This window comes from Eulemur rufifrons, chromosome 12 (genome assembly GCF_041146395.1).
Source record: "Eulemur rufifrons isolate Redbay chromosome 12, OSU_ERuf_1, whole genome shotgun sequence".
Classification (NCBI taxonomy): domain Eukaryota; kingdom Metazoa; phylum Chordata; class Mammalia; order Primates; family Lemuridae; genus Eulemur; species Eulemur rufifrons.
In genome coordinates, this window is record NC_090994.1 from 15,383,197 (window position 1) to 15,527,375 (window position 144,179).

Genomic DNA, 144,179 nt, shown 5'->3' on the forward strand with positions numbered 1-144,179 from the left:
AAGTAAATTCCAGTGGACTGTGGGGTGGAATCGAAATTAGGTAGGTTGAATAGTGGGTCAATATGTGAAAAAAAAGAGAGAATTCTTTCAAAAGGTTTAGCACTGAAGGGGAAAAAAAGAGATAGTAGAGCAGCCTTAGGGGTTCTGAGGTTGCTTGGCTGGGGTTTCAAAGTTGGAAAATTTTGAGTTAAACCCATTTCCATACCAAAGGGAAAAGTCTATTGCCAAGGAAAAGATTGAAGAAGAACAGAGAGTGGATAATACAAACGTCAAGATTCCTGAGAAGGTAGGAAAGGAGGGGAATTGTAAGAACATGGGGTGGTATTCAACTAAAAGAATGAAGGTGGGAAGGAGGAAAGGATGGACGAAGCAGCCTGGGATGATGGTGAGGTGAGGGAGGAACTCATCCTGGGCACAAAATTTAAGGAGGTACTCCCAAAATAAATAAATAAGATAAACACTTCAGTGCAATCTCTTAATAAATCAAAATTAATGTAAAAATTTCATGATGATAAAATATCAAAATTTTAAACCAAGATCAGATCAGTTGTGGGCAGGTAGATTCAGTGGTAAAAAGCTAGAACAGTTTTCTTCAGTGGGTTTCTATTTTCTCTGTGAAGCAGGAGGGGAGGTTGTCTGGTGAGAGTACATGGAGAAGGAGATTGGAGGTGAGAGCAGAGGTTTGCTGCAGAAATTATGGAAAGAGGGAAGGCAAGATGAGGAGAGAAACATGATAGGGTTACCTGGGAGGATTAGCACCCAGGTGAAGCTGGTGGTCACTAATTCATCACAGCACGCATCTGCCTGCTGTGTGATCTCTAAGGCACCTCTCAGAACTCAGAGCAAGCATGGGTGAACAAAGACAGATTTATTGTCATGGAGTTTTAACAGAGAAAGAAGTTTAGGATATTGGCAAGAGATATATGATAATGGGCCACAGAACCTAAGGTGGGGAGGGAGAAAGTCAAAACATGAGACCTAAGCTAAATTAAATATGAAAGTATAGCTCCAAAATAGAATGTAAATGCCATATGGTATGAGCTTAGTTGTGTCCCTGCCAAATTCATATGTTGAAGACCTAACCCCCAGTACCTCAGAATGTAACTATATTTGGAGACTAGGTCTTCAAAAGAGGTGATTAAGTTAAACTAAGGTCATTAGGTTGGGACCTGATCTGACATGACTGGTGTCCTTATAGGAAGAGGCAATTTGGACACAGTTACAGAAGGAAATGTAAGTGCACCCAAAGGCCACTCAGACTATAACCGGAGGCTAGCTAAAGAGAAGCCATTTTGCCCCCAGTATGTTTTCAGCTTGTTCTATCTTAAAAGTTTAGAATGAACCTGCTGCTTTCTTACATAGCTGCAGGACACAAGATTAGAAAATGATCTTGAGGAAAAATAGATCAAGAGTCCAGAACAGGCCAACTGCATACTGCTGATGACACGATTGACCAGAATGACCTATTGTTTGCTGATAACCATCAAGGGAGTCATGATGACTTGTACATAGCTTGCTTTCTGCCACCAACCCTCTCTACTCCTTCCCTTTATAAGTTGCTCAGTAAATAGATGAGTTGAGATGGTTTTTGAGACAATAGTCCACCACCTCCTCAGGCTGCCAGTGCTTGAACAAACCACCTTCACGTCACCAACACTCACCTCTCATGTTTGGTTCTCACCAACAGTCACCTCTTGTGTTTGGTTCTCAGGTGGTGGGCAGCCAAACCTGCGTTTGGCAACAGGAAGACCATGTGAACATACAGGGAAAAAATAGCCATCTGTAAGCCAAGGAAAGAATCTGCAGAAGAAACCAGCAATTCTAGCAATTCTCACTCATTTCTCTGCAGTTGTTGTCAGGACTCAAAGTCTTATTATTTGAAGAGAAAGTGAATAAATCTGTCCTTGGCAAAAAGAGGTTGTCAGTTCTGGATAACTTTGTGCCTTAGAAATTTTTATAAGTTACGTTCCTATAAACCTCAGTTTATAAACATAAGTCTGTAGTTATGAGGAAAAAAATACAGTCCACTTAGGAAGAAACAGGTGATATCAGAAGACATCTGTGGTAGATTTCCAGCTGCATCTCTCTCTATTAGGGAATTATATATCCTCACCCATTGCCATGAGACTTGAAATGACCCTGTATTAGTTAATTATTTCTGTAATAATGCTGAATAACAAACCGCCCAGTAGCTTACAAAAATAGCATTAATTTTTCCCCTCACAGATTTGCAGGTCAGCTAGGAAGGCTCTACTTCAGGATGTGGGTTTCCTGGGCTTGTCTGAAAAAGTTTTTGTTTCATCCTGCTGAGTACAGAATTCCAGGTTAACAGGTTTGCTTTTTTGTTTGTTTGAGAGAGTCCTTGATTTGGGCAGAGAAGAGTCCTTGATTTGAGTAGAGCCTTTGGCAGCAGGTGCTGGGTGAAGATCAGAAGCAACAGCACGATGGTGTCTGTTGAGACGGCTATGTCAAACTGGTGAAATCCTGATTTTTTAAAGTCCCTGAGTCCCGTGGTGAGGGCTGATTGTAAAGGGTTATGCTCTTGTCCGGTTGGATGTAGTCTCTACTGATCAGGCAAACATCTGGTCCCTGTTAGCATAATGCCTTTTACAATGTAAGATAAAGTCTTTTTCTAGGATGGAGTTACTTATGTCAAAGGTGCTCTAAACAATTAGACTTTGTTCTGGCAGGCAGTTACATTACTTACGGAGTAGTTTGATTCTTTCAGAGCTTTTTTTTTTTTTTTTTTGAGAGGGTCTCACTCTGTCAGGGCTAGAGTGCAGTGGGGTGATCACAGCGTACAGCAACCTCCAACTCTTGGGCTCAAGCGATCCTCCTGCCTAAGCCTCCCCAGTAGCTGGGACTATAGGCGCACACCATCACACAGGGCTTGTTTTTAAGCGTTTGAAGGGTCTACAGAAGCTTTTACTCTGGGTTCTACAGTCTACGGTTAGTTTATCCACTACTAAGGCATGACTTCTGGATCTCTACTGCATGTACTGCATATATTCAACAAATTCTCTCCACTCTGGTTGCTGAGAACTCAAATGGTTCCCAGTTCTGTGTGAGCTTTGATAATTGTTTGGCTTACTCCTCCCCGATAATTTTTCTCTCCTAGCCTTGTAGAGTTTCACATTTTTTTTCAGTTAAAGAGTCAAAGGCACTCCTAAGCAGATTTCTGAAGCTCTTTTTCCTTGTAATTCCCTCCTACCCAGAACTCTGCCCAACAAATTCCAACCAACTTGGCTTCCAAGTCCCTAAACTTCCTGTCCCAGTCTTGTCAGTCAGTGAGCCCCTGGGTCTCTGAGAGCTTCCCTTCCCTGCACCACAGCCTGGAAACTGCCTCTAGGCAGAAAGCCAGGGTGACAGAGGCGCGTTTTCTTTGTTTCTCTTCTCTCAGGAAAAACATTTCAGAGCTGCCTGTTGTCCAATATCTGGAAAGAGTTGTTTCGTGTATTTGGATCAGTTTTCTAATCGCTGATAGCTGGACACTAAGTCCGGACCCATTTTCTCTTCTTGCCCAGAAGCAGGAGTCATAAAACTCCTCATGGAAAATGTAAATTGTTTTATGCACGTTGTCTGTTACGGTTGAAAAGCATCTTTCCCTGTGACACCTTCTTCTTTTTCCTTCTCAAGAAACGTTCATAGGATCATTTATCCTGGAGGGACCCTCCAGTTACTTGACTAGCCAGGCGTCACCTCAACCCCCGCCGCTCCACGCAGGGCGAGCTCCGCCCACTTTTCTCCCGCGCGCGCCTCCCTCGCCGTCTTCCTCCCGCCCCTTGGAAGGCTGCGCTCGCGTTCCGCGCGCGCCGGCCCACTGCGCCTGCGCGGCGTGTGGACGCTGCTCGCTCCCGGAAGTGGGAGGTGTCCGCCGGAGTTTGTGTGGCCGCCGCCGCGGGAACGCGAGCCCGGTAATTTTTCAACGGAGAAAGGCGAGGCTTTCGGGCTTGGCAGAGTGAGAGTGAGCGAGAGTCCGGCTCCAGCAGCAGTCTTCTGGCGTGACAGTCGGCATGGAGGCTCCACAGAGCAAAGAGGGTGGCGGCGAGGCCGTGGCTCCCGCGCAGCAGGAGTCGCCGCAGCCGGAGTGTGCGGAGGAGCAGCAGCAGCTGCCCAATCTCGAGGTGAGGAGGCGGCCCGCGCGCGCCCCGCCGTCGGCGCCCGCAGCTCCAGACCCGCGCGCCCTTGGCACCCCTTCTTCTGAGGTGTACCTTAGAACCTGCCGCCTGCGCGCTCTTAGACCCCAGCCGGGTCGCCTTCCCCGTCTCCACCTCCGAGAACCTTTACTGGGGGAGGTTGTCATTGAGCCCCCTCAGGGCCCCCGGATCACCCCCTGGGCGAGAGTAAGCAGTCGCGACAAGAAGTTCTGAACTTCTTGTAGGTTCCGAGTGGGAATTCTCCCCTAAACATTGTGCTCGCTGTTGGCTTTTGTTATTCCATCGAGTCCTTATCGGTAATTTTTAAGGTGATATTTTTAAAATCTCACCAGATGCCTTAGGTATGTCATTTCTTATGATTTGTTCTATTTTTTTTTTTTTTTTTTAGTTTTACTCATTTTGCATGGATATGTAGGGTTGTTTTTTTTTTTTGTCTTTTATTCTTATTTCAGCATATTGTGGGGGTACAAAAGTTTAGGTACGATTTGTTCTTAAATTTACAAAAAAGCGCACACCAGCTTTTCCCCTTCCTCTCTCTGTACCTGTTAGTTGGAGCTTCGTCTTTGATTTTTGCCCGTTTGCTGCTATCAAATAGGTAAAGTATATGATTTTCTTAATTTTGGTATCTCAGTGGTGGATCCTAGTTACAGTGACAAAATTGTAAAACAGTCTTTAAAAACGTACTTATTCATCTTAACGAACATAATTGTTGATTTAGCGCTGCTGGTTGTAAGTAATCGAATAGTAAAGTTGGTCATTTTCTAGTAATAAATGTTGAACATCTCATAAAGTGAGGATTTGCAAGAGGCTTCCTTGCTTTTGCTCCTTCTGTCTACAGTCAATTTCTGCGTAGCAGCTGAATGATCTTGTAATGATATGAATTTGGTTTGCCCCATTCCTTAGTACCTTGGATTTGCTGCTCTATAGGATCTAACTGCATCTCACAGTTTTGTCTTTTGCTTTCTGTACCCCTGGCTTCCTTATGTCCCTTTACAGTGGAAGGAAGGTTTTTCTTCTTAAAGGTCTTTGTATGTTTCTTTTGCTCTGCATGGCCTTCCTCTGGACCTTAGCCTAGTTATCTCATTTTCCTCCTTACTTTTAAAGAGGCCTTCCACTTCCCATCTTTATAAAAAAAAAAAAATCACTCTTCCACCCACCCCCCTTTTTCAATATGAGGTCAGTAACATGTAATAATTTTCAAGTTTGTTTTTAGTCAGAGAAATCTGTTTGAATATACTTCATTATATTTGAAAGCTTGGAAACTTTTATAGCTACTTAAGGCCTGAGTCTCTGTTCCAAATTGGTTTTAGTGACTCTCATAGTTGTTAAAAACTTAACTGTTGGATGCTCTTAACGATCATACAGTTTATTTTCCAAGCACAGTTAAGCAAAGTTTTCTGTTGAATTCAGTTAGTAAATTTCCATTGTCTGTAATGTCAGTCTATGTAAATTAATAGAAGCTGTTGCATTTTTATATTTTTAACAAGTAGGTTCAAATTGCACCAGAACTCTTTTGGAAGAATTTCAGTGAAGATAAATTCTATTTCTACTGTTTTCTCAGTGTGCAGATGCAGAGGTTTTTCTTTTTTAAATGGATAATGCATAGTTTTTTGGCAAGAAAATAATGGAAACATTTCCAAAACATCTGTTTTCAAAATGTTCTCCGCACAGAAAGTTTCTTTTGATAAGCAGTTACTTTTTAGCTTATTGTTAAAACATGTTTTCAGATTGTGTTCATTTAAAAAAAAAAATTCCGCATTAGCCTGTATCCCTAGGTACTGGGGAAGCTGAGCCAGGAGGATTGCTTGAGCCAAGGAGTATGAAGTTGCAGTGAGCTATGACATTGCTACTGCAGTTTAGCCTGGGCAACATAGTGAGACCCCATCTCCCCCGCCAAAAAATTCTAAAGATCAAATTACAATCCCCTTCCCAATAAGAAAGGATAGCAATTTCGGAATACCAGTTATAAGGGCCAAGGAAAAACTTCCCCTTCACCCTCTGAAGGTTTGCTGAAAAATCAGCTCACAAAAGGCAGATTAAATAGAGAAAAGGCATACAAAATTTATTAATGTGTACACTGGGAGAACGGCAGAGTGATTATCCACTCCCCAGCGGAGTTCAGAAGCCTTGTATATACTATCTTTGGAAAACAGGTTATGGGACAGGGGAGAAGACAAGTTCTGTTGAGTGGCAGTAAAGGTTACTAGGGAGAATGAATGGATCTGGGAAAAGAGATTAACTGGTAAATAGTTCTCATTGGAGTTTGAATGAGTCTGAGCTGGTTGTGAAAGGGTCTGTTCAGGTGTGATTACATTCTCTTTTACTGAGAGGGGAAGAAAAAACAGTTGTTCTATTTGATGGGCCATGACTTTAGGCAGATAAAGGAACTTCTAAGAACTACATCCTGGCTATTGGAGAGTTACTGGTGGTGGCAGGGTGAGGAGGTGAGTCAGAGACCTTGAGGCGTCTTCAATTCAGCAAGTCAAACACCGTATTTTGGGGTATTGGTTTATGAGCCCCAACGCTGTCTTTTTGTAAGAGGAAATACGTAACTCATCTTTAAGTTCAACAACACTTTAAAGTACTTTGCCACAAGATAGCAAACTTCTGTTTGATATAATAGATGTTCATGGATGTTTCCCACAATGTAAAATATTCTTTTATTTGAGATAATATAAACGGTACATCAACTTAATTCATTCGACACATGAAAATTACAAAATGTTGGTTCTGTGAAGGTGAATATTCCTCTCCATATTGTGGAATCCATCACTACTTTTCTCATATGTCCAGTACTCTTTGTGACGCTTGACAGGTGGACATAGAGAAAGTTTCTTTTAAACATTTGTTAACAGCAAGCCTCAATGTGGCTATTGTTCACTTTATAGAATTGCTGAGCCCTTCCGAAAAGGAGATGGGATTCTGGAATCCTCTGGCACCATACCTAGCATTATATTAATATTTCCAGTAATTGTGTTGCATTAAATTGAGAGCTTAGTGTGAGAAATAGTCCCTGAAGTATCAGGATCAGTTCTAAGTAAGGACTGCAGCCTGTCCATGGTTATCCCTCCTTAATCGGTAATTGAAGTTCACCTAGGATCAATATGGTCAATTATGACCAAGTTAGCAAGCTTTAATAGGGATTAATAGTAAGCACCGAAGTGTTTTTGAAAATTCTATAGCTAATATTTGTAACATTGCATATGGAAAATAATTAACTTATAAGTGAGTCTTTGGAACTTAACGTATTAGTAATTTGGGACTACTTGTAGAGTGAACAGAAATGAGTAATGTTTTTTCTTAACAGATTTTGATTTAAGAAAAAAGATCTGTAGTATAGTAACACTATAGTTCTTCTGAATAAATGGTATAACTATAACTGTTGGAAATTGTGAATTTGGAAACTGAATACATTTACTTCTGGCTTGGGTGCTAGAAGTTTTGAACTAGACTTGCATTCCATTTTGTTTTTGTGTTGGACAGTTTTTGTTAACTTTGTGAAATGAAGTCAGGTTAAAAAATTCTCAGGAAGTCACTGACTTACACATGCATGATGTTGTGAAAGTTCATTTAAAAATTGGTTCACTTGTAAATATTAGAACATTTTTGTGAAAGGTCTGTTCTATAGCCTGTGATGGTAAATAAGCAAAGTTGCCATTTTTAATAGTTATTGTGGGTATGATATTAGGAGCCTGATATACATAATCTCATTTCATCCTTGTAATAATTCTGCCCAAGTATTATTTACCATTACCAAATACCATTTGAGACAACCATACTTTATAGATAAGAAAACTGAAGATCAGAGGCTAATAATTACCCAAGGTCATGCTGCTAGTAAATCAGCTGGGCTCTGTGCTAAGGTGGCTCTGACTCCCAACACCAGCTCTTTTTACTTAGCTTCTTTCCTGTGAGTAACCTCATGACTCAGCATAGAGCAGAGTAAATTGTATTGGAAACACATCTTCCTCCTTCCTATCCTGTCCTGCCTCTGGGAGCTATAGTGAGCACTTTTCATCAACATGTAGCATGAAGAGGCTACAGGAGTTTGAATCTTAAATCTGTTTGTACTAATTATAAACTTTATCCTTTCTTTTTTTGTAGAAAAAGCAACGATGTAGATTTGATGGCCAAGAAACAAAAGCATCTAAGTTCATTACCTCCAATGCAAGTGATTTCAGTGACCCAGTTTACAAAGAGATTGCTATTACGAATGGTTGTATTAATAGGATGAGTAAGGAAGAACTCAGAGCTAAACTTTCAGAATTCAAGCTTGAAACCAGGTAATTAAAAATAACTTTAAAATTATAAAAGAAGTACATGCTCATTTTACAAAATCTCGAAAACACTGAAAAATTAAAAATTATCTATAATCCTACCATAATGAGATAGCCATTAACAGTTCAAAGAACTATAATTTATATTCTTATATTTGAATCTTTGTATGCAACTGATTATTTCTGGTCAGTCTTTTAGATGACAGGACTGTTGAGTCAAAGTCTATAAATATTTTAATGATCTATAAACAACATATAGGAGTACCTATCTCCTCATAACAAGTGTGTTATTAATTTTTTTAGTTGCTTATTTAGTTGATGGATTAACAAGATTGAACATCTTTTCTTTTGGCCATTTGTATTATTTTTGTAAAGAGGATTTGTTTGAAACCAGGTACGGTAATTTCAAAACATCATTCACTTACTAGGAAATATTTTTTTTTTTTTTTTTAGTTTTGAAAAGTAACGCAGAATGATAATATGCATTATGTTTATATAGCGAATGCGAAAACAATGCAGCTTAGTCAACTGTATGTATATTTTTAATGAGATATACATATACCTAAGTAATTTTTTTACAAAACAAGTCACTTTACTTTGACTTGGGGCATGGGGCAGGAATACCTTTTGGAGTCCAGAAAAATATATAGATTTTTGATAAACAATAGGACTGCCAGACATAAAAAAAAAATTGCCTATATGTAATAGATGAAAACTCCTATTGTTTCAGGATATTCCTGAATCCTTGTTCTCTTATAAATAATATTCCTCCTCTTTGCTGTGAAATAGAGCTTCACTGCTTTTCAAAAGAGCACAAATATATTTTTTCCCTTCTACATTATGTACATCATAATTTGTGAAGAAAATTTTGACCCCATTTTCCCCTGACTTTCTATTATAAAGGCATAACCTGTAGCCTGCAGAAGATTTTCTGAGCAAAATTTTTGTCCTTCCCAGGTGTGAAGATCAATTGCTTACTCCTGGCTTGCATGGGAGCTAGAGATCTATATGTATGTTTATACATTTATTCAACAAGCCCGTATTGAATTCTAAGCACTACACTAGGCATTGAAGTTATAAAGGTAAATACAGATATGTTCCCCACTTTGGAAATCTCAGTCTTTTGGGAAAACACACAAACATAACCACAATACAGAGTGGCCAGTGGAGGTCAGGCCAAGTACAGCATGAGAATACAGAGGAGGGTGTGTATCAGGGATTCAGGAAGGTGACATTTGAATTGTGCCAAACAGAAGAGGGAGGGAGGGTATTTCAGGCAAAAAGAACTCAAAAACTTTTAAAATTCTGGTTTGTATGTTTTCTGCTGCATGATCCTGCCATTTCTTCAGCTATTGTACAACCAAATTATAGAATATAACAGTACATCACATAATCAAGCCATGACTTATAGTATGTTTTCTCTGTAGTATGCAGTGTACTCCAGGAGGATTTGACAATGATACTGAAATGATAGGTTGTAGCCAGGTGGTAAAGGAACTCTATGCCGAAGTCTAAGTTTTACCTTGTAAGCAGAAGGGAGCCACCAAAGATAAATGTAAGCAGGAAATTGGCATTAGTGCTCAGATCTCAAGTAACGTAAAGAATGAATTGAAGGGTTCTGATAGTGGAGACATTTGCTGTAGTCCAGGAAGCCAATGGGAGCCATAACAGAATTAAGGAGAACCAAATTTCTGAATAATTTTCCGAGTTGAAATTGGAAAAAATTGGTGAGTATTTGGAGGAGCAAGGGAGATGTTATAGAAGACAGATTTCTATCCAGAACACCTAGTTACGTTTGTGCTGCCATTAGGTTTGCGCTGCCATTAGGTTTGCAAGCACAGTTTCTCAAAAAAGAAAGAAGGAAACGAAATTAAGACAAAGTAATCCAAAGTTGTCACATGACACAGAGGTCACTCAGTGCCTTAATCTAAAAGGGCTTAAAGGATTTTTTACCCCCTAGGTTTTGGTAATTTGGAAAATTTCAAGCAAATAAGCACATTAAGACGTTTTCATCTTATAACAGCTAACTGGTTATCAATGTTTTCATGGGTAGGATTCCTTTTCAGTGCTTAACTGGTAGTTTAGAAAGTAAAAGAAAGGATTAAAAAAACTTTTTTAATACTCACTTATTAATGATATTACCAAAATGCCTTCCTTGGAACTACACCTTAATTACAGTTTGAATCCTCTTTTTCTAGCATTATATACTTGTGGCCAATATAAGATTCACCAAGTAACACAGAAGGAAGCCTGAACACTGATTGTAACTTTAATTTTTTGAAGAAATATTATACATACTGTTTGAAGAATGGGGTCAGCATTATCAACCATTGTTACCTATGTAGGAGGACCCTTCCCTTCTCCACCTACTCCGTTTGTGGAATGTGTATTTTAAAGCTGTTTGTAATATTGAAATTCCCTAAATCCTATTCTACTCATGTTAAACTAAGTTACTTCCAATTAAGAACCTACTGAGTATGATTATGTTCCTGTGGACACAGTTGACTCTAGAGTAGTTTCTAAATTAATTTTTTTAGTTAAGTAGCTAACAGACATTCAACTTTGTATGCTAGGCCATAATGCTTTCATATTTGTATGGATTTTTTGAGTTAACCTACAAAAGCCAAAAATAAAGGAAAGAGGTAACATGTTCAATTTATCTAAAATTTATATGTTAGTCAGTAGAATAATTCAATGTTAATTTCATTGAACTATTTCTCTGAAGTATTTGCATCATGTATGTCATGTGAATATGTAAGGCAATATGGCTGTGTTGGTGATATATGCTGACAAGGTTTATAGTTTGAAATACCAGAATATATGGGAGAAAATGCTGTTATATACTACTAAAATGGAAAGTTACTTGTGAAGGAAAATGTTGATGTTGTATTATTTTAATTAGTTTTTTGCTTAACTTTGCTTTGAGTCTTGCTTTCCTTACATTTATTTTAGCTAGCATTTGCTAAATTATGCTGTGACTGTCAGTGTTCAACCCAGTGCCAGCAGGTAAGAGTTCTGATTCCTGACTGTAAAATTTACCTGAAAGTAAATTGTATTCTTCTTTTACTTAGAGGAGTAAAGGATGTACTAAAGAAGAGACTGAAAAACTATTACAAGAAGCAGAAGCTGATGCTGAAAGAGAGCAGTTGGGCTGACAGTTATTATGACTACATTTGTATTATTGACTTTGAAGCCACTTGTGAAGAGGGTAACCCACCTGAGTTCATACATGAAATAATTGAATTTCCTGTTGTTTTATTGAATACGCATACCTTAGAAATAGTAAGTGGATTGTTACATTTTAATTTTATTTTTAGCAGCAGCTATTGTGTTCGATAGTAAGATGGAGAGTCTCATTTGCTGATTTAGCTAGATTTAGAATTCTGAAGTTGGCCCTTTTTTCTTGCAGTGAACTTTATATCAGCTTGATTAACAGAAAAGCTATAATAAAGCAATTTCAGAGACGGTTTCTCTCATTTCCCAGGAGCTGAAATTATGGTATTTTTTTCGGTTTGCTTAGAACATCTGGATGGACGTCAGACTCCCCTGGGGAGTAAAAAAGAAAAAAAGTACTGAGCCTGGCCCTAGTCCCAGAGATTCTGTTGTTCTGTGCTAGGGCCCCTGACATCAGCACTCTTTTTTTAAAGCTTCTCCATTGGTTTTAATACACAGTCAGGATTGAGAAATGCTACGGTAGCCTAATATGGACTCTGATCTCTAAGAGTGATAATTTACAGAAATCATTTTTCAACCTAGAACTGGCTCTCTTTCTGGTGGAAAGTTTATGGGGAAAATGACTCCTGTGAGTTTGGTTTCTAAGCCATGTAGTACGTATACTTCAGATACATGTTGTCAGTGCATTATTCAGGAAATTATAGCAGGAATTCCATGAAATAAAACCATTTGCCTTATAATAAAATCTGAGCGAGGATATATCATAACATACCATCTACCCAAAAGTCATTTCTGTGATATCCCTAGTTGGCACTAACCCACTAAGAGTAAGTATAAAAAGCCTTTTGCATTGAAATGCATAGATTTTTCTTAATGCTATTCAAAGAGGCTTTCAGTTATAATCTTAATCAACCTATTTCTATAATTTCCTCATCCAAAACAGATTAAAGGTCAATAAATTAAAAGGAAAAATGGCAACTATGAAGGCAAATAATCTTGTATAACTCACTAGATTTTACTTCCTCTCTTACTCAAGGACATTGCTCTAGCGATTCTCCTTCATTTATATTACTACATGATGATTTATTGCTTACTACCATTAATATGTTGTTTCCATCACATACAAACATGTTATTTTTTCACACCATAAAAAACCTTCACTTCATTCCACTGCACTGCCAGCTACCCAGTTTCTTTGTTCCTCTTTATGGCAAAATTCTTCAAATAAGTTACATATACATGTCTCTGTTTCCTTTCTTCTCATTCTCTCTTAAACCCACGTCAGTGTGGGTTTACATTCAATTAATTTAAGCTATATATTCAATCCCATCACTCCAGTAAAATCACTTGTCAACATCATCATCTTTGACTTTTACCTGAATCCTGGTAAAATTGACTACTGTCTTCTTGAAACATTTTTTCCCAAGTACATCTTATTCTTAATTTTTCTCTAGCTTTATTGGGTTCCCCCTTTGCAGTTTTCTTTGCTGGTTCTTCCTTTTCCTAACTTTCTAATGTCAGATTCCCCAGGGCTCAATCCCAACTCTTCTTCTCTATGTACATCCTATCCCCTTGATCTCATCTAATTCCATAGCTTTTAAACTATCCCTGTGTTGACAACTTTCAAGTATGTATCTCCAACCTGCACCTCTGTCCCAAATCTAGATTGCTTATTTGGCATCTCTACTTGAATATCTAAATAGACATTTTAACCTGTCCCAAGTTGAACTTAACCCTAGCCCACTCTGTGTTCAGCCTTCCGTAGCCCAGGTGACAGCAACTCTTTCTAATTCTAACCCCTTTGATTGCTCAGTTCAAAAACTTTGACATCATCCTTGACATCTCTGTTTCTATCACATCACATATCCAGACAGAAGGCTCTGCTTTCAAAATATGTCCAGAACTCAGCCACTAGTCTGAGCCCCAATCATTTGCCTGTTTTACTGCATTTGCCACCTAACTGGTCTCTGTTTCTATCCTTGTCCTTCTACATCTAGTTCTCGACATGGTGAGAGCAATACTTTTAAAAATAAAATATCATTTCACTCCTCTATTCAAAACTCTATACTCTCTACTCACTTAACTTGGAGTAAAAGCCGTTTTCCTTGTTTGATCTAGCCTCTTGTTACCTCTGATTGCCTCCTTGCATTACTGTTTTCCTCACTCATTCCATTCCAGCCATTCTGACCTGCTTGCTCTTCCTCAGAAATGCCAGGCCTGTTGTACCCCATCACTTCCCAGGGCTATAGCTGTAGTTCTCTTCCCGTAGAAGTCTTGCTGGCTGATTCCCTCCCAGCCTTTTTTCCTTCTGGTCCTTCCTTAAATCTCAACTTTAAATAAAGCCCACCTGATTATCCAGTTTAAGAGTGTAGTTTATAAACACCCCCTTGTAGCCAATGTTTCTAACCTTCCTTACCTGCTCTACTTTACCTCTACTTTTAATAACCCTCATCACTTTTTACTATGTAATTTATTTAAGTGACTACTAAATGTTTGTTTAATGAATGCATAGTTCTCTGGTGTTATTCTATTAAAAGTATTAAATAGTGAATAACATTTTAGTAATATTTGTTATAGTTAGTATTACTTGATTGTAATGGTAAAGGAAATTGCAAGTTATTTTTGAAAGATCTTCATTTAAAATTATAAAACAAAATATTGATACTTAAAAGGATATAGACTTCATTTATCTATGCTATTCAATTATGTGAAATTCTTCCTTTTGCAATATGTCTGGTAAGTAAAGAGCATCTAACTTTTGAAGTTTAAGTGTTCTTTACTTTTGCTCTTTTGTAATTTATAGCAACCATTTATACTATAGTTCAGCTGCTTAATAGATTAAATGTAGAAAGAATTTCTTCTTAGGAAGTGTAAACATTTACTTTAATTTTTCAATCTTCTACCACAATGAATTTTCTTTGTCTTTTTCTTCATATCTGCCTCAGATTAACAATTGCTGCCTTTAAATCTTTAGGCTTTGAAATTGTCCTTCATTTTTAAAAAGTGAACTCAGTATATTCTGGTGTAGGGAGGCGGTATTGGGCTGGAGGGAGAAGCACTTAGGGATCGGAGCCTGATGGTAACTTTACTGGCCTCTCTTAGTTCACAGAGTTGCAAGCATAAAATAAGGCCAGCATGAAAGTTTCTTGAAGAGGTTAAAAATTGCTACAAAAATGTAGTATTATCAACTCTTAAACTATGATATATCATAGAGTTAAATTTTGACTATACAGAATTTAGTTCAGTTGAATTTTTACATGAAAGTAAAGACTCTCCGGGAGTAAATGAGAAAGCAGTAATTTAGACCTAATTTATTATAACTGAAAACTGGCATTGCTTCAAAAGAATGTTATGTTTAAAACTCTTAATATCTTGAAATAGAAGTTGCCTTGATAGGCTTTGTAGTTTTAAATTATTGTAAATAATCAACATTTTATTTCTTGGGGAAGTGTTTATTTCAATTTTGGGTTGAAGGCTTGCTTTCAGATGCTTGCTTTATCTTAAAATGTTTAAAACTATAAAAGAAATGATTTTTAATTTAAAAATTAGAAAGCTTTGGGGGTGGGGAATTATCCTTAAAATCTTTAGAAGGGTCTGTGCCGTGAGCACCTATAAAATTACAAACTGGTATGACTGAAGTTGTCTTGTATGATGTATCTTGGGTCATATAAAGTACTTTGACTTGCTGTTCTTTCCTTGTAGGAAGATACGTTTCAGCAGTATGTAAGACCAGAGATTAACACACAACTTTCTGATTTCTGCATGAATCTTACTGGAATTACTCAGGTTATAATTTATGTTTTTTTTCTCCCCCTAGAGTTTGAAAGAGGTTTTGAAATTAGGGATTTATTTTATAGTTTAAAAAAATTATTACTGTTATGGGCAATTTAAATAAATGCAATACTTTCCTTGCTTGGTAAAGATCTTTTGTATTGTAATATTAAAAAATATAAAAGCATATATTACACCGGGTAACATTTTCCTCAGCCTTTTCTTTTAAGGAGTTGTAATAATGAATCTAAAGGTTTCATTTGTAAAATGAAGCATTAGCAAAGTAAGTGTTACCATACTGAACTTGGAGATAAGTTTTAGAATGTATCTGTTTACAGTCTTACTTTATATATAGCTTGTTTTTTTATGTCTGTGATTTTTGGTTGTATTCTAATGTGGTAGGCCCTTTGTTCATTTATTTAGTTCCTTTATTCATTCGTTCCACACCATTTGAGTGCCTACTGTAACATATATGCCAAGGTACTAGGATTCAAAGACTGTCCAGTCAGTCTCTGTCCTCAGCTCACTTACAGTCTGAAAGTCAGGAGGACAGATAGACTGTACCAGTGGTTACAGTATGGGTGGGAAAGCTAACAGGTGAGTATTTTATCAGGGTATTGTGAGCCTCCTTAAAGGCCTTCCCTATGGACAGAGAGAATGGAGGGTTGTCCTGGGAAAAGCTTCCTCAATTTGGTGAACTTGGTTTGAGTCATGATAGGTAAGTAGGCAGGAAGAAACAGGAGTGAAACAGCAGAACAACAAGTAGTTCAGGATGGTTCAGATGTGTATGGACTAGTAAGAAAATGGTCGAGAGAGGCAGAGGCAAGCCAGATCATGAAGGGTCTTCTGTGTCTTTATCCTGAAAGCCTTGGAGAGTGATTGTAGGACTTTAAGTGTGAGGATACTGTGATGGATAAGATTTACATTTCAGGAAGGTCAGTCTAGCAGCAGTGCGTAGTATGGTGTGTAGTATGGTTGGGGTATGAGACTTGAGATGGGAAAACCACTTAGGGGGCTGTGGCTTTCAGCTTAGAAGAAATTTTCGTTTTCTAACTCTTATGAATCAGTAAACCACAAAATAGAGGCCTGTAAAAAGAGAACCGCTGGGGATGATCTTAAATCTTAATTTTGGGAAGCTTATATACTTTAATTGAAAGCAGTCCCTAATACTTGGCTAGAAACAAATTTTAATTGTCTTGAAAAATGAAACTTTAGGCCGGGCATAGTGGCTCATGCCTATAATCCTAGCACTCTGGGAGGTCGAGGTGGGAGAATCGCTTGAGGTCAGGAGCTCAAGACCAGCCTGAGCAAGAGTGAGACCCCGTCTCTACTAAATAAAAATAGAAAAATTAGCTGAGCATTGTGGCTTGTAGTTCCAGCTACTCGGGAGGCAGAGGCGGGAGGATCACTTGAGCCCAGGAGTTTGAAGTTGCAATGAGCTATGATGAAGCCACCCAGGGTGACAGAGCAAGACTCTGTCTCAAAAAAAAAAAAAGAATGTTTATTCAATGAGTGAATAGATGGAAATAATTTTTTAAAAAGTGAAACTAGGTGGATCTAAGCCAAGGAAATCATGAAGTGTTTAAAACATCAGAAATAAGCCTTTCTCATACTGTCTCTTTTCCTCCAATTTGTGTCTGGGTATTTTGTAGGATTACATGAAGCTACATCTCTGATTTTTATATATTTTACTTTTATATCCTCAGGATCAGGTAGACAGAGCTGATACCTTCCCTCAGGTACTAAAAAAAGTAATTGACTGGATGAAATTGAAGGAATTAGGAACAAAGTATAAATATTGTGTATTAACAGATGGGTAAGTATTTAGGAAAATTATCTTACATGCCTTTTAAGATTAAAGGTGTCCATATTCATTTAGCTTTTAGAATAACCACAACATATTACTTGTTAAAGTCTTAGAATCACCCCACAGGGGACAGTATTTTTCCTTTCACTTTTTCTTTTTTTCTTTTCTTTTCTTTTTTTTTTTTTTTTTTTAAGGCTGGTCAAGTGAAGGAGTGGGAATGGAGAAGGAACAAAGGAATCTGTAACTGGTTGTGATCAATTAGTTGTAAACAGCACTGCACTGGGACCGATGCTTTCACACTTTCTATTCCTACTTAAATTTGAATCCTAGGGATGAAAGAGAGGAAGGAAAGCAATGCTGACAGTCTAATCCAGGACCAGAGAACTAGAGAAAGATAAATATGAACGTGTAAAACTAAAATGATGTCCCCAAAACCCTGTTTTTATCATGACACTTCTTTGCTCAAAAACATCCAAACACTTTAGCTTGGCATTGAGGGTTCTCTCATCTCATCCCCCTACCTGTTTAACCTACCATCTTGCCATTATTCCTCTTAACTCTAGTCAGGCTGGCCCATGAGTTCACATACTTTATCTCTTCTCTGTGTCCTTATTCATGCTTCCCTCTCTACTGAGAGATTCCCTCCCTTAACTACTTTCCTACCATTATCGTAAGTCCACCTTGTTTTTTACTCTGAGACTCCAACTTACATTGATCTTTTTCCTTGAAGTCTTACAGCCTATATATGTACCATTTAGGTTGACGTCTGACCATATTCTGATCTATATATACATAACACTTATTTTTGCAAGGAAATTAAGAATCCTTTCAGAGTAAGGACTTTTGCTACCTATTCTTCCATGGTACGTACTTGCAGTGCTGAGCTCAAAATGTATGCTCAAAAAGCATTTGTTAAATGAGAATCTGAATGGGAAGACCAGAAAGATTAAAATAAGGATTACAGACATTATGGCAGGGCAGCTGCTATACCATAATGCCATAAGGTTGAGGAGGAAAGTCCTAAATAACTTCAAACTGTGGACAGATTGTACCCTATAGCTGAGATGTTGCCATCATGGAGGGTTTAGAGAGATCCTCACATATGATAGAACAATATTGATGGCCCTCTTTACAAATCTATTTTTGATTTTAAGCATGAATGAACAATGTTCCTGCAAAAGTATACCAGTGTTCCTGTCATAATATGGTATATACAATTCTGTAAAAAACTCCACTTTCTGGGACAGATCATTCAAAACCTGTGCAATTTTATAACCAGAGCACTAAAAAAACCAATAATTGATACCTTCAGAAATAATTTGAACAGCTTAGGCAAGCAGCTCAGGGTAGGTCGAGGTTGCCTCAGAGTATATGAAAAATGCACACAAGCGATAGAATCCTGGCAAACACTCATTTTTAACACATTGACTGCCACACTAGAAAAAACATTTTTTCCCCGGGGCCACGATGTTTTATTAAAAAACAAAACAATCCTTTCCGATTTGTTGTTTTTTATTGTTTTCTGTGTGTGGGTTATATGCAACACAATCCACATTTTTAGAATTAAATTGTCAATATTCATTGTAACAATAAGAACATCAACAAGTAAGATTTTCACAATCCAACTGCAGGGTTTTGCTTCACGAGGCCCTGGGTTCAAAACTAGCCTGAGTTAAATACAACTCATGTAGCAGTCAATGTGTTAATTTTCTTGTAATAGTTGAAAGCATTATAAGAAAATACAGGAAAGTAGTATATTCTGTTGCCAGTAGAGCAGCTGAGTTGAGGGCTTTTTTATTTCCTGCTGAAGGTTATAATTTCTACTGCTATTATTCAAACTCCCCTTGCTGAAAAAAACATATATGAACCACCACAATTTCCACATTACACAGTCAATATTTTCGTTCTTAGCTACAATAAATAGATTAGCTGTAGCAGAGTAGATTGTATTTTAACCACTTGATACCAGGTACTTTTGTGTCTTTCAAGTGTTTTCTTAATCCACATACAGTCATTCCCCATCAAGGTTTTTTTTGGTTGCTTTTTTATTTCAAAGCATACCCTCAAAGAACTTACTAATATGATAAATCTGGCATTAAAAGTAAGCTAGCAGAGTTATTTTGGAATTATGAAAAATACTGAGAAAGATAGAAGTCTGCTCAGGTAATCAGAACCTTTATAAAAACAATCAAGATGAGCCTAATAAGAATTAGTTTATGAAGAACATTTAATATATCTGGACTTTTTCTTTTTTTTTTTGCTTTTTAAAGCTTATTTTTGAATTACTATTTTGTAGGGAGTGAGGTTCATTTTCTCAGCTTGATATTATATGTGAATATGAGAAAGAAAGTTGACGTGTAAATAACAAACAAATAGAATGACTTAAAATACTCATTTGTAAGAATAGTATAGCATTTTTTTTATCCATTTTTTTCCCTGTTTTTGATTTCTAGTTCATGGGATATGAGTAAGTTTTTGAACATTCAGTGCCAACTCAGCAGGCTCAAATATCCTTCATTTGCTAAAAAGTGGATCAATATTCGAAAGTCATATGGAAACTTTTACAAGGTAAAATTTCTATATTTAATGATTGTACTGCTCCTAATGATAAATTTGTTATATTTTGCATGTACATTAAGTTGTGATTTTCTAGGTGTTTTTCACAGAAAAAGGCCATACAATTATTTAATTTTTAAATTTTAAATTAGTTCAAATTAGGAAGATAAACCTTTTTTCCTCATTCAGCCTGTTACATTTATTTAAGTAGCTTAACTGTCTGTACATGGCAGAGGCTTGCAACTGGGGGTATTCAGTATGGGCATTTTGTGGAACAAATGCTCCCCACTAGTTTTAATTTTACTTTACTTCTATCAGAGTTAAGCGTGTGTAGTATAAATTTAAAAAAAAGGTACTGCAAGGCTTGTAACCAGTGGCAGTCTTTTGCCATAGCCCTCACCAGAACTGGTTCCTGTTCTCCTGAGGCAAACACTTTGAACTTTTTTAAAGCTTTTTTTTCAAATGTTTACCATATATTTCTAAATTGTATATTTATGCTGTTTCTTTTTTTTTTTTTCAATTTTTTTTTTTTTTTTTTATGTCATCCTTGCGCAGGGGCCATGCTAATCTTCTCTGTATCGTTCCAATTTTAGTATATGTGCTGCCGAAGCGAGCACTATGCTGTTTCTTGAATTTTTAGTTTGAGACACCTATTGAATTCATGCAGTGAAAGATGAAGATTTAGCTCTGTTAAGCCACCACTGCTGTGTGTCTTTCTCTTCCCTGCATCTTGCTAATGTGGTTATATTACCTTTACACTCAGATTAGTATTCAGTGTTTATAGTCCTATGACTATGGAAAACATTCACAACTTTTCCATAGATGTAACAATTTACTGCTTTAGTTGTTTACTTATCCTATTACTCTCCATGCAAAATGTAAGACTTCTCAAGACTCACAACACTTGGGTAATCTGCCAGATTTTCTTTTTTTTCCTTTGGAGACTACCTTCCTGGAGCCTTTAATCCTGTTCTAATCTGAACTGTTCTTCAGGCTTCTATAATCATCTTGGGGGATTTCCCTTCTCTATCATGTGTTGGACCTCATGTCATCTTCTTTCTCCTTTTACAATTTCATTTTGGAGAGGCATTTTCTAAAGCAGTTTCACGAGAAAAGGTGCTTTTCCTTAAAAGCTTTTTTTGTTTTTTTTTTTAGCACTTAAGACTGAGAAATATGCATGCAGAACAGTGGGTTTAATAGATTGTTTTAAAGTGAATACCTTTGTGACTTCCCCCCACTTAACTCCCTTCCTCCTAAAGCTAACTGTAATTGATCATTTTCTTTTTTCTTACAGCTTTAATGTTCATATGTATGTCCTTATACCATGTGGTTTGTGTTTTTGAGCATGATAGAATTAGCATTACACTGGCTGTATTATTTATTTTGCTTTTTTTTCCCCAAACATTATGCTTGAGATCCATCCATGTGTGTGTCACTGCAGTTCATTCACTTTGTTGCTATGTAGAACTCCAGTATATGAACATATCAGAATTTGTTTATCTGTTCTACTTTGGGTGGCCAATTTGGTTTGTTTTTCATTTTGAGCTTTTATCAACAGTGCTGCTCTAGACATTCTTGTACATGTTTCCTGGTGCCTTTTTGCACTAATTTCTCTAGGGTATAAACTAGGAGTGGAATTGCTGGATCATAGGGTATGTGTATTGTTGACATTACTAGATAATGCAAAAATAGTTTTCCGAAGGGGTTATACCAATTTGTACTCTAATCAGCAGTGTGTGAGTTTGTAGTTGCACAAAGTCTTTGCCAGCATCTGATGTTACAAGACATTTTAAATGTTTGTAAATCTGGTGGATGTACGATGTCATTTTACTGAAGTTCTAACTTGCATTTGCCTGATTACTCATAAGGTTGAATTCTTTTTTTGTGTGTTTATTAGCTATCTGGATTTCTGATTTTGTGAAGTCCCTGTTTAAACTTCTGCCCATTTTTTTAAATTGTGCAGTCTGTCCTTTTATTATTGGTTTGTAGATCTTCATTTTGGATACTAGTCCTTTGATTATATTTGATAATTTTTTTGTGGATTTTCTTTTCACTTACTTTGTGATTTTTTTTAATAAAAAACCTTTTGTTATGGAATATTTCAAATATATACAGGAATAGACAGTTACTATGAACCCTCATGACCTAGTTTCAACAGTTATGAGTTCATGGCCAACCTTATTTCCTATGTATCTCCACCCACTTTCTTTTTCCTTACTTTTTTGAGGCAGAAATCATTTTTATCTGATCTGTAAATACTTCATTATGTATCTCTGAAAGATAAGCGTTCTTTTTCTAAAAAAATACAACCCCAAACCATTATCACATCCAGAAAAATTAACAGTAATTCCTTTACTGTTGTCAAATAGTAATAAATATTTTGTTTTCTTTTACCTTTTATGTGTTTAACCAGCATCAGAATAAGGTTCACAGGTTTGCCTTTGGTTGATGTGCCTCAAGTTTTTAAATCTCTAAGTTCTCTTTGCATCCCTCGTTTTTCCTTCCTAACAATTTATTTTATTTCTTTAAGAAACTGAGCCATTTGTCCTGTAGTGTTTCTCCTAGTTTGGGTTTTGCTAATTGTATCCCACAGCGTGTTTCGAACATGCCTCTGTCTTCTGTATTTCCAGGAAATTTATACTCAAGTTGAGGGGCTCTATCCCCTTTAGGTTCTTTTTTGCTACAACTCCCAGATGGGTAATACATTCTTATATTAAGGCATTCTTTCTCAAACCTATAACCTAGGGGAATAGTTTATTTAAAGATTTATCATTAATTACTTTTCGGGTCTGCATAAAAATATCTCCAGCTCATAGTACATTAGTATAGTCAGAAAGTTGTAGACATAATAAGGCAGTCAAATTCCCAGTGCTCTTTAGAGTAGAAGATGACTTTTTTTGTGGATCTGTTTATTTTGGCCAATTTGTTAACCTACTCTTTTTTGTGTGTGGTTTTCCCCTCTTCATAGTAGATAACTGTAATGTCAATTACTAGTGTAAGTAGAAGAAACTTAACATTTTCCTTTTTAAAAAATTTCTTCCTTTTTTGTTTTGTTTTGTTTGCCTTATCCAAATAGACCTAAAAAGTCTTTATCACAAATTTCTACTATATATGATGCTAATAAGGTATAGTCTCATATTCACATATAACATCAACCTGAGAAAATGAACCTCACTCCCTACAAAATACTAATTATTAATTCAAAAATAAGCTTTAAAAAGGAAAAAAAAAGTCCAAATATATTAAATGTTTTTCATAAACTAATTCTTATTAGGCTCATCTTGATTGTTTTTATAAAGGTTCTGATTACCTGAGCAGACTTCTGTCTTGCTGAGTATTTTTCATAATTCTAAAATAACTCTACTAGCTTACTTTTAATGCCAGATTTATCCTATTAGTAAGTTCTTTAAGGGTAGGCTTTGAAATAAAAGCACAACCAAAAAAAAACTTGACTGAGAATGACTGTATGTGGATTAAGAAAACACTTGAAAGACACAAAAGTACCTGGTATCAAGTGTTAAAATACAATCTACTCTGCTACAGCTAATCTATTTATTGTAGCTAAGAACGAAAATATTGACTGCGTAATGTGGAAATTGTGTTGGTTCATATATGGTTTTTTTCAGCAAGGGGAGTATGAATAATAGCAGTAGAAATTATAACCTTCAACAGGAAATAAAAAAGCCCTCAACTCAGCTGCTCTACTGGCAACAGAATATACTACTTTCCTGTATTTTCTTATAACGCTTTCAACTATTACAAGAAAATTAACACATTTACTTGCACATACCACATACCACATACTGTAGAGTATACCTTATTTTATAGAAAAATATCATGCAGAATAATTAGTTTGGTTTAGAAAGGTAGGTCTTTGAGTTAGATGTCCAGAACAATATATTCCCTTTAATAAATGATTTGTTAAATTACAAAACTGAAAAAGTTTTAGATGTCTGAGGATTCTATCTGTGTTTTCAGCTAGAACTCTAAGGTCGTTTTTTTTAAGCTGTGAAAACTTGAATTACTTACTTGCCTCATTTGCCTAACTTTATTTAGTTAGCTATTACTGTTAATTTTCAGTTTATTTTTCAACTTAACAGTGGCTTATATTGCAGTTTAGAATACTAAAGAATTATTTACTAAGCTGTTTATTTTTCAGGTTCCTAGAAGCCAAACCAAACTGACAGTAATGCTTGAAAAATTAGGAATGGATTATGATGGGCGGCCTCACAGTGGTCTTGATGACTCTAAGAACATCGCCCGAATAGCAGTTCGAATGCTTCAGGATGGATGTGAACTCCGGGTCAATGAAAAAATGCATGGAGGACAGCTAATGAGTGTGTCCTCTTCCTTACCAGTAGAGGGCACTCCGCCTCCACAAATGCCATATTTTAGAAAGTAACAGCATTTTTTGTCTGGATCATTCTACTTGCAGTTGCTACAAAGAGGTAGCAGAATTGAATTAGTCCTGGAGTGCAAACTTTAAGCACCTTAAACATGTAAGATCTTATTACAGTAATTGATAGATATAGGTATATATGTATGTGAGCAGATTGTGTGGGAGGGCATATTGAATTCTTTGTCACCAGCACTTTTGATTATGAGCAGTATGTGTTACACAGTAACAGTTCCTGCTTAGAACTGAATTTTATAATTTAAGGTGTCCAAGGTGTGTTCTTTTTGGTTTTAAACTGCAAAATCTTATTGGTTTTTCCCTTGAATTTCGTATCTTATTGATGTTAAAATATAGAATATATTTCTACATTAACATTATTAGATCAAATCATTTTTTAAAAATGCAGAAAAGATAGGAAGGTAGGCCTTATCTAACCTTTGGGTTTTAGAAGTATCATTGACCTTTTGATTTTCAAAGTTCATTTGCAAAGTTCAGCTACATGTGGTGAATTTCATAAGGTACTTGGTATATGTATGTTTCTTTTCAACTCATAATTGGAAGACTTGTGATGGATTATAGGGTCTGGTTAAAAATTCAGTTACTGATGAGATTCATGAAAAATGAGAAGGAAATACTATTTAAAGGAATATCCCAAGGGCTGTAGCCCAAACTTTATAAAACGTAAATAAATCAGTGGGGATTTTTGGATTTGGTTGTTTGGGTCCCCTCCCTCATGTGACATGTATCTGCCTTAATTCTTAAAACTAAAAGACCATGCTTTGAAATAGACAAAATTAAGGGTCGCCACCGAATTCTACCTTTGTATTCAGTATTATAAATGAGGTTAATAAAGTCAAGTAATACTTTTTACCATGTTTTATGTTTTTGTTATTTAAAAACACTGTTGGCCACCAGTGAAGTTAGCCAATAAAATACTTGCTTGTCTGATTTTACATAATAAGTGACCACTAAATGTTGAATAGTTATTTCTTAACTAATTCTAAAAACAAAAAATGTGCTTTTGGAGTTGATACAGTGAAACTCTAGAGGCTAAAAATATGTATTTTCAGAATTGAATTTCTCTCTGTAGCTTTCGTGGAAGAATTTCATTAACTGCTTCTTTTCTTTTACCTTTTAATAATAATTGTGATGCTACTTTTTACTGATGTGTAGATTATAATCAAATTAATTTCCTAAAGGTTTTCCATACTTGATACATTGGAGAAGAGTAAGAAAGTAGGGATGTTTCTTGGCATGAGAATTTTCTACACAGGGCTGTAGGTTTCTTACTTGAGCCAATAAATTTCTGCCATTGAGCAGTAGTCATATAATCAGCATCAAAAAGAATAATGTATAGCTAACAGAAGGCACAAAGTATGTGATATCCTTAGACAAACTATGGGTTACACTAAGACAAAGAAATCTAGATGTTTTAGGCTTATTCGGTAAACTCTTGGGGTGAGAGGGATGTATGCTCAGATGCTTGTGAATCCCAAGTAGCACTATACAGTAAACTGTAAAGTATTACTGCAAGTTTTTAAGAATTTCCTACAAATCCTTACTGTTCAAGGGCAAAGGAGTAGAAAATAGCAAATCGCTATTGAGGTGTCGATGGCAGGAGGTCTACTAGGCACACTCCTTAGGTGATTTTTTCATATAGCCACCCTACTGTGGTATTCAAATTCATGCCATAGCAAAACTGTAATTGCCTCTTAACTTACTTCCAGAGTTGCTCATGAATAGCTGAAACTGCAATTGGAAATCTGAGAATGGCAAGGAAATATTACATTGCCCTTCTCTTTTGTTTGCTTTGTAAAAGTCAACCTTCTAATTTCTTTGCTTATTTTTCTTTTTGCCCAAGTACTGACAAGCTCATGTATTTCTTTTTAAGACCTTCAGCATTATAAACTCTCAGTATTCTCTTGGCTCAACCAAATATTTTACTGTCTTAACTCATTTTTAATCAGTCTGTTGAGTCTCTGTATTCCTCTCCCATTTGATTTGGGATTTTGCTGAAATAAATCAGGCCTGTTCTGATAAGATTACCTTAAATATCAAGAGTGCTGCTGCTTTCTACTCTTTAATTTTCATTGTGTTCTATTGTCTTTAAAAGGTAAATAGCACAGACAGTTCTTGCAAGGAAAATGCTTAACAGATGAGTGCCATTTTAGTATCCCAATCAAGACAATGTTAGTATTGTATTCCTGTTAATTTTTATTTTTAGTAATATTAATATTATAGTGATATTAGTACTTATTAATAGGTTATTATTTACAAACAACCCCCTTAAGCATCAGCTGTGTTAATTTCCATTTCATGCTTCACTTGCTCTGACGTATTGACAGAGTGGGTTTCTGTTGAATTATTTCAAATCCTCAGTCTTTCGAACCAACTGAAATATATACCGGAGCACTATTTTGTCCATCTTTTAGTTCTGCTTTGTGTTCTTTTGGGTAAAATACTTAACATTTGCTCTGAAAAAATATTTTTCTGATGTATCTTTTTTTGTCTGAAGATAGACCTGTTTATCCTGCCTCCTAGGGACAAGTTTCTGCCTGAATTGAAATGAAAAACCACAGGAGTCACTAACAAGGGAGATGGTATCTCTGAAGACTAGTTTACATGGTAATTTTTTGAAAGATGGAACCATTTGACTTTAGTACATCATCCTGAATATTACCACCAAAATGATCATTTAAAACAGAATGATTTGAAAGGGAAAGAAGGACTGTTAGTAAAGTTCCTGGGGAGGGAAAAAGTGTGAGTGCTTGAGATAATCACATTTGGCCTGGGCTGTAGGTGGAGGCACCTAAGAAACTACCAGTCTCACTGATGAGCACACACGTGTGCCTTTTAAAAGTCTGAGCAGGGTGTGTTATACTTTGAAGGACAGCTTTTTGTTTCTATCTGCTGTGGAGCAGTATAAGCTCCTTGAGCAGGGACTGTGACTTGTACATCTTTGATTCCAACAATGTGTAATAAGATGTTTTGCCCATAGTTGAGTGCAGTGTTGATAAATGAATGACAGCATTGAATCTCTTTTTTTCTATTGTACTTAGAAGCTTCCTCTTCTGTACCACCATCCTGTATTTCAAAGCTCCCTGCCCCCACAAAGCCTCCAAAGCCCATAAATTTGTTAATCTAGAGCAGGAGTCAGCAAACTGCCACCTATGGGCCAAATCTGGCCTGCTGCCTGTTTTTGTGTGGCATCCCAACTAAGTATGGTTTTTACATTTTTAAATGGTTGAAAAAAATCAAAAGAAGACTTTTATAATGTGAAACTTACATGAAATTAAATTTTAATTTTTGTAAATAAAGTTTTATCGTAACACAGCTACCATTCTCATTTGTTTACATTTTTCTCTCTGACTGCTTTTGTGCTACGATGGCAGAGTTGAATAGTTGCAACAGAGTAGTAGTACCATATGGCCAGCAAGGCTGAAAGAAGTATTATCTGACCCTTTACAGAAAAAGTTTGTATACCCCTACCTCCCTGATCTAATGCAATATAAGTTCCATCGATAAATAAGAAATCAACTGTGATAATGTGAGAACCTAGAGCTGAATGTTAAGGTACAATGATAATTGCACCAAACATTTGTTGAGCACTGTTAAAGCACTTTGCTCCATTATTTAATAAGATTCCTATGAGGAAGGGAGGCATTATCATCTCCATTTTACAGATTGAAAAATGGAGGTGTAGTGAGGTTTACTTGCAAAAGTTCAGGTAATGGGAGTTTGAAACTCTGGCAGTCTGACTTGAGCCACTGCACCTTACCCCTGTGCTATGCTGCCTGCCTTACAGACTTCAGTTCATGTGATAATCTAAGAACAGACAGGTTGTCCTACATAGCATAAACATCTTCCTGCTACAGTTTGAACTGGACATTTTCAATGTTTCATTGTACTAAATGTTACATGTTAGGAAATAATCTGATGTTCAAATGTAACAAGCTCTAAGGCTTTTTGGGGAAGGGGGTGAGTGGGGAAGGAAAGTGATTTTTGTTTTAAAAATTTCCCAGTGTTCTTGAGGTGAGGATTGTTAGCATCCTGAGTTTGTAATGACACAGAGGCCAAAGAATGTAAAGCTTGGCTGAGGGGTAGAAGTCATTGTTTTTCTAGATTCTGTGTCAAGACTTGGGTAAGGGGCTGCTGACTCTAAGGCTTTATTTCTTTACTTTATTGAGACATGGTCTTGCTCTGTTTCCCGGGCTGGAGTGCAGTGACATCATAGCTCACTGCAATCTCAAATTCCCGGGCTTGAGTGATGCTCTTGTTTCAGCCTCCTGAGTAGCTGGGACTACATACACATACCACCATGCCTGGCTAATTTTTCTTTTTCTTTTTTTTTTTTTTCTTTTGTAGAGATAGAGGTCTCACTATGTTGCCCAGGCTGGTCTTGAATCCTGCCCTCCAACCATCCTCCCACTTTAGTCTATTATAAAGTGCTGGGATTACAGGCTTGAGCCACCACACCCATCCCTCTGAGGCTTTAGATCTGCTTTTGTACTTCCAAATGAATGTTCTCAAGGTAAATTTCATTAGATTTTTTTTTAGGGTGAATACTGATCAGTCATTGTTGAGTCGTGTACAGACATACTTCACTTTATTGTGCTTTGCAGATTTTGTGATTTTCCAAATTGAAGGTTGGTGGCAATCTTGCATCGAGCGAGTCTGTCAGTGCCATTTTTCCAACAGCATACACTCATTTCATGTCTTCATGTCACATTTTGGTAATCTTCCCAATATTTCAAACTTTTCCATTGTTACATCTGTTATGGTAGTCTGTGATCAGTGATCTTTGATGTTATTTTGTAATCGTTTTGAAGCACCACAAAGTGTACCCATATGAGATGGTGAGTTTAATTGATAAATGTGTGTGTTCTGACTGCTCCACCGACTGGCTGTTCCCATCTCCTTGAGCCTCCCTCTCCTTGGGCCTCCCTGTTCCCTGAGACACAACATTGAAATTGGGCCAATTATTAATAATAACCCTACAATGACCTCTAACTATTCAAGTGAAAGGAAGAGTTGCACATGTCTGGCTTTAAATCAAAAGCTAAAAATAACTAAGTTTAGTGAGGAAGACCTGTCAAAAGCTGAGTAGGCTGAAAGGTAGGCCTCTTGTGCCAAACAGCCAACTTGTGGATGCAAAGGAAAAGTTCTTGAAGGAAATTATAAGTGCTACTCCAGTGAACACATGAATGTTAAAAAAGAGCAAAGTAGCCTAATTACTGATATGGAGAAAGTTCTAGTGGACTGGATAGAAAGAAGATCAAACCAACCACAACATTCCCTTAAGCCAAAGCCTAATGTAGAGCAAGACCCATACTCTTCAATTCTACTGAAGGCTGTGAGAGGTGAGGAAGCTGCAGAAGAAAAGTTGGAAGAGCTTGGTTCATGAGGCTTAAGGAAAGAAGCTGTCTCTGTTAACATAAAAGTGCAAGGTGAAACAGTGCTGATGTAGATGTTCCAGCAAGTTATGTGTAATACATAGCCAAGGTAATTGATGAAGGTGGCTGCACTACACAGATTTTCCATGTAGATGAAACAGTCTTCCAAAGGAAGAAGATGCCATCTAGGACTTTCATAGCTAGGGAGAAGTCAGTGCCTGGCTTCAAAGCTTCAAAGGACAGGCTATTGAGGGGGTAACGTAGCTGGTAATACTAAGTTGAAGCCGATGCTCATTTACCATTCCGAAAATGCGAGGGCCCTAAAGAATTATGCTAACTCTACTCTGCCTGTGCTTTATAAATGGAACAACAAAGCCTGGATGACAGCACATATGTTTACAGCATGGTCTACTGAATATTTCAAGTTCACTGTTGAGATCTGCTCAGAATAGAAAGATTTCTTTCAAAATATTACTGCTCATGGACAGTGCACCGAGTCACCCAAGAGCTCTGATTGGACGTGTACAAGCAGATGAATGTTGTTTTCATGCCTGTTAGCACAACATCCATTCTGCAGCCCACGGATCAAGGAGTAATAGTGACTTTCACATCTTATCATTGAAGAAATGCGTTTTGTAAGGCTATAGTTGCCATGTATAGTGAATCATTGGATAGATGGGGGCAAAGTCAACTGAAAACCTTCTGAAAAGGATTCACCATTCTGGATGCCATTGAGAGCACTCACGATTCATGGGACAAGGTCAAAATATCCATATTAACAGGAGTTTGGAAGAAGCTGATTCCAGTGAGGGGCTCAAGACTTCAGTGGAGGAAGTCACTGCAGATGTGGTGGAAATAGCAAGAGAACTAGAATTAGAAGTGGAGTCTAAAGAGGTGACTGAATTGTTACTATCTCATGATAAAACTTGAATGAATGAGGAGTTGTTTCTTAGGGATGAGCAAAGAGATTGGTTTCTTGAGATGGAATCTACTCCTGGTGAAGATGCTGTGGACATTGTTGAAATGACAACAAAGGATTTAGAATATTACATAAGCTTAATGGATAAAGCAGCAAGGTTTGAGACGATTGACTCCAATTTTGAAAGAAGTTCTCCTATGGTTAACATGCTATCAAACAGCCCTTCATGCTACAGAGAAATCACTCGTGAAAGCAAGTGTCAACTGATGCAGCAAACTTCATTGTCCTATTTTAAGAAATTGCCTCAGCCACCCCAACCTTCATCAACTACCACCCTGCTCAGTCAGCAGCCAACAACATAGAGACAAGACCCTCCGCCAGCAAAAAGATTACAACTCCAAAAACCTACGTGATTGTTAACATTTTTAAAAATAAAATATTTTTAAATCAAGATATGTATTTTTTTGGACATAATATTTGGACTTAATAGACTATAATGTGAACATAACTTTCATATGCACTGGGAAACCAAAAAATTTGTGTGAGTCAAGTTTATCGTGATGCTCACTTTATTGAAGTGGTCTGGAACCGAATCCATGATATCTCCAAGGTGTGCCTATATATAATTGATCAATAACAAATTTAGAATGCAAATCCCATTTTTCCTATCATTTAGTTGAGCAAGAGAACAAAATTGGAGAAAGCATATGATTTTCTGCTTCTAGTCTAGCGTGGTTCACCATAGTGGGTCACAGCAGATGAGTCAGAGATTGAGTCGTTCTATTCAAATGTCCATTCCTGCTTTCTGACCCTGCTCCTTTGAATATAGACCTGTTTTCCCTTTGGATTTATTTTTGTCAGTGGGCCCCGTGGTTATCACAGTCACATAGGCTTGAAACCTTGTCATTACTCATGGTCTTCCCCCTCCTTTTAGCACTGTGTCCTTTGATTATTTTCCAGTCACATTATCCTTACCGCAGTCTCTGTCTTCATCCTAGCTACCCAGACTATTGTTAAAATTCAACTGGCTCTTTTGCTGTCTCTTCCTATGTATCACTGTCATTAAAAAATACTTCCTAAAATGTGGCTTTGCACATTGATCTCAGAAACCTTCACATTTCTCATAGGATAAAACTCAGCTCTCCCTTGGCATTTTAAGATCCTCCACAGTCTGGTTCCTAGCTACCTGCCAATTTTCACAGTAGCCATCTGCTCTGGGCTAATTGTCATTCCTCTCGCAAGCCTACGTGCATCACACCTGCACCATCCTACTTCTGTCCCCAGGAAATCAGCCCACCAGTCTCGTTCTCTTGATTCTGATTTTTAAAAGACCCACTTTGATTCCAGCCTTTGCTTTCCCAGACTACCCTGACCTTTGGCAACAACTCCCTCTATTTGTTCATTCCTTGAGCCGTTAATTTGTGCTACAGAAAATCATATTTACTGTGTTTTTTCTTTTTCCCCAACAGGAATGTAAATTCTCCAAGCACAGGTTTTTACATGTTGTATCCCCAGAACCTAACACATAATGAATGGATGCTTGGTTAGAAATAGTGCTGGTAAAATGTACTCCATAAAGTCAGTGCCTTTTCCTGAGATTACAAAGGGTGGTGAGTGTAAGTCCCAAATACCACGATGAAGGAGTTGCTGCTTGGGCAGAGTTACAGATCTGAGCTGTCCCTTTTTTTGTTACTATGCACCATAAATAAATTTTTAGAGGCTCTGACTCAATAGCAGAAGTGTTTAATCCCTGTCTATGCTTGACTTTCCCTCTAGGTGCCAGGAGAAGCCAACAAATGTTAAGCTCCTTCCTGGTAGTTCATTGTATACGTTGCTGATAAAAAATCTGCTCCAGGTGTCTTTGGCCTTGAAAAAGGTTATTGCTTGCCTTTCCTCTGTGTAGAGTAGTGGTTTTCAAATTTTTTTTGCGCAAGTACTCCCTAATTCTTTGCACATCTAAAGCTCTTACGAAGTTTAAATATTGGCAAAAGGTATAATACTCAGCACAGTATAAATATTGACATCTTAAAACAAAACATACATCATTCTTTATATGGCTAATGGAGTCTAAATACCATAGAAATTTAATACCATCATCTATATAGAAAATACATAAAGATATTTAAAATTTTATGTTTTCTTTTTCTCCTTGAATTTGTATTTTCGTTGCAATTCCCCAACAAGGTTTCATTCTAATGTAATACAATAGTCCCACTTTAACCATGGTTTCACTTTCCATGGTTTTGTTTACTCAAGATACAGTACCATAAGATATTTTAAAAGAGAGACCATATTCACATAACTTTTATTATAGTATATTGTTATAATTTTTCTATCTTATTAGTTATTATTCTCTTTCTGTGCCTGATTTACAAGTTAAACGTTAGCATAGATATGTATGTATAGGAAAAAACATAGTCTTTATAGGTTTGGTTCTGTCTGTGGTTTCAGCATCCACTGGGGTTTCTGGAACGTGTCCTCTGTGGATAAGGGGGACCACTGTGCAGCAGAATTCACCATAATGCCTAGGTGAGGCCCCAAAAATTGAATTGTGAAAATGTGGGGTCATGTTATTGCAAGAATAATGAAAAAAAGCATGTTTTAGTTGGTACTCTCCCACAAAGAACAAAAATAAAGGAGGCGAGACTTACTGTACAGATTGACCATTCATTAAATTTAGAAAGTCCTCATTGGTCACAAGGCAGTCACTTTCCAGCCACCACCACCTCTCCCACCTGCCATCCCCAGAGAAGCTGACAATTTTCAGCTCCGATGTTTAAGAATAGTGTTCTGGCTGGAGGACGGGCCAATTCTATTATATCTGATTTGTGTATTCTTGGAGTTTATAATTGAAATTTACTCTATATTTTTATGCCTGAAAGTCATTGATCATGCTATCGAATTTCTTGTTCATTTTTTGTTGAAAACAAAGAATTGGAAAGTGTCTTTTAGAAGTGTTTGTTACTTAGAATTATTCATTCTCAAATTTGGGGATGTAAACCCAAAGGTCTTTACCAAGACTGTCAAATGATTATTAATTGTACCTGTTATTCTTTAACTTAGTAAAACTTTATTTAATTCAGTATATTAACAAAGGGTTAGGAAGATCCATCCTATTACTTTCAAAATACCTTTTTGGATATAATAATTTTTGGTACACTTAGTGCATTAAATGTACTTTCATTATAATATATATTTCATCAGAACCTTGGAGCTGCAGATTTAATCATTCAAATAATGGTAAATGCCTCTCAGTAATGAAATCAAGTTAAATATCTACCGTCTCATTAAATCAAATAACCAAATCAGACTTACTTTGTTAGAAAAGGTCTGACTTGAAAATTCAAATGTGTTAATGAATTTTGAAGACTATTAGAAAAATTATTTTAAAAATTACAGAACAACTCTTATAAGTCATTACTGAAAACACTCAAGATTTATCATCATGTAGATTTAACATAAAAAATGGTAAGTATACTGTTTTTCATTGTTTAACTTGTAACAAGTCATAGTCATCTGTGGCTAAAATAAGTTTCCTAAATGGAAGCAAGTAGGTTTATAGAAGGAAAGATTCTCTTTCAGTAAAAGTGTCTATATGTTTAACTAAGGTGTTTGGCTTTTGGAAGAATTAGGACTCAAAAAATAATATTAATTTTAGTAGAATCAGACTTTTCCTAAATAATGTTATATGCTGCTAAAAACTAACTGGTCTGCCAGTTAGAATCTAATTTATTTTCTAGTGATAGGTAGTAGTAAATACTAACTTCTCATTTCATAAGATTAAGTAAATGATATTTGACTATTTGGAGTAAATATTTCACGATATGATTGTGAAAAGTTTTGTCAATAGGTTTTATTCAGTGAATCATGGAAATTCTGGTAGTCCTGAAAAATACTTCAAGTACAATTAAAATAATCAGCCTCACTAAAACTATTCTTGTTTCGATTGTCCAAAGGTACTTTCCTTTCCAGTCAGTGACTGTTGTATGAATGAGTTTTTAAATAGTTGAAAAAATTACAAGAAAAGCTGTTTGTAGCATTCAGTATTGTTTACAGATGCTTGCTGCTTTGCTAGGATTTCGGTCAGGAGTGGTGTATTTCTTGGCAGGAATCTTAGAGATGGAAGTGGCCAATTTGCTAGATAAAAATTATTATTACTTCTACTTTACTCCACTTTACCACACATTCACATTTTGCATATCCTGACAAGTCCCTAAATATCCCCATTTCTAAGTCCCCCTTTACAGAAGTTTGGAAGCGGGAAAGTCAGGAGGCCCTCAGGCCTTCTGCTGCCTGGAGGAGACTTCGTACGTGACTCCCACTTTTCTACTCTGGGGACTTTAATGCCTCGAGGCTGTCCAGCCTAGAGTGAGTGGGCAAGGGGAGTGGTGTGCCTTTATTTTATAGAATGGAAGAAATATTTTGGATGCATTGGTTTTGTTTGGTTTGTTTTTCGGGTTGCTCAGTTTGAAGAAAGGGTGTGTATGAAAGGTCAGAAGGTGGAGGAAAATTCTTTTAAAATGACCCTTGCTCAGGGACCCCTTAGGAGGTTTTCAGGTACCCATAGAGTTAGACATACCCCATATGAAGACCTCTGGTCCTGACTGTTGAAAAATTTTGTATGTTCATAAAATGTTTTAATCAGTGATAATATTAAATGTGCTTTTCTTGTGTTCACATTTGATAAAAGTTCTTATTTAAGACTTCCTGAGTGAGCCTTGAGAAAACTGGGTTACTCTTTTGTAAGAGGAGTGTAAAACAAACCTGCCCCTGGCTCTCTAATGTCAGGAAGCCTGTCCATCAACCAGCTAACACCCAGCCTTTTGAGTTCCCTTTGTCTGATAATGTCAGGAACACCTGGGTTAGCATTATTCCCACCTTGCTCCAGTGCTGATTCAGTCCTGGGCCCTGGTGAAATCGCATATGCACGAGGTATAGTGTAAGGAAACAGTTCTCAGTGCAGACAGCTGAACCCCGGTCACTTGCTCTGCTGAGTGATTCAGCGATTACACTGCACTTCTGCCAGCTTGCCTAAAACGTACAGAAAGCAGAGTGGGGAACAATGACCCTGTGTGTGTAGTGAGAAAAATGTAGGAACGCCAAACAGTAACTTGCTAATGATGATTCAGGAAAGGCAGGTAAAATATAATGAATCTTAAGTCATAAAATTTATGTTAAAGCCCACATTGCTTCCTACAGACAGCGTCCTTGTGTTCTATCATTTAGTGATTTGAGAGGAGAGAAGGAGAGGGAGTTTTAAAAAAATTAGTGGTAGGAAAGTTCCAACTTAACAATTTAAAACATTCTTATAAGGGTGATTTTTTGCTCAAATATATAGATTGATGGTGTGCAATAAAAATCTTATGCTGTCTTAGATACCAGTTTTTTATTCGTGAGAAAGGTTATTAAAACATTCAAAGACCGTACTTTAGTACTACTTTTTTTTATGACCCTGCTAAGTAAAGTCATTTATTTCCCGACTATTTGAGCATCAGGTTTGGGGAGAAATTTTACTACTGTTCAAGGTAGAAGGGAATAGAATAAGATAAGCATTAGGAATTTCTCAAGGCTAAGAGAAATTTCTATACAAAGAAGAGAAAGAGCTTGGGAGTGTATAGCCAGAATGCCTCATCCAGGGTGTATTTCCCCAAGCTTATGTCCCTGCTCCTCACTTCGCTGTGTTTTCTCCTTGGGGTGCATAGGATTTTATTTATCCCCTCTCTGCAAAAGGTTCCTACAAGCTACTGCCCTAACCTCTCTTTTGAGTACCAGAAATTCTTTTCCACCAGCTTCCTGGGTGTATTTCACAGGTGCCACCAGCATCAGGAATTTAATATATTAAGAAATAAACACGTGCTTATTCCTTCACCCTCTGTCCCCTCACCTCCACCACACACACAGCCCATGCTTGTGACACCCAAGGCAGGGAGCACCCTCACGTCACCCAGTTCAGATCTGCCAGCTCCCTGGTCTTTGTGGGTGCTTATGAGGGTGTTTCATTTGTCACACTGCAGGCATTCTGAGGCTTTCTGCCCCTGGAGGAAGCCTAGAGGTGATTACCCTTTTCATCTAGAATGAAAGTTAGCATAACAAAAACATGATGCTTGCAGGAGGTAATACAAGTTGAACATCCCTAATCCGAGAATCCCAAATCCTAAATTCTCCAAAACAGAAACTTTTTGAGTGCTGACCTGATTTCGGATGTTTGGTTAGGGAAGCTCAGCTGGTGAATATAATACAGATATCCCAAAATCTGAAAAAAATCTGGTCCCAAGCATTTTGGATAAGGGACACTCAGCCTGTACCTGAGCCTTCACTGCTCCCAAATGCAGGGTCATAAATCTGCCTGGCGCATGCTCTGTGAGCTCTGCAAGGCTCTGGACGAGTTTGCTCCTGGAGAAAAAAGGCTTGGCTGCTGCTTCCTTGCAGCCTAAACTTCATCTGGTCTGTTGGAATAGGTTGTGTTTAATTCTACTCTTATGTCTAAGTTCATCTTTTTAGGTTTCTAGCTTTTGAACCATGCTTGAGTGTGGGGAGTGTGCATAATTCTGATTTATTTTTCAAGTTTTATTTCTACTTCCCCACTTATAATTGATGAAAACCATTTCTGATAGTCATTGGAACGCTTGTGTCTTCTTGAAACTTCCTCCTTTGAGACAAGTGATGAATGTTTCCTTGTGTGGCCCAGTCAGGTATGTAGGTGACATATCTGGGAAAAACCTGTGTGCGTAGTTCCCTCACCCACCTGCGCAGTTTCAAGCCCAGCTTGTGTGACTCTTCTGTGACTCAGTTATGAATCCTCATAGCTGTGGCTGCCCACCCCTGCCCAGTCGTCCTGTCTTGATACAGCACTTTGCACATTCTCAGACCCTGCCATGTAGGGGCCAGGCCTAAAACAAACAGCTCAGAGGAAGTAGGGCTTCCTTGGGGTTCAGGAAAATGAGGACAACTGTGGAGAAATCTTCATCAGTCATGGTAGGCAGATGAGATGCAAATAGGCCTAGGCTCACATTTTGTTAGACACTTTTAAATAGATACTTCTAGAAAATGAAAAGGTTTGCATTTGATATCACATAAGAGAAGGTTAGGCACTTTTGGAAGCTTTTTTTTTTTAAAAGTTCAGTCCAGAGATGCATTATTTACAATTGTATTGTTTATTGGAGATTTGAAAAAAATTTTTTTTATTAGAGATGGAGTCTCACTGTGTTGTTGCCCAGGCTGGACTTGAACTCCTGGGCTCAGGCGATTCTCCCGCCTCAGCCTCTCGAATAGCTGGGACTATGCGCCATAATTGTATTGTTTATATTCAATCAAGAAATATTTATTGCATATTTTATTCTAATTGAGAAAATAAAGCATACATAGGGAAAGAGAGCTAACAATGTAAAGTAAGTTTCCAAAGGGGCCTAAAGTGCAGCATAGTGTTTAAGGGTATAGAGATTGGAGTCAGATCTGTGTTTAGATCTTGGTTCTGAGACTTACTGGTGGTGTGACCTCAGCAAGTTACTTAACCTTTCTGAGCTCCCAATTTTCCTTATAAAACTCTTTATAGTGTTGTCGTAGGAGTTAAATGAAATAACATCTGAATCATGCCTAGTGAATTATAGCTGATTTAGCAAGAGCGTCTTAGAGTAAAACACAAAGCATCTTCAAAATCCATCATGGTGCTAAGGGTGTCCTAATTAGCATGGCCTGCTGGATGCAGGACTCCTTAAATTTTCTATAATGAGGGGATGAGTTATCCCAGGTCCTGGAATGGCATTGAGATTGTTGACAAAACAAAGTGACTTTGGCTGTGGGAATAAGGGGGAAGCGAGGGGCCAGGTTAGCAGACACGTCACTGCCTCAGTTCAGCAGGAGAGTTCACCCTGGTCCCCGTGCAAGTACATTTAGTTCCCAAATTGCCAACTACCCGTCGTCAGGTGGAGAAGATGAAGAAATAAAGTGATTACAATCTGTGATGCGGTCAAAGTTCGCCGAGGGCATTATAAGAGCAGAAACAAAGATTAATGGACAAGGACATCAGAGAGGGCTTCCCCTAAGTGGAAACACAAGCTGAGTCTTAAAGAACAAACCAGTAGGCATTAGAAAGAGAAGAGGTAATAGTTGACCAAGCAGCGTGTTGAGGAAACAAAAACACAGGAACGTAAAGCACAACTTGATTCTTGAAGGTGGTATTTACCCAGTAGGGTTCTGCTTTTTCTTCACGTGAAGATACAGATTCTAAACCTGTCCTTGACTCTCACCCTGGCCCACGACATCAGCATCACCTGCCTGGCTATCATTGAGCCAGAATTCACATGGTGAGAACTGTTCTTGAAATCTTGTGTAAGAGTCCTGACCATGAAGCCTTCAAAGACTGTAGTATTAGATTCAGCTCTGAGCTGGTTTCTCAGATTTCCACTAGACTGGTTCTACAGCAAGTGCACCGTAGGGTGGGGAGTTCCTCATCCCACTCAGTATGTTTGCACTGGAATGAATTGCGCACTCCAGCCCTGCAGTGGTAGCCTCTGCAATAGCTTAAAAGGCAATCTTTCTTTAGACCTTAGTAGAAAGACTCCTGGATACCAAAGAGTTGTGTTTCAATGGCTCTCAAATCTAATTTATCATCAGAATCTCTTCAGGAATTTTTAATGGAGTCCCAGTCCCTCCTCTTAGAGATTCTAGGGTGGGCCCTGGGTATGTGTTCAGAAAAAAACAAAACTCCCACAAGTGACTCTAATCATCATGCAGATCTGGAAACTTGGGTTGGGTGAACAGCTATTGCCATTGGCCATTGCTGATGGAATCCAACCAATCAGGTTCTTCTCCCCGAGAATGGCTCCTGAAAGACACCAGTCATCCTGAGCACACGTCTTGAGGGGAAGAGATGAGTGCTGCCCTCTGAGTGACAGTGACATTTCTCCTTGCAGCCCAGCGGTGGAAGCCGGCTGGCAAAGAAAGACAAAAGCAGCACACACGCAGAGCTGGAGATGAGACGTGGCGGTGATGCCCTGGCAGCTCTCCAGTTCCTGGTGCTTTCCTGCCGCTTGGCCACACTCCTTGCCTCGCTTCCATGAGATGTTCCTTTATCCTTATAATAAATTCCCCTCTGTGGCTAAGGCCAGCACAAGCTGGTTTCTGTTACTTGCAATTAAAGAGCCCGGCTGCTACGCGTCTTCCTAAAATAGCGTCCCTGAAGAACAATCAAGGCATACACGTTAAGCGCACTCTGTATGAAATATCAACTTTCTTCTCCAAACGAGTCTGGGAATGGGCTCTTGCTCAGGGGAGGAAAAAACAGAACAACGCTTGCTGTTGAGTACTACTTTCTGAAAAAAGATGCTGCATTGATGGGAAGCAATGAGAAAGCAAGGGGAGCTATACTCGCACAAGCAGAGCCCGAATCAGCCTCACCACGGGAAGATGAAATACAGCCAATTTTGCTGCACAGATGAGTTCTGAGGCAGAGCCAGCTTCACCCCCGCTGGTCGCAACCTGAACCCTCTTCTTGCTCTCTGACTCAGCCTGGGGCTGGCAGAGGTCTCTGAATGAGGCTGAGATTTTTGACTGGTTGGGTTTAGCTTTTGGCTGAAACAATCAGCACTGCCCAAGAAACAAATAAAGCCCAGCTGTTCCCAGATGGGGAAACAGGCGAGCTACTCTTTCCCAAAGGGAGCGAGCCTGGCCAAGCCAGGATGCCTTAGGGTCTTCCTGCCCAGGGCACTTAAATATTCGTCTACTCTTGAGCAGGAAATGTGTTCAAGCCGTTAGCCACCACCACACACCAAAAAACCAAACAGAGACAGTCATCCTGCCAAGGGACTGGGAATTTATAGCAGCGTCTTTTGGGTGGGTCGGTGAGCTCACTAGTGGCCGCTTACTCAGCTACTAAGCCTGAGGTCAGAGATGCCACTTGGGCCAAGCAGCTCTGCCCTGCTCCGTTCACCCCTGTGGCCACTGGGAGAGAGATGGGAAGTGGGCCACAGCAGCTCTGAGCAGAAAAAGCCACCTCAAACACAGTCAAATTGGGTTTGTAACGTCGTTATGTCCCAGACCATGGGCCTTCAAATTATTAACCAGGAACGGTAAGGGTTTTGCAGAGCTCTCTGGAAAAGGACAGTGGGGTCTGTGTCTCACCTCACCCCCTGGCTTCCGACAGAGCAGTTCTCCCTTTTCCTGTTTATTCACTGGGCTTCATATCACTATATTTGAAGAAAGGATTCTAACTACTAATGCTAATAGCTTATATTAGTAAAAAGTGCACACACGCACACAGGCCACACTGCGTGTTTCAGATGACACGGCTTGATTCCTCCAAAGCACTCAAAGAGTGAGAGTCTATTATTACCTCCATAGCACAGTTGAGGAAATGAAAGTCCAGTATCTTATGCAAAGTCACAAAGCTGGCAAGTGGGAAAGCCAGGAATTGCATCCAGGTCCCTCGGACTCTAGAGCCCTCCCTGACACTGTCCTCTGGGAAGGGCCACAAGTGTCTGAGCAAGAAAAAGCAAAGCCCAGCCTGTCTCTAAAGCAGCTGTTCTCAACCTTGCTCCCCACACACTGGCATCACCGAGGAAGCTGCAAGGACAACGGACACCAGGCTCTCACCTCTGGGGACACTGATTTATTTCATTGATCCGGGAGCAGCCTGGGCATAGGGGTTTGTTGTCATAAAGACTGGTAATCATTGCATTAGAGAAACAGTCATGGGAATTCAATAATTAGAATTATATGTCAGCACTGATTTGAAGAAATTGAGATAGGAATTTTCCTCCTGGCAAATGACTCAACTGATGGTCTGAAAAGTGTCCTTAAGAAAAAGACAGACAGCAAAAGTCCTCCTGCAGCTCTGGTGGCAGGTGGAGACTTTTCCTTTCCTCCATCTCCCCCAGGGCTGGGTGGAGCGAGGCGTTGCCAGGCCATGAGCTGTGAGCACCACCCGGTCACTGCTTTGGTGGGGCCGCTGCAGAGAACAGCTGACGTGCGGAGGGGGCAGGGAGGAACATGGGACAACATTCCAGAGGAAGTCAGGGCCCACGGTCTGGGATTCTGTCCTTTAGGTTCCCAGTCCAGGGCTGGCATGGAGGAGGGAAGTGAGATGCAAACTCGATCGTTGAGATAATATTGAGTGTCATCTTTACAAAAATAATAATACAAAAAAAAAAAAAAAAAGAAATCCATGGTGAACAAAACATCAAGCATTTAAATACAAACAGCATCCAACGGGGCGGGGATTGGGGTAAGGGGAGTGAGGTGAGTCAGCAAGTGTAAAGTTAGATCCCATCTTTATTTAAAATGGATTTTTTTGGCATTAATTTTGATTTAAAAAAACATTGCATTAAAATGTTATTTTTCTTAAATCTCGTGCCCCACCGTGAGTCCTGGTAAATATTCTCTTTCAGAGGCGGACCTGTTGATCTTTCTGAATTGAGGGGGGAAGAATATGGCAAAAGTATACCCTCTATAAAGCATCAGAACTCTGGGCCTCCCAGAGGCTTGATGGGATTTCCTGCGTCAAAGGGAAGATTTCAGCTGAGAGGTAACCTCACCATTCAGAGCCGGCAGGTGAGGAGAGAGGGAGAGTTGAAAGCTATACACAGAGAAGACATACGCAGAGAAGGTAAGTTGAGAACATCAAGGGCAGCCGATGACGTTCCTGTCTCTGTTGATTCATTTGGCTGGAAGCTCTGGCCTGAACAGGCAACTCCCCATCAGACGGGATTACTCACTGTTACCTTGGTGGGTTAACCAGTTTAACCTTCAGCTCCCTCATCGGTAAAATAGAGCTAATAATGTACCCCTCACGGTGGTGTTTTAAGGATAAATAAGGTAAGATATATATAAATATAAAGTACTTTGCCCAGTGCCTGGTACATTCTAAGCACTCTCCTAAGAAAGGCAGCTATTCTCACATCACTATTAGATTCTGAAGTCTGTTCTAGAAGCTTTACCTTCTTATTTATCTCAGTCCACTTTTGGAACATTTCACTGCTCGCTGATAACTCACCAGAGTGTAGGCCAAGTCAGTCGGTTGTTTTTGGCCCAATAATAAATCTGGGAAATTATCACTAAAATGAGTCACGGTTGCAGAAGGAATGGGGAAGCCTGGATTCTGGTCTCAGCTTCAGGACTTGTTTAGCTTATTCCTGCCTTATAAGACGGGGGTAACAATATCTTCCCTATTGCTCTCCTGTTGTGGGGACCAAAGAGATCATGGTGCAAAAGTGGCTTACGGTGGCACACGCAGATGGAAGCGGGCTTTGCTACGGATAATTCTTCAGGGGGTCTCTTTTCTGCCTGGGCTGATTCACCTGGTTCTGATACTGAATTTTATGTTTGGTTGTGGATTCTCTATTTGGGACTTTAAAATGACAGCAGAAAGGATTAGTTGGTAGTCACAAAACTTGGACTATGGAATGAACTATTTGCTAAATTGTCACTTTAAGTAGGTAATATAGATGTTAGTTCTGGTGTTAACCATATTACTTTCTCATAGGAATTTTTTTTTTTTTATAAAGAAAAAGAACTTATTTCATACAGGTATAGAGGTTGAGAAGTCCAAGGTCAAGAGACCATATCTGATAGGTGAGAGCCTTCTTGCTTGGTGGGGACCGTCTGCAGAGTCCTGGGGTGGCACAGTCATCACATGACAAGGGACTGAGCATGCTAACATGCCAGCTCAGGTCTCTTCCTCTTATAAAGCAACCAGTTTCCCTCCCATGATAACCCATTAATTAATCCATTAACCCATTAATCCCTGAATGAATTAATCAGAGCCCACACTGATCCAATCACCTCTTGAAGGTCCCACCTCTTAATATGACCACATGGAGGATTAAGTTTCAACATGAGTTTTGGAGGGGACATTCAAACCAAAGCATTCTGCTCCTGCCTCCCCCAAACTCATGTCCTTCTCATGTATAAATACATTCATTCTATTCCCATGTCCCCAGTCTTAACTCATTCTAGCTCCAACTCAGAAGTCCAAAGTCTCACCTGTGAGCCTGTGAAATCAAAATAAGTTGTCTACTTCCAAGATACAATGGTGGGACAGGCATAGGATACATGCTCCCATTCCAAAAGGGAGAAATTGGCAAGAAGAGAGAGGTAATAGGCCCCAAGCAAGTCCGAAACCCTAGGGAGCAGACAATGGGTCTTAAGATTCCAGAACAATCTCATTTGACTCCATGCCCAGCATCCTCTGAACACCAGTGTGGGTTTGGGCTCTGAGACTCAGCAGTCCTGTCTGTGTAGGTTGGCTGGACTCAGTCCCCCCAGCTTTCCCCGGCTGGCATTGCACGCTGGTAGCTCTACAATTCTGTGGTCTCAGTGGTGGTATGGCTCCCACGGCTCCTCTAGGCATTGCTGTAGTGGGACTCTGCACAGCTTCTGCCCCACATTCCCACTCAGCCTTGCTCTAGTGGGGGCTGTCTGTGGTGGTCCACCCCTGCAATAAGAAGTCTGTCTGGGCTCCTAGGCTTTCCATGACATCCTTTGAAAACTGGGTGGAGGCCGCCAAGGTTTACGACTTGTACCTTCTGGAGCTATGGCATGAACTGCACCGGGGGTTGCTTGAGCCATAGCTGGGGTGGCCATGGTGTGCAGTCCCAGGGATTGGGGAGCAGCCTACCGAGGTGGCCCTGGGCAGTGAGCCTGGGGAGGGCACTCCTGGCCTGTCACCTGAAACTGTTCTGCCTTCTGAAGCCTCTGGGCCTGTGATGGGAGGGCCAACCTGAAAGATCTCTGAAGTGTCTTCAAAGGCATTCCTCCATTGTCTTAAGGAACAACACTGAGCTCCCTTCTATCCAAGCTAATCTCTTTAGCAATGGGTTGCTGGGCACACCTTTTCTCTCTGTACATGGCCAGGCTGAGAGTTTTCCAAATATTTCTGCTCTGCCTCCCTTTTAAGTATAAATTCTGTCTTTAAGTTATACCTTTGCTCCTGAATCTTGGCAGTGAAAAGTAACCATGCAGCCCCTTCTACATTTTGCTTAGAAATTTTTCTGCCAGATAACCTAGTTCATCACTCTCAAGTCTGGCCTTCCACAAAGCCCTCAGGCATAGATGCATTTCAGCAATGTTTTTTGCTAATTAACAACAAGGACGGCCTTTTCTTCGGTTTGCAATACCTCGTTCCTCAGTTACATCTGGAACCTCATCAGAATGGCCTTGACTGTCCGTATTTCTATCAGCATTCCGGTCATGGCCACTTAACCAATCTCCAAAGAGTGGCAAACTTTCCCTAGTCTTCATGTTTTCTAAGCCCTCACCAGAATCTAGGGTTTTTCTAGCCTGTTTCTCCAAGTTCTTCCACTCTCTGCCCATTACCCAGTTCCAAAGCCACTTCCACATTTTCAGGTGTTCGTTTTTAGCAACAACCCTACTTCTGGGTACCAGTTTCCTGTATTAGTCACTTCCCTGTTGCTTATAACAGAACACCTGAGATTGGGTAATGTATAAAGAAAAGGAATTTATTTTTTACAGTTACAGAGGCTGAGAAGTCCAAGGCTGAGGGGCGGCATCTGGTGAGGTCTGTCGTGCTGGTAGGGACTCTTTGTGGAGTCCCAGGGTAGTGCCACATGCACAAGAGCTGAGGGTGCTAACGTGATCACATTGGGAGTATTTTTAAGAAGCTTGACTAGGGGAAATGTCTCCCTCCTGGTCCTGCCTAGAACTCCTTCTTTTGTTGTCCTGAGTTGGTATATTTGATCTTTGTAACTGTTCCATGTAGTTACATGTTTTCTGTGAGTATGTGCTTGAATGATCACTTATTTTTCTCAAAGCTGATGCACTTATTCATGAGAATTTTTGATCTTTTTGACTATAATTGCCTAAAATTCAAACTGTAAATGTCATTTTCTAGCCGTCCTTGGAGAGTATGGTGTCATGATTGAGAGACTGGGCTCTGATGTTCATGCTGTTCCACTAAGTAAGGGACCTTCCTCTGTTCAGATGGGGGCAAGATACTCCAGATCTCGTTGGGTTGCAGTGAGAAATAAAATAATTAATTTTTTTTTTTTTTTTTTTTGAGATACAGTCTCACTCTGTTGCCCTGAGTAGAGTGTCATGGCGTCAGCCTAGCTCAGCAACCTCAAACTCCTGGGCTCAAGTGATCCTTCCTACCTCAGCCTCCCGAGTGGCTGGGACTGACTACAGGTGCATGCCATGACGTCCGGCTAATTTTTCTTTTTTTAGTAGAGACAGGGTCTCGCTCTTGCTCAGGCTGGTCTCAAACTCCTGAGCTCAAGTGATCCTCCCACCTCGGCCTCCCAGAGTGCTAGGATTACAGGCGTGAGCCACCGTGCCCGGCCCAAGAATTAATGTTTTTAAAGTGCTTAAAATAGTGCCTAGTGAATAATAACCAATAATAACTCAATACATGTTAGCTGTTATTGTATCGAACCTATTTGTGTTAGCTTTTATTACACTGATCTGCACGGTGCTGAAACCTGAGGCTTGTTCTATGGGACATTCTCTGTGAGTTCCAACCACTGCTCCCTAGTGCACTTCCTGATGGTGTTTTTGTGTCTCTTTCTGTTCCATTTCTCTTCTTTCTTCCTCTCTTCACAGTGCTGGGGGAAGGATTATATAGATTTTTTTCCACCAATAAATCCCCTTTAAGCAAAATTGAGTCAGATGTCCCTTACTACCAAAAGAATTGGAAAAACATCACTAGTTTGGAAACAGTCGCCTCCTATTATTCTAAGTGATTCAACTCTCTGAGGGTCCCGGGTCCTCTGGGATCCTGGCAATGTGCTATTACTGATGCCAGCACCATTCTAGTGTAAGTGGCATATACCAGTATTCTCAATGAACTAATCAAGAAACACTCACAAGTGCATACCTGCTGAGGTGCATCCTTTGCACACAGAACGAGGTCACAGTTGTCAAGGAGATTAACTGTGTTCACTTCGGGTTATATTTTAGAAGACTAAAATAAAGCATTTTGCCCAGAAAACACATTTCAGAACTATGGTATAATAAAAAGTACGTTTATTTGTTGTCCAGGGTTCCTGGCACTGAGCTTCAAAGATCCTTGGAAATTTCTGAGTGACGGGGGCCTCTTTTTTTATTCATGAACCCTTTCTGACCATAGCTGAGTTGATGCTAATGAGGTGACTCAAGGTAGGTCCCTTGTTTTGAGGGAAGGGCTGGCCACACCAAAAAGACCAAGCATGTGATTAGAGGATTGGGACTTTCAGCTCTCTTAACTGCTAGGGAGAGAAGAGGTGTTTGAGATTGAATCTAATCACTAATGGCTAATGATTTAATCTCTGGTGCCTAAGTAATGAGGCCTCGATTAAAAACTCTTGAACAACAAGCTTCCAGAAGCTTCCAGGTTGGTGAACTCATGCTGTGCTGGGAGGGTGGCATGGAAGGGGAATGGAAGAGGGTACTGGGAGAGGGTATGGAAGTTCCATACTCCATACTCCAGCCCCCAGCCCCATAGCTTGCCCTACGCATCTCTTCCTGGCACTGTGTCCCTTATATAAAACTGTAATCATAAATACAGCACTTTGTTGAATTCTATGAGTCATTGTAGCCTATTATTGAACCTGAAGGGGATTCATGGAAACCCCAGAATTTGCAGTCAGCCAGGCAGAAGAGCAGGAGGCCTGAGCACCCCACTTGTGCTGGCAGTTTTGTGGGACTCAGCCCCTAACTTGTGGGATCTGATGCTAACTCCAGCTAGTATCAGAATTGAATTGTAGGACACCTAGTGAACATCAGAGAATTGCTGTTGAAGCCACCTAAGAACCTTGGAGAAACTGTAAGAACCCCCTTCTGAAAAGCAGCCAAACACCTAGTCCTCTATTGCCTCCAGAGAAGCATATTTAAACCCTTGATGACAGAGCACAACAGTCAACAGATTGTTTTGAAAGGAAAGAAAATATATCTGTGACAGGTGAGTAAAGAACCTTTTGTGGAGTCAAGGTGCTGAGGCCTGCTAGGCTACCTGGTGTACATATGAGCTCCCGTTTCCACACCCACACGTGGAGTTGATCAGGTGTGTGACTGATTCTGCTGAAACTCCCCAGAGCGGATCAAATTACCTTACCGTGTACAAGCAACATCATGGAATTGAGTCTATCCAAGGTAACATACACTGTAGTGGGAATGACATTGTAGAGTGCATTTAAAACAGCCTGGGACTAGACTCAGCTGTGTGATACACTCCATTAGAAAATGGTGTGAGGGCCAAACTATGAGGGCCTCCTAGAGTGCTAGGATTACAGGCATGAGCCACCACTCCTGGCCAAGAGAAACTTTTTATCTTCAGCCTTTTTAAACATCTTATACAAACTAACTACTTATATTAATAGTACAGCTAAGTACATACACAAAAAAATGTTACTGGAATGCTGGGAATAAGAATTTGTTGTTGTTTTTTACAAAGGTTTTTTTTTTTTTTCTCCTTTGAGATTGTAGTGAACTTGGTCACACCACCAGTGAAGTCAGAAGTAGGACAGAGAATGCTCAGAAGGCTGGTTTGGTCAACTGAGCTCACTAAAAACGACTGACCCCCAACAACATGTACAAAAATACAAAATGTAAATAAAAAGTACAAACACATTTCTGCCTGCAGGGGGCGCTGCCTTCGTGGCCTTTCCGAGGTGACCACATTCCGATTCTGAGAAGTGGAGGGTGAATAGATCATGGAGGCCTTTTTCTTTCTTTCTTTCTTTTTTTCAGGTTTAACTTTTCCTTTCTTGCTGTCTAGTCATCCTCATGGTTTTCTACTTCTTGGTATCAACATCGTCATCCTTATCGTCTTCAGACATCCCTTTGCCCGTTGTGGCCTCGGCTTCCTCATCATCTCACCCTCTTCCTCCTCTTCCCCTACTTCATTGTGCACCTCGTGTTCCCCATTTCCCATTAGCGTTCCCACTGGCAGGTGTGTCTCGTCCATTCCCCCGCCCTCCGCAGCTTCCTTCCTTCCTGCTAATCTCCCCCGAGAACGCCGGCTATGACTATATAAAAATGACTATCTCAGCTTCTCCCAGTTAGGAAGGTCAAACACATATGGAAGTATTTTGAGAAGTATAAACAAGTTATGCAATCGGAATGATTTGTTTTACCTAAGATGGGAGTGCAGAAGATAATGATGGTTTGACTCAAATAGCACATTTAAAGTACTCTAAAGATACCTGGTTACATCTGGTGAGACACTGGCAGGTTGGGAACTACCAGCACGGAACTGAAAGGAAGAAACTAATTGGCTCTGTCCCCAGTCCCTTGTTCATCCCCGGAGCATTCCTAGTGAATACACTCAGGACTCATTGCTCATAAGGACCAATTAACCCACTTAATCAGTGGATTCTACCCTCCCAAATGCACACACAGAGAGAACACTTGGCATCCAAAAGAATCTGGCTCCACATGTCTAATAGATGAAAGTAAAATTAAATTTTTTTTTATTATGGTTCCGTGAACTATGTTTATAACTTCGGGCTGAATTCATTTTCAGTCTCCCTTTTCTGCAGCATTTTGGCAGCCTCTGTGTAAAGGGCCTGGCAGGGAAGTGGGGTGGTAGTCAGGGTGGCAGAGCTAGGGGTGGGGGAGAGGGACTTTCAAGGACACTGCTGGCTGCTGTCACTCCGTAGCTCTCCTGAGACCAAAGGGTGATCCAGCTCAATCTTCTCTCTGCCTGGTTATTCTGGGTGTTTTGGTCTGTTGATTTTCCAGTTTCCCAAAGCAACGTATCTTTCTTGGCATGTTTGGAGAGGGAGCTATTGCTAAGATTATTGGGCTTACAAGGGATAGCCCTTGTGCTTACACAGTCTAATACAGGGCATTATTCTAAGCAGAAGATTGCGTGGTTATAGACATCTACTGGGTCAGTTTTTCCTAACCCTTGTAATAAAACTAATGATAACCAGTTAACTTGACAGTCACTTCCCAAAAGAGCTTCGGTGTTTGATAAATATTTTTCCTTTTCTGGAATTTATATTGTAGTTAATACACTTGGAAGTAAAATGCAGCCGCATCACAAAATGCCTACCCTCTAAGCTCCCTCTTTGGAATTCAATATAATTAAAAGCAGCTAGTATTTCAGTTTCTAGTAATGCTAGCACTATGTGAGAAATTTGGGGAACATCCAAGAAGTAGAAGTCTTGCAAGCAATATCCTAATTACAAAAAGGAATACAATCCCTTTTCCAGTTTTCTGTTCCCAGTTGGTTCATCTGAGAAATGCTTTCTCCAGACAGGACAAGACAACTGACGCCTTCACTTGGTACCTCATTCTGCAGGGAAACGGGAAAAGGTTCTCATGTGATTCACTCTGTGGCCGATGCCTTCCTTTAAAATGTTGGAAATGTAACACGCTGGTCAACTCATGGTTTGTGAGCTCCAACAGGACAAGGTATTCGGCTTTGGAAACAGTGATATCTATAGGACAGAGAGGCAGAATTCTCCTTAAGGGGAAGTGAAATACAGAATATCGTGATTTTGAGTTTTGCTGCGGTTCTTTCCTTAGCATTCGCTAATGCCTTTGCTCCTGGGGGTCAGTGATATGCAGCCTTTACCTCGTAACCCTGTGGGGCTGCTGTGTTAAGGTTCATTCTCACACCACATTGACCCTTCTCGCTAGAAGCGGAGAGCTTTTTTTTTAAACAGCTTTATTGATATATAATTCATGTACCATAAAATTCACCCATTTGAAGTGTACAATGTTTTTAGCACATTACAGATAAGTGCAACCATCACCACACCAATTTTAGAACATTTTCGTCACCTCAAGAAGAAACTCAGGCCGGGCGCGTGGCTCACGCCTGTAATCCTAGCACTCTGGGAGGCCGAGGGGGGCGGATCGTTTGAGCTCAGGAGTTCGAGACCAGCCTGAGCAAGAGCGAGACCCCATCTCTACTAAAAATAGAAAGAAATCATATGGACAGCTAAAAATATATATAGAAAAAATTAGCCAGGCATGGTGGCGCATGCCTGTAGTCCCAGCTACTAGGGAGGCTGAGACGGGAGGATCCCTTGAGCTCAGGAGTTTGAGGCTGCTGTGAGCTGGGCTGACGCCACGGCACTCACTCTAGCCTGGGCAACAGAGTGAGACTCTGTCTCAAAAAAAAGAAGAAACTCGAAGTATCCTTTAGCTATCACATATCTGTGCTCCTTCTTTTAGAAAAAAATCTTGGAAGTCCGCATAAATCAGCCCTTTGATAGAAATCTCCATCTCATGCTGCTGCTGTTTTTTGATCAGTTCTTTACCAGAGCTTCACTGTGACATGTGCTCTGCCCTTCCATGGGGACCAGTGCTCTGAGGGACAGAGTGACCCCTTGGCGAGGGGCAGAGTGCCACTGGCAACAGCAGCCCCCTAGAGAGCAGGTGAGGGTCGGGGGTGGCAAAGCGTGTGCTCAGGGACCTGCACACTGCGATGCGACCTTTGGTGACCCCCCTCGGCCTTGTGTCTGTTCACTGACGTCCACCCGCAGAAAATCCATCTTGCTGCCTCCTCTGAAGCACGAAAACATTTTGTTGTCTAGCTCCTCACTGGATCTTGGACTCTGTGGCTTTATCTAATTTACACCTCGCTTCTACTCGGCTGGCCTTCAGGATTTTTTATTTTTATTCACCACACTCATCAGGGAACACAAGCATAATCCTTCTGGCTTCTGCTGTCAGTCACTTGGAATCTTGGTTGCCTTCACAGCCGTACACTTTATCACCCGGCCTTATCGCTTCGGCTTTGTCCTTGGTTTTGGAAGCACAGTGAATCAACCTTATTTATCTTTGCAGGAGGCAGTATTTTAACCACCATATAGTAGCATTAATCTGTCAAATCACCCTAAAGATGCAAGGCACTATATATTATTGAAATTGAGACTTCTCTATTGAAGGGTATTGTCCACTCTTTTATTAAAATATCTCAATTTATGGTCCTGAATACTTCCAGGAAGGATAAGCATGAGAGAAGGTCTATGTGGGGGTGTTTCGAGGGAAGGGTCCCCCTTCTCACCGGTTGGCCAGGTGAGCAAATAGAGCATTGTAAAGGAGATCTGTGAAACAAGTGTTTTACAAAATAACAAGTGGAAGAATTCTGATGATTTCATTTTGGTTTTCCAGTTCGATTTTTATTTAAAAAATTACAAGGCTTTTAACCATTCCATATTCAAATTTTGTTTTGAAGATGCATGCTGTCAGGCTCTTAAAAATGCCACTGGAAAATTATATTCTTCTGGTATGAAATAATTATATTCTTCTGGCATTAGAAAGCCTCTTATTTCTTAAATAGGCTTAAACATATTTCAACTATTCTGCCTCTAATGCAATCAGGACTCTAAAGACCGAATGAAACTATATATAACCCAGTAAAACTTTTGTTGTAGGGTCTTTCGCTTACTCACAATTCACTTCATGAAAAAGTCAAATCCTGTAGTACCTCATAAAACACTATGATTCAGTAAATATTGCACTTTACTTTTATTGTACTTGCATTTATATGAGTACTCTCTGTAATATTTCCTTTTTAAAAATTTTAAATTCCCAAAGCCTTAATTAATGGAGTACCTAGTTCCTCTTAGATTATTTCAGTCCTTCTAAGGGAAAATCAGCATCTCCTGGTGTGTTTCTAATCTTCAGAGCCATAAGAGCAAACTTTTCTCCTCCATCACTGCAGGGAGGTGACACAGAGGAGTGGCGGGGAGCCACATGTTTACTTGCATTCCTCTGGCCCTGGCCGAGTTAGTAGGTTTCCCATGGAAGTCCATTTTTTCTTTCTTGAACCATGTCTGAGCCAAAGGCCCTATATGGCAAAGCTCCTCTGCTCAGTGATGAAATGCCAGAGGATGACATTCTTTCTAATGAGTCACAGTCAATAAAATCTGTTTTCCAAATGAATGTGAGTATGCCTCCACACCAAGCAACATGAAAAGAAAATCCTATCACATCAAAACGTCTTGTTTTATCAGTGGAGCTCAGACAGACCTTTCCCTTTTGCAAGCAAAATGAAATGTGTTTCCACACAAAGCGAAAACCCAATCTGTCCTTATTTTTCCTTGGATACATATGTTGTAGAGTATGAAGAAATGAGGGAGGGACATATTGGGCAATATTTTCAGGGTTTGGGAACTGAGGAAAAGCTACTGAGGAGTTTGTGTACAACAATAATAAAATGTCCAAAGATATTTTACTCTTGAGAGCTGCCATATAAATGTCAGGTGATGGTATTTGTTAATGTATTAATATAATAGCATGTTGAACATGGTCTTAACATGGAATAGCACTGACCCTATTATTAGAAATGAGAATTTATTAGCTATGCATTTTTTCTGTTGTGTTGCTGCTAAAGAGACTTATGGGGGGCTTAGTAAAGCCACCAATGGCTCCCAAGGTGTGTAAACATCAGCCACAGACAGATTAACTCTTAAGGCAAAGGGAAAATGGAAAGGAACCGAAGGAACAAAATGTAGTGATCACCCAGAGATTAACTGTCATTACAGGAAAAGGAAAAAGGAAAATCTTAAGGAGAGGATGTAAGCAAGCCATGTGACACACATTTTAGGGCATAGAAGAGAGGGTGTACATTACAGGACTACTGTCCAGAAAATTCCCTAAGAGGAATATACACAACACTTAAGGCTCAGCTGCAAATCAGAGCAAACCCAAGTCAGAATGAGATGAAGGATTTAAATCTGGCCAAGGTGCCAAGGTGTAAATGACACCACCCACAAGTGAGAGCCCACTTGGACCTGGACCTTGAACTTGACTTTCAGCACTCCCAATAAAGTTACCCAGTAAGGAAAAGAGGCGGGTCAGGCATTAAATTCGTATTCACTCATCAAGAGCTTGTTTGTTTTAATTATCCAAGTGCCTTTGGTACTGCCATGTGCTTCCCTTTCTGTGGGAGAAACTAAATTATATCCAGAGAAGGGTAACTATTAATAGAATGGCGGAAAAGCCTCTTAAATCAGAAATGGCTGAAAAATGGACAAAAAAAAAAACTGGGCATATATAATAAGAAGAGAAATAAGGATGAGGACAAGAGGGCTGCCCAGGACTGTTAGGGGGAAGAGGGATATGTGTTCTGGAATGCTCCAGAGGAAGGGTAGGACCAAGGGGAGCTGCTCAGCTTTTGAAAGAGCTAATATTCAGTAAAGTTGGAATTCCAACTCAGGCTTTCTGACCCTATGTCCAGACCCTAGTAACCATGGCCCCCATCCCCAGAAAATTTCAATGACCCCCATATAATCTTCTTCCTTAACTAACTACTTGAGTTTTCGAGTTGTTTCCCAGAAATGGTGGGTGTTCTACAAGACAAAGGACTTGAGATTCCGAAGGCCCCTGAGCAAGATTCCTGTAGTCAAGAATCACAATCCCCCAGGACCTGCCCCAGTGCACATGACCTGCCCCAAGGCATGTAGCCCCTTGTTAGTTACACCATGACCTGCCCCAGTGCAGTGTTAGTTACACTATGGCCTACCCCAATATACATGGCCCCTCCTTTGAAGGCCCATGATCTCTGTTGGTTGTAGAGAAGGATTTGGGGTAGCTTCCTCCATTCTCCTGGCAAGACGTCTGTCATATTAAAAATTCTTTTCTTCCTTGGCAATCCTCATTGTCTCAATAATTGGATTTTTGCATGACGAGCAACTAGACCTAGAGCGAAACCCCCTTTCAGTTTCAGCGATACTCTCTTAGGACTGTTGTGAGGATGGGTTTTTAAAAAATATCTAATAAATATGACAGCAATTTTCAAATTCTGAAGTGCTACCTAGATCAAAGGAGGGACTTATCCATTAGGCTGCAGCCTTCTAAAGGAATTCAGCAGGTCTGAGGTGGGCCTGAGAATGTGCACGTATGTGCACAGGTGAGAATGACTTAGTTCAGACCAGGTCATTCTCACGTGTGCACATACATGCACATTCTCAAGCCCACCTCAGACCTGCTGAATCAGTGACTCAGTGACTCCAGGGTGGGGTCCTGCAGTCTTTGTTCTCGCAAGCTCTCCAGGTGTCTACCACATGCTCAAGTCTGAGAATCAGGGCTGTAAGAAAGGATTATCCTTTTTTTTTTTTTTTTGGTGGGGCCCTTGGCCCCCAGAGGCTCCAGGGGCATTATGGGATCATTAGCAAATACACAAACCCCAGTTCCCAGAGGAGAGGCTAGCTTAGAGTGCTGAGTGAGCAAAGATTTTATCAGGATAAAAAAAAATTTAAAGACTAAACCGGCAAGATTATGAGCTGTAAGGGGTGTTGTCTTACCTGGAAGGCAGGTGTCAAGTGGAGCTTTAAGTGAAGAAGGCAAGAAGACAGGACGCTGAAAGGGAAATTCTCTATGGCTGTCAGAAAAACTCATGGGGAGGGGAAAAAAGATTTATTATGGAATTTTAATATGGGGAAGAAATGACATTTTTTTAAAAAGGATATTTACTGAATACTGCTGACAACAGGTCTTTGGTGAAAGGGTGGAACAATGGGGGAGGATTAGCAAGTGTAGAGAGCAGGCAAGGAGGGGCTGCCGAGCAAGATTAACCCCTTACATCTGGGGACGGGCTTTGTCTCTGTGATCATTTTATTCTGGAAAACACTAATGTGAGCTCAGCTAAAGGCTGTTTTCATTTTCCCCAAGCAAATACATTGTTCTAAAGAAGAAAACAAATACATGTAAAGGGTTCCCGTAAGCTATTTTGAATAATGCAAAATGTTGGTTGTCACTTTCATTTGAAATACATCCAGAATGGGCTAGCCAAAAAGAGGAAATTGCTAAAGTTCAGACAACTGTGTCAACCTAAAAGGAAGAGGCTGAGGCACAAAATATAATTTAAAGAGTTTACTTGGGCCAAAGGGAGGACAGCTGCTGGGAAGACTCAGACCCAAGTAACCCTGGATGTGAGCTCCTTTCGGCCTTTGTTACAAGCAGGTTTTTAAAGGCAAAAACAAGGGGACAGGGCGTGGGGCTGACATAAAGTTGTTTGTCAAGAATTTTCATTGGTTTACAGAGATAACATTGGCTACACATTGTTAAGCTACAGGGTGTGGGTTATAGTGTCTGGTGGGGCGTTATTGGATTAATATATAGCTGCTTGTGGCAATAGCAAGCAGTTTCAAGAGATGAACACATAGCTGAAAAGGTGTGACTGCTGTCTCATTTTAGTGTCTCCTGATAATTTAAAAACACTTGCATTCTTCAGATAGAAGTCCTTTTCTTTTCTCAACTGTATAACCCAAGTAGTCTGTTGCCTGAATGGATGTGCCCTGCCAGTCTCCAGGAACCTTCTGGAGCCCATGTTCAGGGAATGTCCTGAGAGAATGGCTAGGGTCACCACCCGCACATTTGGGAAGTCCAGCACTCCTGCCACAGCCTCTCTGTAGGTTTTCATGGGGTTCATGTTCTAGTCAACCTTGCCGTCTCCCTATTTCCCATTGGGGGGGTGAGGGGAAACTTCCCCTTCACCCCAGGTTTGCTGAAAGATCAATGCACCATAAGGCAGGTTAATAAGACAAAGAGATTTATTTACCTTTTATTTACCACGTGCACAGAGTGAATCACAGAGTGATTATCCGATTTTCCAACGGGGTCCAGAAGTTTACATACCCTCATTTTAGGGAAATGAGGAATGTAGTTTGAGAGGCAATAAATGGTTACTAGGGAAGATGAATAGATACTTGGGAAAATGAATGGATGGGGGGAAAACAGATTGACTAGTAAATGATTCTCTTTGGAGACTAAATTAACCTGAGAGACACGTGTTATCTTAAAATGGGTGGGCCAGGTTGGGTTGTATTCTTGATCTTCTTTCCTGCAATATATTGAGATAACCGAGAAAGGAAGGGAAGTCACTTGCTCTTTTTGATGAGTCTGTCTGGTTTTGCACAGAGGGAAAGCCCCTTCCAAAGCCTGTTGATCTCTGAGGATCAAAATACTTTAATTCAAAATACTCTTTATGTTACCAAAATTTGGTACAATGAATGGAGAATGAGGACAAGCAGTTTGAAGAAAAGGAAAGAGAAATGTATTAATATGCTGGCAAATGAGGAGGATGGTAGACTCTCATCTTAAAGAACCATTGTTCTATCTATAAGCAGAAATATCCAATTTTTTCTTTTTCTTTCTTTCTTTCTTTCCTTTTTTTTTTTTTTTTTTTTTTTTTAATAGAAATATAGAGCTTTTAAAAGGAGTTTTTAGCTTCAGGCTATTGCTGTTTAACTGTAGCATCTCCAGCAAAGACAATCTTGTGACCTCTGCCCAGACAATTCCATGAGCCACCTCCTATAGTAAAAAGAACAAAAAACACTCCCCTACCCCTCTGATTACTGGCCTTGAGCAGGGAAGCAGGTTTTAATTACCAAAAAGAGTGGAAGGGGTAGGTTTAAAGAGACACCTCGTAAAACATTTTACCCTGAAAAAGGTAACAATCCCTCTGTTAAATTTATACCAAGGAGTCATATTTTGGAGTGAAATTTCCTGAGTCTTTCACCACTTTCACTTGGTTTCTAGATGTTTCCTGGGGTTCCAGAAGCTCAGAATTCTGTGTGAAACCATCACCAATGTGGAACTTGGCCTCTTGTTCTTCATTTCTCCCCTTCCCCAAAGTACCACTAACCCAGCTCCTGTAGGTAACAGGCTTAAAAAAATTTTTTTTAAGGGACAGGATCTCACTATATTGCCCAGGCTGGTGTTGAACTTCTGGGTTCACATGATCCTCCCACCTCCCCTTCCGGAGTAGCGGGGACTACAGGTGAGAACCACCATGCCTGGCTCAGTAACAGGGTTTTAGTGAAGATATGGGCTGAATTGGAAGGAAAGAAAAAAAAACAGCACAGCCCAGAATCAGCTACTACTTAGAATTTAATGCTATTCTGAAATATTTACTGATGAAATATGATGTCTGGAGTTTCCCTCGAGGTCATCCATGGGGGAGGGAGGAGTGATGAAACAAGAGCTTTCAGTTAATAATTGTGGAAGCCAGGAAGGGTGCATTGGAGTTCATTATACTAGTCTGTCCACTTGCATATATGCTTGAAATTTTCTGTAATAAATCATTTTTTTAAAAAGTGGATGCTAGATATTGCTGTGCTAGAATCCCTCAGTTAACACCACACAGGTGATTTCTCTCTGGCCATCCTTTCCTCTGATATATTTGCTTGGATGCCCCTTTCCCCTCTGCCAGCCATTTCTTCACCTCTCTCCCTTTTTCTATGGCCCACTAAATTCCTGTCTTCCCTACCTAAGGGGAACACTCAAAACCAGAAAACAAACAATTCATTTCTTATGCAAAACAAGCAATTTAATTCTTCTTTGTCTAGACTTCTCTCGTCAGCCTACACTGGAAGAACCTACTTTTTTTTTTTATAACCAAATATGCTCACTACTATTGGTTTTCTGAACAAAGGTGGTTCTCTGTGCCTGAAGAATTCTGCCCTCCTCCTAGTCCACCTGGATTCTGCAGGCAGCTTTTAAAGTCACCGAGTCTCCGACCCCACCAGAACTCTTAACATTTAACTTCAGAGTAGAGTGGAAAGCGTGAATAGTAGACATTTCTCAGGACTCCACGAAAAGGAATTTGGTCTCTATCTAGAATCTTCCATCAAGAGACGTCCACTATGAGGGTTGACTCTTGATTTTCTCTGGTTAGAAGGAGAAGCAAAATAGAGACCCCCACAATCTTTCAAAACTCTTGTTTTCTACGTATTCTTCTTACTGCCTTTTACCAGAACTTCTGGCAAGTAACACGTTGACTCATGGTGTTTTATCACTTCCTTCCTCTGGCTCACTTCCAGTAGAGACGCTAGTGAGTTGTCAAGTCACCAATAGGCAGGACAAGACAGAAGGGCCTTCTCTGCTGCCAAAATTTGATCATCTCTAGGCATTAATAATCTGGAACAGACAGTGACAGAATGAGACAGAGTTAAGTTGAATGAGGAGATATCTCCTGCCTTTCAGAATGAAATCAGTCTTTCTTTGTTTCCTTTGAAGTCCAGGTTCTACAGTGTCTATGTGTATGTTAGAGGATATAACATCAGGAATGAACAGTACTTCTCAGGGGTCTCAGTCTCAACTATGTTGAAAGGATATTGAAAGGAATTTATTCAGGCACTAAAATCTGGGTTCTTCATCTTAGAGCGTAGGTACTTGCTTGGGAGCATTTAGGCAAATGGCTTCTTTTCTTCCCTACTTTTTTTCAAGGGCCAGAAGATCAGACCAAAAGTCTACCCTGAACTGTCTAAGATTGGGAGTAAGCCTTTCTAGGAACATAAGGAAAGCTACTGATGAGTTACCCAGAGAGTCATAAATACAGGAGTCCAGTCTATTCAGTTCAGGCTGAGGGAAGGTGTGGCATGAATTGGAAACACATAGGGAGGATGGAATCTCCTAAATTTTATAAGCCAGAGAAGTAGAGTTGCCAGATAAAATATGGGCTACCCGCTTGAATTTAAATTTCAGATAAACAACAAACAAATTTTTAGCATAAACCAGTCTCAAATACTGCATGAAACACATATATCCTAAAAAAATGTATTTGCTGCTTATCTGAAATTCAGTTTTAACTGGAGCCCTGTATTCTTTATTTGCTGGCAACCCTAGAAAAGCCCGGTCCCTATGGCAGCCCAGTCAACCTGACCTTTATTGCCCCATTGAATGTAAGAAATGGTCAGGGTACATTTGTCAGAAACAAACTCAATGATCGTGGCAATAATACCTTATCCTGACCTGCCTTCAGTGGAAAAAAATTACTTCTTTTTTTTTCCTTTACAAATGGTTGTGCAATGAAAAGAACTCCCATCCAAAAGTCTTTTATTACATTGGTATATGCTCCTTGGAAAAAGCATACCATCTAGGGTTCAAAAATCGCTGTTTAACTCCATTCTTTTTCTTTCTGGTTTTGATGCCTTTTAAAATTTTACTTTTTTATTAAGGAAAAATTTTAAACATATACCAAAGAAGAGAGAGCAGTACGATGAACCACCATGTATCCATCCCCCAGCCTCAACAGTCAACTCATAATCAATCCTGCCTCATCCATCCCACCTCATTTCTGTCCATCCCAACCTCATTATTTTAAACCAAATCCCAGAGAGCTGGAGCTTCGTTGCTTTATAACTCTCTAGTCCTCCTTGTACCTTTTCTTTCCCAGTAATGGGCTTGTATGGATAGTGGCGGCCCCACGTCTTCTGAACACTGCTGCATGTTTTCAGAGTTCTCTAGTTGCCTGCCTTCCCAACATCAAATCCATAAATCTGCGTTTTCTAGCCTCCCTTAGCCCCGCAGTTCATATACGGGACATCAGTTTTGAAGTTCAGATCCACCTGGCGCAAGACCTTGGGTAGGACTTGAGCTTGGCGCAGGCAGAGGGGTGGGTGTGCAGCCTTCAGGCCAGCTCTGCCCTGGCATCTGGGAGCTGCTCCTGGAAGATGATCCAGGAAAATATTCCTCCCGCTTTTCCAATGAGTCTGTGAGCACTCAACATACTTTAATCAATCCCTGCCTTTATACACCAGCTAGAGAGGACTCCAGTGACTTTTACTAGGTAGCCTGACTAATACAAAAACTGATCATTCTTACCTTCCAGAGGCATGAGAGGAGAGGCATACATAAGCATTTTAGCCTTTTAAAAGAAAAATGTTATGATTCATATAAGTTGGGTAATTTATAGAGCACTTCAGGCTTCTGGAACCATCCTAGAACAGAGATTCTCAAAGTGCGACCCTCCCAACCAGAAACATCAGCCTAGAAACTTGTAAATTCAAATTTTTGCACCCACTCCCAAGACCTAGTGAATCAGAAACCTTGGGGGCGGGGCCTGGCAATCTGGGTTTTTACACCCCTGGGTGATTGAAATCTAGCGTCAGCAATTAATCTGAAGGCTAAATCCTGCCCACAGCCTGTTTTTAGAGATAAACTTTTATTGAAACACAGCCACACTCATTCATTTACATATTATCTCTGTCTGCTGTACAGAGACTGTGGTGGCCCACAAAACCTGAAATATTTGCTATCTGGCCCTTTAAAGAGAAAGTTGCTGGCCTCTGATTTAGATTTACTCTCGATAAGACAATGAAAATTAGAGGATGAGTCAATAAGAGTTAAACGGAAACGCTTGATGCTAATTTATAACAAAGTGTAGCTGTTGGGATTAGTTTCCGTAAAATGACAATCTTCTACTGTTAGCTGAGGTCAGTGAGAGACAGAGCAGCTGGCTTTTTTAAGCTTCTATCAATAGAAATCTTCGTGCTAAGGACTTAAAAGACTCTTATTTGATCAAAATACTTTTTTTTTTTAAAGCGTGTGTGTGAATGTGTGCGTGTGCATCCAAAAGTAAGACAGTCTTGCAAGCAATCAGCGGCAATTGTCAGAAAGAGGAGGAACAAGGCCTAATTCTGTCCAAATATTAAGGAGGAAATAACTCCAATCCTCTTCCAAATCCAAATTTGTTTATCATGAATGCCAAAAAATAGGGATAGTGAATTTACAAACTGAATTCACAGGGTGCAGAGAATGTGGCTTGAGTGAATTATTTGAGACTGATAGAAGGGACATGAAACTCTTCAGAACCAAGTGTAGACAACTGTTGCTCAGCCATGCATTATCTTATTCTGCTGAGCCTTCCACCTGAGGAAGAAGAGACAGCCATGCAGTGAGGGCTTCACTCACTTTCTCATCCCTCCCTGAGAGAGCCCAGGGTGATGAAAGAACAGCCTGTTTAGGTACCTACCATTGAACCCTGGACAAGCGTTTTTTTCTTCCCTAGTGATCAGTTTTCTCATCTGTAAAATACTGGCATGAGACCAGATGGTCTCTAAGATTCCTTCTAGTTCTAAAAACGTAAGAATTGCTTTGTAAATGGTCTGATGCTTCTTCCTGCACTGATTCTAGTTTCTAAGATACCTCTGAGAAATCACGCAATCCTCAAATGGAGGCTCTTTAAGGAAGAAGGAAATAGCCATTCTTACACACTGCTAGTGTGATAACTTTCCTGGAAGATGTGTTTATAATGCATGGTGGAAGCCTTAAAAATCAATGCATTCTTTTTGATCCACAATTCCACTTTTAAGAATTCATTGTAAGAAAATAAGTAAGGATATGTTCAATGTCATAGCAACAAGTGTGTTAGTTTCAGCACTGTTTATAGTGGTGAAAAATCGAAAGCAGTCAAAACATCTTACCTAATCAATTTGATTGAATAAACTGTGGTGCATACATACTATAGAATATTATGTGGCCATTAAAATGATGCCATTAAAATGATGCCATAAAAGTATACTTATTGACATGGATAAATACGCTATTGAGAGAGCAATAGCTTCGAAGTGTCATTTTCTATATTACATTTTTCTGGAATGGGCTTACTATTATGTATACCTCTCTGTATGCCTACGTTATAATCTGCAAGGGTACACATGAAAATTCTCAAAATGGTTACTGCCGGGTGGTAGGTTGACAAGTAGTTTGGATTTCCTTCTTGTCTTATTCTTATTTGTAATTTTTCTACAGTGATCAGGTATTACAAAGTATAATGACACGTATTTTAATGCACACACAGAAGTAACAGTACATTTAAATGGATAAATGGAGATACCCTACCTTCTGCTTCAATTGAATTAAATGTCCTCCTAGCAGCTAGATGGGGCATTGGGCCCCACAAGGGTTGCAGGTTGCTTTATTTTTGCACAGAGGGCAGAGACTGGTGGTTGTAACATTTAAGGACTCCTGACTCTCCCCGTTTTCTGGGTAGGATGACCAATCACCCAGTTTGCCCTGGGCAGAGAGATTACCCAGGATACAAGACTTTCAGTGCAAACTGATCAGCCTATGCCTGAAAAGAAAGGCCAGTACTTCTGCAGGCACACAGAAGTACGTTTCTGACTCAGTCCGTGGTACGTGGTCTCTTAAGAGGTCACTTATGAAATCGTCGCTGCCCTTGGGCTGTCATGGCCAGAAGAGGCGAGAATCGAGCAGGGTGGGATCAGTACGCAGAAGAGGCTTTCTGATCCTTGAGGAAAGCCGAGCTCATTTGGGGAGACGACACCTTCTCTTCTCTGCACTTAGCCCAGTGCGTGTGTTTGTCCTGTGTCTGAGCCTCTCTGAAAGTAAAATAAAATGAAGGGTTATCTGAATAATTCAGGCCAGATTAGCCATTTGATGACTCAATTTCCCACTTCCGGTATTATTAAGCATTGCACTAATTAATGTTGCTGAAGTTGCGTTTATTGTAGCCCACTAGCCCGAGTGTGCCCATTCTTTTTATTGACATCCTTTGTTGTTATTAAAGCGAAAGAGGAAAAGGACCCAGAGTGGGGAGCAGCAAACCACAGCTGGTGTGGGAAGGAAATGGGACATGTGCTGCAAGCGGAAGTCTGTGCAAGCTGCAGGGAGATGAGTAGTGAGTCTGGGTCGCACGCGCACACGTCGGTAGGCGGTGGGAGAGATGGGGACCCCACGCAGAGTGGGACCAACGCTCATTCAACAGGTGCCAGTTGTGGACTCGCCTCCCTGCCTGTCATCCTGTGTTTGAATGCAGCACACCTTTCCCACCAGCTGAGTCAGGAGCCGATCTCCTGGGTGATTTCAGGGAATCGGTCTCATTGCTCACGTCCACATCGTTTCCCGGGGATGGTGGTGTCCTAGAGGGTTCCACCAGGGAGGTGAGGATGAGCCTGTCCACGGAGCAGACTGAGCACACTCCCTGGCCAGGTCACACGGGCGTGTGACTGGGCTTCCCAGCAGCTCCCTCTGTGTGTTGCATGACATTATTTCCTAGACCACAGGCAGTGGCCCTGGCTTGAGAGGTGGAACTGCAGCTCAACCATTTCCTCCCTGGGTGATATTTGGCAAGTTATTTAACATCATGAAACCTCAGTTTCCTCAAATGGGTTAGGAACATAACATAGTTCCCACTTCACTCTCATCTGCCCCCTTCTCCACTGAGTTTCTCTCCTCTGCGCTGCTTTGTTGCCTGTAGAACACATGGGCCAAGAGGAAAGCTGATCCCAGGCATTTTCCAGACTCTTCTTTCTGCAGGTGCACAGTGCCCCCAGCATGGAGCCTGCATCGTTTTCCACAGGGGAGCTTTAGCTTTGTCTTTCTTTTCTGAGAGGGGCTTTGCCTCAGGGGTTTGCGAAGTACTTTGCATGGAACATTGGTGGAGGGGCAGCCAGAGCAATGCCTTGGGGTTTTGCTGTTTGTTTTCCAGCATTAGGAAAAATCGGGGATTTGGGTCACTTAGTTTTTTGGTGAAGAAGTAAGAGGTGTGGTGAGAAGGGTTCAGGTGCGTCTTGCTGGCGAGAATGCAAACACGACTGGGAGGGGGGGGGGTGTGGATGTGAGCAATGAGACAGATTCCCCGAAATTTCCCAGGAGGACGTCTCCTGACTGCACTGACGGAAAAGAGGTGTGCTGCTTTCAAAGAAAGGCTGATTGGCAGCAAGATGAGATCACATTTGCATTTTTTTGGAACCGGCACCAGTCTCACTCTGCATCATGTTTCCCATCTGCGTATGTTCGGGTGTGCCACACGGGCAGGCACAAAGTCAGCAATGAAAATCCCACCTTCTCTTTGTAAGCAAATCTAATCCAAGGACCCAGGACACTTGCTTGATCCAGTGATCCAGAAACTGCACTGCTTCCTCCTCCTGATGTGTTTCCAGCGAGAAAAGCGGGCGTGATGAGAGGAGGGGGTAGGTGGGCCTAGGTGCATTTTGCTGGCGGGAGGGCACATTGGTGCCAACTCATAGAAAACAACTTGCCTGGAGATGTAAAAGCCTTTAAAAGTTCTCATTTTTTTTTTTTTTTTTTTTTTTACGAAATCATTCTAGTTCTGGAATCCAGCCAAAGAAAGTCACCAGCAATGCAGATGAGAATCTCTGTTAAGAGTGTTCGCTCTAGCCTTATTCATTATAGTAAAATATGGGGAAAAAATCCACATGACCAAGGATGGAAAACGTATGCAAGTATGATGGAATTATTTAGTTAATGAAGACATTTTAGGAGTATTCCTTTTTTTTTTTTTAGGCAGGGTCTCACTTTGTTGCCCGGGCTTGAATGCAGTGGTGTGATCGTAGCTCACAGCAACCTCATACTCCTGGGCTCAAGTGATCCTCCTGTCTCAGTGTCCTGAGTAGCTGGGACTATAGGCGCGTGCCAACATGCCCAGCTAATTTTTTCTATTTTTTTTTAATTAATGATGGGGTCTCACTCTTCTCAGACTGGTCTAGAACTCCTGAGCTCAAGCGATCCTCCCGCCTCGGCCTCCCAGAGTGCTGAGATTACAGGCGTGAGCCACCGCACCTGGATGACAAAATTTGAAATTACATTTATTGTCCTCATTTCCTAAACTTTTTCTAATGTGTAATATTAGTTTCTAACACTCAGCCTTTAGGGAGCTAAAAATTGCATTCAAGTACAGAATGCAGCAAAGAGCACAAATGATCTTCTTCAAATAACACTGCTTTTCAAAAATTAAGGATTTTTATATTTACACATATATATTCCCCTATTCTCTTCACGTGTAAGTTTAAAATGACACTGCAGGCTAATTGTAGGCCTTTGTTCTAGGATGCCTAGAAAGTGCATTTCGTCTTCCTACGGGCTCTTTGACTGCATCCCACGAAATCAACACACACAAGAAACTTAGGAGACAACAAACAAAAAAGAGTTCTTGCTGTTGGTTGGTGATCTTGTGCTCAAATAAAAACGTTCCTCCTATTTTGCATTTGAATGCCAAATGCTGAAGTTTGAACTTTGCCTGTCCATAAATGAATCCATCTCAGGGAAAACAAATTTGACACCAGTTCTCAGGTCAAGGTCCAGTGTTATGAGAGTTTTCCAAAGAATCCCAGGGGAAACCGTTTGTCCGGTTAGTCTATGACAGCACTCAGGAACAGATTATTCCAAGTTCCCAAAAATGTTAAATGTACATCTGGAACTGAAATACAAATTTCTCAATTTACAATAGTATTTTAGAGTCCATCCATGTTTTTTAAAGAGACAGACATTCCTAAATACCGCCTACGAGAACCCAGTAACAAAAGTGTTAATTTCTAGGTAGTGGAAAGAGATTCCTGCACTTACATTAAAGAGTGTGTATGTGTTTTGATGATGCGGTTCCCACGATGCTGTGAAAACCCTTACTGGAGAGGAGTTGGAAGAGTATTGGCTTCTCATTCTGTTCAGAATCTTCCTGTCTACACCACTGTACTCATGGCTGGCGGTCAGGTTCACCTGTTAATCTGGACCAGAATGAGCAAATATTCTGTTTGTATCTACAAAGTGGTTTCCTGGTCAAGTAGATGATGATGTAAGTAATGACTTGAACATAAGTTTGCTCTTGCCATAGATAAATAAATATGCGACTATACCGAATATTACCGGGAAGCAACTGAACAATTTTTCCTTCCATCTTTCCCATACCAGTTAGGATAAATGTGACTCAGCTGACACAGTGCTGAAAGCATAAGGACCCAGAACTGTGGACAGTGGGCTGCCACTTTTGACAAGATTCAAGTTTTTACTTCCTCATACTCTGGGTCCTTGAGACCTTGTGATTTATATCTTTATAGACCTATTTTGTCTTAGATTGCCAGGGCTGCCTTAATGGAATACTAGACTGGGTGGCTTGAGCCACAGAATTTTATTCTCTCACAGTTTTGGAGGCCAGAAGTCCGAGCTGAAGGTGTCAGCAGGGTTGGTTACTTCTGGGGCTCTGAGGGAGAATCTGTTCCAGGCCTTTCTCCCGGGGTTTGAAGGGGCTCTTTGCTGTCCTTCGGCTTGTGGACACGTCAGTCCAATCTTTGCCTTCATTTTCACACAGTGTTTTCCCTGCGGGAGTGTCTGTCTCCAAATTTCTCCTTGTAATAAGGACACTGATTGTACTGGGGCCCACCCTGATGACTTCCTTTTAACTGAATTACCTCCTTAAAAACTGTATCTCCAAGTATAGTCACATTCTGAGGTACTGGGTATTGGGACTTCAACACATGAATTTTTACGGGCACAATTCAACACATAACGTATATAGACACAGGTATATGCATACCTGTGGATAGTATTTTCAGAGGGGAGTAAGCATAGTGAGGCCAATTTGGTGTGCTCTGGGCACCGATTGCACTATGGAGTCTTGCTTGAATCCTACAGCATCACTGTGACAAACGTGTTTGAGCTGCGGATTACAGCAGTTACACGTTATGTACATTTGCGGCATTGCCTTTGAATTTGATGGTAGAATGATGCTTCATGTACCTGTATTATTTTTAGCCATAATAATACTAGCTACATATGCATGCAACTAGCTATATGGGACATTTGAAAAGTATATGAAATGTGGTTTATGATTTCTCAGAACGCCTTCTGTTTTTCAAGGTCAATAGCAGCATCGACTTCTTCATTTTGGTTTAGAAACTTATGTATTCCACACTGGGTTGAGTTTCAACTTGGGCAGTTGTGCAACGTGAGAGCAGACACCCACAGGCTGGGCCACATACATGCTAGGACTTGAACATTTCTCTCTTGGTACCTTGGGTTTGCCCCCTGTCAGCAGTGCGTGGACCACCGTATCTGGGTAACCGTGGAAGTTCTGTGATGCTGCCCTGCTCTCAAGATCACCTTCTCATCTGTTCTTTGAAGGCGTTCATGGAGAAACCCATGGGTGCTGCGTAGGTAATACAAGTTTGCTGGAACCCAATCCTTCAGAGAACAGATAGGGATTAACCTCTCACCGGGGTGGGAAAATCTGCCCCACAGAGCAAAACAGCACTTAAGGAAACAGAACCTAAGTCCTGGAGTGTTCTGGAGAACTTAATCTACCAGAAATCACTTGATGACTGTAGTGTATGGATACGAGGACAGCAATGGACTACACGATGAAAAGGCACAGTATCCCTAAAAATCATGTTTGTAAAATAGCTTAAGACTTTAAGAATAATTATCGTGTCAAAGGAAGAGAGAGGTGTGCGTTTTAAGGGAAGCTGCTAATGTGTTTAAAAAGTTATTTATCATTCAACACAGAAAAAATAAACCTGCTTTTTCCTTTTATTATGCCACCCCACATACCCATCAGCTAGCTTCAACAATTACAAATAATTGTAATAAATTCATTGCTTAATAATAACAAGGCTGGTAGTGCGTATTAGCAATTTGAAAGCTTTGCTGGAGAATATTACAAATAGCAGACAAGGCATTGAAGAAAATTAAAAAATTAGCTGTTTTTTTTTTATTTCAATATATTACAGGGGTACAAATGTTCTTGGTTACATGGATTGCTTTTGTAATACTTGAGTCAGGGTTAAAAGTGTGCCTATCACCCAGATGGGGTTCATTGTACTTGTTAGGTAGATTTTAGCCCATCCCCTCCTCCTCCGTCCCCTGCTTGATTTCCATTGAGTTTTACTTCCCTCTATGCACATGTGTGCTCATCAGTTAGTTCCAATTTAATAGTGAGTACCTGTGGTGTTTGTTTTTCCATTCTTTAGATACTTCACTTAGGATAATGGTCTCCAGTTCTATCTAAATTGTTGCAAAAGGCATTAAGTCACCCTTCTTCATGGCTGAGTAGTATTCCATAGCATACATACACCACATCTTTGCAATTGTGTATTGTGCTGCAATAAACATTCGAGTGCAGGTGTCTTTTTGATAAATATGACTTCTTTTCCTTTGGGAAAATAGCTAGTAGTGGGATTCTGGATCAAAGGGTAAGTTGACTTTTAGTTCTTTGAGGAATCTCCATACTGTTTTCCATAGAGCTTGCACGAATTTGCAGTCCCATCAACAGTGTATAAGTGTTGCTTTCTGTCTGCATCCACTCCAGCATCTATAGTTTTTGGACTTTTTAATAAAAGTCATTCTGACTGGGGTAAGGTGATATCTCATTGTGGTTTTAATCTGCATTTCCCTGATGATTAGTGATATTGAGCATTTTTCCATATGTTTATTGGCGATTTGTCTATCTTTTTTTGAGAAGATTCTGTTCATGTGTTTTGCCCACTTTGTAGTGGTGTGGTTTGATTTTTTTCTTACTGATTTGCTTGAGTTCTTTGTAGATTCTGTTTATTAGTACTTTATCAGTTGTATAGCTTGTAAATATTTTCTCCCATTCTGTAGGCTATTTGCTCTGTTGATTATTTCCTTGGCTGTGTAGAAGCTTTTTAATTTAATCAAGTACCATTTATTTATTTCTGTTGTTGCTATAATTGTTATTGGGGTCTTATTTGTAAGTTATTTGTCTAGGCCAAAAAACTCTAGGAGAGTTTTTCCAACATTTTCTTCTAGAATTCTTATGGTTTCATACCTTAGGTTTAAGTTTGTTATCCATTGTGAGTTGATTTTTGTGAGAGGTGAGAGGTACAGATCCTGTTTCAGTCTTCTACCTGTGGCTATCCAGTTTTCCCAGCACCGTATAGTTGTGAATGGTATTGAGTCTTTGATTTGACTCTCAGCTTGACTGTTATTGGTGTATAGGAATGCTACTGATTTGTGTACATTGATTTCATAACCTGAGACTTTGCTGAATTTATTTATCAATTTTAGGAATCTCTTGATTGAATTTTGGGGCTTTTCTAGAAACAAGATCATATTGTCTGCAAAAAGTGATAGTTTAACTTCCTCTTTCCTAATTTGGATACTCTTAATTTCTTTCTCTTGCTTGAATGCTCTGGCTAGGACTTCTAGCACTATGTTGAATAGAAGTAGTGACATTTAACTTGGGCATCCTTGCCTGTTCCAGTTCTTAGTGGGAATGCTTTTAACTTTTCCACATTCAGCATGATGCTGACTGTGGGTTTGTCATATATGATTTTTATAATCTTTAGATATGTTCCTTCTATGCCTGGTTTGTTGAGGGTTTTTATCATGAAAGGGTGCTGCTGAATTTTGTTGAATGCTTTTTCTGCATCTATTGAGATTATCATATGATCTTTGTTTTTGCTTCTGTTTATGTGGTGAATCACATTTATTGATTTTTGTATGTTGAACCATTCTTGCATCCCTGGAATGAAGCCCATTTGATGATGGTGAATTATTTTTTTGATGTGCTGTTGAATTTCATTTACTAGTTTTATTGAGGATTTTTGCATCTATATTCATAAGGGATTTTGGTCTGTAGTTTTCTTTTCTTTTCTTTTCTTTTTTTTTTTGTTGTGCCCTTTCCTGGCTTTGGTATCAAGGTTATACTGGCTTCATAGAAAGAGCTGGGGAAGATTCCCTACTTCTCAATGTTATGAAGCAATTTCTGCAGAATGGGTACCAACTCTTGTTTGTCAGTCTGATAAAATTCAGCTGTGAATCCATCTGGTCTAAAGCCTTTTTTTTGTTGGAAGATTTTTTTATTACTGCTTCAATCTTATTCTTCATTATTGGTCTGTTCAGGAGTTCTATTTCTTCCTAATTGAGCCTTGGGAGGTTGTGTGTTTCCAGAAATTTGTCCATTTCCTCTATGTTTTGGAGTTTATGTGCATAGAGATTTTCATAGAATCCACAGATGATATTTTGTATTTCTGTGGAATCAGTTGTAATATCTCTTTTTTCATTTCTGATTGAACTTATTTGGGTCCTTTCTCTTCTAGTCCTGTTAATCTACCAAGAGGTCTATTGATTTTGTTTATCTTTTCAAAGAAACAACTTTTTGTTTTATTGATCTTCTGTGTTATTTTCCATTTTTGATTTCTCTTAGTTCTGCTCTGAACTTAGTTATTTCTTTTCTTCTGCTGCCTTGGGCTTGGTTTGCTTTTCCTTTTCTAGTTCCTTGAGACATGCCATTAGATTATTAATTTGTGACCTTTCTGTCTTTTTGATGTAGGCATTTAAGGCTATGATTTTTCCCCTTAGAATTGTTTTTGCTGAATCCCATAGATTTTGATAGCTTGTGTCCCCTTTGTAATTCAGTTCGAGGAATCTTTTAATTTCCATCTTAACTTCATTATTGATCCAATATTTATTCGTCAGCAGGTTGTTTAATTTCCATAACTTTATGTAGAATTGAGTGTTTCTCTTGGAGTTGATTTCTACTTTTATTCCAATGTGGTCTGAGAAGATACGTGGTAAGATTTCTATATTTTTTTTAATTTGTTGAGCCATGTTTTGTGGCCTAAAATATGATCAGTTTTGGAAAATGTTCCATGTGCTGATGAGAAGAATGTCTGTTCAGTAGTTTTTGGGTAAAATGTTTTGTAAATGTCTGTTAGGCTCATTTGTTCTAGAGTTCCATTTAAGTCCAGTGTTTCTTTATTTATTTTCTGCTTGGATCATCTGTCCAGTTCTGTCAGTGGGGTATTGAAGTCCCTGGCAATTACAATTTATATCTTTGCTTAGATCTAGTAGGGTTTGCTTCATGAATTTGGGTACTGCTGTGTTAGGTGCATAAATATTTCGATTGTTATATCTTGTTGAATTGTTCCCTTTACCATTATATAATGATCATCTTTGTCTTTCTCTACTGTTATTCATTTAAAGTTAGTTTTATCTGATATGAACATGGCTATTCCTGCTTTCTTTTAGTTTCCATTTTCATATCTAGGGTATTTCTTGAGAAGCTCCAATTCCTAAAACAATAGCATATTAGAATATGGACCTGGGGATCATTGTGGACTCTCATAACTAATCCAGGCAACCAGTGGAGTCTCCTCGAGGGAGCCCACCCCCATTCTCAGTGCTGACTTGGGCAACATTCCAGAGGCCTGTCTACAAGAGCGAGGCGTTGATATTTGCCTAGCAATTGCTGTGTCTGAAATCGCTGCAAGCACGGAGTCTCTCAAACCTTTCAATCTGTGAACCTCTTTGATGAGGCAGAAACTCTCCCAACCATCTGGCCTACCTGTTTGCTCTGCCCACGAGGGAGAGAGCTGGGCTCCCCTCCCTCTGGCTTTCTATGTCCTGTGTTTTGATAGATGATGGGTTTCCAGCAACCCAACTGCTCAGAACAAAGACCACATCTCTTTTTCTCTTTTCTCTGTGTGCTGGTTGGGGAACATAAATGTGTTTCTCATTATTTGCTCTGTTTTACAATGTGAGTTCCTGCTGGGGTTCATTGCTTTGGGGATTACAAGGTATTTCATCTCATATAGGACTGGCCCTTCCTTAACATTTAACAATGGCAGTCTGTCTGAAGACGGGAAAGCCTGAAGTGTTTTGCTAAATTTAAAGGCTCAAGCAAATATTAAGGTTGGAGAGATTTTTCCTAGTTAAAAAAAAACTTACAATTGCTTTATATGGCTGGTGTGTGCATGTAATATGGAGGTTGGGAGATACCTGCAATGGGGTGGTAGGTGGTAGAAAAGCCCCAAAGATGATTAATTCCCAGGGTAAAAGCCATCATGGCATATGGAAAGAGAACATGCCTTGGAGTCGAAAGGTCTGGTGTGAATCCAGTTTCTCTTACTGGCTATAGGAATAGCAGTGGCTTGAGAAAGATTATTCACCTCACTCAGCTTTACTTCCATCATCTACAAGATGAGGATAATAAAATCTACTTTCTTAGGATTGTTGTGAAGATTAAATGAGATGCCCAATAAAAGCACCTGGCACATGTCAGGTGTTCAATAAGCGATACCTCTTATGAAAATCTAGCCGTAAGGACAATAGGTTCAGCATTGCAAATATAGGAGCTGTGGCCCCAGGATACCCAAATCCATGTTAACAGATGTGGATATTAGAGCTTTGCTCTGTGTTTAAGACTCATCTATCGAGGAAGGGGGAGAACATGTGAACCCAGCTGTGTGGGCAGGTCACTTAGCCTTATAGGCCTCACTGAAGAAACATCTAGTGAGACCTACTGACCAACTCCAGGGCACTGGGGCACCTGTAATATGGAAATCATAATAATTCCCACTTGTGTCATAAGGCTGACCCAAGGATCAAATGAGATAATGTCTGTGAACGTACTTGATAAACTTGAAGTACTGTCTAAATGTACTGCTGTGGACCTGAGGCCGACAGGACATTTACCCTGTGCCATTCATGAGGTTCAAATACAAACTCTGCATTCTGTGGCATTCTGCACAGAGCAAACACATTCTATTTGGCTTTAGCATTGAATGAAAAGCAAACAGTACCTTTTCAGTTACGCTGCTTCCTCTCTTCTCCCTTCAGAACAAAGCCAGGCCCTTGAAGTGCTTCCTGCTGAGTTTATAAAGAGGTGTTGGATTACAAATCCAGCCCAGGCTCCCAGGACCCTGGAGGCTAGGGAAGCATGAGGCATCAGAACAAGGGTGTCTGAGGACACCCACACTTGGTTCTTCATCAAGGGACCGGCTTTCTCTCAAGTCCCAAACCAGGGCTGTGTACCCTGGAGGCAATTGCTTTCTCTCCCACGGGGATAATCACAGGAGAAGCACCATGAAAGCACTTGGACAAGGTCACTGCTGGACCATGGGATGTGTCACTGAGGATGATGAGGAGGGAGGGGCGGTGGCCTGGGGCTGACCTAGGAAGCTTGGTCTAGAAACTTGACGTTGATGGTACATTTCAGACTTGCTTTCAAAAGGGTCCTCAGTGAATCCAAAGTCCTGGTCCTTGAAACCTTCTCTTCCCTGGTATTGCCATTTTCCATCTGACTTTCTTAACTAGCATTCTTTTCTCCAATCTCATGAGCCCATCCCACACATCCTAAATACTGCCTTTCTGTTGGGAGCTAAGGCTCTTCACTATCTAGATGAAGCCCAGATTTCCTACCAAAGTCCCAAACAAACCCACAGCCTCACATCCTCTCTCTATTTACTCTAACTCTCTGACTTCCTCTGGGAGCCTTCCCTATCTTTTCTCCCTCCTCTGGCCTCCAGTATAGTACATATTTTCCATACTACTCTTTGGCCCTTTATGACTTTCTATTTCTTATTCATTTATTAACAACTGAGTGCCTTTGTGCTAGGCATTGTATTTGGTACTAGAGATCCAGTGGTGAACCAAGCATAGTCCTTCCCCAGAAAGATTGCCATTAAGTCATAAGGTGAGATTTATTTTTTATTTTTTATTTATTTATTTTTATTTATTTATTTATTTTTTGAGACAGAGTCTAACTCTGTTGCCCAGGCTAGAGTGCTGTGGCGTCAGCCTAGCTCACAGCAACCTCAAACTCCTGGGCTCAAGCAATCCTTCTGCTTCAGCCTCCCAAGTAGCTGGGACTACATGCCTGGCTAATTTTTTCTATATATTTTCAATTGTCCAGCTAATTTGTTTCTATTTTTAGTAGAGACTGGGTCTTGCTCTTGCTCATGCTGGTCTTGAACTCCTGACCTCAAGCGATCCTCCTGCCTCGGCCTCCCAGAGTGCTAGGATTACAGGCATGAGCTACTGAGCCTGGCCGTGAGATATTTTTTTAAAAAGGAAGAGAGAAAGAAAGAAAAGAAAGAAAGAAGAATAAATAAGCATTATATAGTCATCGTAGAGAATGTGGATTTTATTCTAAAAGCAATGAAAGCCATTGCAGAGGCTTAAAAACTTTTTTAAAACAGCTTTATTGTGGTATGATTGACATACAATAAACTCCACATATTTAAAATATACAATTTGACAAGTTTTGACATCTGTGTGTACCCATAAAACCATCACCACAATATGGTAAGCATATTCATCGCCCCCTAAAGATTTCTAGTGTTCTCTCTTTCCTTCTCCCCAAGCAACAACTGAGCTGCAATAGTACTGATCAGTTTGCATTTTCTAGAATTTTATATAAATAATCATACAGCATATACTGTTTTTTGTGTGACTTCTTTCAGTCAGTGTATTCGTTTTGAGATTCATCCATGTTGCAGCCTGTGTCAGTAGTTCATGCTCTTTACTGATGAACAGTATCCCATTGTATGATGTTCCAGTTTGTATATCCATTCACCATTTATCCATGGACCTTTGTGTTGTTTCTACTTTTTGGCTATTATGAATAATGCTGCTTTGAACCTTTGCATACAAGTATTTGTGTGGGCATATGTTTTCATTTCTTCTGGGTAGACAACTGTGAGTAGAATTGCTGAGTCACATGGTAAATTTATGTTTTAATGTTCTATGAAATTGCCAGGTCTGCCGGATCTCAGGGCCATCACTCCGTTCATGGCAGCTCATTGTGGAACAATGTGGGTGCAGACAAAGATGGCAAAGAGGAGCAATAATAGCCAACACTTACGGCACATTTACTGTAAGTCAGGCATCGTGCTGTGAACTTAAAGTGCATTAATCATCAGTCTCTCCAATAATTCCTCTGAAGTAGGTACTTTGATTACCGTCATTTATAGATGAGGAAAATAAGGCTTTTCAAAATTATATAACTTGTCCAAGGTCTCTTATTAACTAGCAAAGAAGGCAGAACTCAAAATGAGGCCTTCCTGACCTTAAAGCTTGTGTTCCTAACCACAGTGTGAGTAAGTCATTGTACACTATAGTCAAGACTCTTGCATTCTGTTTTGCTTTCTTTCAGAATAGACAGCATCTCATTCTGTTAGCCATAGGTGCCAATGAGGGGATTTATGACTAGCAGAGATGCTGGTTTTATTTTGCTTTAACTGTTAGTCTAATAATCTAAAGGAAATATAATGTGCAAGATACATTTACAAATCATTATATAGATTTCTACAGAACTCTATAGGAATCATTTATAAAGTTGTCTAATGAAAAATATCTGACTATACTTAAAATGAATTTGTTCACTTGGTTTAGATTATAGTTCTTTAGAGGGCCTCATACCTTAAAACACAATAAATCGGAATTGACTGTATATGGAATCCTGAAGCTCTGTAATATTTGGAGGCAGAATGATACAGCAGAGAGAGCATGAGTTTGGGAGTGATAGAGATTTGAGTTGAATACTCAGCCGACAGTTCACAATGGAAAAGCTATTGAAATCTCATTTTTCCCATTGGTAGAATGGAGACAGTAATGTCTATTTTAGAGGGTTGTTGTAAGGCTTAAAGAAGATTACAAATCCATTTCCTGGGAAAGCATTAGGTTTTTGGTGAGGGTCAGTTCCCAGTTCCTTTTTCCAGTTCATTCTTTTTCTTTTTTTAAAGGGCTCACATTTTTTCATCCTGGCTCAAAATCTAAATCCCTTCCTGCTGAGGGGTTGATGATCTCTCTCAAACTGTATGCAAAATTTTGTGTATTTGTGCATGTGCATTTTAGTGGGAAAATGTTCCTGGCTTTCGTAATATTTCAAAGAAATCTATGATTCAAAGACAATTCAGAATCATGGTGAAACAGTTCTTCATTCACTCATTCAACAATATTTGTGGAATACCCATTACGAGTCAAGTGTGTGGCATAGAAAAACTCTATGCTTGACTTTAAGGAATGTACAGCCTAGAATAGTGAAGAACAATATGCCACGTATTGTGAATCTGTGTGTTGTCACACTGTTTACTTACATTCATGCAATTACACATCAGGGAGAAAGATTAGTACATGAAACAAAAGCACAGAAGTCCCAGGTAGCGGGTGGAGATGAAAATGATACCATGCAAGCAGAGAAAAGGCTCAGGAATCAAGGAAATAAACCTTCCTGACTTTGATACAATCGACTCAGCCAACTGCTCTATTGCGGAGTGGGATTCTGCCCTGTACAAAAGTGGTAGCTGGCCGGGCGCGGTGGCTCACGCCTGTAATCCTAGCACTCTGGGAGGCCGAGGTGGGCGGATCGTTTGAGCTCAGGAGTTCGAGACCGGCCTGAGCAAGAGCGAGACCCCACCTCTACTAAAAATAGAAAGAAATTATATGGACAGCTAAAAATATATATAGAAAAAATTAGCCGGGCATGGTGGCGCATGCCTGTAGTCCCAGCTACTCGGGAGGCTGAGACAGGAGGATCGCTTGAGCTCAGGAGTTTGAGGTTGCTGTGAGCTAGGCTGACGCCACGGCACTCACTCTAGCCTGGGCAACAGAGTGAGACTCTGTCTCAAAAAAAAAAAAAAAAAAAAAAAAAGTGGTAGCTGAGAGGTGGGGGTGGAGAGTGAGTTGAGTTGGTGGTGGGCCAAGCTAGGGGCCCTCAGGACTCTGCCTACGTGGAGGGGACAAGGCTTTCTAATTTTCTCCAACGTGCTATATAGGCTGCCAGCCCCCTGTGTTGCTGCTATGCAGAGGGTAAAATTTTCCTTCAGGACTTGAGCTGTTAAACTTTAAAGTAGATCAACTCTATCCCTGGGGGAAAAAAATGTGTTCTTTGCTCCATTGATCTATTAGATTCAGGATATGATCAAGATAACAGTCAGGTCACTATGTCAACAGTGTTTTGAGAACAAAGGAACTGTCTTGATTCAGCCTCATGTCTTTCCAGGCAGTTAGTAAAACCCTAAAGCTGGAGGGAAATTTGGGTGTATATGGCTCAATCCCCTCATTTTATAGATGAAGAAACTGGGACCCGGGGAGATTAGGTGACTTCTCCAAGCATTCACGGCCTTTTCTCAAACAGGGGCTGGTGTCCATCAGTACAGCAGCCGCGGAGCGGTTGACTCAGGCAGGTGGTTCTGGAAGAGTCACGGTAATAGCTATGAGCACCTAGCAATGGGACAGGGCCCCTCTGCAGTGGCGCCACGTCCACAGTGACTAGTTTCACCTGCCCCCACCTACCTTGGGGCCAGTGCCTATGCATGTTTATTCTTTCAAGTCTTGCACTTTGCTCTTTTATTTTTACTGGCCCTGCACTTGTGTTTGTTCTTGGCGCTCTTCATACATACTGCAGGAGGCCTCATGTTTAACTTGAGCTCGGGACTAAATATAACCACTGCTATCGCCAGAGGCACCCATACATGTCAGCCCTCTTTCAGTGTGCTTGTAAACTCCACCCCAGTGCTACTTTCATGGGAGTTCACTTTTAAATGGAAACTGTCGCTGACAAGAGGGGTGGCCGGGGCCAGGAAGACAGCAGTTCTGTTTTTTTTTTTTGAAACAACAAACATTTATTTCTCACAGTTCTGAAGGCTAGGAAATCCAAGATCAACGTGCTGGCAGATTTGGTGTCTGGTGAGGGCCTTCTTCCTGGTTTTGCAGACAGCCACCTCCTGTCGTATCTTCACGTGGCAGAGAAATCGGTTTTTATCACAGGCTGCACTCATGCTTTGTCCCTGGTGTGAAAAACCCTGATCTCCAAATCTTAGGTGGGAAAGCCAGGACGGGGCGTAGGTAGGCCTCGACACTCCCCCTCCCCCCCCCCCCCCCCCGACTTAGCAGTGTGGCAGGTGTGCCTCTCCTGGACTCCATCCCCATTCTGTGGGGCCTTTGAAGGGATCTGGAGAGTGTCTGTAGCCTTAACACATTATTCCGCATGCCAGGGCCATCTAAAGCGGTGGCCTCCAATCCCCAGGCTGCAGACTGGTACCAGTCTGTGGCCTGTTAGGAACTGGGCACACAGCAGGACGTGAGTGGCAGGCAAGCGAGCGAAGCTTCATCTGTATTTATAGCTGCTCCCCATCACTCACATCACCGCCTGAGCTCCCCCTCCTGTCAGATCAGCAGCGGCATTAGATTATCATAGGAGCACAAACCCTACTGTAAACCATGCATGTGAGGGATCTAGGTTGCACCTCCTTATGAGAATCTAATGCCTGATGATCTGAGGTGGAGTTGAGGTGGTGATGCTAGTGCTGGGGAGCAGCTGCAAATACAGATTATCATTAGCAGACAGGTTTGACTGCACAATAAATATAATGCTCTTGAATCATCCTGAAACCACCCCTCTGCCCCCCAGTCCGTGGAATAATTGTCTTCCATGAAGCTGGTCCCAGGTGCCAAAAAGGTTGGGGACTGCTGTTCTAAAGCATCTCTGGAAGAGTCTGGCTAGTGGCTTTACGTCACACCACAGACCTGAGAACCCTGGTTTTCTGGATGTTGCTACCACACTTCACTTGGCACCAGGACAAGCCTACAACCCCACCTCCTCCATGAAGCGCTCCCTGATTCTCCTATCAACAGTGCTCTTACCTGACTACAGTAATTGTTGTGCTGATTAAAGTTGCCTGTGTGATTCCTAAATCATTGTGTGGTTTTCATCTTGTCAAAATGAAAGCAAAAGCTCCTCAGCATGTGAGCCTGGGGCTTTTACTTATCTTTTCCCAATTTCTCTCCTTATTGCTGAGAAAATATCATGGCTTGCCAACGTCTCACTGTCTTGAGAACATGGAAGAAGATTCAAGCTCACATTTCCCCTTCTCTGAACATGGTAGAATTGGCTGTGACCCACACCACAGGCTGGAGGCCAGCAGAGGGTCCTGGAAAGACAGCAGGACCTCCCAGACTGACACATTTAGTGAGAGAGGAAGGAGGAGCCTGCTCCTCGAGCTGAATCAACCTAGGAAGGTGCGATGACACAACTCAAAATGTCACCGTTCTCGCACCCTCCAGCGGGTCTGAACTCGGATCCTTCATGATTTCTCCAAGGCCCACAAGGTCAGAGATTCACGCCTTTGAACGGATACTAGAGGCAGTGACATCTTTTCCAAACCAACCCCTCATTGTCTCCTTCCATTCCTTCTAGCAATTATGAGCACCTGCTACATACAAAGCTCTGGATTAACAAGGAAGACGAAAATATACTCCTTGTACTTCTAGACTGCACCATCTAGGAAAAAAGACTTATCCAAGGTTGTATTCAGAGGACTAAGAAAGGACCATTAGAGAAGATGATTGGGCTGCTGGTGGCTGTCAGGAGAGCAACACAGATGTTCAGGAGCAGACGTTGTTTGGGGCATGAATTCAGGGAGAGTGAGTGATGGCAGAGAAAGGTAAAGAGAAAGGGGAAGGTTTTGTGTGTGTGTGTGTGTTGGTGCGCTTGTTTCAACCTCAGGGAAAGAAGCAAGTGGAGAAGGTGAGGTTGCAGGTCCCAGACAATCAAGGGAGCAAACACATTTCTCCATCGAAAAAGAAAAGAATGTGGTGGGCAGGGGCGTGAGGCCACACCTCGGCCGTCTCCAAGGGCATAGGCTGTGATTGTTTTATCATCCCATGCGTGTGCAGCTCGTGGGTTTTCTTCATGGTTAGGTCACCTGCCTGACATCTTTATTTCACATTTCATCACCGGCCACTAAACCTGTTCTCCAAAAAAATCTTGTCCCGTTTTGTGTTAGCTGTATGTGAGGACTAGAAATAGCTCTTGTTCTTTGTCCTCAGCCCTGTGTGTACAGGGTCACCCTCATGCCATCAGGACTTTGAATGAGAACACAGTGTCCGTGTCATTCATGAAAAGACCCATTCTGGTCAGGTGCATCTGAAACTGGCCTCGGGGTTGTGCGGGGGAGGTGGCGTGGATGGCGGGGGAGGTGGCGGGGGAGGTGGCGTGGGTGCGGTTGGTCAGAATTTGAGTCTCTCTGCCTTTGACTTCTCTACTGCAGACAGTCAGCCTTAAGGGGCCCGAGGAGGGCGTCTTCATGCTGCAGCTGAGAACACAGGGGAGGAGGGCCCCTCTACGTGGAGGTGGGGCTCGCTGTGAGCTCAAGGTGGGGCCTTTTGATTTTCAGTGATTTGTTGTTAGAACCGGAATTTCAGGGTTCTTGTGGCTTGGGGTCCCTGTACATAGGAGTTGGAAAACTGGAATGACTAGATCATTAAGTGGTGTTGAGTGTGGCCACCGTCTAGAGTGTGAGAGCTTTACCCCAGAACACAGAGCAGGGTCTTATCTCGACTGCCTCAGTGGGACACGCGATATTGCATTGAACATTAGATCAAAGTTCACATCACATCTCCCTTGGAAATGGGCCACAACGTCTATCAGCAATGAATTGAGATTGAAATAAACATTCTCAGCTAGTGTTTTAAGCCAGATTGAAAGTCCAGTTCATTTTGCTCACTAACATATGGTTTTTGTTATTCCACAGCCCATGTAAAATGAGATAACGGGTCACGTGCCAGGACCTGGCGGATGCCCAAAAATGCTAGTTACTTTCTCTATTCCTGTCCCACCTGTTCCCCATAGAAGAAAAAGTCTGAACCCCGTACCTGCGAAGCCCTGAATGACCTGATTCTTTTTCCTGTGTTCAATCACACACAAGCACCAATGACATGCCAGACCCGGGAACACAATAGACAAAGTCCTTGCCCTCATGGAATTTAGATTCTAGTAGAAGAGAAAGTCAAGAAACAACTAAAACAAAGTGTATAATGTCAGGTAGTAAAAGAGTTCTATGAAAAAAATAAACGCAGCAGGTTCAGGGGATAGAGCATCTGCCTAACATCTTTATTTCACACGGGCTGACTTCCCTCTGCCTCCAACAAAACAGAGTCCCTTGAAGGTCAACGTTTGTGCATTTCAGCTATTTCTTTCCCCAGAAAATCCCTCCAATGCCCCTCACCCTTATTATGTTGTTATTGATTCAGACCCCAATGCTTCTTGTACCTTATTCTTTCCATTTGGGTTCAATTTCCTTCTTAAAGTCCACCCTTTTCTCTGAGGGTCTGTGGGTAGTCTATTCTCTTAGTCTTTGTCTGAATATGTTTTTATTTCATCTCTACTTTTGTTTAGTAGGTTAGCCCTGTATAGATGCTAGATTAAAATTATTTTCCCTTAGCATTTGGAAATATCATTCCATTATCTTCTGGTGTCAACTGCTGCGGTTGAGAAGTCTTTTATCAGGCTACTTTTTGTCCTTTGTATAATTTGTCCTTTTCTCTCTTATTGTTTTGTCCCCTCTGTTTTTTCTTTTTCTTTCTCTCTCTCTCTCACTTTTTCCTTTGGCTGCTTTTAAGGTTTTTGTTTGTTTGTTTCCTTAAATCATGTGTGTGTGTGCATATGTGTGTGTATGTGTGTTTGTGTGTTCCGTAACTTCACCACAGGGCATGTTGGTATAGATCTGGTCTTTCCTTGTTCTGCCTGGGAGTAATGTGTCCATATCTTCAAATATGAATTCTCATTCGTTCTTCCGAAATTCAAACTCCTGCTAAATGTTGGCTCTTCTTTTCTAGCTTTTGTTTCCCTTAACGCTCTTTAATATTTTCTATGTCTTTGTCACTCTGGCTGCATAACAGCTAATCTGTGCATATATTTTACAATCACAGATTACAATGATCTATTTATGTTTTACAACTCCCATATTCTCTCCTTGGTTTTACTGATCTGCGATTATACTGCACACTGCATTTTAATCTCAATGACAAGATTTATTCATTTTTAGAAAGTTTTTTCAAATCTTTTTTTTCTCTTTTCACAGTGCCTTGTTCTTTCCTTGGGGTTTTGTCATTTTTTGGATATGTGTTTAATCATCTCAAATGTATTTCTTTTATAGTCTCTTTCAGACTGTCATTCTATTTCATCAAGTCTAATTCTCCTGTTTATTTTGTCTGCTCATTCTTGCAAATGGTGGGTTGTCTCTAACGTAGGGATAAGGCAGAAAAGGAAGGTCGAGAGAGTGCAGCCCTTTTGACCAATACCAGATTCTACCCACCTTGAACAAGGAAGTCGCCAGCACGTTGCGGGCCCAGACCACCTGAGGATGGATGAATTACTAAGCCTCACAAACTGTTTGCACTTACCTTTCTGTAACAGCAGAAATTAACTTTTATGGCCTGACCACAAGAAATGCAGGTCATATACAGGATTTTTAAACATTTAAAAATGTTACCATTGTCCCACAAAGTGTCCCCCTCCTGCTCTGGAGAGGACCCCTACTGTGTCCATGGAGTAGAATCTATCTCTATCTCGATTAACTTTCTGTCACTAGTTGGCTCACATTTGAATTCTTTCCCATGTGAAGTCAAAAACACACTTGGTGAGTTTGGGGGGCTTTCCTCCCATCATTGGGGCACCCCCTGCATCATTTCCTTATGTATTATGCAATATTTTATTTGTGCTCTAATAGAGGGGGTGTGTGTGTGTGTGTGTGTGTGTGTGTGTAAAATTTCTTGTGGCCATGGACTGTAAGAACATCCTTTTAATGTTGTTGCCCCAATTTCTATGAGGGATTCTATGGGTATCACAGACCTAAGACCATTTGTTTTACATTAATTGCTGAATTTAAGGGTTCCTAGGCCAAAATAGGTAAATTTAAATCCCTCATCCATGCAAGATATAGGTGTAGAGTTCAGATTTTTCAGGGGAGACTTTATTTCCCCACCCAGAGTCCAGCCAGAAACAAGAAAACTTTCTTGCAATACCTTGGTACTGATGGGCAGGTTTTCCTAGCTTATCTTGTAACTGAGGAAGCAGTTCTAGGAGGGTCCCAGCTTAATGCAAGAATTTCAATTCCCAGCTCCATATCCTCATCAGGCTCAGAGCCTTGCTGAGGTTCATGTACACTCTAAATGTCAACTTTGAGATGCAACACTGCGTAGATCCTAAGTGTGGTTCCTGAAACAGCCACTGCAGCATCATGGTGGCTATGAGAAATACGGACTCTCCATCCCCCCCCCGCAGAATCAGAATTTTTATCTCAACAAACTCCCAGGTGATTCAAGTGCACGTTGCAGTTTGAGAAGCACTGGCCCAGATCACGTGTTATATAATGCTCATTCCTCCAATCTCTCCCCTAGAGAACTTACAATGTCAGCTCATGTTTTTTCTGAGTTTTTGGTTTTTATACTTTCCTCTGCATATTTGGGAACCTGAGAATAGAATTTTCTTTCTTGGGAGCTCATCTATGCATTTAAAAACATTTTTGTTAAAACCTTTGTAGGGGTGAGGAGAAACTTGCCCTTCCTTGGCCCCAAAGTTCGCCGAAAGATCAATTCACAGTTAAGGCAAATTAATAAGAGAAAGGTTTATTTACCCTGGGCATGAGGAGAAACACATAGTGATTGATTACCCAGTATCCCAAAGAAGTTCAGATGTTCTTATACATGCCTTTTAGGTGGGAGGAGGGGAAATGAGGAGTGTAGGTAATTCTGTTTAGGGGCCATTAATGGTTGCTAGGGAGAATGACTAGATGGGGGACACAGATTGACTTGTAAATTAACCTGAGAGACAGGTATTATGTTTCACATGATTTGGGCCAGGTCTGGTTGCATTCTTGATCTTCCTTCCTGCAATATGTTGAGATGACTGGGAGAGAAAGGGAAGTCTGTTGTCACCTTTGATCTTTTGATCTGGTCAGTCAGGTTTATGCAGGGAGAGGAAAAGCCTCTTCCAAGGGTCTGTTAATCTCTAAGAGCCTTTAACACAAAATATTCTTTATATTAAGGAGTCATATTTTGGGATGAAATTTCCAGAGCTCCTTCACCTTCGTAGTTGGCCATATCTCTGGGCCTGGAAGTCCAATTCTACTCATTCTCCAAAGTTAAGCTTTCAGTTTAACAGTTGCCTATGCCAGCCCTTGCTTTGTGCTTTGCAGATATAGATCCTCAACAACTCTTTGTAGCTTTTGCTTTCAAACGATGGATTAGAAATGTTCCTTTGAAAGTTGCATAGTTAGGTGGTGTAGTTTTGACTTAGTTCGTCCCCTTCCGTGGTGTTCTCTCTTTTTTTTTACATAGCATCCTCTGGTCCTACTCTGGGACTTTTTACAAAGCTGGGTCTAGCTCAAAGATAGCCCTCCTCTCTTGCACCGTGGAATTTGTGTCATGAGACAAGAGGAATGAGTTATGCTCTCAGAGCAGCAGACGCTGAACAACATAGGAGGGACCAGTTTATCAGTGGCCACTTCTTTTAGAGCTCTTGTTGAGCAGTTGGTTATCTCAACATGTGCCCAGTCAGCCCACACGTGGGGGCCTGGGTAGTCCAAGCTGCAGTGGAGGCAGCTCTCTCCAGAGTCATTCAATCGGCGTTGATTATACACCCATTCATTGCACTGCAGAGCCCTGAACCGTAAGGGCACCTGCAGGGGAAGAGGAAGTAGCCCTTGACTCTGGGCGACTTATAATTATATGGTAGTGAGGTGCCCATATCCAAAAGAACAAATAGAAAAACCTCAAGATGTTAGAGAGGTAGATGCTGAAGGAATGTCAAGTAAAGAGGACTCCTTAGAGTGGGGCAGAGTGACACCCTTCCTTGTTTCCTTAAATTGCCACTAAATATTTATCCCCTGCCTGCTTCTGCTTGGGGCCAAACCATTCTCCTTTGTTTCAGAGAGAAGGAAGGGGCCCCTCTGCTCTCCCCTGCCTGGGAAATCCATCACACCAACCGCGGAGAGCTTGGCTTTTTACATGATTTCGGGGGCTCTACTTGGCATAAAAAAACATAACTTCCCTGCATGAGGTGAGGAGGGATTTCTGGTTTTTTTTTTTCCCCACCTCCTGTAGGGTACATCTGGCTGACAGTCCCTGATCATTGTTTGCAAAGCTTTAATTCAAACGTGTACATTGTTTTTTGAACAGCAAAGACCTAGCCAACAATAACCTTAGGTCTTGATCTGCTCTGTTCATCTGAAGGGCAGGAACATTATGTGAAGCTCCCCTCCAGCCCGTCTGCTGTGCGCTTTGTTTCCTGGGAAGCTAAGACCGTTGCCTTCTTTTGCTTACAGCACACCCACTCCTGGAATCCCTTCCCCCATTCCTTTCCAAATCCTGCTCCTTCTTAAATGCCCTCTTTCCCTGGTGCCTTTGTATCTGCACTGATTATTTGAAACTTCAGTTGTGCCTTCCATTGTTAGGAATTGCTTTTATGTCTTTCTGAGTTATCTCCCCAAATATAGTTTAAGCTCTTTGAAGGCAGAGGATTTATAGCATTTGGCGCAATGGCAGGCAAGAGTCCAAATTCACATTATTATTGGTTATCATATATACAGCTATTCACTGCTCGGATGAAGCACTTCCATGTGATGCCAAGGTTGTTGTAGAAATCATGCCAGAGAGTGTCTGAGAACATAGGGCTGTCTCGTACATAAAGGTTACAGGAAATGAGCCAGGCTTTCCCCTGTAGGGTGAGGTGCAATGCCACACCAGTGTTTACCTCCCTCCACCTGCCACCAACACTTTACTTACTATCACCCTCTCTCCCATGTAGAATAATAAAATGTCCCATGCAACTTCCTCATTTTGTGCATAAGCATACCTTGGTTATGCTGAAAGTTTCAAAATTCCAGACCACTGCAATAAAACAAATATGGTGATAAAGCTAATCATGTGGATTTTGGGGTTTCCCAAGGCATACAAGAGCTATGTTTACACTATACTGTAGTTTATTAAGTGTGAAATTGCATCATGTCCAAAAACACCACATACATATCTTAATTTTAAAAATTCTTTATCATTAAAAAATGCTAATGATCATCTGACATCTGAGCCTTCAATGAGTCCTAATTTTTTTGCTGGCGGAGGGTCTTGCCTTAATGTCCGTGGCTGCTGACTGATCAGGGTGGTGGTTGATGAAGATTGGGGTGGCTGTGGCAATTTCTTAAAATAAGACAACAATGAAGTTTGTTGCATCAGTTGACACTTGCTTTCATGAATGATTTCTCTGCCGCATGCAAGGCTGTTTGATAGTATTTTAACCATAGCAGAACTTCTTCCAAAATTGGAGTCAATCCTTTCAAACCTTGCTGCTTTATCCATTAAGCTTATGTAATATTCTAAATCCTTTGTTGTCATTTCAACAATGTCCACAGCATCTTCACCAGGAGTAGATTCCATCTCAAGAAACCACTCTCTTTGCTCATGCATAAGAAGCAACTGCTCATTCATTCAAGTTTTATCATGAGATAATAGCAATTCAGTCACTTTTCTAGGCTCCACTTCTAATTCTAGTTCTCTTGCTATTTCCACCACATCTGCAGTGACTTCTTTCACTGAAGCCTTGAATCCCTCAAAGTCATCCATGAGGGCTGGAATCAACTTCTTCCAAACTCCTGTTAATATAGATGTTTTGACCTTGTCCCATGAATCGTGAGTGCTCTCAATGGCATCCAGAATGGTGAATCCTTTCCAGAAGGTTTTCAGTTGACTTTGCCCAGATCTATCCAATGATTCACTATACATGGCAACTATAGCCTTACAAAACGCATTTTTTCAATGATAAGATGTGAAAGTCACAATTACTCCTTGATCCATGGGCTGCAAAATGGATGTTGTGCTGGCAGGCATGAAAACAACATTGATCTGCTTGTACACGTCTAATCAGAGCTCTTGAGTGACTCGGTGCACTGTCCATGAGCAGTAATATTTTGAAAGAAATCTTTCTATTCTGAGCAGTAAATCTCAACAGTGGGCTTAAAATATTCAGCAAACCATGCTGTGAACAAGATGTGCTGTCATCCCATATTTGTTGTAGAGCACAGGCAGAGTAGATTTAGCATAATTCTTAAGGTCTCCTAGGATTTTCAGAAATGGTAAATGAGCATTGGCTTCAACTTAAAGCCACCAGCTACATTAGCCCCTCACAAAAGTCAGCCTGTCCTTTGAAACTTTGAAGCCATCCATTGACTTCTCTCTAGCTATGAAAATCCTAATGGCATCTTCTTCCAATAGAAGGCTGTTTTGTCTACATTGAAAACCTGTTGTTTAGTGTAGCCACCTTCACCAATTATCTTAGCTAGATATTCTGGGTAACTTGCTGCGTCACCTTGCGCTTTTATGTTATGGAAAGACAGCTTCTTTCCTTAAGCCTCAGGAACCAACCTCTTCCAACCTTTCTTCGGCAGCTTCCTCACCTCTGTCAGCCTTCACAGAATGGAAGAGACTGTGGGCCTTGCTCTGGATTAGGGTTTGGCTTAATAGAATGTTGTGGTTGGTGTGACTTCCGATCCAGACCAGTAAAAATTTCTCCATGTCAGCAATAAGGCTGTTTCACTTTCTTATCACTCGTGTGTTCACTGGAGTAGCACTTTTAATTTCCTTCAGGAACTTTTTCTTTGCATTTACAACTTGGCTGTTATGCAGCAAACAGCCTAGCTGTCAGCCTGTCTCAGCTTTTGACAGGCCTTCCTCACTAAGCTTAATCACTTCTGGCTTTTGATTTAAAGTGAAAGATGTGTGACTCTTCCTTTCACTTGAAAGGCCTAATTTCAATATTGCTGTGTCTCAGGGAAAGGGGGGCCTGAGGAGAGGGAGAGGGGTTGGGAGATGGCCAGTAAGTAGAGCAGTCAGAACACGGGCAGCATTTATTGATTAAGTCATAGTCAAATTACTGAAAACCAAAGCAAACAGAAAATCTTGAAAGCAGCTAAAGAAAACACAGGTTACAAAGAGGGCACTGAGGTCAGTTATCGCTGCCTCCTCCTTAGAAACAGCTGGGGGACAGAGGACAATGGAATAACATCCTTAAATTATGAAAACAAACCCCACAAAACCAAAAACACCTGCATTCTATATCCAGTAAAAATATCCTTCAAGAATGAAAGCAAAACGAAGACATTTTTCAGACAAACACAAACTAAGATAATTCATCATTGGCAGATCTAAACTATAAGAAATGCTACAGTACAAGTTCTTTAGAATGATGGGAAAGCTATCCCATAATGTATTGGTCTATTCAGGTTACTACAACAAAATACGATAAACTGGGTAACTTATAAACAGATGTTCATTTTTTACAGTTCTGGAAGCTGGAAGTCCAAGCTCAGAAAATCGACAGATTTGGTGTGTGGCGAGGCCCACTTTCTGGTTTATAGATGCTGCCTTCTCGCTGTCCTCACATGGCGAAAGAGGCAACTGAGCCCCCTCAGGCCTAATCCCATTTCTGAGGGTCCCACCCTTATGACCTATTCACCTCCCAAATCCCCACCTCCTCATACTATCACCTTAGAGATTAGGAGTTCAACATATGAATTTGGGGGGCCACACACATTCAGATCATAAACATAGCAACCTGCACTTTCAAGGAGGACAGGGGAGCATCAGACATGGTAAACATTTTGGTAAACATAAAACACTTTTCCCTTTAATTTTTTTAAAATACATATGACTCCTTAAGCAAAAATCAAGACAGTATTTATAATGTATATAGATGTATGGGGATATGGGTATAATGTATAATGTCTACAGATACATGACAGCCATATCATAAAGAATGGATGAACAAAGGGACCTGTACGGGTACAAGATTTTTGTATTCTATGTGAAATGGTACAAAAGTAGCTCTAAGTTGCCAGTACAAGTTAAGGGTGTATATTTTAATCCCTAGAATAACCACTAAAAACTAATGCAAATAGGCATAACTAAGAAGCCAATGGGCAAATTAAAATAAAATTCTAAAGTGTACAATTAACTCTGAAGAATGCCAGGACAGGAGGAACAGAGGAACAACAACCAGATGGGACCAACAGAAAACAAATAGAAAATGTAGGTCTAAATCCAACCATCACAATAATTACATTAAATATTAATAGACTAAGCATTCCAATTAAAGACAGAGATGTTCATAATGCATGAAAAAGCAAGACCTAAGTATACACTGCCTACAAGAGATATACTGTATATATAAAAACAGTGAGTTGAAAGTAAAAGAAAAAATATAGGAAAAGATACACTACACAAATAATAAACGTAAGAAGACTGAGTGGCAATAGTATCAGATAAAGTTGACTTCAAGACTAAAAGTATTACCACAGATAGAAAGGGACATTTCACAATGATAAAAGTGTCAACTCATCAGGAAGACAAAATAATTATATATCTGTACCAAATAATGACGCTTCTAAATATAGGTGGTACCTCGTTTCGTTGTGCTTTGCTGATGCTGCATTTTTTACAAACTGAAGGTATAGCAACCCTGTATTGCACAAGACTATCAGCACTGCTCTTCCAACAGTTTGTGCTTACTTTGTGTCTCTCTGTCACATTTTGGTACTTCTTGCAATATTTCAAACATTTTCATTGGTTTTAGTGCAATACCGTAAACCTTGACTAACACCATGGGACCCATACAGAGTGCCACTAGGGGTGCCAGAAGTGCTCCCAAGAAGCAGAGAAAAGTAAGGTCAAGAAAAAGTTGACTTGCTGAATATATACCAGAGATTGAAGCCTGTAGCTGCCTTTTCAGACAGACAATACATCTTAGACACAGATGGCATAAACTTATGGTATGAATAAATACAGTACAGTACTGTACATGTATTTTCTCTTGTGATTTTCTTAATAACATTTTCTTTTCTCTAGCTTGCTATATTGTAAGAATACAGTATATAATACATATAACATACAAAATATGTGTCAATCAACTGTGTGTTATCGGTACGGCTTCAGGTCATCAAAGGCTATTAGTAGTGAGTTTTGGGGGAGTCAGAAGTTATACGTGGATTTTCGACTGCATGAGAGGTTGGCTCCTCTAACCCCCGTGTTGTTCAAGATTCAGCTGTAGTAACGATTGCTCATATATTCTTTGCAAGGCACAGTTCTAAATGTACCATATACATTATTTCATTTCGTCTTCCCCAAAACCTTTAAATTAGGTGCAGTTATTATGATTTTGCAAATCAATGAGTGAGACCTAAAGAGATGAAGTGATTTGTCTCTTCAATCACACAGCTAAGTGTGTGTGGAAGTGGGATTAGATCTAGAACTGCATGACTTTAAGACCCCTTTTCTTATAAGAATGGGATAGATGCAGGTTTTACGTCTCCTTCTCTGTAGACAAAAGGAGGTAGCATAGTTTATGGTCGTGTAAATACATGCCTGAATGTTACCTTTCTGGTTCCCTTGTCTCCTTCCTAGTAGGGAGAATATGCAGGTCCAAGAGGCCCCAGAGGGAGGGAATCCCACGGATGTGAGAGATATGCCTTCGTCGGAGAGTCAAGGGATCTGACTCCACGTACCCGTTGTTCCTAACTCCCTGTGTGACCTTGGGCAAGTCACTCCACTTTTCTTCACCTCTGCTTGCTCATCAGTAAGTCAGGATGAACTCAGAGCTTTTCCCAAAGTTACTTAACCTAGCACTAAGGTTTATTTCGGTGTCCAGGAACTAGAAAGACATCTCTTGGCAAAATTTTGCTTGTGCACCATGAATTTAACAGTATCCATGGTGTCATCGATAGCTTTAAGTCTCAGATATTTTCCAGTAACTAAACTTAAGTAATAAAACCAGGATCTCTGGTTCTGAGTATGGTTTTCTTCTATCTCTGACTCCATCCAATCCCCCTGCTACCCGAGATCCATTATGTTCCAGTCAGTGGTACCGGCTTGTCGTTCCTTGACCTTGGCTGGATCACTTTTTTTGCTTGGAGAGCACTGATTCCTAAAAAGGGAAAAAACTCAAGGGTGTAATAGTCATTGATTCTTGGCAACCTGTGCTCTGGGGTTGGGTGGCTAATTTCTGCCACCTACAGAAAGAATCTCCCAAACCTGCAGTCTGGGGTGGGAGGAAGAAGTTGATTTCGCTTCTGACTCCCTTGCAGAACTCAGTTTCCAGGTCTCTGCTGCAGCCCTAGACTAACGGCACAGGAGATTGATAATGGGGCCTTTCCTCTGAGGGATTCATCAATCCACAACTTTTCATTAGGCAAATTAAAGAACTAAATAAAGAACGAAAGCTCTCATTAATGCCTTCCTGGCACCAGAATCTTGTCAGTTTCTGGAATCTCTCTAAGGTTTCCCACCTTGCTCTTTTTGTTTGCTTGTTTTGTTTTTTAAAATAATTGTGCTGGAAAAATCACCCTGCTTGGGGGGAAAAAAAAAAGTAGAGCAGAAGGAGGCGTGGTGCAGATTCAGTATGCTGCTGTAGTCATTTTGAGAATGACAGCTTGGGCCACAGCCAGTGGGAGAATTCACCTTCCTGATCTTCCCAGAAATGGCTTTTAGTGTGAGGTTACGGGCATAAAATATACTTTCCCTTTGACTCTCTGTGTAACTTTGGGAAATGAATTTAACCTTTCAGTGGTCCTACTGTGAATGTCCAAGGTGTTGTCTCCCATAATTTTGTGAAAATTAGGAGAGTCTTGGAACAATAAAGTGACCCTACAAAAGTGATATTCTGGCGACAGCTAAAAGTATCCTGGTATTTAAAATGGAGGAGCTTTCTGGTTTTTCATAAATTTATGTCCTCAGTTTACCCTGAGACTGAGCTCTCCAGTTGGTTCCAGGGGTGTGTAAATCAGATGTCGGCATCTTGTAGTCTGTGGGCTGGTGACGGTAACGGTCAGATTTGCACACGCAAGAGGGCCAGATGGCCCCGCCTTTGCTCATGACGCCCATCTGCTCTCTCTGTCTTGACACGACTCCTGCTGCTTGCAAGAACTGATCCACATTTGCTAACCTGGACCTCGTGGGAGTTAGAGCCAGTCACCAAAGAAGAAGAGAAGGCCCTTAGCTTGGCAAAACTTTTGAAAAGTTTCCACTTTCTTATCTAAAAAGGGGGGGAAAAAAAACCTTGGAATGGAGACTGAAGTTTCCCTAGGGCTGCTGAAGTGACCACCAATGAATAATCAAATGTCAAATTCTCACAGCAAGAATTTCCCAGAAGGGCAACAGGTAACCAGATGTCATTTAACTTTCCTGGACCTTAGTTGTCTCATCTGTAAAATGAGGCAGAAACTCCGGAGTCACTGGAGGGTTCAGAGTTCTTTCCTGTCTTGACTGTCTAAGAGTCTGTCTTCGGATTATTATTGTATTCAAGTATTCTTGCCAAAGGCTGGCATTACCTAAAATTAGTCATTTTCTACTTTTTTCCTAAATAAAATAATCTCCATTCCTCTCTTCCCCCTTCCCACACTATCATATACTAAGATTAGTAAAAACCCGTGACCTCTATCTTGCTTTAGCTCAGCAAAGACAGGTAGGTTCCATCCTCCTATGGATATATTTCAGGTCTCACCGTTGACTTTTCTTAGGTATATATAAGGTCTGGGGAGGATTGCTATTCCCAGGTAACACTATCTCCTCTATGCTAAAGACCCACTCAAATATTCTAGCCTTAACTTCTCAGCAAAATTCTATTCTTGTATTGCCAGTTACTTGCAGGGAATTTTCACTTGGAAACAACCGCTCATCATAAGTCAGTCAGCAGATATTTTTGAGCAGTTATTATATATCCACCATTATGGGTATTCTAGAAGCAGCATTAGACATCACCTCTGTTCTTAAGGACCTTAAATTACAAGTCTGGAGAAAAAAACTAAGATACATTTACCCAGCAAACACTTGTTACAGGTCTATTTGTGTGAGAGTGTATAAAGCCCGATGGGAAATGTGACCATATATCCCAATTTGCCGAGAATGGTCCTACTTATACCTGTTGTATTGGTGTACTTATTAATATCAATGCTTTTGACCTTCGCAAGTACCCTAGTTTGGATAATGAATTATAAGATTGCTTTAATGATGACAAGTGACAGGGCCTTAGTATCCTCATTGGTGCGAGTCAAGTCAACAGAGAAAATTACCATAGCAACTAAGAGCCATGATGACAGGTGCTTTGTTAGCGGGAAGAGATATAGTTCCCTGGGTATTTTTTTAGTTTGGATAAGGCAATTCCTTCCATTATCTGAGATATTTGTACAGGCTATACTGGTGGTGTTGGTTAGTCTAATGCAAAGGGCCATTTTCTCCAGGTTAAAATTCTGATCAGCGTCTATGTCTCTGGGACAGGCTTAGCCGATTGCTGAGACATGTCAGGTCTCTCGTCTGAAGAGTGGGCCAAGGAGAAGCCTTACAGAACGGGCACAGAGCAAGCCGTAGAAGGCTGTGTGGTCAATATAAAAGAGAAGGAACTGAGGTCTTATCAATTTAGTTCACAACCACGCCTGGGCGTCTGCTCCGTGCCAGACACTGCCTTTGGTCAACAGGGCTGAAGGAATTTTACGAGCAAAGCCTGGCGGTAGGAAATAGCGGGTACGTGAGGCCTGCAACTTGGCACTGGCAGAAGCACAGGGTGTGAGTCAGCGGGTGGTGGGCGTGCTGGGGAATAGGCAGAGGCCAGGTGATGGAGACCTACAGCAAGAAGCATCCTGTTTCTTAAGTTTGGAAACGAAGAGGTACCTCAGCTGTAGCTCCGTCCCGAGGGCTCTGAATGTCCCCGCAGCCGCAACATTTGCAGCAAGATCATGTTTTTCAGGGTTCCTGGTGATCTCCGAAAACCTCTCTGTCCCCGCCAGGGCTCTGTGCAGATGTGGGGTGTTCACGCTTTCAGACTTAGCAGTGCTGATGAGACAGGTTCTGGAATAACCAGGACAGACAATGCCAGCTGGAACAACCCACCCTGGGCAGACGTCCCTGTGTTTGGCAGCACCTGTAGGTGCTACAAAAGAACTGGTGCAGCAAGGACAATGGATTCACGTGGGTCCAGTAGGGGTGTTTGTGTCTTCCTGGGTGTGCAGCAGTCGCTGACAGCGCTGGCTGGCACCGAAGACAGGCTGATTCCTTTGATTGTCCCTCCCACTGGTGGAGTGGGGCAGTCCAAAGGCCACGTAACCCAGCCTGGAGTGCCACCCGTCTGCCACTGGATCTTGACCTTCCAGCCAGTCTGAACTGCACTGCGCAAAGCTGGTGATCTTATTTACTCTGGCAACACACGTTCTTGGCAACAGGAGCAGAGCAGTGTGGGTTGATGCATAAACACAGGAATTAAAAAAAAAAAGGCTCATATTAGTTTGGAATGAGCAAGTAGAATCTATCAAAAAGGTAAAATGTAAAACGAGCAGGAAGAACTGGCTCCAATCACATGAGAAGAACATGCCAACAAAGATTCTTTTCAAAGAGGAGAATTGGCGAACTAATACCTCTTGTATAACCTGGATGGAACTGGAGACCATTTTTCTAAGTGAAGTATCACGAGAATGGAAAAGCAAACACCACATGTACTCACCATTAAAGTGGAGCTAATCGATCAACACTTATGTGCACATATGGAAATAATATTCATCGGAAATCAAGCAGGTGGGAGGGGGGAGGAGGGGATGGGTAAATTCACACCTAATGGGTATAATACACACTATCTGGGGAATGGCAACACTTATAACTTTGCCTCAAATGGTGGAAAAGCTATTGTTGTAACCAAAATATTTGTACCCCTGTAATATTCTAAAATTAAAGAAAATATTAAAAAAAAAAAAAGAAAGAAAGAAAGAAATGACCAAGAACTTTTAAAATCAAGTACAAGCTGGGAACAGTGTCACACACCTGTAATCCCAGCTACTCAGGAGGCTGAGTCAGGAGGATCACTTGAGCCCAGGAGTTGGAAGCTGCAGTGAGCTATGATCGTGCCTGTGAATAGCCACCACACTGCACTCCAGCCTGGGCAACACAGCGAGACTTTGTCCCTAAAAAAAAAAAAAAAAAAAAGAAAAGGAAAAGAAAATCAAGTGCAGATGTTCGTTTCCCAGTTTGCTAGACACAAGCACTAAACATAACATCTGCAAGAAACATCTCTTTTAGGCCCGAGTGGTTTTTCTTAAAGTTGCATGAAACTTTTCCCGTTCACTAACTCATTTAAATGTTAATAAGTCTTAAATGATTACCTTTTCTCCTATATTGCAAGAGTCTGACCAGATGAAGAATCAGTGATGTACTAAGGGAGTGTGGTGGGCACCCTGTTCCTTTGAGGACTGCAGAGATGCTAGGAGATGGAAATTGTCTTGAAGAAAAAGGCCCATCAGGTCACTGGCTGACTTGTGGCCCAGGCTGGGTCACGTGGTTGCCGAGTCCATCTCATTCATCCAAAATGCCTCCATGAGTATGTTCCAAGCTGGGTACGTGGGAGGCACACAGTTATGACTGTTTTTAACTGTGACTCTCACAGGAGAGAACTCTCCACTTTATCATCCTCCTTTATAAGTTTCAGCTCATGTTTCATTGTCATTGACACCAGTGCTACTCAAAGTGTGCTCTCTGATGACTTGAGGAGCTTGGACCAGAACATAAATCGACATGCTGCTTCCTTCCTGGAGAGAGTCAGGCTCTACAATCCCAGCCCGCCCAACCACAGTGTGCTCGGTGAGGCAGTTGACACACATTAGGGTGCCAGCTTCTCCTCTTGATGTGGAAGAGTAACCGTTTGCACCAACGTCTGCCTCCAGACTGCACTTTGAGCAGTGCTGACATACACCTGACTTTCACTGACGTCCTCTTTATCTGTCTAAACTTTTTCTTTTCTTTTCTTTTTTTTTCAGACAGTTTCTCACTCTATCATCTGGGCTGGAGTGCAGTGGCAAGATCACAGCTCACTGCAGCTTTAAGCTCCTGGGCTCAAGCCATACTCCTGTCTCAGCCTCCCTAGTAGCTGGGACTACAGGCACATACTGCCACACCTGGTTAATTTTTCTATTTTTTGTAGAGATGGGGGGGTCTCACTCTTGCTCAGGCTGCTCACAAACTCTTGACCTCAAGCGATCCTCCCGCCTCAGCCTCCCAAAGTGCTGGGATTACAGGTGTGAGCCACTGTACCTGGCCTTGTCTGAATGTTTTTAAAAAAACAAATTTATTTTGAAACAATTTCAAATCTACAGAGAAGCTGCAAGAGTAAAACAAAGAACTCCCGTGTGACTTCCATCCACACTCCTTTCAATACCACCCATGATGTGCTTGCTACTGACGGGTCCAATTCATGATCACGTGATCTAGTCTCTCTCCATCTGGAACTTTCTCTGGGTTTCATGCCCTTGACCTTTCTGAAGATCACATTTTTAAGAATGACCCTTAATTTGGGCTGTCTTATGCTTCCTTGTGACCAGAACCAGGTCATGCCTTTTGGGCCAGAATGTCACAGAAGTGACGCTGTGGTCTCCACCCTGCATCCTATCGAGTGGCCCCTGAGGTCAGTGCGTCCCATGGGTGGTGGTAACTTTGATCACTGGATTAGGACAGTGTCTGCCCCATTTCTCCACTGTAAAGTTACTTTTTTCTTTTGTAACAAATAAGAATTATGTAAATATCCCATTACTCATTCCACTTTCACCTGCTTGTTTCGGCACTCATTGACATTTCTTGCTGGAATTATTTATTACTGTGGTGTTCGCCAAATGGCAATTTTCTAATTGTATTATTCTCTCTACGTTTGTTAGTTGGCATCTTATCGTAACGAGGAACTTTCACATCTCCCATTTATAACTAATTTGTTTATAAACAAATGAGGTATAACCCATTCTATTACTCTACTCTTCAATAGGTTATAAACCTTCACTATCATTAATTATTTTGATGCTCAGATTTTGATGGTTGGTTTCCCAAGGAGCTGGCTTCTGCATCATCTTGACACGTGCCTGTTGTTCTTGGAGCACTTCTGTCACAATGAGCTCCTCCAGGCTATCTGGTACTTTTCTTGGTGCAGGTCTGAATCAGTCAGCCAGATCTTTAAGGAGCCTTGATCCTTTTTCCTGGAGAGGGATATTTAGAAGCTAAGATCTGGCGCGCATTGTGCCCTTTGTCACTGGAGTGTTGCTTCTCCCAGGCTCTCTCAGTGGACAGAGCTCGGAAATATATGTATTTTTATCCATCCATACAACACATGAACACATACGTGGATATGTACATACATACACTTTTACAGCTATACTCCTGTCTCTATTTCTCTAGGTATGTTTATTTGCTCAATCCCTTGTAGGCAGCCATTCTCTCAACTACACGGGCTGCCTCTCGCCCTGCTCTGACCAATGCCAGCTATTACCAGCTGCCTCTGCCACCTTGCTCCAATATCATCGTTGCACAGGCCACGGTCACTGCTCTGCTTGTGCCTGACCAATCACTGTGGGGCTGAATTAGGAAGGAGAGGAAAGAAGCCAAATTTTATTTTCTTAATTAGAAAAAAAAGTAAGCAAAGGCTCAATTGGGATTACCTGCGATGGGGACTCCTGTGTTGCACCTTAGGATTTAAACCATGACAGACAGCTCATCTACCAGGATGGTATGAACGTTGAAATGAAAGGGGCTTAAGTATCTCCAGGTCTGCTTTCAGGACTGTAATCGCAGCCAGGAGGGTGGAAGGAGTGGTGCTTGTGCGTTCCGCAGTGCATTTCAGCCTTGGCTCTAGCAATAGGAAGAGGGCTAACAGCTCTGGCTTTCACGTTGCTAAATCAGCAGAGTCCTCTTCAACTGGTCTAGACATGCATCATGCCTCATGAAAGAAGAGACATGAAAAACAGACAATTGATTTCTCAGTGGTACTCAACTTTAAGGGGGCATTTGGAAACGTGAGGGTGTCCCATGTTGTCACAATGCCTGGTGCCCACTGACATTTAGTGAACGAGAGCCAGGGGTGTGAATGTTCTATGGTGCACAGGACAGCTTTACATGACAATGGCTTGTCCCATTCGAATGCCAATGGAGCACCCTCTAAGAGATACAAATGGGTGATCACCAACAGGGGTACAGTTTATAATGCTGCAATGTCATTACCGCCGTCATGTTTGAGAGGCAGCGTGTTCTTCAGTCTCCACCAGATCAGAGTAAAACAACCGTAACTACCAGGAATAGAAGTGGTTGTAGGGGCTGCTTTCACATCTTCTAGGTGCCCAACCATTGTGTACCGTCCCGAGTGAAAGAGCAGCGCCCTTGCGAAACCCATGGCCCTGCTCTCAGTGCTAGCGTGCAGCAAGGCACTGGGATAAAACACAAAAGATCAAGTGATCCTGTGTTTGGACCTCTGTTGAAATTAGCATCAGCAAAATAAATATGTTTCTATAGTGAGGGATGACTGTTTACTTAATTGTGAGCTCACATTTCCTATCACTGGGTCAACAAGTATTTGCTAGCACTTCCAGACTGTAAGCTCCTTGACCTTGATGGCAAGGGGTTGGTTGGGAGGCTTATGTAATTACTCCCAATATCTTGTGATTAGTAGGCAGTCAATAGCTGATGACTCAGAGTTTGATTTTTCCCAGCCAGACTGTTAACCATCACACTGGGTGAGGGCTCATGTCTGTGTTTCTACAGTGCTCCAGTCATCTCACTTATTCCCATTTTAGACAAGACTGAGATCTGTAACCTTTGGACTGGTTAAGCAAGGGAGAAGGAGTAAAGCCCTTTTCTGTTTTACCTTTTCTCCTTCCCTCCTGTCTCCCCTCCCTCCCTGCCTCTGATTTATGGGCCGGCAGAAGCTGATGCGAGAAAGACCCTGATCTTGGTGATCAAGATCAAATGACCCTCCTGCTGAATTGTGCTACTTTAAGCAAAGAGCTGAGGAGCAGGATATCTAGGCTCGGGAGGACAGTCAGGGCCCTAGATGTAGGCTGGTGTCTGCCGTGAACTCTCTGTTCAATGTTCGGCAAGTCTCTTAACCTCTCTCGGCCTCACCATCTGCATCTGTAAAATTGGTAGGTTGGACCGCATGATGTCTTAACATCTGTGGTTCTGCGGGGCCTTATGAAACACTCTGAATCATGGTCATATCCTGAATGATAGCACAAGGATGACAAAGTGACAGGGAAGACAGAGTGAAAGTGTGGCCTATGATAACACCAGAAAGACAGTTCTCTGGACACTAAAATTCAAATCACTTTTTCTCAGTGGTTTTCATCCTTTTTGTTGTTGTTGTTGTTTGTTTGTTTGTTTGTTTCTGTAGTTGCAGGAATAGCAGCAGATGGCACTTAGAGCTGCTGCCTTCCTAGCTGGGAGGATAAGCCAGACCAAGGCTCGGGGGGTGGAGGAGATGGTCTGTTTCCCTTAGCTTCGCTTCTAGACCACAGCAGTGATCTAGCCCACGTTCACCCAAGACCTCTTTCTTTTCCCCCAAGGAAGGAGGGCTGCAGTGGCTGGGCACTTCCTCCACTCCCAGCAGCCTCTTTTAATCTGTGAAATCCTGATCCCCTTTCAACAAAGTATGGCGAATAGTAATGTAGACTAAATGACTTGGTATCTGTGTGTCCTGATACTTTACTTTTCTTTCCACCATTGTTTCCCTTCCTGAAAAGTAAAAAAGTATTTTCTCCATGATTTCTCATTTTTCCCTTTCACCTTAAAAAAATGCCTCTGCATTTTTTGTAAACTGTCTTAAGTCCACTTTGGAAATGAGTTATAAAATGACAGTGCTATAGGTGTCTAATTGGCTTTGTGTTGGAGTCAAGAAAAAAAGCAGGAGTCATGAACTGTAGAATGACAGACTGTCAGAAGCAGAGGGGACAGGAGAGAATATTTAAATCAATGTTTTTCAAATTGCAGGTTGTAACCCATTAATGGGTCCCGAAATCAATCTAATGAGTTACAACCAGTATTTTTAAAAAAAAAAAAAAATAATATGGAATAAAATAGAAAATACCAGAGTAGATCACACATACTAAAGGTTTATTTAATGAAACTTGTGTTCAGGCAAGTTCTGACTTGCCTAAAATATGAAAGCCATTAGAAACCATGAAAATAAGAACTTTGCACAGTAGAGTAAAGCATTTTATTATATAAGTGATTCTATGTGATTGGTTATTGAGATGTCCTATTTAATTTAGAAAGTCTTTGGACAATCCACTGAGAAAACTAATTTATTCAATATTTATTGAGTGCCCAGATGTGTGAGGGAGTATGCAAAAATAATTATTAAAATATTAATTATTAGGTCCTATAACCACTAAAGATATTAATTTATAATTTAAAAGCTCCCAAAAAAGAAAATTTCTAGGCCCAGAGGGTTTCAATGGTGAATTCCACCAAACATCTAAAGAAGAATTAACAATAATTTTACACAGTTTCTTTCTGGAAAAAGAGAGGGAACATTTATCATTTCATTTTATGAGGCTAGTATTACCCTGATGCCAAAACCAGACCAATCAATAAGCCTTCTAAATGTAGATGCAAAAATCCTCAGCAAAATATTAGCAAATCAAATATAGCAATGTATGAAAAGAATTATACACCATGACCAAGTAGGATTTATTTCAGGTATGCAATGCTAAGTCAACATTAAAAAATCAGTTAAGATAATCCAAAGTAAAGAAGAAAAATCACATGATTATATCAATTGATAAAGAAAAAGCATTTGGCAAAATCCAACACCCACTCATGATAAAAATTCTCAGCAAACTAGGAATAAAGGCAATCTTCCTCAACTTGATAAAAAGCAGCTATAAAAAGCCTACAAAGAATATTATGCTTAATGGTGAAAGACTATTTTCCCCTAAGATCAGGAACAAGACAAGGATGTCTACTCTTACCACTCTTATTCAACATGGTACTAGACATTCTAGCTACTGCAAGAATGCAAGAAAAAGAATTACGCGCAAACAGATTGGAAAGGAATAAATTAAACTGCTCCTGTTTTCACATGGCATGATTGTCTACATAGACAATCCCATGTAATCTGCAAAAAACTCCGGAGCTAATAAGTGAGTTCAACGAGTTTGCAGGGTATAAGATCAATATACAAAAATCAGTTGCATTTCTATGTACTAACAATGAACATCTGAAAACCAAACTTAAGAACACAATGCAATTTAAAGTCATTCCAAATAAAATAAAATACTTATGTGCAGAATCTGTATGCTGAAAATAACAAAATGTTGATGAAAGAAATCAAAGAAGATCTAGATAGAGAGACATACTATGTTTATGGATTGAAAGACTCAATGCAGAAAAATGTCACTTCTTCTAAAATCAATTTAATGCAATTTTGATCAAAATACCAGCAAGAGTTTTGTGGACAGAGACAAGAGTATTCTAGAGTTTATATAAAAAGAGGTAATAGAATATCTATAAGCCCATAAAAATGTTCAACATAATTAACCATCAGAGTAATGCAAATTAAAATCACAATGAGATGTCACTACACACATTTCAGAATTGCTAAAATAAAAAATAGTGACAATAGTTGAGTGCAGTGCATGTGCCGGTAGTCCCAGCTACTCAGGAGGCTGAAGCAGGAGGATTGCTTGAGCCTAGGAGTCCAGCCTGGGCAACATAGTGAGATCCCATCTCTAAATAAATAAATAATGACAACACCAAAAGCTGATGGGGATGCAGAGAAACTGGATATGCTACTTGTGCATTGTAAAATGGTACAGCCACTCTGGAAAACGGTTTGGTAGTTTCTTCTAAAACTACATGTGGAACTGCAATATGACCCAGCAATTTCATTCTTTGGTGTTTATCCCAGAGAAGTGAAAGCTTAGATCTGCATAAAAACCTGTACATGAATGTTCATAATAGCTTTATTCATAATAGCCCCAAACTAGAAACAACTCAAGTGCTCTTCAGTATACTAATTGTTAATCAAACTGTGGAACATCTACACCGTGGAATAGTCCTCAGCAATGAAAAGGAACAAACCACTGATACATGGAACAACTTGGACGAATCTCCAGGAAAGTATGCTGCCGAGTGGATAAAGCCGGTCCCCAAAGGTTACATACTATGAGTCCATTTATATGACATTCTTGGAATGACAAAATTATAGAAATGGAGACCAGACTTGGTTGCCAGGGGTCAAGGACCATGGTGGGAGTGGGAGGAGAGAGGTGGTGTGGCTATAAAGGACACGAGAGATCCTATGGTGGGAATGTCCTATAACCTGATGTGACTCATGTCAATATCCTGGTTGTGACATTCTAGTTTTGCCAGATGTTGCCCTAGGGGAAAACTCAGTCTACAGTATGTGGAATCTCTCTGTATTATTTCTTACAACTGCATGTGAATCTATGATTATCTCAAAATAACAGGATTTTAAAAAAAGAAACACGAGGGCTTTCTGTTTGGGCTTAGTCTGATATAAGCCCAAACAGAGTAAATGCAGTAAAAAATGTATAATTTGGGAAAAGACTAAAATAACTACAGGAGGATTCTAAACAGCTTGGTGACAGTGATATGTCTTTTTCTTTCTATATTCCCAGACAGTACTTGGCCACAATCATAACCTTGCCCATAGAAACACTAAATAATTTTGTTTTGTGTTATTATTAGTGTGGGATAGAAGTCGCCCTGTCAAGCAGTTTAATTTATGAAGGTAAATGTAAGTCACATACATATGACAATAGACAACACAAATGTGGTTCCATGTGAACAAGCCAATATTTTGTGAAGGGAGATGATCTTTGATAACATAACAAAAACATAATCAGAGTCCTTTTTCATAATATTGGGTTAAATAGTTGTGTTTCCCTCCCATAAGGTTTTGTGTGGCTTGCTTTTGTCTTATCCTGCAACTACATTCATTAGCACAGGAAGCAGGGGTGGTGTAACTCCCGTGTTGTAAGGAAAACGTTCACACTCATATTTCTGGGGCCTTTGGGCCCTTAGGAAGTGCCTCGGGAGTCTGCAGAGGGGGAGTGGGCAGGGTTCCCTACTTCCTGCAACTTCCACCTTGGGCAGCTTTTTTTCTGTCTATTTTGCACGTTGGGTTCACGTAAGATTTGGTTTAAGAACAGATTCCATTGCTTTTCTCAAGGTTGACAAACCACCAACGGCTCCTGTGTGAGTCTGCTGCTGCAAGGCTGAGGTTGCAGGGGGAGACCCATGCCTCCGGATGCCCTGTCTGGGAGGACAGCGGAGAGGCAGAGATGAGGCGCGAGAGGTGTCTCGTGCCACTCTTTCTCTCCGACTCCTGCCACTACCAGTAGAGTGTTGCTCTTTTCCCGGTAAGGACAGAGTATGTCCTGCTTACAGAAGCTTTAGGGCAACATCAAGCCACTTCAATGCAGAAAAATGAACCAGTGTGAGAGGGATTTTTTTTAGAGAAAATACTTTTTCTTTGATTTTTCTTTTCAAAGCCTCAGAGTGTGTGTGTGTGTGTGTGTGTGCGCCCGCGCACACATAATATAGTGTATAAGTAATATAAGGTATGAGGGCCCAAGGTGGTGAGGTGATTGATCAATTGGTGAGAAATGCCCCTGAAGAATTCAGATGGACAAATGTGTATCACATGAGCAAATGTGCAAAGCAGTGTTTGAAAAGAATTTATGAAAATATTTGGGGGCTATTTCAGTATTTGGTTCAATAAATAATTGACTCATGGTGAATAATTAACAATAAAATAATTTCTAATAAAATGGCATGAGAATCATAAAATCAGTAAAATTTCACCCGGCTGATTCCACGTTCCAGTAGGACCAAGATGTTCACTGAAAGGCAATCCGCTAGGTGGCTCTGGAAGTGAGCCCGAGAGAAGTGACCAATTTCTCTTTCCCGTCAACTCCAGCAGTTCGGGTTGTGATGTGTGGTGTTTCCATGTTTTCTCTCAAAGAGGGGTGAGTGGTGGAAAACTCGCTGTTCTTTGGTGGTGAAGAGCTCCCCTTTTATATATCGAAGCTTCATAAAACCTTTCCAGTCCCCTCAGTGCTGACATCAGGCACTAGGACTTGCCTTCAGCTCTGTGGAATGGTAGATAGAGAACTTAGCAGGAAGAGCATGGGTGTCCGCGCCACATGGTGCCACCAGGAAGGGAGGGAGCTGTCCGGGACCCGGGCACAGAGACTGCGCTTTGGGGATAGATTTCCACCTCCTCCGCCTCCCGTGGTGCTTAAGGCCTCTAGAACTTGCTGGGCTGGAGAAAGATGAGCTGAGATCCTGTAGTTGGCAGAATTCCCAGGGGCACTTGGATGGTACTTTCTGGGGACTTGGGCTTGGCGTCTTGTTGGGTTTGGCCTCAGCGCCTCTGTCCACAATAAGCAGCTCCCTTGGGAGCTCTGCTGTGCCCTGTTTTGGGGTAAGGGGGTGAGGTGAGGGGACAAACTGTAGTGAGAAATAAGCCCTGGCCGTTGATATAACCCCTTTCTTCCTAAACAAGCTGCTGTTAAGAGTAGAATGAAATTTCCAAATGGCTTTTGGCCACACACACTACAATTAGGAAAGAAAACCCAACCAACAAAAACACATCTAAACCGCAGACTGAATCACCACACTGTTAGAACCCCAGCCCCCCCCAAAAAGGCACTGTCCAGCCAGAACTGATGGCCACATAAGACCAGTCCGGGCTTTCTGAGCTCTCCAAAGGTCTAAGAAAATCCCAAAGGATCAGGACGGGTGAGCACAGGCAGGATTCACACAGTCGGGTTTGCCCGAGGTGTTCCTCGTATACACCGAGTGCTCCAGGATAATTGATAGCATCCCTATGTGTTCTCAAAGGTGTCCCAGTTTGGACCATAAATTTTACGGTCATCTTAAAAAAAAAAAAAAGAAAGAAAGAAAGAAAGAAGGCAACTGAAAACAACCTGCTGACCCCAGACCCCAGCAAATTGGCTCTCCCGTCTCTTCCCTGGGACCCTTCACTGGGGTTGGCAAACTCAGCCTGCGGGACAGATTCAGCCCCTGTCCTGTTCCTTAGCCCACGAGCTAAGAGTGGTTTTTACATTTCTAAAGGATTTTAAAATGAAAACAAAGAAGAATACATGACAGAGACCATATGTGGCCAGCAAAACCTAAAATATTTACTCTCTGGGGCTATACAGAAAAAGGTTGCCACCTGATCTTGTAGCTTTGGGTGCAGGGCTGGGATCTTGGATCGTTATTGATGTCTTTGGCCCCAGAGAAAGTTGACAGTTGTGTATCCTCATCCTACCTTTGCCAAATCCAAGGCCCAACGCCCGGCCCAAGGCTGGGGTGGCACAGTGGTGTTTGTGGAATGAGCAACAACTCAAGTGTGTCACTTACTCAGAGAGCCCCATGGGGACAGCACAAGGCATATGTTGAGATTCCTCTCTCTTTCCCCAAGGGACAGTGACAGGAAGGAAGAGGATGAGGGTTAGTTAAAGCCTTTCTGTACTACAATAGGGTTTCTATTCTGGGGACAGGGAATGCTGAGGCCAAGGATCCTGCCTCTCTCCTGGGATGCTTCCCCCGCCAGGGGCCCCTTCGGTGGTTTCCTTCTACCATCCCATCCTGAGGTCCAACCAGGCCCTCAGAGACCTGCATCATTCAACATCATTCCATTCTAACTTTCACACTTCCACGTGCTCTGTGGTCCTTGTGCGTGCTGAGGACTCTGGCGGGTAACGTTCCTTTTGCTGTATAAAGACAACTGTGTTCCCCTCTCCCGGGGAATTGCATCCCTCCAGCATGATGTACCACTGTCCAGAGTCACCATTCTGGTCTCTCAGTTCTGTGAAATTGACTCTGGTTCAGGGGAATAGTTCTTGCAAAAAAAAAAAAACCAAACCAAAGAAACACCTGCTTTGTCCCCCTGAATGGGTCATGGATGGGCTCTGGGACTTGAGGAAACTCACTCCTGCCTTCCACGTCTTTACCTCTAGAAAGAGAGCTCCCTGGCTTCCCTTCCAGCCTGGACTCGGCTGATGTGATGAAGTCCAAGCGAGAGCCTGGCATGCTCTTCACTCCTGTGATTCTCAGAAAGGACACAAATAGCGGACATCGTGCTTCTTCGAAGAGTTTATATTTAGAATCTGTTTAAAAATGAACATGTTGCCTGACTCTTGGAAGTATTCAGGGCACTGTGAGAGCCCCTAGTTACCTTATTCCTGCGAAACAGACTCGGGGCCCCTTCGGTAGAGCCGTTGGCAGCGGACGGGGGCGGGAGGGGCTGCCTACAAGGGTCAGTGTCAGATTAGGACCAGAATAGAACCCAGACTTCCTGACTTCTAGTACCTTCCAGCACCTCTCCACGCCTACCAGAGAGGTGAATGTCCTTTATAGGGCCTGGGCTGAAACAGCACCTGGCACTGCCTTGCGGAAGATGAGCAGTCAATGTTCAACTGAATTATTATTATTCAAAGGTGGATATTTGCTATTGCAGGGATATTGCTCTAGGGAAGTGTTTTTCTTTTTTTATTTTGTTTTTTACTCCAGACCTCCCTGAGATGTCTGTCTCATAACTTACAATTAGGTAATGATTATGAAAACCGCATTGAATCTCAAAGAGACATTCATAAAAACCAGTGTTACTGCAAATTGTGGGCTGTGTTTAAAAATCTTGAGAAAGTTACGCCCGGAGCGCACTTTTTGCATCCACACACTAGCTGCTAAACTTTAATACACTCTGTCTTTCTACTGGAGAGCCACTACCGGTGGCAGAGGGCTTAGTGACACGGGACATCTGGTGGCAGTTTATCACTTGCCTCTCTCCCTGCATCCCTTTTTCTGAACTTTGAAATAAAACAGCTCTGGAAATCTTCCTTAGGGAGAATGGCTGTTGTCCCACCAGGAGTTGGTTCATTTTGCTGCCTACGGAGTTTGTTTGATCAAATAGTTAAAAGCTGTGATAGCCACTTATAGTTTTCTTTCTTTTCATCTGAATACATTTGTCTGCACTACACTTCAGGAGCAAGTGAGAGGGTAAGAAGAGCCAGACATGACCTTGGATCGTTCAAAACAGGCGCAGAACCACCCTGGCCCCTGTATCTCTTCCCTAGCACTTACCTTCGCAGCTACCACCAGCCCTCACCGCCACGACAACTTATAAAGCAATTACCCCCGTCCTCTGTGCCTGACACCTATAACCCGGCCATTCATCGTGATCTATCTCGTTGGCAACCTCAGATCTAGATGTGGAAACAAATCGATTTTAAATATGTCTCCCCTTCCTCTGGCTCTAAGAATAGGACAGTTTCAGTTTTGTTTTTAACTGCCTTTATTACATTTTTGCTTTTGAGATACAAACAAACCACTCTCTTCTACCACACACAAAAAAATATCCATTCTTGTGATTTTAAAGTGCATTTCCCCTTGAACTTTGTGTACAAAAATATTTATTTTTTTTTAAACATGCAGAAATTTCTTGACAAGGCACTTTTAGGCATAAAATGCAGACGAGTCCCCTGTTCTACATTCACATTGAAGTAAAAGTGAAACATCACAGCTGCATCCTTGAAGTCCTCACGGGCCCAGCGGCCTCTAGGAACCGATCGACGAGACTGTGAAGACGTTCGTAGCTTTACAAAGTGTGCTGCGATGCTTCCAAACATGACATAGAAAAGCTGCCCGGAACAACAGCTGTCCTTCCCGGTTCCAGATGTGCCGTCCCACTGCAGGAAATTAAGATAAGCTGCCAAACTGTCTTTGGGTGACCCTACAAGCTTCCATTATCTGTGTAACTTCTTACCTCCAGTGTCAGTGATCATGGTCAGGAGAGACACGATCAGGACCGCCCCCCCCCCCCCCCCCAAAACAAAGAGCCACCAGGCCTCCATCCAGTTGTGGAATTTTATAAGGGGAAACAAATGAAAGACAACCAAGGTTTTCATTCCCTGTCCATTGAGAGGGAAGACCCAGAAAATGGACATTCTAAAAAAAAAAAAAAATGAACACTTTTTTGGTTTATAAGCAGATATAGCCCACTTAACATCCAAGTGACTACAACTAATGCTTGTTTTTAAAAAGCAAATGATATTCAAACATCAAAACCACCAAACATTCTCCTAACAGTTCAAACTTCACAATTTTAAAAAATGTATCCCGTTTTATCACCATTAAAATTAAATCTTAGAGATAAAATAAATTCTACCATTGACCTTTAAATTGTTGTCATTTCTGGAGGACTGCATAGCTCTATTGCTTCTCAACAGCTCCCCTATAACAAGAATTTTTTAAAAACCCACTCAATTTTGCTTCATATCTTTCAAGAAATACTGAAAGCTTATTAATTATATATCTTTATATGCTCTAGCTTATTTATGATACCCAATTTGCAAATGCTCCCCAGGGCATTTGGAGGAATAAATATGAAAGGAAAATGAAGTTGCTTCCCCATTCATGGACAACTGCATCTGGGACAGGTGGCTGGTCCTTCTGGGCAACTTGGGAAGGACACTGGGGGCCACTTGTCACCATAACGTCGGGCTGTTTGAAGGCAAATTGCAGGTCAGGCTGCAGTGAGGTCTCCACCTAAGAAAGCTGTCACCCTCCCAAGCGTGTAGGCCTATCTGCAGATGGTGGCTATGGAAGAACGAGAGAATCCATCAGAGTGGCTCCGGAGGCCATCTGAGAATACCGTGGGAAGGAACTGGGCCAAAACAGAAAGATTGTGTTGGGGGTGGGAGAGGGGTAAGTGATAAACAGAAGGCAGATAGAAGACAGTATCCTCCCCCCCGACTGAATGACAGCCCCGATGGGGGAGTCAGGCAAGCAGGTTCTTGTATAGGAGAAGAAGGGTCTTTGCAAGCAGGTGAGGACTTGTCTCTGAACTGTGCGGTGGGGTGAGCGTCCCAGGTGTGCTGGCTGGGGGCTTGCAACCTGTGCCCCTGGCAATAAAGCTGGGGTGAGCTGCAAGAAAGAAGGGTGGGAGGTGGGAAGGTTTACGGCTGTTTTAGAAGAGATGCTTATCATTGAATTACCATATTTCAAATGTTGACGTGGGGAATGTGTTAAGATCATTATTACACAAAACTAAACGGACTTTATTCTAGAGTCACTTGAGGCCTTTTTCTTATGAACACAGAATGATCCTTAGTCTCTTAGTCTGGTAACATGTAAATGACAGTGCACTTTGTACCTTTCCTGCATAGGGGGTGAGGGGTACTTCCTAACACAAAATAAAATTCTTGGCCTACATGAAATCAGTTTTGCTTCCATTTGAGTTAGATTTATGCTAACAGTTCTGATCACCAAATTTATAATATATAAACTACTGTCTATATACTTGATATATGGTATGCTTAGATAAAACATAGTTCTGCCCAATTTCAGCATAAGATACAAATGTGATTTCTCCCAAAATTATATTATCATGTAATCTCAGAATGCCACCCACCTGGAAGAGGCACAAAAAACTAAGCACTAGATTGCAGACTAGTAATAGCCAGTTTTAGGAACAAGGATTACATCAAACATCGCCTAAGAGCATTTTTAAAAAGTCAAAACATTTTAAAGTTCAAAACTGAAAAAAAACCCCAAACCCAACCACAAAACTCTAGGAGCCAAGGCACTCAATGCTTGCCTGACAGTGGTGTACAAAGCCACAAACCAGGTCTTTTTCGATTAATCTAGAAAATTCAAGCCTAATAGCCGTGCCTCCAAATCTAGGCAACTGTACACTCCTCTTTCTGCTTGTCTTATCAAAACTCTCACTTTAGTAAGATCAGGCAAAAAACAAAATAAAAGTCATTTAACCAAACTCCAAAAACAAACAGAAAAAACCCCCCCAACTTTCTACAAATATGTACGTAAAAATATTTTTAAAACACCCCTAAGTAAAAACCAATCTTGCTCAAGGAAAATCACAGGTTTTTGGGGATCCCATCCAACAACGAATGTCCCAACAGTCTCTTTTACAATAACATTAACCAACAGACTCTAGTCCAATATGGTTCAGAACAATAAATCTCTGATATTTCAGAGTTGGCAAACATTTAAAATAAGAACGTGGTGAGGTTTTTCTGCCCTAACCCTTTACACACTCACATACCATAAATAAGAACACCCAAATCAATGTCCCTGGGTCCTTGGTAAAGTGTCCTGGATATTGTAAATCACAGTAAAAAAAAACCAAACATTTTCCGAAGGCTTTGCAGACACATTGGATCTGCAAATCGAATGTCCTAAACACAGCATAAACGATGACGATGACGCTCCAGGAAAGGAGACCTAAAATTCTTTTGTGAAGAATGAGACACTCGCAAACCAGCCAAGCAAGTTCAGTCTTGTAACTGAGCCTTCTGCTGACTCAGGGTAAAAATGAGTACTTAGAAAGCTCCCCCAAAAGCCAAGAGGAAAAGCTCAAAGTGTCCCACTCATGGCTGTCCTACCTTGTCATAACCCTGCAATCTGTGACACTGCACAGGAGCCAGTGGCTTTGGATAACTGGCATGTTGCACTCTGCTGGCATACAGACATGGGTCAGGGAGAGGGGAGAGAAAATGCCTGTCTCAGTCACAAGCTAATTTGTCCTTATTATCTTTTCCCGAACGTTGGATGAACCGTGGAAGAAAAGAAAATGCAAAAAAATGAACTTGCAAAAAAAAAAAAAGGAGCAGATCCCATCTCTCTTCTGTGCTGCATTAGAAATGTGTGACATCGGGTCAGTGTGTCACACAGCACAGAGCTGAAATGCGAAGTAGGCGCAGACGTGGAACAGCAGCACCGTGCGGGAAAGGCCTGGCGGGTGGAAGACACTCAAAGATGGATGGTGAGGGCCTGCTGGGAGGTGGCTGGGGGCTCAGCGACCTCTGGGTGACTGACGTTCCACATCTGAGGGGAGAGGAGAGCTCAGGCCCCTCCAGCCTCATGTGCGCTGGCGCAGGCCTGGTCCCCATCCAGACTCTTTCTGGCACTATCCTGCTCACACACGGTGCCAAAGCGGACCAGCACACACCACCTCTGCTCCGAGAGTGAAACCGGTTCTGCGATCTGAACCCGGCTGGATTTGCTGGTTTAAGAAAAAAGTGAACAGGATCCTTCCTTTTCCAAAACTGTGCCTAACGGCAGTTCCGCTTTACCCTTCTCTTGGCTCCCATCTCCGTCCCTCGGCGAGTGGGGCCAGGCTTGCCTGCAGCAGCTCTGCCACGCTGTCACCTGCAGTCTCTAGTAATAGGGCCCTAGCTTTTCGTATCCTAAGTAACTAGGCCACTCTGGAAACAGACCGTAGGAGCACCGAGGGCTTCCAAACTGGTCGAAGGATATCCCCAAATCTGGTCCGTTGTGTGGCTCGGCCGTGCCCTGAGTGGATTTTAACTCCGCCCGGATGATCCTGTAGTTCTTGCCTCGGTTGCTGTCCCAGTGCGTCTGGCCATTGCACTCATAGCACACGGCGAACTCCATCCTTTCGTAGGACTGAATCTTCTCGGGTAAGCTAATGTCAAAGGAGAACGTGTCCCTGTCCGAACCAGCGTAAGTGTCCTTCACGTACTGACAAGGAAAGTCTGTGAAGCTTTTCCAGGTGTCAAACGTCATCCTTATTTTCACGCTCTTCTCGAAGGCAAGGTTCTGAACCTTCACGGTGCCCGCGAGGGTCCTGTCCTTCAGCACGCAGTTCTCAAGGCACACGTGGTCGGCCTGAAGTCGATTTCTGAAGTCTAAGTAATCTGCGGCAGGCTGGGAAAAGTCCAGAACAAAGCTCTCGCTCTCTGCTGTCGTCAAGCTCACGATGTTGTCTAGGAGCTCGGTGATGTTAAATGGGATATCTAACGGGTCATCGAATTCGGAGAACACTTTGACCATTGTCAGGGCCAGTCCTTGGTTGTCTGCGAAGGACACCCGCTTCTTCACCTTTTTCTCCTGGACGGCTGGAGCCACCATTCCACTGGCTTCATTCTTGCTGCCCAGCTGAATACAAGGTCTCAGGGGTTTGCTTGGCTTTGGCGAGATCTTGAAGGCAAACCTCTCTCGGCGCAAGGAAGGGGCCATGCAGTTGTATCTGTATTCTATGTCCACAGCCATCATTGGGCTAGATGAATAGGCTAGAACCCTGGCAAAAGAGGAAAAGAAAAAGAAAAAATAGCAAAGAGATCAGCTAGATGTGTAAACCCAACATTCTAGCAGGGACTGGCGAACAATGTTTCCTTTCATCTCACCCACGTGGCTATGGTTCAGTATTAACTCCAGCGCCGTCCAGTACAACACTGGCTTCAGGGAAGATTAAGTCGTGGGGGTGATGTTCAAGGTTAAAAGAAACAAAAGAGCACGAAACCCGCTAGTTTTAACACCAAGTTCACAGGATTTTTGGTCAGGATTTCTTGGGGCTTTCGGTCTGCTAATGGGCCACAGAGGATAATGGAAAGTGCACATTGTTTGCAGAATTTCCCAAACTTACTTCCCTAAAGAACCCTTTTTTTCTGGAGTATCTCCCACAAACAGCCACCCTGAGGAATACACTTTGGCAAATACTGATATTTATTTATTAATTGGCAAGTAAAAACTATATGTATATTTATGGTGTACAGCACGATATTTTGACATATGTATACACTGTGGAAGGCTCAATTAAGCTATTTAATATGCATTACCTCACATTTTTTTGTGTGTGCAGAGAACACTTAAAATCCACTCTTTTAGCAACTTTGAAGAATACATTAACTATAGTCACAGTATTGTACAATAGATCTCTTGAACTTATTCCTTCCGTCTAACTGAAATGTTGTGTCCTTCAACCAACATCTCCCCAGTCCTCCCTCGCCCCCACTCCCCAGCCCCTCACAACCACCATTCTCCTCTCTGTTTCTATGAATGTGACTTTTTTAGATTGCACCTGTAAGTGAGATCATGCGGTAGTTCTTTCTGTGCCTGGCTTATTCTACATAACATAATGTACCTAGGTTCATCCATGTTGTCCCAAATGATAGGATTTTTTTCTTTTATAGGGCTGAACAGTATTCCTCTGTGTATGTATAGTACATTTTCTTTATCCATTCATCCGTTGATGGGCACTTAGGTTGATTCCGTATCTTGGCTATTGTGAATGATACTGCAGTCAACATGGGAGTGCAGATATCTCTTCAACATACTGGTTTCATTTTCTTTGGATATATACCTACTAGTGGGATGGCTGGGTCATATGATGGTTCTATTTTTAATTTTGGAGGGAACCTTCATACTGTGTTCCATAATGGCTGTACTAAGTTACATTCCCATTAACAGTATACAAGGGTTCCCTTTTCTCCACACCCTTGCCAACACTTGTTTTCTTTTGTCTTTTTGATTATAGCCATTCTAACAGGTGCGAGGTGACAGTTCATTGTGGCCTTCATGGTAGATACTGCTTTAATGTGATAAAAAGAAATGAATTCATCTCACAAATATTGATTCTGTGTTTATTTTATGCCAGGCATTGTGCTAAACACTGGGCTTCACTAGTGAAGACAGGCAGAAAGCACCTGCTTTCATCAAACTTATGGTTGGTTTTTATATTCCACGGTATCTGTCTTTCAAAAAGAACCAGCAATTTAGTATTTTTAGATCTTTCACAGAGGTGAATATTTGTCTTTTCTACAGGTGAAAATAGCCTCTGTAAGAATAAAAAACAAATAGAATCAAGCTAAAAGAGGTTAAATGCGTGTACATGAAACTATATTTTGCTATAAATGAAAAAAGTAAGTAAAACCAAAAAGATTCAAGACAAACTGGGAAAATATTTTACAAAAAACATAGCAGCAATGAGTTAATACCTTAATATATAAAGTGTTCTTACAAAGCAATACCAAAGTCAAATATTCCACATAGAAAAATGAGCAAAGAACATGAATAGAAAATTCACAAAAGAAATTTACAAGTGATCCATAAATGTCCAACCTTATAATTAATTTAAGAAATTTAGATTAGAAACAATGCCTGATTTTACTTATTGAATTAGGAAAAATATGCTCACTTCAGCAGCACATATACTACAACTGGAACAAATCAGAGAAGATTAGCAAGATTTTTTATAAATTAAAAAAAAAAGAATTAGGAAAAATATTTAAAAGATAATACAAATACTTTTATTGGTCTAAATTAGCACAACTTTTCTAAATGTTCTTATCACTTTTTGTTCTAATGTCACATACAGGCATTAATCCTAAGTAAATAATTAAAAATGCATGGAGTTTAATGTACTAAAGTTTTCAATGCACTTTAACATGCATTCAATCATTAAAATCATTATTTGGGAAAAGATTTAAAAGACATGAAAAAATTGTATAATATATTATTAATGTGAAAAAATACAGAAAATTGTACATAGAGACCAGATTTGTGGGGAAAAAATACAGTTGACCCTTGAACAACACAGGTTTGAACTTTGTGGGTCTACTTATACTTCGATTTTCTTCCGCCTCTGCCACCCCTGACACAGCAAGACCAAACCCTTCTCTTCCTCAGCCTACTCAACTTGATGACGATAAGGGTGAAGACCTTTATGATGTTCCACTTCCACTTAATGAGTAGTAAATATATTTTCCCTTCCTTATAATTTTCTTAATAACATTTTCTTCCTTCTAGCTTATTGCATTGTAAGAACACAGTATATAATACATAAAACCTATAGAATATGTGTTAATACACTGTTTATGTTATTGGTAAGGCTTCTGGTCAATTAGTAGTTAAGTTTTTGGAGAGTTGAAAGTTATATGTGGATTTTCAACTTTGTGGGGGTCAGTGCCCCCAACCCTCACATTGTTTAAGGATCCAATGTATTACGTAGATGCACAGAAAAAGGACTAGAGATATAATTAAAACTGTCAGAATATCTAGGTGACAGGATTCCTGTTTTCCTGGTTTGTATTTTCTTATGTCTTCTAAAATCATATTGCTTCTATAATCAGAAAAAAAATGAATTAAAAAAAGCCCCTCAAATATTTTAAGATTTTCTAAAAACCTACTCCAACACTGCTGCCTCACTAAAGCCAAGCACTTCTTATCATTCTAATTATCATAGCAAATTTATATTTTGATTCAACAGTTTCAGTGGGCTAAACTGAAGTCGGTGACAAAACTGGAATTAAAATCTCAAGTTTGAGAATCAAAGAACATAGGATCAGGATTAGCTCCTAAACATGTCTCCCCTCCTTGTGGCAAAGGTATAGGTGTGTCCTGGCGCTCACTCTTAAGCAGCCCCTGAGAAGTGACAAGCTCAAAAGCTGGGACCACTGGTTTGGTCCAATAAATAATCTCTCATTTTCAACTTCTGATTTTGATTAACCAAATATAAAAAGAAAAAAATGTGAAAGGACAGAGATATTTCAGGTTTGATTCTGTTTTTCCGAAAGTACAGCACCTCCCTAGCATGCAAGAAGCTCTTATAGATGACCAGTCGGAGAAACACACAAATTCAGAGTCAAAACAGAATAACTCGTGGCCATAATGCAAGCACTTAAACATTCATTTTAGAGGATATTTGTCTTACTGTTTCCTCTCTAAAAAAGTCAATCTAGCAAAAATTTTAAGGGCAAATTTGCTTTCTATTATCTGCTCTTATACCCATGCAATTGTTCTGGAAAGGAAAAGTTCTGACTGAATCAGGCACAATGGCTTTACATAGGATCAATGGTTGACTAATGGGTTCAATGTAAAAAAAAAAATCCTATATGTAGAAATTTCTTGAATTTTAGTTCTTCTTTCCAATTGCAAAACTTTATGTTGGAATGTATTAGATTTATACCTTCAGCTCTAACTTTAACACAGGTAGTTTTTGTTTTGTTTCGTCTTGTTTTAAATATGTATGGGAGGGTGAGTGAGTGAAAAAGAAAGAAAAAAAAAATATGCATGAAAGCCAAATGACAGCTCAAGTCTTGCACCCAGTGCCCCTCACTCTGTCCATCCTTAAAATCCTGGGTGTCAACTGTGGGAGAGGGTTGTTAGGGAGCGGTGAGTGTTTCCTCCTCCACCACTTCCCCCTGGCCTGAGTCAGCATAAGGTCAACTGCAAGTTCTCTGTGCACCTTCAACCTCATACGTGCTAAAAAAAGTAAACTCTCAAGATACTGTGGAAGCAGAATTCCACAGTAAAGGGATCAATGAAAGAGTCTGCACACTTGCAGCTGGCTAAAGCCGCTCTGCCCAGTTCTAATCCTACAGGTTAAGGAGACTTAGATGAAGACCCCAGTAAAGTTTCCCTGTTTGGACCCAGTGGTGTAAATTTGTCCTGAGGTCCCTTTTATCACCAAGCTGTAAGAACATGTGGAACCAGGGTTGGGGAGGTGGGGCTGTAGTCAGAGACAGAGCTAATCAAACAGTTCCACCGGTGCTTCCGTGAGCCAAACTGTTCTTGCAAGATTCTTCCATGAGAGGCAAAAAGTAAGGTTATCATGGCCCAAGAATTACCAGCAGGGCGACTGCCCCGGGGACATTGTGCAAGAGTCCCTTCACTTTTTTTATGTGTTACCATAACTGCAGGTGAGGACATTAGCCCCTGTCACCTCAATCTGGGGTATGACTTGTCTGTCAGCCGCCTTGCCTGTCCTCCCAGGTAGATTCCAGCTTTTATTAACATGATTTTTCTCTAAGAATCAGTGCCCCAAAGAGCTGGTTTGCTGCCGGCGTTCCTGACTTGCTCAGGAATCCCCCAACAGACTATGACAGGGATGACGACCACCTAGAGGTGCTCCTAGCAACTGACATGTACAAAGTAATACTTTCTTCAGTCCCTGGAAGGAAGGCACCTGGACAGGTGCTTCATTTGCAAACGACATGAAAATGATCAGTTCCAACACAGGATGTGCCAGGCTGCACCTCAGGCCTCCTCTCCTAACAGACTCTCTGGCAGCTACTCCAGGCCAGGAAGAATATGTGTCATCAAGGTTGGTCAGGGGGGAAAAAAAAGAACCAGAACACACAGACCCATGTTTGAACCAGCACAACAGGACACAGGATCTGGATACTAGTTGCAAGACGGAACATGAGCACAGGAGTGCTGGTCCCTGGGCCACCGTGAATTCTCAAAGACTTTGCTTCCATACAGATGCTGCAGAGATCAGAGATCAATTTTCCCTGATGAGGGACAGGGTCATGCCTGAGAGTAGATTTCAGCATTCACGGTCAAGGCTAAAACAGGGCAAACTCTAACACACCAGGAGAACTGGAGAGCATATGGAGAGTTTTGCATAAATGCTTTCTCTGTTCCACTATTGACAAGTAACCCAGCTTCTCAAGCTGGCCGAGATTAGGCACCCATGGTGATTGTTCTTGTGAAAACTACAGACTGGTACAGAAATAACCCCATGACCTTAGCAGTTTCAGGCAGCTGAGCTACTGACTTTCTGGCTGTGCCTTTTGCAGAAAGCAAATCTTTTTTGTATTGGGGCCAAGACATTTTCTCCTCCATTCTCTCCTCTCTCCTTTTTCCTTTTTTTTTTTATTCTGATAAGAAAAAACAGAAAAATCAGACGCAGACACAGCCCACAAGGAACACTGAAAACTGCCAAAGTGCATTAGGCAAGCATTCACAACCAGGTTCGAATTTTTTTTTAAAACTCAGCTATCTCTCTCCCTTCAACAATTCTTTATTCCCTCCCAAAAGGCCTGACTGATAAAGTATGCACAGAGTGGACATCTTTTCCCTTTGTACTCAGACCCTGGGGCCTTTATTCAACAGCCTTAAAAGTTACTTGTGCCCCTTGAGCCTGTTCCCTTCGTCCAAAGCATCGCTGAGATAAATATTTGTGAATGAGGGTGCATGTTCTAAGAAAGAGATAAGTTAAAATGGCATAGCCCCTGCCATCTAAAAACACACCACTGGCCTAAGAAGGGGTGCACCTAGCTGTGCCACTGGGGAGAGTCACTCTACTGCTCTGGGCCTGGGGTTTCTCCTCTGAGGTTCCTGATAGCTCTGACATTCTGCCTTGCTAACAATGCCTGGTGGCGCTTCTCTTCCCACTAACTTTTCCCTAAATACCCCAATTTTACTTCTGCGGTAAATCCTCCAGCTGTCTTCACTTTAGCCTTGGCTCCTGGACAACTCGCCGAATGCACCGTTTTCTCTTCTGTTCCTCCAGCCCAAAGCCCTAACTCTCTCCTCTGCGGGACCTTGGGTCTCCCCGGGAGCCCACAGGCTCCGACACCTTCCAAGGACACCTTCCAACAACTGTTGGAGTTCCCAAGTCCAATCTTTCCTTTATTGACGCCTCTTAAGAAAACAATAGCACGACGGGCCCCCAGTCTTCTAGTATGTTGTTCTAGGTCCTCACTTGTCTTCTATAGCTACTGTCCCTTCCACACCACTTTCTCTGGGCTCCAAAGGGAGGCAGGAACAGGGCGCCCGGGGCAGGCCAGTGCGTTCAGGCTGGAGGATCCCACAAGTCACTCCTCGACCCCGTCCCCTCAGTCCCCGCCATCCTGCCCCCAACCTCCCCGCGAGAGCCCGGTCGCCCTCGCGGTGCACCCACCTTCCGGGCCGCGGAGGAGCCCCCGCCCCAGCTCGCTCGCTGCATCAGAGCCACCGCCTACGTGAGCGTCGGGGTGTCCGGGAGGCAAGGTCTGGGCTCGGTTCCCGGAGATGTGACCGGCAGGGGGAGGGAGACGACGAGGAGGAGGAGCCCAAGATATCGCACCGGGGCGGGGCGCCCGGGCGGGCGGCGGGGCCACCCCGGACACAGCGCGCGGCACGAGCACCCCCGCGCGGCCGCCTCGCCCCCCGGCCCGGGACGGCTCTGTCCCGGGCCCAGGGTCCGGGGGTCGCTCTATGTCCCGTCGCCCTCGGCGACCGGAGAGACTATCAAGCGTGTTTCCTTGCGTTTTACAGAGAAACTGATGCCCGTGCTCCAGACCCTACTGCACAATTCCAGAGACATTCTCCAGAGGTGCCAGCTCCCGGGCTGGACACTTGTGTCACCTCTGAGCCCAGGACAAACGGGGGCAAGGATAGGGTATCAACAGTCCCAGCCCTAGCCGCGGGCCACCCCTCGCGGCCGGGCCCGGCAGCCCTTGGGCACACGTGGGTCGGGCCCGGCTCATCCCAGCCATGGTCCGGGGTCGTCTTCTCCCACGTGGAAGCAACAGCGTACTGGAGCCGGCCTAGAGGACTCCACCCCCGGCGTGTCACTGCGAGTCGTACGGTGAAAGTGTAGGTGTCCCTGGCGCTGCACCTCGCACTCGAGGCTCGAGGGGGTACGTACCGGGTGCGGCTCCTAAGTGCCGCGGCAGCATCCGCGCAGGGGGACAGGGCAGCGGCCGCGACGGCGGCAGTAGGGCTGGGCTCAGGTCGCGACCCCCGCGGGCGGCCGCCTCCGTGCGTCGGCGACAGCGGCCCGCTCTCCTCCTCCTTGCGGCCGGTCACCGGGACTCGGGCTGCCCGCGTCCGCGCTGCCCCCTTTAACTTTCGGGCCACCTCTCCTGCCGCGGGGTCCCATCCCAGACCCCCCTTCACGTGAACGCGCCCCGCAGCCAATGGGCACGCCCGGACGCGAGCCGCTGACCAATGGGCGCGCAGCCCGGCCCCGAGCGCACCGGTCCGCCACGTGATCGGCAGCGCGCCCGGAGTGACAGGCAGGAGGCCAGGGTCTGGGAAGGGGGCGGTGGGTCACCGTTTCATCAGGAGCCCGAGGCCAGGCGCCAGGGGGCAGAGGCAGTGCCCTGCAGAAGAGCGTCCCATTACAGAGAGAGGGCTTTTTATAAAGTCGGTATTGGGGCAGAGGACCAACACCCATGGCATTGAGTACCCCAGATAACTTGAGAGTTGCTCGGGTAGGTATATTTGAGAGATTAACTGAATTGAATCTGTTATAATAACTACTGAAATTTACAGGGCCCCTGTGACAACTCTGGTGCACCTTGAGGTCTATAGGGAATGATGACCTTAAGAAAACCCAAACAAAAAAAAAAAAGAAGAAGAAGAAAATGACCTTAGTAGAGTTTGGATCAGAGGCTCCTCCTCCCATAGGAGATCAATTTATATGTAAATTATCAGAGCTAGCCACCTTAGGGATAAGGCTCCCGACTTTGTAGTTTTAATGACCAGTAAACTTATAGAAAGAATATTGAAAACAGTTACAGGATTGCCAACTTTTTAAAGTGCCAAGTAAAGACCTTGAATTTAAACAAACCCTACCATCTTCTATTACCATCTTTTTATTTATTTATTTATTTACTTTTGAAAGTACTCTTTAGGGGCAATAACAACAAAATGCAGGAAGGGCATAATCTCAGAGAAAGGCTAGTCCTTCACACTGGATACATTTGCCTTTATGAGAATTCACCATGTTGAATGTGGCATTTGGGAATTTCTGCTCTAAGGGGTGTAAGATCAGCTTCGAGTTTTACTAGGAATGCAAGACTTAATACTAATTGGTTGCAGTAATCCCACGTAAGCCTTCAGCCCTATAGAGCTTCCCCAGCACAGTCTTCCCCTCTGAAGGATGACTGAAGGATGAAGGATGATCATTAGTCCTCTGCCTTCTTCTCCTAGATGGGCAGATCTGATAAAGGACCACCTGGGAAATCATATGGTGGTAGGCGGTTGGCAAATAGCATTTCCATGCAGTATTCCCTGTGCCAACTTTATACCACCTTTTGTTAGCTAAATGAGTAGGTTGGAAATTTTTAAGCCAGGTGCTGGCTAAGTTTTTCTCGAGTGTAGTGAGCATGCTCCAAGAGTGCACAAAGACCAAGAGCCAATAGGTATTGCAAAATGTATGCAGGCAAAGGGTGATCTGAACCAAACCGGGAAGGAGTTAGGACAGTAAATACAACTTTAGGGCATTAGGGTTTGGAAGCATTTTTCCTACATAGATCTAGGAAACCATGGGCAATAATTTCCCCTGTGGTTTAGGTGACTATTTCAGACCACGAGAGTGGGGCTAAACTTAGTTGTGGCACACCACAGCCTTGGTGGGTAGGAGTGTGGCACCTGGAGTTTGAAAAGAGCACAGTCTTCTTTGCAATCAGAATAGAGCTGGGGTGCTAGCTTGGGGTGGGGTGAGGAGGTGAGGAAGGGGACTGTCCCAGCAGTAGACACAGCAGTTCCGAGACCCTGAAGCTGAGAGTTGGACCCGTCCTCAGATAGCATCTTGCTTCACCTTCTCATTTTATGGCAAAAATGGGTGAAAGTGAAAATGAAAAATTTCAACCCCTTAGTCAATGCACACCATGTTCCTTATATAATATCTGGCATTGGATTTTAGCCTTAATTTTGTTTAATACCCTGCCCCATAAACCAAAAAACAGTAGTAGCTAAGCAAAGCTAATTATTATTCTTCCATAAACAGTCCTTTTTTCGTGGCTATTAGTGATAACACTGTCTTCTTCCTTGCACCTAGGCTCATCTGTGGCTCCTTCAGTTCTCTCTTATTCATTCATTCATTCATTCAGCACATTATTGAGTAACCACCATAAGCCTGAATGCTGGAAATGGAAAAATGAGTTAAGTATAATCTTACCCCAGGAAGCTCATAGGCTAACAAATAATGATTTGGGATAAATATATGGAAGGTGAGTCTCTGTGTTTGGGGAGTTAAGAGGAAGATTCTGTGTGTTTAGCAACAGGAGTGGCTGTGGAATGGGGGAGGTCAGAGGACACTCCCGGAGTGACCATTGAGCAGGGTACTGGAAGGAGAAGTCACAGTCGAGGGGGGATGGGAGGGAACATGGCAGAAATTGGCAAAGACTGCGGAGTTCTATAAATTCCCCAGAGAATTGCCTCTCTGCTGATTAAAACTTAGGTCCCCTTTCTGGCTTAAATATTAGACAATGTTCCTTTATATTTGTGTTAACATTAGCCTCTGCTCATCCAGAAAGTCCTTTCAAATACTGCAAATATTTTATCTCTTTCTCAACTCAGTGCAAAACAGCTCAAACCTAGGTGGTCCTGTTGTCATGCAAGATTTGGGAAGCGAAATTTGTTTGTTTTTTTTTTTTTTTTGAGTTTTAATGTTGCTTCTCTTAAAATGAAAATTATTGCAGAATTAATCTAAATAAAAATAACCAGCATCAGAAGTCAGACTAAAGAAGAGAACATTCTTCTGCTTGATCAGAATAGAAAGTGGGAAAGACTGTTTCCAAACTGCCTAAGTCAATTTATATTTAGACGAGTGGAGTTGTTTGCACCTGTCAGAGCCGCAGACATGTTCTGGCGCATTATGTTACCTGGGGCCCGGCTGCCCCTCTTTCAGATTCGACTGACATTGACTTGCAAGGTCATGTTTTATGGGGACAGGCAGATGGATATGCACAAAAGAACTCTATAAGCCTCTGTGTATGGAGAATGTGTCCTTAGCATATGAGAAGATCTTGAGTCATTTACCCGCCAAATCTTCTAGAGCCCATGAGCGTTTTATTTTCCTCTCTGTTGAGGCTTTTGAGTTCCGGGGTGAGGTTGGTAGAGAGCTTTACTCTTTTAAAAAGCTGAGCAACTACAGAGCTGCTTTTATTCCACACCATACTCCGTGCAGTGCTTTGTATGAGTTTTATATAATTTCTTTAATTTGTATTGTTTATTATTTTTTATGATTACAGTTGACCTTGAACAACTAGGGAGCGGTGGTGCCAGTCCTCTGCACAATCAAAAAAAAATCCCTGCATAACTTTTGACTCCCCCTAGACTTAGCTACTAATATCTTACTGTTGACTGAAAGCATTACTGAAAACACGAACAGTTGATTAACACATATTTTGTATGTCATATGCATTAGATACTGTATCCTCACAATATAGTAAGCTAGTGAAAAGAAAACGTGATTAAGAAAATCATAAGGAATGAAAATAGATTTACTATTCATTAAGAGGAAGCGGATCACCCTAAAGGTCTTCATGGTCATTGTCTTCACTTTGAGTAGGCTGAGAAGGAGGAAGGAGAGAAGGGGTCGTTATGTGTCAGGGTGGCAGAAGTGGAAGAAAATCCGAGTGTAAGTGGAGCCGTGCAGTCCAGGCCCATGTTGTTCAAGGGTCAGCTGTACAAAACTAACACAAGGTCATTGTAGACATTCTAGAAATTATAGGAAAATATAAAAATGAAAATAGAATCCCCAACACCCAGTAGTAACTACCAATATAATTCACTGGATTTTCTTTCAGTATTTATTTTGTGCATAAACCTTATATTATCAGAATCATAGTGTGTGTGTGTATACATATATATAGGTTAATATCTTAATTTTTATTCATGACTGTTGCTCATTTTAAGTGTATTAGTGCTATAGTTTTTCTGACATATGCTTTTTTTTTTTTTTTTTTTTAATGAGACAGAGTCTTGCTCTGTCACCTGGGCTATAGTGCAGTGGCGTCATCATAGCTCACAGCAACCTCAAACTCCTGGGCTCAAGTGATCCTCCTGCTTCAGCCTCCTGGGTAGCTGGGACTACAGTTGCAGGCCACCACACCTGTCTAATTTTCCTATATTTTGTAGCGATGGGGTCTTGTTCTTGCTCATGCTGGTCTTGAACTCCTGGCCTCTAATGATCCTCCTGCCTTGGCCTCCCAGAATGCTAGAATTACAGGCATAAGCCACTGCTCCTGGCCTGACATATGCTGTTTAATGGGTGCATAATTTTCTTTTATATAGAGAGACCATACTTTATTTAACTATTTTATTACTGTGGGACACTTAGATTTTTTTCCCAAATTTTCTCTAGTGTAAATATACTTTAATAAGCGTCTTCATATTTAAATCTTCGTCCACATACCTGATTATTTTCCATAGCCCTGTTTTCCACAGAGTATAGATGTTCTTCAAACCCGTTTCCTATTGTCAAATTGGTTTTTTTTTTGTTTGTTGGGATTTTTTTTTGAGACAAGGTCTTGCTCTGTTACCTGGGCTGGAGTGCAGTGGTGTCATCATAGCTCACTGCAACCTCAAACTCCTGGGCCGGAGTGATCCTCCTGCCTCAGCTTCCCAAGTAGCTTGGGACTATAGGCGTGCACCACCATGCCTAGCTAATTTTTTCTATTTTTAGTAGAGACGGAGTCTCACTCTTGCTCAGGCTGGTCTTGAACTCCTGAGCTCAAGAAATCCTCCCGCCTTGGCCTCCCAAAGTGCTAGGATTACAGTCCTAAGGCACTGCACCCAGCCCCAAATTGTTTTTAGAAAGGTTAGTATTGATTTTTCATTCCTGTTACTGGGGAAAATCAAGTTAAATAATCCTAATAAGGTCTTGGTGTGTGGACTTTGGGCAAATTATTCCTTGTCTTGCAAAGAAGCCATATGAGAGTTTTTACTAATGGATCATATACTCTGTTCCTAGGGTGAAAATAGCTGCACACCTTATCTTTTGCTTTAGCTTTGAATCTCAAAGTACACAGCCAATTTGAGTTATGAATGGGGACTTTATAGTACATATTATTGACTTAAATGGTATTAAGTGGTGGCTGACCGTCAGGAAGGTGGAGAAGCTGGACACTGGCGAATACCACCTTGCCACAGGCTTCAAAAGCATTAGACAGAACCCAGTATATATTTATATTCTTTGCTCATTCACCCTCTGTTCCTGACTAGTGTGGTCATAAATTATATTTAAACATGTAACTCTATAGACATATGATGCAACGTAGAGCAAAATTGCATCCAGAATTTCATGACAAGTGGCATGCATTTCGGGGAGGAGAAAAAAATGTCGAGCTGCCTTTAGGATTTTGACCGACCACTTGGCTATTGCATGCCTGGTACCTTAGGTCTAGGATGTTTCTGTTGCATGCTTCTGAAGTCAAATGACTTGGAGACTGCAAGCAACTCAGGGTTTGTATAAGCAATTGCATTTCAGCTGGTTCTATCCTGATATTTACAAAACTGCCTGGAGTGTACTTAGGAACACGCAATGATATCTATTTATATTAAGAAAACAATGACTCACTTGAGGGATGAAGGAAAGCAAACTAAGTTTTTAGGTACAGTGATTCCTAAATGAACACCACCATATTTTCCAGCAGTCTTTAATTTTCTGTCACTCCTCTTTTTCTTTGAAATCTTGAGTGAGAAGCTGACTGACTTCATGGTTTTCCTCGCCATCATTTGATACCCTCTGGAGAATTACGACTTAAAGACGGCATTCTTCCTTCTCGAAATCCATGTTAAAAATTTCTTCACGCAGAGCCACAGGCTGTTTTGGTGTTAGAAGTGAGCAGTTAAAAGTGGAAGTCGCATGTGTTGAGAATATTCCTCTGCTGCACCGTGCCCTGCTTGTGTGCCCGAGGGGACACACATCTCGGAGGGCAGCGGGGGGCAGCCATCGTCTAATGAGGTTATTATTTCTCTATGTGTAATAAAAACGCAGAGGACAATAGCGCATTTGTTATGAAGGCTACTCAAGTTTATTATAAAATTATGCTTCACCAGAAACAACAACCCGATAACTAACTGTGAGTATGAGTCTTACTTGGTACATAGCCAGGGCTATAAAATACACAAAGCCAAACTTGGCCATTGTTTCCATCTAAACCTTAGAGATTGCTGTAACGATTATTCAGCCTTAACAAAGATGGTTGGCTCCATTCCCGTTTTCCTCCTGTTAATTCCTTGGTCATCTTCAAATGCAAAGTCCCCCCAGTGCAGGGTCCTTTTTCTTCTCTTATTTTTCTTGCGTCCAGAAAGTATAGTGATTTATCCTTTCTTCCTCAATTTTGACGCTCGTGCTTTTTCCTTCCTTCCTCTTTTTTTTTTGGTATTGCTCCTTAGTTTATAAAGTCTAGAAATTTCCCTCATAAGATTAGCAAATGAGTAATTCTCTTTCTCACTTTCCTTTCTTAGAAATTGTCATTATTCATCAATGTTTAGGAACAATCCCAAACATGGTTTATAAGAAAAAGAAACTTATTACAAATATATGAGGAAGTTTCTGACTTAACTTCCTGCTGAAATTCCCTGGGAAGACAGAGACAAAGATGAAGGCTCATGTACCCCTCGTATCCTGGAAACAATGAATTGTAGTGGTTCAGAGCTTGGACATCTTGTGGTCCTGGATGAGGATGTTGACTCTGCCTCAGTAGGAAGCTGCAGGCCTTGGGAAAATTACCTACTAACTTTGTGCCTCTGTTTCCCGATCTGTAAAATGGGGATTCCAATGCCTGCCTGGGGGGGGGTTTAATCTGAGGATTTCCTACAACGGTATTTATGTATAACCAGGATGACTTGCGTCACAAAACCCATGTGCAAAAAGGGGCACATTTCTTGATTACTCTGAATGTTATATATAATATAACAAAGTCTGGATCTGAGCCCTCCACTTTCCGAGGCCTGCAAGAAGCTTAGTATCAGTTGGCTTATGCAGCTCACAAACACTGGGGCCAGGCCCTTTGTTCTTCGACTCTGTGGTCACTGCCCTCAGCACTGCCCCTGCTGCAGACCAGCCTCTGTGGAGATGGAGTGGTCACCACCCTCTGGAGCTGCTGCTCACGGTGGGCTTTGGTGACACCAGCTTAGCAGAGCTGATGTGAGATTCACGCACCCCCATAGTGAAGCCCCTTCTAGAATGTCACACTTGGGCAGGGTGTTGGTGTCTGTGACCTGCAGAAACTTCAGTCCCACAGCTCACAGATCCTGGGGATTCACCCCTTTTCTGGGCTGGATCTTTCTGCCAACGCATAGAAACACCAGGCTTCCTCCCCTCCTGCTCTTGGACAGTCATGGCCCTTTCCTGGGAGGACCCAGAATCCCCAAACCAAGGCTTGTATGGAGGCAATTTCTTTAGAGGTTGGTTCCTGGAACACGAAGGAGCTGTCAGCACTTCTTTGGGGCTAAAGAGCCAAGACCTGAGAAAACAAAGACCTGTCTTTCCCTCCAGTGGAAAGTGTTGGAGTGTTGAAAATGCAACACAATTCACATGCTGACATATTTGGAAACTATTAAGCACACGGCAAATATTCCAAAGTCATCACTAGTTTGCCAAATATCCCCTCAATGGAGAGTAGGTGAGCCGACCTCTGAAACAGGTTTACTACAGGAATCAAAGAAAGAAAATTTAGGTCGGTGCGGTGGCTCACTCCTGTAATCCTAATGTTGGGGTGGAAAGCCTAGTAGGTGCTCACGGCCAGCTGGAGAGAGATTTATCATCCAGAGATTAAGACATAAAAGTAAAAAAAATTACTTTATCTTCTTAGGAGAGACAGAGAGGGAAAGAGAGCAGGGAGAAGGCGTGGCATCCCAAAGAAAGAGAAGGGATGCCAGCAATGAGGCCAAGTGGCTTGCGGATTTTTGGGGGACAAAGGGAAAGGAAAAACAATAGCAATTGTTATCAGTTGAAACAGAAATGCCTGTGGAGTAATTAGCAGGCAGTTTCAAGACATCAAATTGTCCCCCTTTCTTGTTTTCTCTGTTCTCAGAGACTTGGTTATCTCTGAGATGGGGTCAGGCTTATCACAGGAGATGTGATTTTTGTCCCTGAGATACGGTTTTGGGCAGGAAAGAAAGGCCTGGAGTTTGTCCCCCTGCTGTTCCTTGGGAACGTCTCAGGAACACCTTGAGGCTATAAAACAAATTCTAAAAGCAGTTTCTGGAAAATGTAAAGAGAAAGATTTGCATTTTGGGCTCTTTTCAGAGGTGTGTGAAAAACAGAGTCCCTGCAGGGAGCCTGCTTGTTAGGGAGAGCAGAGAGTAGTGAGAGCTCAGGATTGATCTTTAGATGTTACTGGGGAAATTGTAGGATTTGGTGTTTTCCTGTTATTTTTGCAAGGCCGCCCTTTTCACTAGAGCTCTGGGAGGCGGAGGTGGGAAGATTGCTTGAGTCCAGGAGTTCAAGATCAGGCTGAGTAACAGCAAGACCTTGTCTCTACAAAAAACAGGAAAAACTAGCCAGGCATAGGGGCGCATAGTCCCAGCTACTTGGAGGCTGAGGCAGGAGGATCACTTGAACCCAGAAGTTTGAGGTTGCTGTGAGCTATGATGACACCACTGCCCTCTAGCCCAGGCAACAGAGTGAGAGTCTGTCTCAAAAAGAAAAAAAAAAAAAGAAAAGAAAATTTCAAAAAATATCTTTCACTACAAGAAGACATGGTCTAAAAATTATGGAAAGCCACACACAGAGAAAAAACTCAGATGAAAAGTTAGGAAAAGATATATTGTCTACGGCCATACCACCCTGAGCACACCTGATCTCGGAAGCTAAGCAGGGTTGGGCCTGGTTAGTACCTGGATAGGAGAAAAGATACAAAGACAGATGAGACAAGAATGGATGGCAAAAAAAAAAAAAAAAAAAAAAAGAATTAAAATCCCTTGTGGAAGTGGAAATAAGCAAAACTGACAGCATGGAAAATGGAATTACCGGTTTGGAGGTTAACCTTGAGAGGTCTTCCAGGATGGACAGGAAGAGAACATAGAGTTAGAAATGATGAGGGAAAACAAGTAGATACTGATAGATAAAGAAGATCCAAAGGAATCCAATGTAAGACTGATAGTATTGCTAACAAAGAAACCAGACCAATGGAAATAACCAATAATAATGTTATTGAAGAAAACTTTTCTAAGCTGGAAAGAGACCCAAGTATATTGACTGACTGGGCTCACAAATTCCAGGTAAAATCAGTTTTTAAAAACCCACACCTTACATGCATGTGGACAACATTTTTAAGTTACAAAGACCAAAAACAAAAATGCTGCAAGTATCCAGACAGAAAATAACCACCCCCACCCCAAACAAGTTATGCAGGAAGAAGAAACAGGAAACTGACTTCTCACCTCTTTGCAGTACTAATGATCAGAAAACAATGGAGAAGCATCTAAAAGAATTTTATATTCCCCCAAGTTGACTTTTGTGTGTATATGACCTTACTTCCTAACATTTCTCAGTTTTCTTACCGTATTTCTCCCCACATTACAAAAAATAGCAATGAGACTGATTAGTATTCACAAAGAGTAGTTGTTATATCTTATCCACCATGATAATTTTCATTTCTTGATGAGATTCTAAAATCACCCATAAACATCTATTTTATGCCTCACCATCTCTGTGCATTTTAACCTTGATTTTAATAATCCTCTGATCTGGCAGTGGTCCAGTGGTCATGTTATTTGCTGCTGAGAAAAGAGATCTCCCTCCCAGTGGCTTCTCTAACCCGCCTCTCCCACGCCAGGGGTGGCCCTATTGTTTGCCTTGCCACTGGGAATTTATATTTTGTGGGCGTAGTGTTTGCTCAGGTGGAAGAACTTGACACACCAAGTCTTTACTCCTTAAATTTTCTCCAAATGTCAAGACTTTAGTTTATAAATCATATCAACAAGCCACAGACTATTAGAGTTCAAAGAACATTGTGTCTTCTAGTCTAGCAACCTCCATTTCCAGATGAGGACACTGACACCCAGAAAGGAGTCATCATCACTCATGTAGAGTCACAGATTCAGATACTGTTTGACTTGGGCCTCACTAGACTTCCTGGTTTTCCTGCACGCACCGCCAGGCTGACACAGATGGGCAGGATTTCATGACAGGCTCAAGTGAGTCAGTCTTCACTGAGAGGATGAGGTCCATGAACGCTTGTGCCCAAAGCTTGTGGAATGGCCAAAGGCAAGCCAAGGCCACCTAATCAAAAGATCAGTGAATTTCCAACAATAAGCGGAGACACCCCTTTAACACAACACCTTGAAGCTACTGAAGAATTCATTATTCTTCTATAATGAATTACTCAAGGTATTCATTGTAGAAGAGTCCCAGGACGCAGGAGACATGCCCCCAGCCACTTCTTCAGAATTCTTCAAAGTTTTGACTTTTATGGGATCTAGTAACAGAAACTTTTCCTTTCTAAGTGAGAAGAATTGGCTCATGATACCTGACATCCCTTTGTCCGACACTGGTCCCAGTTCGGGCGACAAGGTCACCTCCTGCATCTGCAGATTCCGTAGCATTTGTATGTGTGGTACTTAGGTGAGTCAGGAACTCTTTAGGTTGCAGAAGGGAGGAGCCCCTCTCCAACCAGCGTAATCAAACAAACAAAAAGAAAAAATGAATTGGTTCGTAACCAAATACCAGGAAGGCAGGGGTGGAGTTGGTTTTAGGATTAACGCCTCCACTTGCGGGGAATGTGGCTGCTCACTTGGGGCTTTCCCCGTGGGAGGCCACAGCTCCTGCTTTGCTTGAGTGGCACCAGCCAGCTCTCTGATGACAAAGCCGATGTCTCACCTGGGCTGCTGACACTGCACAGAGATGCATCTTCTTCTTTTTTTTTTTTTTGAAACAGGGTCTCACTGGTCTCCCCGGACTAGAGTGGCCTGGGTCAGCCTAGCTCACAGCGACCTCAAACTCCTGGGCTCAAGTGATCCTCCTGCCTCAGCCTCCCGAGCAGCTAGGACTACAGGCATGCACCAGAACGCCCAAGATTTTTTTCCATTTTTAGTCACCTGGCTAACTTTTTTCTATTTTTAGTAGACATGGGGGTCTCGTTCTTGCTCAGGCTGGTCTCGAACTCCTGACCTCAAGTGATCCTCCCGCCTCACCCTCCCTGAGTGTTCGGATTACAGGTGTGAGCCCCTGCGCCCGGCCACAGAGATGCACATTCCTGCTGCCTGTCCAATAGAGCATGAGGACATCATCTTGGAGACTCGAACTTGAGTGTCTCCTCCTCACCTATAATGACCCCACAATGAATTTATTTCTCACCTGGTACCAGGTGAACCTGTTCTCTAAGCCCTGGACACACCATCCTGCCCTCATGCTGGTGACTGTCTTATCTGGGGGAGGGGAGAGAGACTAGCAAGTCTCTTTCCTGCATCAATGCTACTTAGAGAACAGAGCGGAAAGGGGACATCTTCCAACTGCTATTGGGAACACAAAATTCCCAGGAGGAACATTGAGGGCCAGAGGGCCACCCTGTTGAGGCACATCTCCTGTAACACAGTTAAAGAAAATAGGCAGGAAATGGCACAGGGCAGATATAAACAGTAGCCACCATGTTATCTGTAGCGGGTTTCAGTTAGTGTGTAGTTTGCTAGCTTTCCGTTGTTACTGCTGCCTTGGATTTCCAAGAAAGGAGGAAAGAAATTAATAATTCCCCTACTCTGTCTTCCCCTTGGTCATGACCAAGCCCACTTCTGGAAGGTTCAGGATGCTCTCTGGCTTGCCTCCTGTTCGGGAAAGACTGCCTGAGAGCACAGGTACTTAGGAACCTGCGTGCACGGTAACCAGGCATCTGTGGCGGAGGCTTTCTCGTCTCTCAGAGCCCCTTCCAGGGGACATGTGGTCCCTCTCCGCTCCCCCACCCCAGATAAGGCAGTCACCACCAGGCAAGATGGTGTGTCCAGGGCTTGCTTAGGGAACAGGTTCACTTGTCACTACAGGTGAGAAGGAGACACCCAAGCCCAGGTCTCCAAGATGATGTCCTCATGCTCTACTGGATGGGCACTGGAAATGTACATCAGCCTTAGAAGGTGCATCTCTGTGCGGTGTCAGCAGCCCAGGTGAGACCTTGGCTCTGTCATTGGTGAGCTGGCTGGTGCAACTCGAGCAAAGCGGGAAACAAGAGAACCCAAACTCAGAGAAGTTAAGTAACTCACCTAAGATCACACAGCAGTGAATGGTAGAGTCTTGATTCAAAGTCACATCTGTCTGACCCCAAAGTCCAGGCTGCTGCCCCTACACCAGCCTGCAGTTCACCATAGCCAGATGGAACGGGGTGACAGCCCCGCCTCGGGGCTTCCTTGTCTTGCTTCCCCAGTCTGCTACACTGAATTTTAGGGCCTTCATTGGGGCCCCAGCAGAATAAGTTTTGGGGATTTTGCAAACACAGCCCTTGATTCAGTTTGACTGCCAGGACAACCACCTCATTCACAGGAGGGCGGTAATGAAAGGGTGATTAAGTTACCCAGGGGCAGGAAGGAAGTCCAGGGAGGAGCAGGAGGAAACCACCGGGCTGGAGACCAGGAGGAAGAAGGGACGCTTGGGGGAGGCAGATTTTGGAGGTTTGTGCTGGGAAAGAAGGGCAAGGCTGCACAATAGATGAACACGTGCCAAATATCTGTTTCCAGGAGGAAGCCAGACATGGAAAAACGTCCTCTACCCCAAACACTTTTCCAATACACCCTCGTCCTGAGACAGCATAAAAAATAAATGAACAAACAGCCTGCTATAAATGCAGCGGCGGTGGGAAATTTTATAGTAAACCCCGGAAGGAATTCACTTTATTCAAAACCGCTTTGGGAAGCTTGTCTGGGGGTGGGCGAATACCTGGAGGCCAGGGCAGCGAGACATTGCTGGCGTCTCTGGCTTTGTCACACCTGGGGGCACAGAGGCTACGATGTGCAGAAAGTGTGTAACACGTGGCTCCGTGGTTTGTGGTGGGGAAGAGGAGGCTCCTGGGTGACTGGGTCCTACCCTCTCATCCCCAGCCAGGGCTGGTGCGTGTCACATGGCGTGTTAAGTAAGTGACTCTTGCAGAGCGTCAGGAGAGGGTGTGATCAGGAGCGAGGAAACACTTTGCCATCTCGGACGTGACTTCTGTGTCCCAGTGACCTTTATGCCTTGAGTACTTCTGGGATCTCACAACAGACTGTTTTCTCCAGGGGGTCATACCAGCCTCAAAGACATCTTGCCAAAACAAAAATTAACTTTAATTCTAATTTAAAACATGAATGTGTGCCATCTGGCATTTTGATGAGTAAGAGGATACGATACAGAAGCAAGTAATGAACATTTCAAGGCTCCAAAAATCACTGGAAAGTCATGAGTTTAGGGTTATGGGGATTCTGGAAAAACCATCACTGGGATAAGCGTCCCTAGTGCTTTTGTGGTCTTTGTAGGATCTATATGCATTCGTTCATTCAATACGATTTAGTGATTGCCTGGCTGCACCAGATGCTTTGTGAGGGCAGAGGCTGCAGAGTGGATAAATGCTGCAATGTTGGTGCTCATCATTGGACTGGGCAGTGATTGTAAACAAATCACTACAGGTGGACGTGTTAGATTCTTTAATACCACGATGACTAGAACCACTGGACTGAACCCAGAATGTAACCACCCAAACGTGCCATGTCCGTTTTAATCCCTACAGCAATTAAGCCATGTTGTCACAGTTGCTGAAGCAAACCAACAGATGGTTGTTTAATTGTTTATAAAACCAAACATTAACTACCGCAATTGGCAGCGTATCTCTTCTCCTGAAGCCTTTCAAAGCAGACAGCAGACAACACTCTGGAAGATGCTGAAAAACATCCAAAGGTAACAGGTTGAATTTTGGAATTCGGCTCTGTCACTGACCTGCTTGGTAACGTGCATCAAAGCGCAATATGGAGAGATGGCGCACAAGTTTCGCAGCAGTGTTGGGTGGAATGACTAACGGCTTTCACTTGCTCCTTATATAAATGGTAAAAGGGAAAGCTACTCACAAATGCCCTTTCTAGCAATGAAGGGCCTCTACCAAGTCACATGCATTGGCCAGAGATATGCTCAGGGAACCTGGCCCCCTTCAGAAAGGGAATGGACAGTCTTCTTGGTCTTGGCCACATTTTAACGTCACCCTGTGTTTTAGCTTAGGAAACTTCAGACTACACACACACTGTTTGTTTTGATATAGTGTTCATTGCAGTGATGGGCAGGGCACTTATGTCTGTAATAACCACATCAACGCCACTCAGCTTAATCCCTGGAAATGGACGACAAGCTATTACTAAAGCATAAAAATCGCAAATTGGGCACGCTGCCCTAGAGACACCTCCAAACAATGGGAAGCAGCCTGAGAGTCACAAAAGTCTCTTTACTGCCCAGCTGTCACCACCATTCCCCAACAGATTCAAAGGTTTTGAAGGCTACCATTTCCAGGCACCTTTGTCTTGGCACTGTGGCTATTCACACATTGAGGGAGCCAGACACTCACCCTGTTTCTGAAGGACCTAGGCTGAAGGTTCTGCCCTCAGTTTGGTAAGTATCTACTGACAAATTAGAGTGCCAGAGCCTTGGCAGTCTCCCCCCACCCCACCCTGGGGAACAGAGAGCTCCCACTGCAATCTTCCTTCCCCAACAGCTTTTTCCTTATCTTCCCGGGTTCAATGTCAATGCCAAATGCCTAGACTTTCGGACTCCAGGACTTACCCCAGCACCCACACCCCCTCCTGGTTCTCAGGCCTTGGGCTGGGAGTTACAGGATTGGCTCCCCTGGTAAAAGGAAAGATATATATCTCTGTATCTGTGGGTTCCGCATGTGCGGTTTCAACCAACTGTGATTTAAAAAAAATTAGGAAAAAAAACAAAAAATAAAACAATAAAAATAATACAAATAAAAATACAGTATAACTATTTATATAGCATTTACATCATATTAGGTATTATTGGTAATCTAGAGGTGATTTAAGGTATACAGAAGGATGTGCATAGGTTACATGCAGACACTACACCATTTTTTGTAAGAGGCACAAACATCTCCGGATTTTGGTATTTTCGGGGATCTTGGAACCAGTCCGCTGAGGGTGCCAAGGGAGACTGTATGTGATCTATCTTTGTGAAGGAGTTAGCCGGATAGTGGGAGCCCTCACTTCAAACGAGGAGTTTGAGGTTGATCTGCTGGTCAGTGGAAAGTCTCTAGAAAAGAACAGCATGATTTGAATTTTGTTTGTTTCTTTTACACACACACACACACACACACACACACACTTTAAGATAGACAAATCTGGGTGGAAGGAAGTGTCTAGAAGAACACAGAATTAGAAAGGTTGCCTGATAACAGGTCATAAATACTGTCAGATGTGCAGCCAAAGAAGTTGGAACTTTATTTTCTAGATCAAGGGTCCAGATCGTAAATGCCTTCAGAAGCAAACGTGTGAAGTCCCTGGGTGTGATTGTCCTGTTCAAATCCAGAATGTCAGAATGCTGTGGTTGTCCAATCAGTCATGTCGGTGGTCCACATGGCTGCTCTATGAGCTTGTGATTCCTCCTTTAGAAGATCCCCTCCAATGGAGATTTTGGGGCGATGATTCTGGGGAGGGGAGTTGTAGAGGATGCTGTTGGCGCTCTCTGCCCAGATCCCATCGGTCCACCCTGAAAAGCACCTGCAGATAATTCCCCTCAAGCTGATGCCTTCCTGCATCTCTGTGCCTGAGAGCATCCTCTGGCCAGTGGAGTGTGCCTGGCCACCTGCAGGCAGGCTGGAAGTGCCAGGAGCATCCCTCACTACTGAAGGACAGGTGTTGCTGGATTCGCACCCCGGCTCCCTTGCTGTTTCATGGTCCATGCTGAGGTCTATGCAGCTTCTCAAAGGGTCCCCAGCAGAACTGAGCCTCAACTGCTCACAGTGGCACCTTACTCACGAGTGCAACTTCTTTAGCTCTCTTAGGCGGGGTTACCCAAGAAGTAGAACCTACCATAGAAAGTTGCCTGCAGGTAGTTTTTTTGGGAATTCCTTTGAGATCAACACGAGGACGAACTCTGTCTATGAGGGAGAAGGGAAGAAGGATTAGAGAGCAGGGGTTGTTGAGCTGTGGTGCAATTCAAGCCTCAGAGGATCCCACAGGAAACTCTGGAGCTAGGATTGCCATTCAGAGTTGACCCACTAGAGACCAAGGTAGGGGACAGACCTTTGCATCCCCTTATTGACTAGTCAATGGATGTGGCTGCCCCTAGTAGGGACCTGGGTTAGGGCTGCTGTCTTCTGCTGAGAGCAGTTCCTGGCTGGGAGTATCATCAGCCTCTGATACTCCCAGAAGCTGGGGCAGTGAGGACCTCAGTCTTGAGGGGGAGCCTGGGCAATGCACCATAGCATTTATTCCATCAGCTTCCCTCCCTCCCCTGTCTGTCTTATTCACCGCCCCCCCCCCCCCCCGCATCCTAGGGTCATATCCCAAATGAACTACCTGCCCCCACATTCTTGTCTCAGGGTTTGCTTTTGGGGAAACTCAAACAAAGACAGGAATCATGCGGTCTGCACCTTTGTTTAAGAAAAACAATCTGGTAGCAGTGTGTACAGTAGATCAGAGGGTGTACAGACTGTCCAAATAGACCAGAGAAGAGATGATGCCAGTGTCCAGGTGAGCGGGATTCAATGAAGAGGTTGCCTAAGGGAAAACAAGACGTGGGACGAAGGTGAAGTTGCTATTAATGGAAGTAACGTATGCAAAAAAGAGGAATGGTATGCAGGTGAGAAAGGTTAATTTGGTCTTAGAAATTTTGCGCTCAAGGGGGTGTGCTTTCCAAAGGGGCTATCCATCGGGCAGGTGGCTATTCAGTCAAGAGATATGAGTTAGGCATATGGCGGTGGTAGGTTGATACGATAGAAGAGATTAGAAAAGATCGTTAAGCGAGAGAAGACAGAAATGGAGAAATCACCTAACAAGCTCCGAGCATCTACAAGGTACCAGACACTATGCTGAGCTGAGGACAGGTGTTGAGAAAAGACCAACATTTACAGGATTGAGAACAGCAATCAGCAACGGTGAATACCAGATCCAGCAGCTACTACTCCACCCTGATCTGCCCACTGCACACATCGCTAATCAATCATGACAATTTTCTCAACAGAGCGTGGACTGGCCTCAAAATCCTTCCCAACACCGTGCTCCCGGAAGTGATTCTAAGTCCTCAGATTTAGTCCTTGAGAGAAAAACCCTTTGCTATCCCTGTCTCATGGAAATCAAGAGAAGAAAGACTTGCACAGAGGAAGGAGTGGGTGGGAGTCATTTTCAATACAAGAGAGAGTCAAAACAGAGCAAAGACTGTAAAAGCCTGCTGGGGTAAGAAAACAGGAGGTCTTGCGACCAGGGGAAGTTTGAGGGCATCGACTCGGTGGCAGTTGGAGTGTGGGGTGCGAGCAGATGCTGACATCCGGCTTTCTGCTGAAAGGAGCGTTGCCCTGGGAGCCGGGAAATTGAGGCTGTAATTGCTGCGTTCTTAGTAGCACTCTGCGATGCTATAATCCATATCCTGAGAAATAAAAACAATTAGATTTGGAGAAGCAGTTTGCAATTACATTCTTTCTGTGGATAAAATTTTACTTAATTTCCCAACCCGGCTTCAAGGACACAATAAGCACTGAATTTCTAAGATCCATTAGATTGGCCCAGATGCAGTATGAATTTTGTTTGCGTATTCCACAGCTGTTTTTGGTAGGCATTGGGAAAGCTTTGCAAAAAAAAAAAAAAAAAAAAATATTCCCTAAATGCAAGTGGCTGGTGATGTTGGAAAAGCATTTGTCAACACAGAACAAGATCTGCCTTCCTTCCATATTCATGACATTTGACATAGACACATCAGATAAAACCAGAGGTGGCCTGCAGGTGGCTGGGCAGAAGGAAATGTGCCCTGCGATGGGTCAGCCCCAGAAATCATCCCAGCTCTGGCTCTGGCTTGGGTTTGACCTTGGCAAGTGGCTTAACTTCTGCAGTTCCTTCATCTGGAAAATGCGAGTCCTGACCCTGCGCGCTCGAGTGGAGAGAAAGTCTGTGATTCATCTGCAGCCAACCCACCTTTACCCCCAGAGTCATCAGGCTGAGTTCTCATCAATAATTTATATCCACCTGCAGGTCAGCTCTGCATAGGATCAAGTTTCCTCTTCTTGTTCTGCGTCCAGTTAAATTAAAATTCCCTGGTCCCTGCCTTCGAATGACACCACCCAAAGTCCGTAAGTTTTAGAGGTTGGAGTTGATGACATCTAAGGTGCTTTCAAAGTCTAAAATTTCTAGGAAGAGGACCATAAATATTAATTAAGTGCTGGCAGCTCTCAGGATTTCTTAGTATTCTAAAAAAGATGCCAGCTCCCTCTTACTGTGTACCAGTGAGGAATTTGGATATACCTGAAGATCTGGTTACTGTATCAGTTGGGCCACATCCAAAGGCCACAACACTCTGCTTCCTGCATTTTAAGTGTGTCTTTACTGAAAATTCTGATGAATACCTGAAGAGTTCAGTAAACTCCTGGTCAAAACCAGTAAAGTCAATGGGTAAACTTGAAAACCGTGACAGTTATGATCTTCCCTGAGTGATCAAGTAGACATCAGCATTGGGTGCTGGGCCATGCATTTTTCCAAATGCAATGAGCAGCCGTGGAAGGACAGAGCAGGCCAAGGGGGAAACGTCTAGACCCCTTCCAGACTCGAGCTTCATTTGGAGCTGCTTCCTTTGCCCAGGAATGGGTAGGTGCTTGGCTCTTGGGCTCCTGGATTTTTCTTCCATTCCTGTGTGCTTTCCTCTCTTGTCCCCAGGCTCTGCTTTCTCTGTCTGTTGCTCAGAGGGTGGTGTTCCCCCAGATTCACCCTCTTCCTTCGTCATTGTGTTTACTTTTCCAAGGCTCATCTGTTTCCTGGACTTACAAATGCCTTGGTTACTGATGAGGGCTCTACATCTCCCCAGAAGCTCACACCCAGGTGAAGAAGGCATGAGTCTACCTGGCCCCAACCCAGGACAGGCTGCTTGCAGTCTAAGGCTTGCTGAATGGTACCATCGTCCACCCTGTGGCATGAGCTACAAACCTGGATCCATCTTGGGTTTCTTCTCTCTCATCCTCCGCAGGTGACTGAGTCCTTTCCAAGACACTTGCCTTCTCCTCTCTGCCACCTTCTCTCCATCTCAACTGCTGCTGTTGTAGTTTGGACTTTCATCATCTCTCACCTGGACCATCTTCACGGCATTATGGGTCTTCTTGCCAGCCCACCGCACCCTTCCCACAGCAGTCACGGTCTCCTTTGTCTGCCTTTACAGATGAGTCCTTCATTTCCAACCCCAGGGCCTCCTGACATCTTCTCGTGGCTGTTGCACACCTTATATGTGGCCTCATATGCTGCTTCCTCTGCCTGGAGAGCCTCTTCCTTTGTCTGTCTGGTGGGCTCTTATTCATCCTTCAATACCCAATTCAAGTTGTACCTTCTCTGCGAGGATGACTTTCACCCCAGTCCGCCCCCTTCTCCACAAGCCACGCTGGGTCTTGTTCTCACTTCTAGCTCACCTCTAACACTTACTGGGGTTTCTCATGCCATTGCAGTCAGACAGCAGCTGGGGCCACAGGGATCTGAAGATTCACTCACTCTGATGTTTGGCACCTGGGCTGGGAAGACCTACTAGCTGGGCGGGAACAGGGATCTCTTTCTCTGTCTCTCTGCATGCCTTGCATGCTGACATGGGCCTCGCACGTGGCAGCTTAGAGCTCCAAAGGCACAGAGAGAGAGAGAGAGAGAGAGAAAGGGAGAGAGAGAGGATATGAGACAGAACCATCCTGCCTTTTCTGACCCGCTCTCAGAAGTCATGGGACTTCGCTTCTGTAATATTCTGTTGGTCCAGGCGACCAACAAAGGCTGTCCAGGTAAAGGGCAGACGACATTGACTCCGCCTCTTGATGGAGGAATGGCAAGATTCTGCAGCAGCATGAGAGTCTGGAAATATCATGAGCGTTTTGGAAGATACAATCTTCCACATCTTTGTTAACAAGGCTTTGTCCTACTGTGAGTTCTTGCTCTCAAGGAGAGCAGCAGCCGTTTGTCACCAAGCCGGCCTTGCACCTGCAGCGTACGCCACTAAGTGCGGCCAAGGAGTCCAACATCCTAGCTCTACCTATGGATTATTCATTTCTAACAGTATATATTGCATGCTTTTTAGAAGGCCAAATCCTGGGGACAGAAAGCGCTAATAAAATGCTCCCCCTTGCCAACTTTCTGGTGTCCCTTATATATTATAAAGTCATACATGGATATTGAAGAACATTTAAGAAGAAGAGAAAAACCATCTTCTAGTACAACTGCTGTTGGTCTTTGTATATATTTTCTTCTTGGTTACATAAAACATGTCATCGTAACGATGCCGAATATAACCACTTTTATCCTGCTTTTTCTAAATAAGACCCTCTTCTCAATGCTAGCAGCTAGACTGCTAAAAGGCAGAGCTAGGATTTTTGCAGAGTATTCCAAAGCCAGGACCATGTTAACAAATCCATGCAAATGAAGGCTTTGTGTTTTGAGAAATCTTCAGGGCTTTGTTTGTTTGTTTGCTATTCTAAGATGTCACCAGCCCCCTCCCTCTTTTCCCACCACACAAACCTACAGAAATATTGTCCACCCTGGAAAGGGCTAATGATATGCTAATAATCGAGAGTCCTCCACCACCCACGTAGGCCCAATTTCTAAGGAGTCGCTGCCCAGCTGAGCTGCCCACTCCTCCTAAGGACACAGGTGGTCTCGGTGGGTCGCAGGCAGAGAGCTGTTGCTGGCCCTGCCTTCCTTTCCTTGTTTTTCTTGTTTAGTTTTCTTCAGTGCTGCTTAGGGAGAAGTTGTTTATTTGAGCCTCGGGCCCTGCTTCATTTTATCTTCTAGGATGTTTTGAAGGAGTATTGCACCTGCCGCCAAAGGAGCCTTTTTTTTTTTTTTTTTTGCTTTGTTCGGATGTCAATCATCAATAAATAAAATCATAAAAATCTAAGAATAACTTCTTGCTTGTGTTGGGGTTTGTACGAGAGCAACTCCAACCCTTAAAACAGCCCTGAATCTTTCCGGCAGAGACCAGAACATTTGGGGAGACAGACCCTGATGCCTCTGCCCAGGCTGTCCTTTATAGTTCTCCTTTGATCTGCCCGGTCACCAGGGGTGGATCCGGGTTGGTGGGGCCTGGGGTTTCTGCATTTGGGAGCCCTTTGTGCCGGAAAGCAAATGCCGTTAAGGATGTAGAATTTCATGCAGGGTGGCGGAAGAGTCACAGACAAGTGAGAGGCCTCTTCACTGAACTTCATTAGGTTCACAGTGAACCCAACCCTGCCTGTCCCTGCCACACTCCTGCCCTGGGCGAGGTGGCCTCCTCATCTACAATTTGCCCCAAGTTAGAGGGTATCACGGTGGGCTAGGGGGACATCCCTGATTGTGGCCCTTAGTACTAAACATTCTTTTCCAGATACGCTGATGTTTTCAAAATGAACATAAGCAAAAGCAACAGGAAAGGAGTCAGAGAAAACAAAGATTTAAAAATTGGCATTAACCTTGGGGCTGGGTGCGGTGGCTCACACCTGTAATCCTAGCACTCTGGGAGGCCGAGGCGGGAGGATTGTTTGAGCTCAGGAGTTCGAGACCAGCCTGAGCAAGAGCGAGACCCCATCTCTACTAAAAATAGAAAGAAATTATATGGACAACTAAAAATATATAGAAAGAATTAGAGGGGCATGGTGGCGCATGCCTGTAGTCCCAGCTATTCGGGAGGCGGAGGCAGGAGGATCGCTTGAGCCCAGGAGTTTGAGGTTGCTGTGAGCTAGGCTGACACTATGGCACTCTAGCCTGGGCAACAGAGCAAGACGCTGTCTCCAAAAAAAAAAATAATAATAATAATTGTTTACATTTTCTTACAACAAAGATGTAAAAATTGTTTGGAGTCTAAGGTAAAATGTCTGAGTCTACCAATCCAGGTAGAAGCACAGAAGGAATTTAAATACCAGCCCTGGGGGAAACTCTTAAACTACAAAAGCTACCTTATGGCCCTGAAGGCTTTAGCTAACTTTTCATAAGTCTTGTCTTTTGGGACTTTCTAACCCCACATAATAGGGATCCCCTAATTTTCATGATCTGAAGGACAAGTAGGCTGATGTTCTATCCCCTCCTGGCATCGCTACAAAAATCCTTTCCCTATTAAAATCTCACAGTTTCTGCCTATTTTGTTGAGGTTCCAGTGGAGGTCTTCACATATTAGATGGGTTGGTACAAGTGTTGATACGGTGTCCAGCACCTAGTAAGTGCTGTGTGAGTGTTTGTCATTGTTATTTCTGTTCATCCAAGGGTGGCTGGCCTTGGTGGTGGGTAAAAGGTTTTCAAGTCCGACTTCGTCCATCAGCCCCGAGTTCCTTTTCTTACAGAAAGAGAACTGTGCTTTTAAATGTCCACCCGTGAAAAGCGAAGAGCCCCAGGAGTCTGAAACCGTAGATCCGCACACATAACAAGCCGTCCAAACACACGGTTGGCAGTGGAGACATGATCTTTCAGAGAGGCTCTGTGCTCACTAACACAACTTAGGGTCTGTTCTAATAAGGCCATTCCTGTAGGACTTCCCCAGCCATATAACATTTTAGATTTCCTGAGACTGCCAGCCTTCCTCTGAGTCTAATGCAGCCCATTGATTGTATCATTTATTCAGCCCCTAATGTGTGCGAGGCAAGAGGCCAGGGGATGTGTGAGGTATATAAGATCATTGTAATAAGACTGAAATTATTATGCACCTATTAAGTACCAGGCCCTATACTATGTGCTTTGATTCCATGAGGTTCATTTTATGCTCAGAGTAGTTTTTAAGGTAGGAATTATTAACCTTATTGTATAAAAGGAGAAACAGATTTAAAAAAGGCTGAATACATTTTCCAAGGTTATGTACTAATGGCTACTGGAAGTACAAGTCAAACCTTCATCCCCTACTTTAAACTGCTTTTTTTTTTTTTTTGAAACCACTATAGATTCCTCCCCTGTCTTTAAGGAGACCACAGCCTTGGAGAAATAATTGTTTTCTTATTGCGTCAACATCCTGATATGTCCTTAAATGGGAAGATTTTGGTTGAAAATAAGTAACTAGATGGTATTTCTTCCTTGATTGAATAGAAGATAGGATTATACATTTTTTAAATTATTTGTAACTTATTTTTATTATAGTAGTAATTCATGCTCATTGAAGAAAATTTCTCACATGCAGAAATTTATCAATATGAAATAATTAATTAGCCATAATTGCATTATCCAGAGACAATGTTTGTGAATGTTTTGGTGTACACTTTCTCATCTTACTTACAACTGATTATGAGTTATAAGGTTGGGATCATATGGTATTTTTGTCTTTATCACCTGCTTTTCTAAGTTAACATTATATCATAAATATTTCCCTGATATATTTAAGGAATAGTTTAAATACTTAAATATTCTTTCAAACACAATTTTGATTATTTGCTAGTGTTTTATCCCATGGATATACCATCTATTTTTTTTTTTTTTTTTGAAACTGAGTCTCACTCTGTTGCCTGAGCTAGAGTGCCGTGGCATCAGCCCAGCTCACAGCAACCTCAAACTCCTGGGCTCAGGAGATCCTCCTGCCTCAGCTTCCTGAGTAGCTGGGACTACTGGAGCACGCCACCACGCCCAGCTAATTTTTTGTTTCTATGTTTAGTTGCTGGCTAATTTTTTTGATATTTAGTAGGGACAGGGGTCTCGCTCTTGCTCAAACTGGTTCGAACTCCTGAGCTCAAGCAATCCTCCCACCTCGGCCTCCCAGAGTGCTAGGATTACAGGCATGAGTCACCGTACCCAGCCTACCATCATTTTTTTTTTTAATCTATTTCTTAATTTCTCTGCTTCTACAGATAGGGCTGCCAGGGAGGAGTGTGCATTTTGTGCACTGCACAAAGGCTGACACTGGCTGGTGCTCTGTCCTGCAAGGCACGCACGCGCACAGGCTGCAGCAGGGCATTAGCCTGTGTTCTAATTGGAGAAAGGCTCCGACAGAGGCCAGTCACAGCCTCGACGATAGATAATAGTAGTTTGCTGAATTGAATACAGAAAGTTTTCGAGTATCATCTCCTATTGGTAATTTCTACTAACAGAACCCACTATCCCCTGCATTAACTTCTGTTCTTTTTTCAAATTAAAAAAATTGAATTCTTACATTGCTGTAATTAATTTTTTTTTTTTTTTAAGAGATGAGGTCCTGCTATGTTGTCCAGGCTGGAGTGCAGTGGCTGTTTACAGGTGCGATGCGATCATGGCCCACAGCAACCTCGAACTCCTGAGCTCCACTGATCCTCCCACCTCAGCCTCTTGAGTAGCTGGGACTACAGGCACAAGCTGCCGTGCCCAGCTTTTTTATTTTTGTAATTAATTTTCTTTATGATTAATTCCATTGCACCATTTCTTAATAGCACTGCAGTTATTTGGCATCATGGTTCTGCAAGTGATGAGAGATTTTTCCATTTCTTTTTTATTTCCACAGCGCAATGCCATGGGTACTTTAAACATGGCTAAAAATATATACAGCCACTGAAGATCATTTCTAACAATGGCAATTATTATTGATCGGTTTTACACCGAGAGAGTCTACACAGTAATGCCAGATCCTCAGGTTTATATAATTGCAGGGAATTCATGTGACTTTTGTACATTTGAGAGACGTGATTGCAATGCTGAACAGATGCTGAACTCTCCCCAAAACTAGTGTCAGTGGGGACAGAAGGTCTTCACAGTTGTCTAGTGTCCTGCTCCATTGTAGATGATAATGCAGAATTGTAAGGGGGAAAACTAAAGGTGGCTATGATGATTGTGTTTAGCTTAAGAATTAAAATGACATTCATTTTGGGAATGTTTCTCTACTGCCTTCGCCATGGGGAACTTCTTGGACTACAAACTGCCTAATACATATTGCATGTCCTTGAGTTTTGGCTAATGTACCAATCTCTTTATTAGAACAACCATTTACATGATATAAATCTGCTCTGAGCACTGCTTGGAGGCCAGGCGCCCTGGTCTGGGATTACTGCTGCTGTTCTGGCCAGCATCCGGGAGCAGGCCTGGAAGGGTTTGCATCTGACAGTTTTAATCCTCCGCTTTAGAGCAGAGAGAGCTTGCAAATGTGCACATCCGTGCTTGTCGCTTGCCTAGGGTCAGACTTTCATTTCCAACAGGAAATTCTGGGGAAGTTGAGATGAACCATAAATTAAAAGAAAGGTTAAAGTATGAACACTTGTGAGTAGACTGCAGTAATGATCGCAGCTTACTGTTACTCTTCTACTGAAGAGGATGCATTTTAGATGTTCCTAAAAGAAACCCACGGCAGTAACAATAGTCTGTGAATCAGGGTGGAATCGTGTAGTTCCTTGAAGAAGCTCACTTCAATTTCAACTCAATTTATACTGCAATAATAAGGATTGACCTTCATTTAGAAAACTGACGTAAGACAAGCATTCTAAGTCTTGCTAAATTGTTTTAACAGTGAAGTGAATGAGAGAGAGAGAGAGAAGCCTCACTATAGCTTTTCAAAAATAGGTATAAGGAACTTTCTGTTTGTTTTCTTTTTGGCTTTT

The 144,179-nt window shown here is 41.8% G+C and overlaps 3 protein-coding genes and 1 non-coding gene across 6 annotated transcripts; 2 read left to right on the forward strand and 2 right to left on the reverse strand.

Moving 5' to 3' along the window:
* Positions 1 to 3,849: 3,849 nt before the first annotated feature.
* Positions 3,850 to 62,761, forward strand: ERI1 (exoribonuclease 1). Of its 2 annotated transcripts, none has more exons than XM_069485224.1 (7): positions 3,850 to 4,124; positions 8,262 to 8,440; positions 11,506 to 11,716; positions 15,311 to 15,394; positions 17,086 to 17,195; positions 19,640 to 19,754; positions 62,654 to 62,761. In XM_069485224.1, exons 1-7 carry the CDS (start codon positions 4,014 to 4,016, stop codon positions 62,759 to 62,761), a joined length of 918 nt encoding a protein of 305 aa, XP_069341325.1. In that variant the 5' UTR covers positions 3,850 to 4,013. The 2 variants fall into 2 exon arrangements, with proteins under 2 accessions (XP_069341325.1, XP_069341324.1); XM_069485223.1 differs by lacking the exon at positions 62,654 to 62,761 and adding an exon at positions 23,902 to 24,433 and having other exon boundaries at positions 3,897 to 4,124.
* On the reverse strand, positions 20,258 to 20,359 carry LOC138393846 (U6 spliceosomal RNA). The gene has a single exon (XR_011235255.1). It is a non-coding gene; the product is annotated as a U6 spliceosomal RNA (small nuclear RNA).
* Positions 62,762 to 109,197: 46,436 nt separating the features above from the next.
* PPP1R3B (protein phosphatase 1 regulatory subunit 3B) lies at positions 109,198 to 118,668 on the reverse strand. 2 transcript variants are annotated; one of them, XM_069484943.1, is made up of 2 exons: positions 118,451 to 118,668; positions 109,198 to 111,334 (listed from the first exon to the last, which is right to left on the reverse strand). In XM_069484943.1, the coding sequence occupies exon 2, from the start codon at positions 111,307 to 111,309 to the stop codon at positions 110,452 to 110,454; it is 858 nt and encodes a 285-aa protein (XP_069341044.1). In that variant the 5' UTR covers positions 111,310 to 111,334; positions 118,451 to 118,668; the 3' UTR covers positions 109,198 to 110,451. The 2 variants fall into 2 exon arrangements, with proteins under 2 accessions (XP_069341044.1, XP_069341045.1); XM_069484944.1 differs by lacking the exon at positions 118,451 to 118,668 and adding an exon at positions 117,722 to 117,760.
* LOC138393661 (striated muscle-specific serine/threonine-protein kinase-like) lies at positions 115,646 to 120,667 on the forward strand. The gene is made up of 3 exons (XM_069485042.1): positions 115,646 to 115,733; positions 117,537 to 118,442; positions 120,590 to 120,667. Exons 1-2 carry the CDS (start codon positions 115,646 to 115,648, stop codon positions 118,400 to 118,402), a joined length of 954 nt encoding a protein of 317 aa, XP_069341143.1. The 3' UTR covers positions 118,403 to 118,442; positions 120,590 to 120,667.
* Positions 120,668 to 144,179: the final 23,512 nt, after the last annotated feature.

Excerpts from the sequence above, each read along its gene's own strand:
- ERI1 (XM_069485223.1), top strand. The coding sequence starts at position 4,014 with ATGGAGGCTCCACAGAGCAAAGAGGGTGGCGGCGAGGCCGTGGCTCCC. Across the intron at positions 4,125-8,261 it reads AGCAGCTGCCCAATCTCGAG|AAAAAGCAACGATGTAGATT; the intron begins GTGAGGAGGCGG and ends CTTTTTTTGTAG. Across the intron at positions 11,717-15,310 it reads ATACGCATACCTTAGAAATA|GAAGATACGTTTCAGCAGTA; the intron begins GTAAGTGGATTG and ends CTTTCCTTGTAG.
- PPP1R3B (XM_069484943.1), bottom strand. The coding sequence starts at position 111,309 with ATGATGGCTGTGGACATAGAATACAGATACAACTGCATGGCCCCTTCC.
- LOC138393661 (XM_069485042.1), top strand. The coding sequence starts at position 115,646 with ATGGCCCAAGAATTACCAGCAGGGCGACTGCCCCGGGGACATTGTGCA. Across the intron at positions 115,734-117,536 it reads ATGTGTTACCATAACTGCAG|CTACTGTCCCTTCCACACCA; the intron begins GTGAGGACATTA and ends TGTCTTCTATAG.